The following is a 144179-nucleotide window of genomic DNA, read 5'->3' as shown; positions in this document are numbered from 1 at the left end:
CAAATAGAAACTCAAAACCCTAACTTAAACCATAAAAGTAAAACTCAAAATCTAAACTTGAAACCTAAACCTTAAAATCAAAACCTTAAATCTAATATGAAACCCCAAACCCCAAACTCTATACTCAAATGCAAATCCAAATCCAAACACAAATCCAAACCTTAAACCTGAAACCCTAGGTCACATCCTAAAAACAAAACACAAAATTCAAACCCAAAACCCAATCTTTAATCTCAAATCCTAAAATTAAAATCCTAAATCTTAACCCAAACCCCAAACCTAAAACCAAATTCGAAATCCAAATCTAAACCCAAACCCTAAACTCAAACCTAAATTCCAACTTCAAACCCTAAATCAAAACATTGAAATTCAAACTTTAAAATTAAAACCTGAACCTCAAACTTTTAACCTAAACCCCAAAGCAAAACCCTAACTAAACCATATACCCTATGCTCTAAACCCAACCCTAATCTATCTCGTTACTCTTTTAACTCTGTTACTTGTATTAAACCCATCCCAATAATTTTTTATAGCATTTGTGATCCAATCAATTTTTCTCAATATTAATCCTTTTCTTTTTCCTAACCCATTGTAAAAGTTTTAAACATTTCATTATTCAATTTTTATCATCATTGTTACAATATTAATTTGGTTTTCATAACATCCCAACTTAACCTATAAAACAGTAAGAATGATAATTAATTTAATTATATAGTCTCATTACCTTACACAATCATGTGTCTTTGTTCATTTGGAAAAAAACCTATTTTAAAATTATAAACAACCTAATTAAGGAAATTCAAAATCTTCTAAACAATAATAATTTCTTAAAACTAACAAGCCTAAAACTAGCAAGCCTAAAACAATAAAATCTCATTGGTTCATTTAACCCTAATGCTTTTATTCACTCATTCACCTAGAATGTATGTTTTAAAATTCTACTACTTTAATATAAAAATAAAAATTTATAATTTGCTAAAAAATAATAATATCTCAAATCAGCATGCCAAAAATAATTATAAATGTAGAATCCCCTCTTTATGCATGTTATTTTGAGATAAAATGTTAATGTGTTGGCATTCAATTATCATTATTTTTCTCACTATAATTGATCGTATGCAACTTACTTTTTTGTATCAATATCAATTAAAATATGCTGCTACCACCAAAATCATCATATGACATGATCGGAGTAATGCAACTCCACCTAAAAAAATATCAAAGGTATATTGATGTTTATGTTTCCTTAGCATTTATGTAAACTTGAAAAGCAATTAGAAGGTTATGCTTTTAGTAAGGTGTCCATTTAACTTATTGAAACACCAAAATAAGACACTTTATTATAAACAATTTGACATAAAAAAATAATTGAGATAATTACAAAAAAAACCTTATACAATTTGATCATATTTTCACTTTTATTCTATGCTTTTAAAAATTACATTTTACATCCTGAGATTTATATGCTAAATAACATTTTACATCCTCAATCTTGTGCGCCAAAAAAGAGTCTAAAAACAAAATATTTGAATATTTACATGTTTGCTATTATATTTTATTTTATGACTATATAGTCATTTTGATATTAATATTATAACTTTGCCATTGAAATAAAAAAAACTCATTCAATTAGAAAACCCATAAAACATTCCTTTAATTTAGCAATTGTTCACCAAACCCATATATTATAAACTCTTTTTTAGCAAACCTCTTGTTTAGCAAACCAGTTTGCAATTCTTCACCAAACCCACAAACATAACTTGCTACAAATTAGTTATACCCAACATAGTTCTGATTCTTTTCTCTCTTGTTCCTTTAATTGAAAAAGATGACATGTTTAAGGTTGGTGCACGGTATAACTTAATCCCTCCATCAACTTAATTTCATTATGTAAGCGAGAATGACATACTCATTAAAGAATGAATAATACTTGATCTAACAATGACTAAGATGGTTAAAGATCTTTTTTTTTTTGAAACCATAAAATTAAAAGAATATGCAGATTTAATGAGCAAAAAGACGATGACATTAAAATATTATGGAAGAAAAATATAAGAGGTACACAATAATAATCATATTGTTGTGGTTAATGATAAAAGACTAACGAGAATATAGGAGAAGGATTTTAGGGTTCTTACCTTAACACTACTATGAAACTTATAATGATGGTTAATAGTAGATAGAAAAAAATAAAAAAAGTGGTGGATAGTATAAAAAAGAAATGGAAAAGATTTGCGGTGTTTGATCATTTTATTTGATTTAAAAATTTGAGTTGACTTAGTGTATAAAGTGTAATTTTTAAAAGTATAAGAGCAAAGTGAAATGCAATCAAACTATAAGAGTTTTTTTTTTTAATTATCCCAAAAAAATTGAAATAATTTTTATAACTTATGTCTAATGATGTTGTTATCTATCTAATTCACTGTAGTAAAACAATATAACATGGGTTGGATTATCTATAAATACCCTAATCTTATACTACCTAACACTACAACAATGAATCTATTACAATTCTGATTTAATTAGAATTTATATGCTAATAAGAATATATTTCATAATATATATTACCTCGCTCCTAATAAAAGTGGTAACCTCAAAGTTTGTTTTAGCATCTGGCTACCACTAACTTAAAGACGCCCCTTATGGAGATGGTTTTAAGACTATAGGTTTATAAAAAAAACTTGTAAAATATTAGTAAACTACTCATATTCATTGTTATGACAACACAAATATATAATAAATCAAAACACTTTGTTTTTTTATTACTATACATGTAAAAAAAGCAAACAATTCATAACTTATTTAGTCTATATTATGCATCAATGATATAGTTACTTGTATAAATTTACAAGAAATACTATTTTCTAATTATATAATGAATATCATCAAAGTTCTCTAATAACAACAAATATATCACTAGCATTATATTGTCAATTAGACTCGTAAAGAGGATGTTGTTTAACATATATAAGATGTGTACTCTAACAAACCTAGGTATATTTTCTTACTCACATCATTAGGTGATGGAGTTGAAAAACTATCCTCAAGCCACTTTAACTTGATGACATGCCATTTCAACATAAAAGAAGGACTTATCCCAATATACCTAAGCATAACTCTACCCTACTTATTGACTCCCCAATAACATATGTAATCCATTAAAGAGTAGGCCAAGAAGAACATCTATGTTCTAGAGTGTAGGTGTCATCTTACCTAGATGTAGATGGAACATTATGGATCTCACTTCTCTATCTCTCGAGTAATGCACCAATCAAGTTGTGATCCTCCTTGATATATTGCAGGTAGGTGATGTAATAGAAATTTTTCTACATGATGTATAGTGCCATACATTTATGCAAAATTATTATTTTATGTTGCTAATAATAGATCTTATTGTTGGCCCATAAAATAAGGAAAAAAATAAATATTAGTATGATTGTGATACTATGACAACTATTAAATATTAACATAATTAAATATAATAAAAAAATATATTTACACATCCTACTTACATGACCTTCGATCTATGATTATCTTATAATCTCATAACTAAATTATCAATGCGACCAACTATATAACTATTATCTTTAATATGTCGATTATAAGATTCATTATATCTGTGGACTCCCTGTGAAACTGATGTACCACCTATAGTGCACAATATTGTAAAGTATCAACACTAACTTATGAGATATAAATAAGTCCAAATAAATTGTATATGTTTAAACAATAAAATATAATGAATAAAAAATAACATAGATATAAAATAATAACAAATAACATTAATATCTAAACTTATAAAAATGTTCACATACATCATCTTGTTTGGTAAATCTTTCTATTATACATTCCATGACCATATATGCTATGTCTATATTGACTTTCTCCCTTCTCTATATCCACCACGTTAGGCAATCTAAGCCATGTTTGTTTTCCAGAAAGTGATTTTCAAGTAATCACTTTCCAAATTTTCCTATGTTTATTTGTCATTAGAAAAGTTGGTCAATGGAAAATACTTTACAGTCAAATGAAAATTTGGCTTGGTTTCCAGGAAAATATTTTCTAGAAAAATTTGGGTGGAAAACACTTTCCGGAAGTTGTGAAAAATTTAGAAATGTCATATTATTGCTGATTATATCAAATTTGATCCTTAAACTTTTGATTGCTCTATATATTTTGTTTTGAATATTTATTTTTTAATTTTATCACTTAAAATTTATTTTTTATATTAACTTTAGTCCTCATTTTTATAATTATTATTTGTTTTTTTCTTTATCATTTTCTTATTGAAATTTTTTATTTATCAAATTTGGTTTTCATTCTTTTGATTGTTACTTATTTTATTTAAAATAATTTATGAAATGTTAACTATTATTATTTTAATTTCTTCATCTTTCATTTTTTTTAGATTTGATCTTTATTATTTTGATTATTATTTATTTTATTTGAGATAATTTATGAAATTATTTTTTTTCAATTTCATTCTCATTCAAGCTTTTAATTTGTAAGATTTATTCCTTATTATTTTAATAAACTTAAGAAAAATAAAACATTAATAAGTTATTTTTCAGCTTATTTTTCATGACATAACCAAATACTGGAAAGTGTTTTCCAACTTATTTTTCATAATACTACCAAATATTAGAAAATAATTCACTTTCTTAGAATTTAGTTTTCTGGAATTTACTTTTTAAAACTTAGAAAATAATTCACTTTCTTGGAATTTAGTTTTCTAGAATTTACTTTCTAAAAAAAACTACTTTCCTATAAATAAACGAGGCCCTAGTGAACCACGTTCATGAAAAAAAACATGAAACGCACGAAAAGGATTAAGTTATAAATAAATATAATAACATAAAGATCAAATAATAATTTCTAAAACTATAAGGACTCATTAATTATTTTTGCTAAACTACAGGGACTAAGTTATGATTAACTCAAAATGAAAAGGACTTGTGCATCTTCGAGTCACCGCCCCAGTATACAAGGACAATCAGTCACAAAGGGGCTACGAGCCTAAAGGCTAAGACTTTGAAAGTCAAAGTACAGAGTGAAACGTTTCCACAGGCATTGACAACATAGAGTAGTAGCCTTCTTTCAACACCCCACTCCGCGCCTATTTATTCTCGATGCCGGTAATTGGAAGAAATGCAGGAAAAAGGAAAGGTAGCGACGGGAAAGATGGAGGCAAAGCGATGGTCTTCCTTTATACTACTAGTTGTAGTTGTTTTGGGCATGTGGGAGGTGAATAAAGCTGATCCAGCACTTAGTGCTGCTCAATGCAAGGAGGAGAGGAGGCTTGGGCTTAATGCCTGCAAGCCAGTTATTTATGGCAAGCTTCCATCACCAGCTTGCTGTGAGCGTGTAAGGGTTAGCCATGTTGAATGTGTCTGCCCCGTTATCACACCAAAGCTGGCAGCTCTAATTGACCTCGATCGAGCCATTCGGCTGGTTGAAGGTTGTGGTAGAAGGGTTCCTCGTCACTTCAAGTGTGGGAGTAAGCTCTCTCCTATCATGCCCTTGTTTTGTTTTCCATGTCTCCTTCCCTTTGTGCATTTGCTGACACTTTCTATTTCACACTCTTAATTTGTAGGTATCACCACTCCATGAATTGAAGATTTAAATTTCTAACTAGTTCAATCCGGTCCTTTGTTCTTCTCTGTGACTGCAAAGGATTTATATACAGCCTATATGGCTAGAATGAATAAAAGATTTTGAATACTCTATTATCCAAATCCATTTCGCTCTTTGGTTACTAGAGATTGAACTTCATTAGTTTGCTGCAGGGTAAGAACGGGCAAATCTGTCTGTTCTTTTTTATCTTACTACTAAATAAGGTGTCTTGGCACTTATAAATTATAATTCCACTGTTATCTTCTCTTTTTCTATGACATCATGATGCGCAAATATCTTTGTTCAAGCTCTGGCTGCTCTAGCCTTTTGAATTTGATCTATGCTAGCTTCTCTTTCTTTACTTGTTTATACGGGATGTTTACTTAAGTCTTAATGGCCAAAGACCAGAATCACCACGAGGATAGGAGCCCGGACAGTTTGTGAATACACACAAAGGGGCATTAGAGAAGAGAGTTCTTCAATCTATAATCACGATTGGAAAGATAGTATATGGCAATTGATACACAGAACGAATCAAATCAATTTGGACCAATCTCAAATGGAATGAAGAAATTTATGATGTTATGGAACATGATAATTTAGAGGCAAATACACGAGCAATAACCCAAATCGTCCAGTTATATATGAACCCTTCAATGCATTGCATATGCTGAGTTTTTTCTTCCCCCCCTTTCGGACTACAATGAATAAATAAATTGCTTTGATATACAAGAATTCAAGAGCAAAAGCTATACGATATATTTGTGTTTAACATTTCGGTGCGTGAGAAAAGCTCATAGTATACAATCACAAACTACTTTTCACAGATCCTATCAGGTGGTTTGCAGAAAAGCAGCGGCAGTGCTGTGGTGGCTAAAATGTCACTGCAGTAACAGTAGGGCTCTCCAGTGAGAAAAAATGAAGCAAGGTTGAATTTGATTTCAGTAACGGGAGCACACCAAAGATAAACAGCATAATTCGAAGACGGTAATGCTGCGAGGCGTACAATGATAGAAGTGGTTGATGTATTTGCTCTGTAATCACACCAGAGCTGCAATTGCATTTGCAGGCCTTGTCAACTTCAAACTGTGCCCTTGTGCTTCTTAACAATTTATCATAGGAGGGTCCCCCCTCATCACTGTTAACGCGGGCGTCAGTAAATGCGTCCCACATCAGAACATCACAAAGATTTGGTGGAAGTAATGGTTTTTGTTGGACTCTACTGAGACAGCGTCCTGTTCAGCCACACCCCTTCAAATTCAGAAGATCAGCATGACACTTCTTCAAAGGTTATTGCTAACGATAAGATAGGATAAAAATAAAGGAGAGAGTTTACATTTTTTTTCTTCATATTTGCCATTCATTGTAAAATAGAAGTTTATTTATAAATTTCCAATGATAGTTATGTGAAATAAAATCTCAAAGACTCATCTGCTTTATGGTATCAGAGCCAAGGAATCCATTCTGTGTTCATCATGTTCTCCACCACTTTCTCTTCTGATCTCACCTTCAATTATACCCCTACACATCCTACTCGTCATATGACACTCAAACTTGTGACTTGCCATGTAAAGCTCAACTTCTCCCCTATCTCGGTGGCAAAAAACTCCTTAGGCTTGTAGATGGTACTATGTCCGCACCTCCCAAAATGCTACACACGACCTCTACTTAGATTTCCATTTCAAATCCCGCCTATGATTTTTGGTACGAGCAAGGTCAGCTCATTTTGAGTACCCTCATCTCTTCCCTTTCTGAACCTATCCTCACCCATGTTGTTGGTCTTGAAACCTCTAGAGATGTCTGGTTCACTTTGGAGAAAATGTTCTTCACAACATCATGAGCTCGCCAAACCGACACTCTCTGTCAACTAAGTACTTAAAAAAGGTGGTCTTTCAATCCAGGATTACTTTAAAAAAGCCAAGGGCCTTGCTAACATACTTTTAACCACCTGACAACTTTTAGGAGATTCGGAGCTCATCTCTTATATTCTAGATAGCTTGCCAACAGAGCATGACCCTTTTATATTACATCAGTTAACACTATCTGGAACCAACGCGGATTGATGAACTATTTGGCCATCTTCTTGCACATGAGTTACATGTGCCTCCATTGATATCTCTGCAAATCTAGCCGTTCGTTCTCCTAAAAACAATGGCCGTGTCAAATTTTCTCCGGTATTCCTTTCCGTGGTGCTAAGAATTGAGGGCGTGGACTTTGTCGTGGCCCTCCCAATCCCTCAATTTCTTCAACAAATAAATCGGGCTCCTCTCGTACCATCTGCCAAATTTATCTTAGACTTGGCCACACAGCTCCATAATGCTCGTATAGATTTGATCAAGGATTCCAAACTCCCTCAGCACCTCAGGTCTATGTCACAACTACTTCACCATGGCATGATCGGCGTGGTACCTTAATACAAGTGCTACTCATCATATGACATCTGACTTGGGCAATTTGAATTTACAGACTTATGACTATACTGGACAAGATCAAGTTATTGTTAGCAATGGAAAAGGTTTGAATATTCATCATGTTGGTTCTTTTTATTTCTTTTCATCTTCCAAATCTCTCTTTCTAAAAAATATTCATGTTCCCCGTATAAAAAACCTTCCAAATCTCTCTTTCTAAAAAATATTCTTCATGTTCCCCGTATAAAAAAAAAAATCTCATTTTAGTTTATCAATTTACCAAGGATAACAAAGTGTATTTTGAATTTTTCCCATCCTTTTTCTATATCAAGGATTGATCCTAGGGATCCCTCCTACTTAAAGGCAAGAGTACCACTGGTCTATACCCATTACAACAGCTCTCAAAGTTTTCTGAGTATTCTCCTGCTGCTTTTCTCCATGTTCAGGCCTGTATTGATCAATGTCATAATCGTTTTGGCCATCTTTCTCTCCGTGTTATTCAGAACATTTTATCTCAACACCATTTAGTTGTTCCTAGTTCTAATTCTAATAATGTCTGTCATTCCTGTCAGCCTGGGAAGAATCACAAACACCCTTTTCATTTGTCCTCAGAGGGTCCTTTAGATTTAGTGTTTACTGATGTATATGGAATTTCTCCCCAACTCTCAAAACATGGCGTCGGCTATGAATGAGGAATTCACAGCCCTTAGGCAAAATGGTACATGATTCTTGTTTCCCCAAGACCCAATATGAATCTAGTAGGCTGGAAATGGGTTTTCAAGATAAAACAATGGGCAAATGGATACGTCGAAAGATACAGGGCAAGTCTTATGGCTAAAGGTTATCACCAACAAGCAAGTTCAGACTATGGAGAAACTTACAATCCGGTGGTCAAGCCCATCACCATTCAGCTCATCTTATCACTTGTTATATTTGGTTCCTTCACCAATTAGACGTGAAAAAAACATTCTTTCATGGGGATATTGAAGAAGATATATCCATGGATTAACCATCTATTTTTAAATATTCTATCTGGATCATTTAAAAAAAATTATGTATGGTTTAAAACAATCTCTTCAAACTCAGCTTTCATATGAGTAACTTATAATACAATTATTTTTTTAGACTTGTAGTAATTTAAAAAAATTATTTTCCAATCATTTATATACTTTAAAATCATTTTATTTTTATAATTTTCAAAAAAAAAATACATGTAGTAATAAATTCATTTGAATATTAAATAATATCTTAATTATATATAAACATAAAAATATATCCTATTATTTTTTTAGACTTGCTGTCCGTGCTAAGGTGTCAAACGATTTAACACTTTAATGCAATGCTAAAGAGACAACATGGTCCTTGAAGATTCTCTGTATGCTTGTTCTTGCTATCAACATTAAAAAAAATAAAAAAAAAATCCGAAAAGATAAATTTAAAAAATTTAAATTCATTATCTTCGTGAATGTTCGGGTTGAGTGCTTTCCCTTTTCTATTTTTTGAACTGAAAAAAAAAAAGTGATAAAGATGGATAGATGGGGACCCATTACCACAACCTGATCAACCCAAAAACATAATTTTCTTGATGAATGTGCTTCGTTTAACAAAACCCAGAGGAGGTTATAATAAATATTCAAAAGAATTCGAACACCCAAAATAAGGATTAAAAAAAGCATATGTTTAATTAAAACATCTTCTTTCAATTAATGTATTTCTTTGGCAATCTGTTTATCAAAATACTTATTTTTAGATACAAAATTATAAAAGCAAATTTAAAAAATAATTTTTGGATGATCATGATGTAGATATATTAAAACAATATAAGAATAATAAACTGGAACTTTTTGGAGGTTTTTTTTTTTTTTTTTGTAATCATGATATAATACAAATAATTACAGACTAAAATTTTAGGAGAAAACAAAGCCAAATAACAAAGAGCTACACAAAAAGTGCTCAATAATTTTAGAAAAAATATAGTTTTATTCAAAACCTAAATTTAAGTTAGTTAGTATTTACTAGTTACTTAGGTTGAGTAATTTTTTTAACAAAAAAAACATGTACAAGCTTTTTAAATAAATTTTTGTACAAAACAATCCCAATGAAAAATAAAAAAATATCATATACATATATCTAATTAAATAAATTACAAACTATTTGTGTTAATAAATATATAAAAAAATTACTCTGTTTATTCAACTCATTTTAATATAAATTGAATAATTATTTTTTCTAACATAAAAAATTAATGTATAGATATTATTAACGTGTTTTTTAACTTTGAGTAAAATAAATAATGGTAGATTTAAAGATCAATATTTATATGTAATAAAATATAATAAAGATTATATATCTTAATAAAAATATATAAGATCTGAAGCTAAAAAACATCTTCATAAAAAAAATTTATAAATGAAATGAGAAAAATTTATAAGCTAAATAATAGTAATAAAAATAATAGCAATAACAATAACAATAACAATAACAATAACAATAACAATAATAATAAAGCTACGAATGAACAATGTAAAGAAAAAAAAAAAAAGCTTGCTTTGCGGCTCTCAACCAAATTTAACCTTTTTATTTATATTTCTTCTACTCATTTTAGATTTTATTTTAAAAAATAAAACTTTAATATAATGAAAATAATTTTTTTTAAAACTGGAATAAGCCAATAAAAATAAAATCAAAATAAATTATTATATTAAATTTTTAATTAAAATAATATAAAATTATTAAAAAATATAATAATGCAAAATTATTAAAAATCTATTTGGTGACTAAAATAAAATTTTATTTAAAATATATAAAAAATAGAAATATGTTGGAAATTAATAATTTAGGAGTATTTAAAAGTGTAGTAGGGGTTAATTTTAAAGTGTTTTTCATTCTTAAATATATTAAAATAATATTTTTTTATTTTTTAAAAATTATTTTTATACCAAAACATCAAAACAACCTTAACACACACACTTAAAAAAAAAAAAAAACAAGTTTAACCGGCCACACTTTTTTATTTTTTTAACTCAATTTAATTTTAATTATTAATTAAATAAACATGGCCCAAACTACATATTGTTATCAAAGCATTAAATGATAATAAAACGATCTTGTTTGGTCCCCCGAGTCTTGAAAACGAAGTCGTTTGCCTCATCCCTGTGAAATACGCATACAAAATATTTAACCTACTTGCTTTGAAGATTCCAAGCATTGCCAATTGATTGACTCTCCCTCTCTCTCCCTCTCCCTCTCTCTATCTCTATTTTAATTCTCGTTATCGCCATGATTACTACTACTCCTATTTCTCAGATTCTTCTCTGTTTTCTCAGTCAACCCCAGAACTCGCTCTTTCATTTTCTCTTTCACTCGTCGATCCATTCCCTTTCATTCCAATCCCCAACTGGGTTCTACCCACCTCACCAATATCTCAAATGGGTCGCCGCAAAAACGACTCTGAACCATCCCGTTTCATCTCTCTATCGTTCCTCTTGGTGGGATTAATTTCTTGTGCTTTAGTCTACACTGTCCTCTCCGTCGTTCTCAATCCTAATATAAGTTCTAAAGGTTCGAACTTTGAGTCTTTGGCACTGACAGAGGAGAGTAGTGATGGTGGGTGCTGTAGAGGGATTGAGAAGTTGGAGCTTTGGGGAGCTGCCGTGAAGTGGGGGTCAGATTTTAAGTTCAATTCTTCCAAGGAGTGCTGTCAGGCTTGTAAGGCTATGTGCACTGGCATTGATGGGCCTTGCTTGTGTGATACCTGGGTGTTTTGTGGCAATAAAAAGGCTTGTGGATCTAAATTTGGTGAGGTCAGATTGAAAATTGGGGTCCTTTATCTTGTTTTGATTTTCATTTTTTTAGCTGGAATTTTAGTTGTTATTTTGAATTATTTGGTTGAAGTAGTGGATTATTTGGATTGACAAGAATGGATTTTATTTCTTCAATGGAATTAGATCCCGAATATATATAATTTAAAGGATGCTGTTATCATGCCCTTTTCAAATCTTGGATCGATCATCGACTTAATTCAATGCGAATTTGAGAGATATTGGATCTGTTTATCCAGAAATTATATAAGTTGTTCATTGTAAACGGGCTTAATTTTTACATGTTCAATATCAAAACTACGACTAATAAGAACAATGAAAGGGCTACATTTAAAGACGATCTCCACGTTAGTTGGATTTTAACCATTAGGAACCTGTTTTCTTTATGCGATTTCCTCTTTCTTTGAACTATTGATTTTTGAGTCTTTGGTTGTGTTTTTTTGAATGATATACTAAAGTTTCAATTATGATAACAATAATCTCGTTACTTTGACTTGCTTCATTTCTCCAGTGTTGGCTGAAGAAGCAAAAGGATGTATTTGCCCCTGATCGACAGGAAGCAGGTGACCCTGTTATTTGGACTTCTGGGATTATCTTTGGAAAAGGAGAGGTATTTTAGTTTGATGAAATTTGATTCCATTTATGGAGACAGTATATAGCCAACATACAGCGTGCACTCTCAATTAGATTATCTTGTCATCTTCATTTTTTTGAGTTAAAATTATAAAGATCAAGGTGGAATCTTCTTACTGGACACGCATTATTATGTATCAATACTCTGTTAAATGATTAAAATATCACTTGGGTCTTTCTTTTGCATGATCTGAAATACTAGTTGCCTATTATCAGGCACCACAGTATTGTTCACATGCATTACTGTTGGTTATACTTTACACTGGTAACTGGAGTCTCTTCAAGTAAGAAAGCTGTTTTTTGACTATGGATAATCTTTTCACAATTTTGTAAATTGCTCTCTGTTGTAGCCCTAGGTAATCTGACTAGTCAAAGGTTTTTCATTTTTAATTTTTTGGGTAGATGCTTGTTCTTTTGCTGCTGGAATGGATGTGGTGACATATGCAAATCTTAATAACAAAGTTTATTTAGCTTTGTATTTATGTTAATTGCTGAAGTTTCTTTGTTCTATTTCTGCTGTATTTCATTTATCTTAATAACAAAGTTTATTTGATGCGTCTTTCTGCATTTTTATTGTAAAAAATGTCCATGTGGTTGCCATTGTCATTGCTGCTAATTTCCTCTGTTCTATACATTTGTCATTGCTGCAGCTTCCAACTTATTTTTAGGATCCCCTCTATTAATATCCTTGCGTACACTTGTTTTAGGATCCCCTCTATTAATATCCTTGCTTGCACTTACACTTTCTCCTTTCAGGGCATTGTTGGCCTCGAAACAGAATTTGGCACTCTTCATATAAAAGTAAGTGATCATACTTTCGGTAGGTTTGTGTTCCAAATGCCTCTAACAAGTCAACTGTGATGCGCTCCACTCATGGAGTTGATCTATTTCTTCAGATTCTTCGACTTTATGCATCTTTCTAAAAGTCAATCGTTGGACTAAAAATTGCCTGGTGCAGCTCTTCCCAGACTGTGCTCCCCATTCTGTAGCCTACATTCTTGAGTTGCTCACTCTGCATCATTGCGCTGGTTGCCAATTTTATCGTGCCGAGGGCCGAGGTCAATTGTGGGATGCAGAAGGGAACCACATAAAAAAGGTAAGCTTTGTTAGTTGTGATGTGAGTCTCCTATGTGACAGGCAATAAGAAATGTGAAGATGCAATTTTCATTCAGTAGTTGGAGTTCTATGTGAGCACTGCGATTCTGCTGTGTTAAAGTTTCACCTAATCATATTTCTATTGCATGCTATTTATAAAAGGTTTCAGCAATGTTTGCCTGGGGTCTCATCATTTCAATCTTTGGTTCACTCAGAGCTCTGTATTTTATTTGGTATTTTCCAGGCTCCTTTTGGCCCTCCTTTTGCAATGATTCAAGGGACACTAGAAGCTCAAGGAACATCATTCAAGAAAATTCCAACAGAAGAGTGCCCATACATAAGAAGGGGTTCAGTAGCCTGGGTTAGCTCTGGTCCAGAATTCTTCATTAGCCTAGCCAATCACCAAGAATGGAAGAAAGCATACACTGTCTTCGGTTCTGTTCTTCCAGAAGACATGGAAATTGCAGAGAAAATTGCCCAACTCCCCACCAAATCTGATGTTTGGAACAATATTAACGTCTCTGTCTTAGAAAGTCCAGTTCCCTTGCTGGTCCGAAGGCTCAAGAAAAGACAGGGAAATCTAAACAAAATGTGAAATCTTAATTTTTTTTTTCTACTCGGGCAAGGTATACAAATTTTTGTTTCAGGCTTGTTCACATTTCACATGTTTGTTGTCTCAGCTGGCTGTTATGGACTCGATTTTTTGTCATCGTTTCTTCTTTGTTTCTCTCTGTTCTTTTTTTTCTACCAAAGTTTCTTGGACCCATGGTGTTCTTCTCCTGGGAAATTACAAGGTACTTTTAGTACTGTTTTTCTCAGCATAAATTAGGAAACGTCAGACAAAGATGGGATTTGAATATGAGATTTTATTGCTAGTACAGTAGCACTGACGCAATTTCTTATTGTTATCGATTAAGGCAGTTTTTTTTATTGATTATTTTTGTGTTTTTGTTTGGAAATGTATTAAAATAATAATTTTTATATTATTATATTAAAATATTTTTAAATCATAAAAAAACCTAATTTTAAATAAAAAATATAAAATTTTTACAAATACACAAATTAATAAGGAAACTAAAAGATTAAGTTTTTGTATCTCTTCTTATAAAATTATATTGTACACCATCTACTTTTCTTATAAATTATTAATCATGGGATTTTTTTTTCAATTAATATGTATATTCTTTAATTGTATTTTTTATTAGATTATTTAACTTTGATTATACAAATTGGAAGTTTAGTAGGTTAATATAATTGATTTAGATTTTTTTAAGTAATTTTTTTTTAATTTAATTATTTAATATTAAGTTGATTAAGAATTAACTTTATGATTTATATTATTTATTTTTTATTAAATTATTTTAATCTCGTGACTTGAGAATAATGGGTAACTTGAGTTGTCTTGAGTATTTTATATGTTTTTATTTTTAATTAAATTTTTTTTATATTTATCATTTAACATAGAATTAGTTGAGAATTCAGTTTTATAATATATTTTGGTTTGTTTTTTGTGAAAATATTTTGGTCTCGTAATTAAAATCACGAGTATTGAAATTTTAATCTCTACTGATCGGGTTGTTTTCCTAATTTTTTTATTTAAGAGATTATCTTAACTTTATAACTTGAGTTGCGAGTTGACAGATTAATCTAATTGATCTAGTTTTTTTTTAAAAAAATTTTCCAATTTTTTCTTGACCCTTGCTTTTTATATGATTTTTATTTTGACCTTTACTAAAAGGTTTGTTTTTCTAATTTTTTTTTAAGAAGTTATTTTTCTCTCATGATTCAGATCGTAAGTTTAACAAATTGATCTAGTTGATTTAATTTTTTAATTGATTTTTTTTTTAATTTTATCATTTAATATTTTATCATTGGATTTTTATATGATTTTTGTAAATTTTTAAAATGACCGAAACTATTTTATGTTTTTTTATTTGTTATTTTTTATAATTTTTTTTATTTTATTTTCAAAAGTTTTATTTTTAAAAATCTTTTTTAAAATATATTTGATGGTAAAATATTTTTTTTATTGGTAAAATAAATATTCTAACCCGTACACAGCGCTCCAAGGCAAATCTAAAGTTAATAAACTAAAAGAAGGAAGTCAACGTTCTCTATATATCTTTTTTTTTTCAAAAAAAAAAACCAGTTTGGAAGGAAAACATTTAAAACTACCTTGCAATTCCAGTCCACCCCCTTCACTCCCCGCTCCGCCACTTCTTCCTCTCCCCGTCACCAACACCAAGGGGGTCCCATTCCACGAAGACATAATAAACAGACCTTTTATGTTTTGTACTATGTATAGTTGGAGTTAAACTTGAGTAAAGTAAAATTAATTTAAAAATTTTTTAAATAAAAAAATATATATTATAATTATTCACTTCAAGATTTTATATTTTAAAATTATTTTATAATGATATTATTTTTAATATCATTAAAAATATTTTTCTTAATATATACAATAAATTTTTATTTATTTATTCCTAAATCTTCTAATAATTATAAAAGTTTTTAGTAATAATTTTATGCTGAAATATGATAAATAACAATTAAAATCATAACTTAAAAGGATGATCATAAATTAATATTATTTTTACTAACTTGTTGGTTTGTACAAGTGAATTAAATATAAATATTAAATATTTTATTTTTAATTTATCTATTATATCCTTAATTTTTTTAGCTATTCTGTATTTCACTTTTAATCATTACCATAATTTTTCATATAACATTTATTGTAAAGTATTTATCAAATCATTAAAACTTATTTCAATTTATATTTATTAGTATATAATATTGCTTATACATATATTAATTCAAAAAACACATATATTATTATAAACTATAATATTTTTAATAACTAATTAATATGAAAAAAAAAGATAACAAAATAAATTATTTAAAAAAAAATTAATGGGGCAACTGCTCATTTTACATCCATGTGACTCCATCATGGACTATGTAGTTATTTTTAAAATATTTTTTATTTAAAAATATATTAAAATAATATTATTATAATTTTTTAAAATTATTTTTGATATGAATATATTAAAATGATATGAAAAAATTAATTTTTTTTTTAATTTAAAATAAAAAATAAATAAAATTTAAATTTTTTTAAAATACAAAAACAAAATTCAATTTTGCATTCTTTACGAGGCACTGGATCTTATAAGATGTACATAGATTTGTTGCCTCCTCTTTGCGCTCTCTCTCTCTCTCTCTCACACACACACACACACGCATCTCACAGCATGCACACTTTAGGGTGGTTTGAGTTTGAAACTGTGGCAGAAAGGAGTGGAGGGCAGAAACTTATCTGAAGCATCAGAAATGGGCCAGCTCTTGATTCACTTCAACCTACAGGCGTCAAACTCATTCGAGTTTGGGGTTCAATTGCACTCGTTTTTACTAGAACAGCACAATGCCTGGAACATTGCATGTATTATATTCATCCTTCGCTTTCAGCCATGTCAGTTCCTCTGAGAGGAATGTCTGCAACGCACAAGTTACAAGAGCTTGTCCAAGAAGTAGAAAATTAGAAAGAAATGCAAGGGGTTCTGCCATAGACTCAAATTACGAGGGAACAAAATTTATAAGTATTTGTTAGCCCTGGAATAGCAGGTGACAGTGCAAACTCATTCTCTTCCATGCCCATCATCTTGGTTGTATCTTCATTGGCTAAATGCTGCCACCACCGTTGTGTGTCCACATGGGGAGCAGGGAGTTGGAATCCATGAACTAACCTCCTTAAGACGGATGGATATAAAGATTATTTTACTGTTTTAGACGGAAGATTTCACCGTAAGGATCCGTGGCGCAATGGTAGCGCGTCTGGCTCCAGATCATTTCGGGTTCAATTTCAAATCCATCAATCTTTTTAGAGAGATAATTTCCCTAACATGTTTTCTGTAGGCCCCACTCCAATTGTTCATTTCCGGTCCAAGTAATAAAACAAAAGGGACCAATTAACTTTTCAACCACTTTACACACCATATGATACCCCACCCCCACCAAAAAGGAGCAGCGACCCGGAAGTGCGTCTTCGGCGTGGGTGGCGGCGAAGTTGGTGCCAATTTCTTTTGTTACTATTTACTACTACTAGAGATTAGTCTGTCTCATTGTGCGCACCCCCATCCCTCAACCAATCCCACGTCAGGCGGTTGCCCCCTCTTAAACTCCCTCCCCAATCCTCGCAATGCCTTTAACTACAACAATAACCGCCACCAGCGACCCATTCTCTCCTCCTTTCCTAACCTACGCCTCTTTTTTCCTCTCCTTATCATTCACCCACCACCATGTCAACAGCACCATCTTCTGATTTCACCACCAAGCGGGTCCCTCCGCCATGCTGGACCCAAGAAGAGTCACTTGCCCTAATCAAAGCCTACCGTGACAAATGGTACTCCGTCAACCGCGGAAACCTCCGCGTCGCCGACTGGGAAGCCGTGGCCATTGCCGTCCCACTTAAATCGTCCCTCCAGTGCCGCCACAAGATCGAGAAGCTTCGGAAACGGTATCGTGCGGAAAAACAGAAGTGTCTAAAGTACCCAGGTCGGTTTTCTTCTTCTTGGGATCTGTTCCCTTTGTTAGATTCAATGGAAATTGGGTCTCTAGGGTCTAAAGTAGAGCAAGAATTCGATAAAGGGAATGATGCTGGAGATGGGATTTGTGTAAAAACGTTAGGAGATAGGAATTTGCTGACTGCTCAAAAGAATGGGAAAATTAATGGGGATTTGGATCCAGATTTTGCTCTTCGGGCTAGGAAATATAGCAAGGTTGATGGAGGTTTCAACATTAGTAAGGATTCGGGAAGTGGGTTTGGTGTTAGCTCTGTTGCATTTAGACCTAATGATTATGTTGGAGTTAATGGGAATATTAAGGCTAATGTTGGTTTTCCATGTGATCATGGAGGCGAGGTTGGTTATAAAATGGAAAAGACACAAGGGGATAGGCGCTTTATGCCTCAGGGAGTTAGATTACCGGATCACGGAATGATGGCTGATCATTATGGCTCATATAATAGTGATTTTTCTAAAGGTGTCGATGTCTACGAGGGGTTTCCGCTGAAGTCCTTAGGTGATAGGAATTTGCCGATGCAGGGGCTTAACCCAAAGAACTATAAAAATATTGATAGGAAGCCCACTCCTTATTTCTGTGATGATGATCATGTGGAGATTGACTATAGAATTGATAAAAGAGACAGGCTTGGCAAAAAGGTTAATGATGGTTGGAGTTCCTCATTTCCAGGGTTTATACCAAATAACTGTGGAAATATTGATGGGAAGTCAAGGTCTGATTCTCGCTCAAGGGCTTTGAAGGGGTCTGTGAATGTTGAGACGAATGGCAATGGTGATGGAGTTAAGAGAGAGGCAGATTCGGTTGCGTTGTTGGTGTCAGCAATTGAGCAGGCTACAGAAAGCTTTGTGAGGGTGGAGATGATGAAGATGGACATGGCGATGGAGATTGAGAAAATGAGGATGGAAATGGGGTTGAAGCATAACCAGATGATACTAGAGTCACAGCAACAGATTGTGGATGCACTTGCGAAAGCCATGCTGGAAAAGAAGAAAAGGAGGAAAGTGGAGGTGCTGTCATCCAATTCAAACAGAAATGGATATGCTCAAGTTGCTGCAGTGGATTGTGAAAGCATTGGTAAAAGTAGTATAGTAAAAGAAAGCGAAGCTTGTGTCAGATGATTATCGGAACAAGCACAAGTCATCGTTGTTTTTTTTTTTTTTCCCTGTTATTTTCAGGGCGAATCAATTTTTTTTTTTTGTTACTATAAGTAATACATGCAATGATATCTCTTTCTCATCAGTAAATATCAAGAGTTCTACTACAGGATGATAGATTTTCCTTTGATCTCAATGAATAGTGTACCTAGTGGGTTTTTGAAGCTGTTCAGTGCATTTATTACCTTGTTCTTACTGTTGTGAATATGACAAATCTTAATTGATAACTTATTTCAAGTATCAACAGAATTTTTCCTTTCTAATTTATGATGTACATGTTGTGCGCCTTCGAGTCTCTGATCGTTTGGATCACTGTGTTTATGTTAGCTTAGTGAGCTCAACCAACCACTCATTAGGTTTTTGCTTGGATGATTTCTTTGAATTTTTTACACTGGTAATACGTAATGGGGATCTAATAAACACCCAGTCACGATAACCAATTACTACTTGTTCTTGGGCTTGGTGAAGGTAGAGGAGTTGCTGTGAAGTCATTGAACTGAAACCGTGGATATGGTGAAACAAGATGCTGAATTTCTTCCTTCATGGGAACCTCTAAAAGTTCGAGTGCAAGCTACCAAGAGAGGAGACCAGGTTCGTCGGCTGACAAAGAATTGGTAATCTTGTAAATTTTGGGTGGTCATTTTCCAATTCTCAAATTTGACCTGCGTGGGAGGATATTGGGTTGTTTTCCCCACCAAGCATATTGGTTGGAGGATCAACGTTCTGCTATCTGCCCTGAGCATATTCATGTCTTGTGTTTTAATATTGTTTAACGAAGAACGTTACGGATATAATTGTTAATGAGCGAAGACCAGCCGGCCATAATTGGACTGAGGAGTCATGTTACTTGTATCTTCCATGTACGTATTTTCCACACACTCATGCTCTTTCCCCCCTCTTTTGTCACTTGCGTTTTTTGTCTGTTGTTGCGTTTTCGATCGTTTCCAGGATTTGAGCTATATTTCACCTGCGTTTGATTAATCTTTGTGTTTTTGGTTTTATTCAAATATATTATGCTTGCTTTGTCCTCTTTTTCTCCGCCTTCTTTCTACATTTATTAGAGAAGGGGGGCTTGTATGGGTTTGTGCGCCATTGGATGATGATCCCTGCTTCCTCTACTTTGAGTTTTTTGGCGGGTTTTGGTATTTGATTTTTTTTAATACCGAAAAATCAATGTTATGCTTTTTAAAAAACACTTAAAAGTTCCGTTCACGGTCTTGAACCACTTGCCAATCGCGCTAACTCGATTCACAATTAGGATCACATCTAATTTTTACTTTTGGCTATCAAGAAAAAAAAAAACAGTAAAGTTTTATCTTTATTTATTTATTTATATAATTCAACCTTTCTCTTTGGTTATGAAGAAAAAACCTACGCATTGTTCATGTACATGAAATTTACAGGTTTGCTTAAGTGTTTTTTTTCCATTCAAACCATTTTAAGCCCTGTTTTTCTTCTCCGAATGTTTATGGTGTTAGGTTTAGAAGGAAGATGCCATCGGCAACAACAACAACATCAACGTGAAGTCATGGCAAAATGGTCAGATGGCATTTTTAGCTTCGAGTGGAAATTGCCACATCAACAACCGTATAATGTGCCTTTTTACGACTGGTATGTAACAACTATCTCAGCCATGCTTCGCTTCCAACTTGCATTTTCTTTTCTTTTGCTTTTTAGCAGTGTGAAGCATTAATTCGATGCTCAAGAACACATTTCAACAGAGTTTGTCTGATAAAATTAATTGGATGTTGTAATTGAAGTTAAATAAAATATTATTGTTCTGCATTCAAGGAATATAAAGCTACCTTCTGCAATGACAATCCATTGTTTCTTTTTGGTTTTCCATTAGGGAGTCTTGGCTTATTGTTTCTTAAATCTAAAGAAACATGTGTTTAGAAGAGAGGTTATGAAGTTCATTGTTTAAGTTCGTTAACAGGTTTGCTACTGTTTGGATTTTACCTTATTTTGACTGTTTTATTTTTCTGTTTTTCCTCCTCTTTAATTTCGAAGGTTTGTTCCATTTTCTCTTCTATTTTTAGACTCTCATTGTTACATGTGTTTTTTTAGCTCTTAACACAAACTTGCAAGATCTCTTTTTGCCGTGTTGTGAGTATATTTTCCAGATCAATATTGATAATTTGTAACAATTGATCATCTAGTTTGGAAATTCGAATGATTGAAGTAAAAAAATCCTGTAAAATTGAACAAAACACAAATATGTTTAATTATGATACGAGGAAATATATGTTGTGTCTTGCACACACCTCCCGCTCATTGTCTTCTTCATTCTTCAGAATATTGTCTTGAAACTATGCAGACTGGAGCGTTGAACTTAGTAGCTTTTACAGCTAGTTGATGTTTTTGGATCAAGCTTCGATACACCTCATGTGTTTGTGCATACATTTTTTGCAGTAAAAAAAAAATAAAAATGATTGGACTTTGATGGTAAGGCCGACAACCTATTTAGCTATTTACTCCAATATATATGGTCACCATCTCATGCACAAATTTGTCTTTAATTTACAGAACAAAGCAATGGTTTTTTGAACCGATATGCTGTCTCTAGATTTAAATTCTAATTTTTATTAGAATTTACTAGTACATATAACTATATTTACTGCCAATCAGACTATTTTTTTTAAATTAAAAAGCATATTAAGAGTATTAAGATATTTTTTTGACAATATCATTGAATCAAATGATCCCAAAATCTATCAACCTAGTTTTTTGCTTAACTCAAATTTTAAATTAAATAACGTGAGAACTGATCTAAAAAGAAATTATTTCATTTAATGGGTTTGAAAACAATTCGGATAACTAATAAAAAAATAACAATTTTTTTTTAAACTTTAAAATGATATTTTTTTTTAATATTGAGATAATGCCAAATTAAATTGACCTCAGTCACCCTGCGATTTTAGTTATGGGTTCAATGGATATAATAACTTTATTTAAAACAAACTTTAAAATAATAATAATTTTTTAAATACTAAGACAATGCCAAATTGGATTGATCTTAGTCACCTTGTGATTTAAGTCATGAATTTTAATGGATATAATAACTTTGTTTTTTAATTTATTTTTATGATAAAATTAGATACTTACAAAATTTAGCAGCAACCCTAAAAAAGATGTTTATTTGAAATTGTAATAACTCTATATAAAATAGAAAAAATAAACTATGAATTTTATTTTTCAACTAATCAAATATTGAAGAATAGTAAAATAAAAAATTAATTAGAAAAATTAAAGGACAAAAAAAATCAGATTTTATGGGTAAACCAACTAAACCAGTAAATCGGGTAACCCATATCAATATATCAAACCCACAAACCGGATGAACTCCATTGAGATTAATAACTTGTTTTTATTCCTTTAAACTATTATTTATTTAACTATATGATAATAAAAATAGACAACCATAAAATTAAGAGAATATTAAGACACATTTTTTTTAAGATTATAATAACCTCATAAAAAGTAAATAAATATAATTATAAAACTTAATTTTTAATTATCCCAATATCAAATGATAAAATAAAACAAATTAAAAAAAGATAAAAAATTAATAATAATAATTATTATAATGACAACAATAAAAATAATACTAATGATTATAAACTTGGATCTAACGCCCCATCCAAACCCAAGTTTTTAGAGTCTAATTCCATAATAATAATAATAATAATAAACTTCTTTAATCCAAGTTTTTATAGTTTTTAATCCCTTCAAATCAAATTTATGGTTTTTCTTCAATAATCATAATATTTTTTTAAATTTAATAAGCATAAAAATAATAAAAATATTAAGAATATGAATAACACTAACAATCATAATAATAATAAGAATAACAACAAAAATTATGACAATGACAACAATAACAATTTTTATTTTTATCCTTCAAATCAAATTTACGAGTTTTTTTCTTTCAATAGCAATAATTTTTTTTCAAATTTATTAATAATTATATTAATAATAATGACAATAATAATATTTATAATAATATTAAACATGCCTTACCTAAGTTCTTATACTTTTTATTTTTACTTTTTAAATCAAATCTATGGTTATTTTTTAATATTAATAATATTTTTTAAAATTTATCAATTATTATATTAGCAATATTAATTATAAAAAATAATAATTTTAATAAAAATAATAATTTTTTTAATATTAATAATAATATTAAACTTGTATGACCCAAATTTAAGAGAGTCTCACTACAATGCTAAGCCAAAGAACCTTGGATTTAGCTACAATATTAGATCCATGAGCCTTGAATATAGGTCTAATTGCAATGTGGTGTCATGAAAGTGTAATGACTAAATAAAAAAAAATTAATATTAAAGAATAAAAAAAGATTAATTAAAAAATAAAAAAAATAAAAAAATAAGGTAAAACATTATTTCAATGAATAATATTTTGCGAGGAGAAGTATAGTAAAATCCCCTAATGAGATCACGATAATTTAATGAAAAATAAACAAAACAAATCATGAAATTTAATTTTCAATCAAATCGATATTAAAATATAAAATTGAAAGAAAAAACAAATTAAAAATAAATTAAATCAACAGAAATAATCCGTCAAACCTGTAATCTGTGTCATAAGAAAATGATAACTGAATTTTTTTTTAATATTAATAAAGTAAATGGACAAAAAAAAATTAAAAATAAAAAAGCAAAAAAAACCTCATACATACATACATATATAGATATACACATACATATATAGATACACACACACACACACACACACATATATATATAATTAAGTGACAGTGGCATGATCTCAGTGATCAAACAGCATCTTCCTTCCATTGTAAACAAGAACACAAGATTGGAAGAGGATCTTTGGACTTTTTTGATATTTGATTCTTGAGCTATCAGAGAGATTTCTGACCTGCGTGATCATCTCTTGCTCATTAGAATCCTCTCTCAAAGCTCTCATGTTCTCACATTAGAGACGACTTTCAAATTTTCATCATTTAGATTTCGAGATCTTAATTGATCACTCACGCAGCCCACCAGTGATTTATTAGCACTACCAGCTCTTCCTCTCATGCACCTCTCCACTTGCTTCTATTACAAGTCACAAACTTTCGATATCTATCTCTACTGATCTGCTAGCCAATCATTTGATCGATGCTCAAGAACCCTCACGCACGCGCTTATCACACAACACTACTACTTGCTCTCACTTCATAAATAGAAACAATCATTCTTTATAACATTATGAATGTATTTGGAATTTGATTATTCTCTCTATAAGAAAATGGGCATTTTCTTTTGATTTAATATTTTTTCTTTTTTAACAATTGTTCTTTAGGGTGTGGTTTTTGAGGCATGTAAAATCCAAAGGGCAAGGTGCTTGTTTTCTGGAAGTAATGATTTTTTTTTAATTAAAAAAGGGAGATAAACAACCAAGTAACGAGGAGGACGAGTATACAGAAAACAATCCATCTTGATTATCATCCCTAATTTAAAAGAAATCCAAAGCATAAACAACATGTGAAAGCAATAAAAAGATAGAGATGGGCAACACTAGCTAGGAAAGTGGTGGATGGTGAGGCAGATGATGAGTTGACTTTCTTTCTCTTTTGATATTGTTTACGCCTGACACCCACTTTGTTATGAGCTATAGTCTCCAGGTTAATCATCAGTATATCAAACACTTATATAGGTACTATACATGCATATATGTAAGATCTTTCTACCATATTTCTTTGCGAGAATAATAGCAAAGGTGAATATGGACTGATGGCTTCACGAGGACTTGGATGGTGTTCTAATTAATCTGAAACTATTCTTTGGTTATGATTGTTCTTCAGTATAATTATTTGTTGTTCTATTTGTTTGTACATGTTTCGTGAATTGGGAATTACCCAAAATTCATATTTGATCAACATAATTAGAAATCCCATGCTCTAATCCATGCTTGTAATCTGTCTAATTATTTGTAGAAGTTCATTTGAATTCTAATAAACTTGCAGACTCATCCAAGAAATTCAAAATATAGGTTGGATGAAGAAACTTGACAATACACACACATATCCAATTTAAGTTGAGAAAAAAGCACCATCATAAATTATGAGTTTTTGTAAATTTTAGAAAAGTAAGGAGAGGATGTGAAAGGGGATGAGAGTAAGTGTGTGAGAGAGAAAACATTTTTGAAAATAAGATATAGATATATTAATTGAGGGAAAGATATGGAAAATATTTTTTTTTTGAAATTTGAATTACCAACAAAATAACTCTATTGATTAATCTTTTTTAGAAGAACTATTTTAGGGAGGAAAGTCTAGAAAAAAAAAAGGATTTGGAGGGTCTTTTAATTTATCAATATAAAATATTATTGTTTTAAAAAATAATTATGATTTTCAAGATTGAAATATTTTTTTTCTGAAATATTTTTAATCATTTCCTGTGGAATTATTGATGGAAAATTAAGTTTTAAAAGAAAGATAAGAACTGATTTTTCTTCATTAATTCTGTCACAAAATAGTGACGGAACTCATTAATTCGGTAATTAGTGATGGAACATCTCTATTGCTTAATGCTAAACGATTGGTAATTAGGCAGGGAATTCATGACTATTTGGGATTTTCTCAAAATCTGACTCTTTTTTTTCCCTTTCATATAATTTATAAATTAATCAACATAAAGAGAATCGTTTCTTTTTTAGTTTCATTTGAGGCCAACCTGGCCTTAGTCATGTCTTTCAATAATTAATTGTTTTCTTTTTATTTTTTATTTTTCATGCTGTCTCGATTAATGTAAAGCATAATCATCTCAAGATACACTATATGGAACACATAAACCCAATCGGTCCAATTAAGGTGCGAGATTTTGAATTATCTAGTAAGCAGGTAATAAAATAGCAAAAACTTTATTATTGGGTTAATAATAAGCAAGAAAAACATGCGATTTATTTATTAAGCAAGCAAATATGAGATACCATCAAATACCATTCTTGTTTGTCTTCAGAAAATCCACTCAATTTTTTCATAGATCGAGGTTCGATGTGGTGTTAGGGTGTGTAATGACAACTGCTTACTTTTTAGGTTCGATGTGGTGTTAGGGTGTGTAATGAATGACAACTGCTTACTTTTTGTTTTTTTTTCTCTATAAATAAATAACTCTGTTAGACTTCTAGTATGACCATACATGACCTACAAAATTTCATACAAACTTCTATGATGATCAATCAACTTCTATGCACGAAAGGAGGAAAGGGAAAAAGAATCAAGGTAAATATTGTCATGTCATCCTCCTCTCTCTCTCTCTTCTTTTTTACTTTTGGCCGCCAATGCTGTTCTTCAGGTAGTTTTAATACACCGCTACTAAAGTAATTTCCATAATAATTAATTGGTCATACATCTACATCGTCATTAGGAAAATATTCATCATATTTTTGCTTGCGACACTCTTAAGGTTTGAACTATATATGATCGAAAAGGAGATAGCAAACACCCTCACTCGATCAATATTTATCAGGCCAATTCTTTGGATATATATATATATTTAGGAAAATATTCATCATATTTTTGCTTGCGACACTCTTAAGGTTTGAACTATATATGATCGAAAAGGAGATAGCAAACACCCTCATTCGATCAATATTTATCAGGCCAATTCTTTGGATATATATATATATAAAGAATTGGCCTGATAAATATTGATCGAATGAGGGTCCAAAGAATTGGCCTGATAAATATTGATCGAATGAGGGTCCAAAGAATTGGCCTGATAAATATTGATCGAATGAGGGTCCAAAGAATTGGCCTGATAAATATTGATCGAATGAGGGGGTTTGCTATCTCCTTTTCGACCATATATAGTTCAATATATATATATATATGTGTGTGTGTGTGTGTGTGTGATGGTGACACCACCATAGACAGATAGAAGAACAAAGAGAAAGTGCGACCAAACAAACATCAATCAGAGAAAATCTCTCCCACATACCCTTTCCCCCACTTTATTTTGGTCATTACCTTTTCTATTGATTAGTCATTCTATATTTTCTCGACAAATGACAATTTCCTTTTTCATAGTAGGATTTCCATGAAATCTATATACATTGTAACAACCCAAAGAAACTAAAAAGAGTGTTTAAAAGGACAAAAAAAGAGAGACAACAGGATAAACGACAACAAAGAGGGCTTTTTTGTTGTTGTTGTCATAGCACCTGAACTTCTAGCTTGCTTTGTTGGATTGATGGGCGTGAGATTTCACCCACACCCACTTCCATCTCTTCTGCTCGATAAGTTGAGTGAACACCGTATAGAACATAAAACAATGTTATCAAACATGCCCATATACCAAACCTTTGGAAGGACGGAATCTTTAGTGATGTCACGAGGAAGACATTAAGGGATATTGATGCTACAGCCGGCCATGGCATGAATGGCACTGACCACCCTTCATTAGTTTGGCAAATGGAAGGTACCATGTATTGAAAGAAGGCTGTGATCATAATCATGAATCCACCAAATACCGGTAAGACCCACCACTGCTCTTCAAGTTTCCAAGACATAGAGAAGCCAATTGAACAAGAAGAGAGGAGGAAGAGGAACAGGAGTGTTTGTGAAGGAGGGTTGTGGCTAACGATAACATATCGACGATAGATGAGAGCATTTGCCACCAAGTAGAACACCAAGAGTGTGCTGATGGAAATTATATCAAGAATTATGCTGAGTTCGGTAAAGAGTGCAATTGAAGCTGTGCAAAGACCTAGAATATAATATCATGAAAACACAAAATGTTCAGTATACTGTTGGATCTCTATTTCCATTTCTTTCAATAAAGCCTCTTTTTTTGACTCCTCAATATGAATATTCGGTGCCTAAGATAGAGCCTAGAGAAGCACTGGATGAATTGTATAAGAACATGGGTGAGACTTCTCGATCGTCTACTTGAAATGGGCGTATTCTTTATAAGTACTGTTATAACTCAAAGGGGATGCAGAAGAAACTATTTGCAATTAATTACTTACCCAAGAAGAGTGTAGCATTCAAAGGGGTGCCTGTGGAGGGATTCACCTTGGCCAACCAAGAAGGTACAAGCCGGGCCCTTCCAATAACACAAAGGTATCTAGCTTGGCCTAACATGGCAACCAGGAGAGAAGCAACAATTCCCAAGCTTGCTCCGGCCCCGACCACATTGCCCGCCCACTTCCAACCGATCTTTTGGAAAGCGACAGAAAATGATGCATCTTTATCTATCTACAAATTATGATTTGAAGAATACCTAATTGTTAGGATTATTCACCAAAAGAAAATTCTTATGTCTGCTATTTTGACTTAAAACGTATATATATAAAAGATAGATTCATTACCATATTGTAAGGGACCATAAAACATAAAGATAAGGCCACGAGGCAATATAGCCCGGTCACAATGAGAACAGAACCTGCTATGCCCACTGGAAGGCTTTTTGCAGGGTTTCGGATCTCTTCTGCCATGGTTGAAACCGAGTCATAGCCAATATAGCTGAAATAAACCATAGCTGCTCCATCAAGAATACCCTTGACACCAAAAGGAGCAAGCCCTCCGGGCTCAACCAAGTTCTTGGCACTCCCTTTATAGAAACCGGCAATTATAATGAATCCAAAGAAAATCAAATGAAAGACCGTCATAACAAGGTTCAATACTGAGCTTTCCTTTGTACTGCAATCCCAAAAAAAAAAAAAAAATACATCATTTTCAAAATCCCACTAATCATTATTACTTGGGAAAAAAAAAATCCAACTAGCATGTTTGTGATGGTTGCAGAACCAATAGGAAATAAATTAAAAAAAATCAGTTATACTAATTGTAACAAAAACAATATAATATTAAAACTTCCCAATACGTGTTTATATATATATATATGAACATCAAACACTAGTCACAAAGAAAAGATAAATAGATATGAAGCAAACAAAACATAAGGTAATAAGAGATCAAATTAACCTATGGCACAGACAGAGAGTAAGGAGAAGAATAAGAGCCACAGCTGGAAAATCCAACTTATTGTAACCCTCTAATAGTCCATCCACTTCAAATCTCCATGAGTTTGGGTTCTCTCCCACAGCATGGCATAGATATTCCGTGAAACTTCTTGCAACCGCAGCATTCGATAGTACATATTCCATCAGAATGTTTGCCCCAGCAAAATAACCTACAAACTCTCCTGTGTCGTACCAAAAATATACAAAACAAAAGGGAAATTAATAATGTCTATGTGTGTATCTAGAAAAAGAAAGAAACGATTTAAGCACCTTTAAAATTATAACGCTTGTCTATCAAGATTAATGTCTAGATTAAGAAGGAGTTGAGTAGTGTATTATTGATACCAAAAGTCACCCTTAGGTAGCTGAAGGCACCACCAGCAACAGGAATCTGAACAGAGAATTCAGTGTAACATAAAGAAGAAAGAAGAGCTGATATTCCAGCAATGATATAAGAGATAAAAACTGAAGGGCCAGAGATTTGATGGGCCACAAGGCCAGTGGTAACAAAAACTCCAACACCAAGCATCCCTCCTATTCCAAGAGCTATCAGGTCATACCACTTGAGTTTCCTCATCATATCTGCACCAGACCTTAGCCTAACCTGGTTAAGTTCCTGGTCAGGAGTCCAAGTAGCTAGCATTCTTTTCCTAAGCCTGTGAGGGGTTTGAGAGAGGGACTGGAGGTAGTTGGAGAAGGATACGTTTGTGGGTGTGGGTAGAATGGTTGCCATATTGCTAGTGAAAGAAGAGATTGTGAGAATTGCTTCTGGTGAGGGTTTTTAAATATGAAGTTGAGGCAGGATATAACGCTAGATTCTTTCGCCAAAGGTTGATGGGAAACCCAAATGGGTGTCCCCAGCTTTATTGAAAATACCTAGTTGTCCATCGAGTTGATGGGAAATGTCTGGTGTGACCTTCACAAGAAGAACAAACATGGCTTTTGAGTGCCCCGAGACCCCGAAGAGGTTGTTCTGTTATGGAAGCATGCAAGAAAAAGGTTAAAAAAGGCTCGACCATTTTGAAAATGAGATTGTTAAGGGGAATCACAATGTGATAAGAAAGGACTAGCTTTGACCTAATCTTTAATAATTTCCACATCAGAAGCTTAGAAAAGATGTGACAGACAAGCATCCCCACCTCACACTTTGTTAAAAGCCACTAAAGATTTCTTCACTGTGGACCTTAGGTAATCGATTCCTCAACAGAATTAATGTCATCGTTGCCAATCATGCATTCTCACAGTTTCCATTTAAGTCAAACATGTGCTAGTGCAAAATTGTGCTTGTCAGGTTATTTATAGGATAACCTGACTAGGTGTATATATATATAGGTATATACCTAGTAGTAGTTATTTATAAGCGTTGTCTTTCGGCTGTAGAGATCATATAATTTTGATTTCATCTTCTTTTAGCTAGTCAGGTTAATGCATCGATTCTACCAAAGTACTATTCTTGGAAGTTTTAGCTGGAAAATACTTTTAACTTTCAGTAAAAGGAAGAAAAATGGATGGGAAATCGGGAATCATCAGTGGAAGGTGGTGTAGGAGTTTATCTTGCTGCACACACTCTCTCCTTAAAGTCTATCTTCTTCTTCTTCTTCTTCTACTATTATTATTTGTTCTAAGCATCAATCACAAGTCAAAAGCCACATTCTTTGGCATGAATCGAATCCAAATATTCTTTAGCAAAGGCCTTCACGGGGTTGATAAAATCCGATTTCACATCCATCCCCACACTAACTGGTAAATGTATGGAATGATCGGCTTATAAATCATTTTCACACCAGTGATCAGAGAGCATATATACATAGATTGCTAATTAAGAAACAAAAATTATGAGGCTGGGGTATTTTGCTTCCTCTGGGACCGTTCACTGTCCACTCGGCAGGCCGGTTGACAAGTTTGGAGAACAGTTATGCTCTGGTTTAATGGTACTTATCTAAATTGCAATGCTATCGTGCTTTGAAAGTGAAATAATGAGAGTCACTAAGTGGATAATGTGTGCTGAAGACCTTAATAAATGGAGGACAGATCTAGGAACCAATTATATTGCTGATTAAAGCACATAATTCTGGTGTGTTTTTACTTTATCTGTCTCCTTAACTGTATGTATTAAAGAAATATGTATTCCGCTCAACAGTCGGATTATCCCTAGATGAAGATCCATCGAGGACCCAACTTGCTTCTTCAAGTTGCTCTTTCTCTATGTGAAACACATAGAACTAATTTCACTGGTTTAAACATGATCTAATTTCCAGAGTACATGTCAATACACATTAATTTGTTGGATTTGCGTTGAATTGGAGCATCAAAAATCCGAGTCGAAATCCCATTTACGATAGATTTTTTTATATAAAAAGACATAATATATACTGCAAAAATAAAAATGGGATAATCATTTGCATTTATTTGATAAACATCCTTAAGATTAAATAGTAATTAAAGTAAACTTAAATGCTAACTAATAGCCACAAATCATGCTATCATCCGCTAACAAATTAACTTTTATTTGCTAAAAACATAAAAATCGGAAGCTAACCAAGAAAAAAATAAAAAAAATAGAAGGGCGCCCTAGTTGACTTATGGCAGTCATGAAGCAATCTTCAACAATAATTAAGGAAACTGTATAAGAAATTCTCCACAAAAACTCTTCTATATATCTCTCTAAATAAAATTATTTTGTATAAATGCATGCTCTCTACTTTCTTTAATGAACCTCAGCAATTAGGTTTTTATGCTTGTTTTACTATATTTTTATAAATGAACTATGAACATTAGCTGGCTTGAGATACGATTTTTTTTTTCCCGCAGCTTGATATATATGACTTGTGACATGTACATGCCTCTTATGCTGATGTGTGGTCCATGAAGTATCCAAATTATATATACAGTACCCAACCATTTATCTTTAAACCAATCAAATTAAGGAATTTGGAATCCATCCCATTAATTAATTTAAGGTACAGTTAACCGAGATTGTGTTACATTTGGAGCCATTAAGTTGTGGTATTTATTAAATTAAAACCTTATGATAAGCATATGCACATAAGTGGAGAGCGTCAAGAGAGAGTGGAATTTTTTCCCTAAGCTTTTCAACGTGATTGGTAGGTAAGTTGCAAAGAAGCCCCTTTACAATACATTTCTTGAGTGGGTCATCTAAATTTCGTTGACCTCATTCCTCACCTCTCCTTCATAGCTAGGGAGTGTAACCAATATATATATATAATGCCAATGGAACCTTCATAAGGTCATATCATATGTGAAAAGTGATTTGTTTTATAATCCGAATGAGACAATTTACTTAAAGAAGGGCGGGAGAATTTGTAAGAGTGTCGCCCATGGCATGAATCTATGAAGAAAACCCATGCCTGTGCTCCTTGGGGGCGGACCAACTTGGATAATCTCTGTTTACACAAGCTACTTTCATGCATTTAGACTTTTCCTAGAGAATCTGCTAGCTTTCCAAGAGTACTCAGTAGCTATACTTTGGTTATGTATATTGATTATTACATGACTTTTGCCTATTAATATTATTAATTACCTTAATCAATATCATGGGTTCATTCATAATTGTAATAAATGAAACTAAAACGCAGTCTGCGGGACATGAAATATAATCTACTTCAGATTTCGCCCGTAAGCAATGGTAGAGCTAGGGTTTTTTAAACCTTAATAGACAAATTTAGCACCAAGTGGAGACATAAAACATAAAGTTAAAAACAACTAATTATAGTAAAAAAAAGGATCCAAGAGAATCACGACAAAATCTCAGAACAGTAGTAAGTATCATCTTGATGGCCACAACACTCTGAGATATATGGATCTAGTACCTAGAAACTACATACAAACAAAACGATACTCTTCATAGCTAAAAAAGAAATCATTATAGATTATAATATAGTGTCGGTCTAGCCATTTACACCCTATTATAAAGCAGTCCAACTTTCATCATTAGCTTGTTTATAAAATTCTTAATTTGATCATTGTTCCGTAATATATAACTATTTATACAATTTTTATCATTTGAATTTAAATAAAAAATAACGTCATTATAAAAAAATAAGAATATTTTAAAAAATGCATATTCATTTAAAATTCTAATGGTACTTGAATTTTGAAAAACAAATACTATAAATTATATCAAATGATTTTATTTATCTAAAAAGGATTTAATTAAAAAAATAATAAGAGTGCAAATGAAACATATTTTGCTATATTAAAATAAAATTTTAAATAATCCAAAATGGTTTGATATTGATTGATATGATGATTTCAAAGATATGCTTTTATTTTTATTCAACCGGAAAATATGTAATATACATCTTAAATGAAAGTTTATAATATGATTTCTTATTTGATAAAACCAAAAATAATAAACAATAAACATGTTACAAAGGAAAATTTCATTCCAAGTTTTTTATTAATGAAAATTAATCATAAATAAACAATTTCTTAATTTCTCTATTTTATCATTTTTTTTATTTAGTTAAACAATCAACTTTTATTATATAGAAAATATAATAGCTTTGGTGTCCTCACTTCGCCACGAGGCAAGACTATTTTTTTGTATAAAAAATGATGTCTAAATATTGAATTAGAATTAAAAAAAGATATGTAACAATGCTAATTAGAGCTAATGAAAAAAAATCATGATTTATATCATGTGAGTATAATGAGCTAATAAAAAAAATAAAGAGAATTATAAAAAAAAAGCTAATAAAAAAAATAAAGAGAATTATAAATTTTTTTTTAAATAAATATGTTAACTTTTTAAATTCATGACCCAGATCAATAAATTTGAAGCACTTAATCTAGAAAAATCATGAAATCTAATTCTTAATAAATTAAATATTAAAAAATAAAATTAAAAAATAAAATCACTCATACAAAAGAATTTTTAAAAATAAAAATTCAAAGAATTAGGATCAAAATCACTATTGCTACTATTATTAATAAGTAATATCATCATTATCATCATTGTAGTCATCATTACTACTACTATTATTGTTATTACTAGTAATACCATTCCTATTATTGTTGTTGCTTATTGTGGTGCTACTGCTGCTATTATTACTATAATTATTGTAGCATTACCATGATTAGTAATAATAGTAGCAGTCCTATTAATATTATTTTTATTTTCACAGTTATTATCACTATTATTATTATTATTATTATTATTATAAGCATTTTTATTATCATCACTATTCTTCTTCCTCTAAGCTCTCGTATCATCATCATCATCATCATCATCTAAAAAATAAAAATTATGAACTTGATTTAAATGATAGAATTGAAAACTATAAAAATTTTAACAAAAGAGCCAAGGAAAACAATAAGAAATCAAAAGAAGAAGGACCAAATTGAAATTATTATTATCATTGAAAAAAAAATCATAAACTTGATTTGAAAGATAATATTAAAAGCCACACAAACTTTAACAAAAAAAGCAAAGAACAAAAAAGAAATTAAAAGTAAAAGGATTATAAATGAAAGTTAAAAACTAAGGGTTAAATTGAAAACAAATAAAACTTTAACAAAATAAAAAATAACAAAAATATAAAAATATAAAAATCAAAACTAAAAGAGCTGAATATGAAACACCAATAACAATGAGGACTATAATATATTTATTTGGATAGGACAGAGAAATAAAGAGAAAAAAAGGGACATGGCGATAAACTAATCATATTTAAATGACATGCGCCACTAATAATGAAAGAGAAAACAATGACGAATAAAATGATACAATTAAAGCTCATTTTTTACCCTTAGGAGTTGTTGCATGTGCTGCCCAAAATGCGTAATGGCCCCAATGTGCTGGCATATGCACAAAACGCACCAACAACTTTTAAAAATATAAATACTATTTAAATTTTAAATTACATTACTATCCTCAATCAGATATTCATTTATTATTTGAGGTAATAAAATGTGATATATTCTTTAAAAATATATCATAATTTGAATTCAATGTTGTAGAGTAGCTATTGACAACTCTTGCTGATGCTTGCGCTACACCTTGTCACCCTCCTGGTTCCAATAAAGATCGACCTTCGTCTTTTCCTCCAACTTTTTCTTCCAAAATAGATAAATTAAACTTAATAATATTTTTTAAAATAATAGTATAAATTTGTCTTTTATTTTATTTTAATTATGTTTAAGTTTTCTTTTTTATTTTAATTTAATCTTGTTTTAATTATTTAATTGTATTGTTTGTTTTACATATTTAAGTAATTACATATAATACGGTCATGATTACCATCAGTTTATTTTGGTAACATACATGTAAATATAGTTCTTCAATATATTAATTCTTTTGATAATATATATACAACCACTTATGGATTTACAATCAGTTTATTCGGTCATATATGTAAATATAATTTCCTAATAAATTAATTTTGTTGATAATATTTTATAATCACCAATAAATTTATTAACAAAATAATTATTAATAATTATTTTTTATTTAGAATTATAATTTTTTTTGATAAATCTATTAATGATTATATTCTTAATAGAAAAGAAATCACCAAAGATAGATTCTCTGATGATAATTTTTCATTTATAACTCTGTCGGTGATCGTACTTCTTCATATGACATAATATTCCAACGACATTTTGCCATTTTACGGTAGTGTTGCACCAGTCATGAAACATTCAGGCTGCAGGTGTTGATGTACAGTATCATTCACGATAGCAGACTGATAAGGATCTACTTCAAAAGATCTCTTAGCTTCAACAGTAAAGCCATCACACTTGCAGAGGAGTAGACGAGTGGATAAATTTTTTTTTTTGGCTCAAGTGCATGTTTTAATTCCTAGAAAAAAATTCCAAAAAAGAGAAGTTTATTTTAATTAATTAGTGAACGTAATCAACAAGCATAACCATGACACTCAAACCTAACTACTGGATTAATAATTAAAATCATGGCATCAATTAATTAAACATGGTGCGTTTATTAGGATTTTGATAAAAAAAAAGAGACTCAAATTGAAGATCTCATTCTTTTTATTCGTGGAAGAATATTACTGAGCTGATTGATGGTTTTTATTAACTTAACCATTCTGATTAATTGGCATCTTAATTCATACATTTAACCAACAAAATCAAGTATTGCGTCAGCTAAATATTCTTAATTTGGACTATTGGCTAGCTGGCTAGGAGTGGAATATATGGTACCTAAACTCGGAATGGAAAGGATTAAGGGGCATGATCAGCAAAGGGTGCCCTTGTATATTGATTTTATGCATTATTGTTTCGTAAAAAAGGCAAAAAAAAAAAAAAACACAAAACAAAATCTAATAGCATGCATCAGCCACAAGAAAGAAAGAACAACAAACAATAAAAAATGGAAGTAGAGAAAGTTAATGAAGGTTCATATATCGTAAGAGCCATTAGCGAGTAGAAAAGGTGGCATGGGAAAGTAGGTCAATGGCAATTACGAATAAGCTCAGATTCACATCAAACAGAAAGAGAACTCCCCAATATAATCAATAGGCTTGATGTATTCGTCCTTTACAACAATAATTAGGTTGGCTTTTGTAACAATGGAGGGTAAAAACACAGGTCTAAATAAATTAATCAATGGGATGATGGTCTGCCATCATTGAAAAGGAAACCTATATATGTATGATCATTTTCTACTTGCGATGAAGATCAAAAGCAAAATCATAAAATAATTTTGGCATGATCCACGCGGCACTAAAATCCAATAATTTCCGTCTCACATGCCTAGCATCGCCAATGAGAGCTGGTCTATCTGCGCTTTCTTGCATGGAAAAATAAAACCCTAGTCTTGAATTAAAGCAATGCTCTACTAAGTAAGTGCCATCATGCACCTCTTTCTCCCATTATATCAGCATATCAACCAAGAAATTTGAGGACAATGAGAAGACAGACGGCACCATACCGCGGATATTGTTAATATACCAATATTGAAGACTTTTTACAAAAGATCACATAATACGACACAGATTTAGGGGGTGGAAAGCACAATTATATTGTTTGGAACATCTAGAATTTATTTCGGCACCCATAATCCAAATCCTTTGTTGAGATTTACCCTTCAACCGACTCTTTTAATTAATAATGAACAAAAACCATTTATTTCCACCTTTTAACTTGCTTCAAATTGACATCCAGATGGTCCACGTATTACAAGTCTATCATGTTTCATTTTACTGTCCACTTTTGTTTTGTTATATCACCATTTATGTTTCTAGCTACTTTGCTTCATTTATGAGGCATGCATATTGTAGGGAAGCAAATGCATAGTTTGATGTGATGTGATGTGATGAAGATATTTATCATGCAATATTAACAATCGTAATAAAGCTAAACATGTAAACAAAACTGATGGAGCTTTCCACCATGCACATAAACTACATATATACAATAGTATTAAATATCTAGATGGCCGTGGCCCGTGGTGGGTGTGTGTGTGTGTGTGATCTAGAAAAACGATGTTAAAAGTGTTGCAAACATTATTTACAGCAAAATAAAATTTCAAGTTATATACCTTAATGCTAAAGGATAAATAAAAAAAAAAACCTCACAAATCCAAATTAACATAAAAAAAAACTTGTAACTTGAATTGTGAGGTCAAAACTTCATCATAAAATGCATATAAAAAAAATTAAAGAAACTAAATATTTAATAAACTTAAAGTAGAAGACTGAAACTAGGAAAAAAATAAGTGTATAAAAAGATAAAAAAATATTAATATTAGTCAAGGCTAATATCTTATACTCGTCATCCAAGTTATGAGACGAGGTTGATTACAAAAAAAAAAGTAATGAAACTCATTCTTGAACAACTAGAGGTTGAGGCTGAAAATAAAAAAATAAAATCAATTTAAAAATGATAAAAAAACAATTAAAAAATTAAAGAGTAAATTTAACATAAAAAGGATGTAAAAGCCTAGAGTCAATCTAAACTAGAATGATAAATTTGTGACCCATACTCCAAGGCTAAGATAACATCATAAAAGCAAAACAAATAAAAATAAAGATGCTTAGTTTTCAATAAATTTAATGTTTAATAATAAAATTAAAAAATAAAATCAATAAAAAAATAAAAAAAATCAATATAAATCCAGGTTAAAATTTCATACTTGAGATATGAGATCAGGGTCATCACATTGACAAAATTAACGAATCCCAATTATAAACAAATAAAATATTGAAGGATGGAGTTGAAAAGAAATTTCAAAAAAAGAAACCAAGGAAAAAAATTTAAAAGAATAAAGGTTAAATATGATATAAAAATCAAATTAAATTAAATGATAAAGGATGCAATCGAAAAATAAATTAATAAAATAACAATCAAAAGAATGAAGACCAAATTTGATAAAAAAACCTAACTAGAATAAAATGATAATTGATGAAATTGAAAAATAAAACTAAAAAAAATAGAATTCAAAACAAATAAAATGCAATCAAAATAATAAGGGCCACAATTGATATAAGAAGAAAATGGTGAATTTTTAATTTTGGTTAGGCTGACATGTTTTTTGAGGGGAAAAAAGGGAAAAGGAAGGGAGAGAAAAATATCCAACTGCCACCTAACAACTACGAAAAGTGTCACACATGTTGTCACGTAAACCATTTGTAAAGACATTGGTTGCTTGTTTTTGACATCTAAAAGGCATCACATGTGTCACTTAAAAGGCACTTACAATAGCTTTTCTCTTTTTTTTATTATATTTTATTTATTAAAATACCCAAATTCCCTACCCAACATGACATTAACAAAGAAACCATAACAAAAGGACTAAAAAACCCTTTGACCTAAGCTATAGCTTTTTAATTCTAAGGGTACCTTATTACTTACACTATGCTAAGAAAGTTAAAAAAACAAAAAATGCCCCCACTTAAGGAGATAAAAAGATTTAACTTTTATGGGTATTTTATGCATTACATTACGCAAATAAAAGGCTAAAAGACCATTTTATCCTCATACAATCTTGTAATGGCAAATGAATCCTATTGAAAAAAAACATTCTACCCCTCTAAACTAGTTATATGGGTTCAATTATGGAGGGAAAATGGTAAAGTTACTCTGTGAATCCATAATAAATTTTGAGTTTATGCACATTTTATTCCTAATCTCTTTTAGCTTTTGTTTTAACTAGAGCATTGGTTCGCACTACACCGTATGTTGGTTGGATTAATTTTTTTAATGTAAAAAAATATTAAGAGCATTTTTAAAGTGTGTTTTAGTAAAAAAAATTAATCTTGAATTCAAAATCCGATACTCACTAGATGACATCTTTTTTAAAAATATTGAGATGATAGTATATTAGATTAACTCGAATCAATTACATTGCTAAACATGCAACTCAAGTCATGAGATTGTGATAACCCTATAAAAACTAAATAAAAATATATAAAAAGCTCAAATTCATAATCAATTCACCGTCAAATGATGAAATTTGTTATAACCTATTTCTGAGTTATTCCCCAAAATGTACTTTCAAAACAAAATCATAAAAAAAGCCATAATAACAAAAAGACTAGCAATATGACACAAGCTGGCTAAAAAAGATCCTAGGTTCATACAGAAAAATCAAACTGAAATTTTGGATAACATTTGAAGCATAATTATACTCCATTATACCCAAGATAAGAGAAATAATGCAGATTCAAGGTCAAATTAAATTATTATTGAACAAATCTGCATAAAAATTAAGTCTATAGACATAATTAGATTTCTAATAGATCAATTTGATTTAATTATGAGCTAAATTAAAGTTTAATTATATTTAATAATTAATTTGAGTCCAATTAAAAGATTTAATTTGGTATAAGGACTTAATTATGCTTTTAATTAGTCAAACTAATTTTATTGGGGACATAATTGGTGAAAAATTATGTTTAGGGGCCTAATTTGGGCTTAAATTAGAATTTTATAATTTTAGAAGATCAAATTTAATTTTTACAAAGTTAATTGATTGAAATCAGGGATAAAATCACAAAAAAATCAAAATTTAGGATCAATTAGGGATGAAATTGAAGAAATTTATAGCTATAAACCTTTTTGAAAAGGGTGTTAAACTTCGAGGATTTAATCCGATAGAAGACAGAGATGAAATTGAAATTTTCATGATCAATTAAGAATTAATTTACATAAATCCCAAACCAAGGATCATAATGAAAAATACACTGAAACTTAAGGCTGATGTTTTCATTCATTAGGGAAAAAATTGCATAAAATCAAAAGTTTGGAGTAAATTAGGGATGAAACTGAAAAAATCAAACTCCAAGGGAATAAATTGAGCTTTGGTCAAATCTTTAAATCAAAACCTTAATAGCCAAAACGAGGTCATTTCATTTAAGAGAAATATAACGTTTTGACCAAAACAACGCTATTTTGCCAAACAGTAACATAAAAAAAAAGAAAAGAATAGACCAGATACCACCATGATGGTCTAACATTATACCACACCCTAGAGCAAGCTTTGTCAGCTGACTATCTATATAGCTGTCACGGTGCTACCTTAAAGTGGTCAATCTGACCAACCTTTAGCAATCAATTTTCACAATCCATGATTGCACTTTTGAACCAATGGTTGAGGTCTTTTTCAATTAAATCAAGTGTAAAGATTTATCCTAAATGAAGACAAAATGTTCCTCTTCCACTACTAATAAATTAGGATGGATTCCAGGCATTGAGTATCAAGAAATTAGAGGTCAAAGTTGGATAAAAATTAGTTTTTTCCTTTAGTCCCTATATTCCTTCTCTCTGCCAGTTTCTTTCTCTTTCTTTGTAATGTCTTCGTCGTTGATGCCATCACTAGCCATATGTCAGACTTCCCAGCACCACCAGGAATGCCACTAGTACCTTTTAACCTCTGACCAGGCGAGCATCCTTTCCATTTATCTCTTTAAACTTCACCCCTAGTGGTGGCCATTGTATGATAAATTTTGCATGCAATGACCAGATATGGAAGAAGGATTGAAAAATAATGAAAACAAAGTTTAGTATCGAAATTAATTTTTCTAAAATTAAAGAGACCTGTCAACTAATAGATAAAAGAGATTATGGGAGATAAAATGTACTTTTCAAATAAATTCTAAAAAATCACTTATGTTACTTGAGTTTTTCACTTTAATCCTCTATTTATCAATTCAACCTTTCCTCTGAAAAAATCATGTAATTGAGTGCTTAAAAGAGCTTAATTGTGTAAAGAGAAAATTGGAGGATCAAAATGAAAAATTATAATATAAACTACTATATAAATACTTTATATACACAGTACGAACATAATAATTTCACCACGTGTTTTAAGTTATAGTATAACAAGGAAACTCTCAATTTCTTCGTATGTTTAAGATTCAAAATAGACCTCTCTTCATCCAAATTTCTTAATGGTTAATTGTATATTTTTATGAAAAAAAAGAAAAAAAATGTTTTTATTTCAAAGAAAATTTAACATTTTTAGTTTAAAATTTGTTATTAATCTAAACCAAAAGGAGTAATTTAGAGTTCTTGAATGTTCAGGAACCAAATTAAAAGAAAAATTATTTTGAAATAATACGAGTATTTTCTGTTATATATAAAAGAAATCATTTGACTCTTGAATTTAAAAAGTTTTGAATATACTTAGTATAATCATTTAATTTGACATAAATGTGATATGCATTTGGTTAAAATAAGGTCTATCATTTAACTACTTCGATCTAGCCATGTGATGAAAAAAACAAAGGAGTGTTTTTGGAAACATGATTGAAATAATGTTTTTCAAATATTTTTTTTAAATTATTTAAAAATTATTTTTTTATATTTTCAAATTATTTTATGTGTTGATGTTAAAAATAATTTTTTTAAAAAATATTATTTTAATATATATATAAAAAAAACACTTGAACTCCAACCATTATTATATTTTCAAATACAAAAATAAAAAGTTAAGGACCACAATTGGCATTTTTTAGATGAACGATCGAGATTCCTTGAAAGATGAATTATATGTTGAAGGAATTTATGAAGTGAATGCAGCTGTTGATTATAAACTGCAATCATTATACATCCCAAAGAAGGATTTGACATCTAAACATTCCCTCCAACTATGAACATATAATGATCAGAGCAGCTGGTCCAGCAGAGAAGCAGTACAAGTAGCCAACCCCACGAGGCATTAGAAAAAATAAAAATTTAAAACCTTTTATTTTAAAATATATTAAAATAATATTTCCAATCATGTAAAAAACATAATAATCATAATTTATGTAAAAAATCAAAACCATATTTTATAATAATCATCTTTAATATTTTCTATTCCAATTGTAAACTATTAATTTTATTTTATTCAAATTAAAAACTATCATGAAAAAGAAATATTGCATTTGAATATGAAGTTTTAGTTTTTCTTTTCTGACTTTAGTTTTTTTTTTTTTTAAATCAAAGTATCACTTTGTTTCTAAACAGCCGCCTAAACAATATGTTCATAGAATTTCCTCAAGTTAATACACATGCTTAATTTGTATGTATCATGAAGAAATACATATGAATCCCAATGATTAATTTGATTAATTATTATTATTATTATTATTATCAGACTGCGAAGCAATGATTGGTTTCTCTTTATAAATATAATTAAACATGGTTTTTTGCATCTATTTAATTGGTGATTGATAAAATGAATGAATGAAGCATCAATATAATTGAACATATTTTTTATTATTATTAATATGAATGTTTGGGTTAGCTTGCATGTATTTTAAATAATTTTAAAATTAATAATTATATAAATCTTTATTTATTCTGAAATTTATGATATTTAAATTAGTAATTTCTTACTAGAATTAAACATAGTTTTTCTTTAAATTGCTGATTGATAACATAAATGATGAGAATTGACTTTCCTCTGTTTAATTCCCTCTCCTTAGTACTGTGCTGCTACATGGCATCTTTTCTAACCCTGAAATGAAATGAAATGTTCTAAAATAAGCTAGCAAGCAAAAGGTGGATTGGAATCCTCCAATGAGATGTGATATATAATTGACTTCAAGAAAGAAATGAAATGTTCTAAAACAAAGCTTACAAATAAATCTCTGTGAAATTGTTTGATATTATAATAATTAATTACATATTAAAATATTTTCCGATTGAAAATATTTAAAACGGGGCATCCCACGCTGTAAGTTGAGAGTCCTATAGAGGGAAAAAAAAAAATGGAGAAATGAGTGGTGAAGGGAATGGGACGGTGGTGGTGCTATGAAATGCTACTCCATGAGTGTGCTTGTTCTCATTTCACCAATGGCGATTTCTTGGGTTTATTCCTAGGTGGTCTATCAAGTGCCATGTGGCAGCCTATGAACCAGTCTTTTTCTAAAATCTATGCCCATCATCATGCTGTTGGGGTGCGAGGATGCTGGACTTTGAAAGGTTAAACACAACGTTTGATGATAATCTTGATAAATTAGCTCAAATCAAAGTGATTCCAAGATTCCCTAATGGTGCTTCGCCACGGCATCCATTCGGCTTCTCGGCCACAAATTCTGGGACTAAACTAGCGATCTTGCTTCAATTAACGTGGCAATATCTGCATCTTAAGTGTGGTACTAGGCTTCGAGTGTTGTTCCTCTTTCTGGAAGGAAGATAAGGATCTGCTATCTTGGTCACTAACGACAATTTTTTATATGTTTTTGCACAGTTCTAGACCCCCCCGAATAATACAAGAGAATTTCGAAGAGGCTGGTCAAGTCACATAATGAAAAAGAAATTAAGTGTGGTTTTTCTTGGCCCAGCAAACTAAGGAATCTGGGTTCCTATTTCATCTTGTGATTATCGAAACATTTATCCAATGATCATATGGGATCATAAAGGTAAGAAGAATCTTCACATGTCCAGAGATGATTGGATGCTAAACGATCTCCACTGGATTTATATTTTTGCCAAAGATCCCTCCATTGAAGGAGCTCGGTGCGCCTCTTCACTCCACCACGGATCAATCGTACAGTGCTTTCTTGCCGAAACATCAAGAAGGCGTTACTGATTGAGAGAAACTATAAGGTATTTTTTGCAGAGCTTGACAGTATTCGAAGTCTTCTACGGATAAATATTCAGCACTGACAGATAGAAGGCACTCACGCAAGTTTATACCATGAACATAGAAAAATGAGGGGAAATCACCTTTCATTAAAATAGAAATCGAGATGCTTCTCCCCAATTGACTATGTTTTATCAGATAGCAGAATTTTCGAGACCAGCATCGAGATATGTCTTGCTGTCACAAAATCTTTGTCGCACAGACAACTAGTGGATTTGCCATCAGGTTTCTCACATACTGCACTGGCTAACATGTTCACGGTGCTTTTGTTTTGAGATGGTCGCTATCTCTCACCATGAATTCCAGACAACTTTATGGTGGAATCATAACCGGGCTTTCTTAGATGTTAACTAGATTATATGCTTGGGCTCCATTGATTTCTTGTGATTTTTTTTTAAATATAAAAAAATACTAAGACATTACTATTTTTTTATAGGATAAAAAAATATAAATGGTGAGAAGATGAAACTTGGTTCATTTTACGTATCAAAAATATAATTTAAAAGAAAAATCAAGATGAAAATATATTAAATTAATTGAAATTAATTTATCAACTCCGCAGATCATTAAATCATAATGATTTCATAAAAAATAAATTTATATTTATATTTTCAAGCAATTAAATATTAAAAAAATATATTAAAAAATAATAAAAATCCACATGTTAAAAAGTTAAAAAGTTTAATTATCAGTAAATCTAATTCTAATATTAAATAATAAAATAGAAAAAAATACTAAAAAATTACCTAGATTAATTCCCTGTTATAAAATTAGAAAATAAATTTAAACAAATTATAAAATTTAATTTTTAATAAATAAAATATTAAGAGATAAATTAAAATAATTAATAATATTTTGCGATACATACTAAGTAAAAACACCACCTTTTTAGTTTTAGCTAATAATAATTTCCATCTTTGAAATTACAGGTGCATTCCCACAATTCAGAATATTTTGTTTTCTTAAACAGGACAGAACACCGACTTTTTTACCAAATAAGATCTACAAGTTCAATTCCTTCCATCACAATTCCATTCACTACATGAAGATGACCATCATTCAGCTAAATAATGTTTGCAGGCTTTAAAAGGCCGATCCTTGCTAGAATTTGGTCAGTGAAACCAAAGGACGGCTTTTTACTGCGTCTGATTACAATGGATTCCTATTCACATCTTTGTACAGCAAATATCGTGTACGGGTCTTACCAAGTGCAGCGTACCTGAAAAGGTAGCAAAATATATCATTGTGTATCAGATTTGGGTTTGCAGGAGGAATAAAAATTCATGTTTGCAGGGAGAAAGAAGGCTATATTTTTCTCACCATTGGGGTACAAATGGGGCCATCCAAATGGCATCCCCAGATTGAACTGGGTACCTGTAATAAAAGAAAGTATATTGCTAAGCTACAAGAACAAATTTTTTGAGAAGTTGCAGAAAACAGACTAGTGGGAACAACCGAACCGAATATGCAAGCAGAAACCAATGAGTTAAAGAAATGTTTCAACAAAAGAAGTTCCAGAAGCACTGGGAACCCACTTAAAGCTTGAGTGTATTGTTAAAGATGCAAGCACAGACACACATTCTTACCAACAACTGAAAACAAAATATCATTTATTGAATATAAATCTCAGATTTTTCTCTTTCCTTTTTTCTTTTCTCTTCCTTTTCTTTTTTCTTTTCTTTTTAATTGTTTTTTTTTTTTTTTTTACGTAGACAAAAGGTCCACATCTTTTGACTAATACAATTGAAGCAGTTTATAAAAATGTTCTATCGAAAAGCTTCATAGCATTGGAAACAGGACTTTTAAAGTGCTTTAGAATGTTAATAAAATTCAGAATCTATCATTTATGCATTTAAATAGCATTAACACCAAATGGTTCTGGGGATTGTTTAAGAGTGGCATTAAATTATCTGAGAATCACAACTCTTGATTAAAATTCTTACCAGCTATCAGCCAAACGATAAATACCCTGTCCCTCTAATAGCAGCAAACCATGCTGATTGTAATGCACCTCCTACAAAGCAAACATGCAAGTGAGAAAAACGAGGAACATTATTCAAAATTCACATCACAAATTCAAGGGATATCAGCCAGAAGAAGCTGATAAGTTCCTTCTGTATGTCAGCCAGCCAAAATTTCACATAACAACTGGGCACATGTGGTTAGAGAAACATGACACTTCAAAGATTATTGCATCATGAAGATGAACAGGCAGTTCATTTTAAATTATTTCCCTAAAATAAGTTCCTTCTGCATGTCAGCATTTGGCTGGACCTCAGACTTCTTAACAACTGGCATTCACATTCTTTGGATTTTTTGGCCTTCCAGAGAATTCAATCAGTACAGTGGTGAAACAATATAACAAACAACACTTAAAACCTTAGATCTTGAAACAAATTATGGAGTTTCAATCACCAAACAAGAAAAGCATACCTTCACATTAAGGAATTCTCCAGGTTGAAAATCCATTATCTGCACACAAGGAATCATACCAACCAAGAATCCAGCTTATTAGAAAGAGCACAACAATTCAGAAGTTTGTCAAGTCAGTAATGTTTATGATCCAATATTTCATCAATACTACCATAGAAGTTTCCTACATGATGTGAGAAAAGGAACCTGCACATGGCAAATGATTATATGCATGGAATTCAGAACTCTTGAATTGAAACCATAGGATTGGGAGTTTCTAACAATTTCAGAAGAACATTCCAGTACTGCACCATAATGCTAAATTTCTTGTCAAGATATTGTACAGTGTAATATTTGAAGCATCAAGATCCTACCCTACTGGCCCTTTAACTCTGCAACTGACAACTTGTGCAATGTTTAAAGCATTAAACTAATTCTGTAAGGACTTCTTGCATCCAAATCTTTTGACAAGGTGAAATGTGAGGCAAATAAATAGCTCATTCTATCATCAATCCACATTCTCATTGCTTCCAATCAATTGTGATTCATGTGTGCAAATATTGCTGGGAAGCATGCAAATGATATGTAGAGGTGCTGATCAAAACAGCTACCCAACCTAGCAGGTTCATTAATCAGAGTTACTGTGTGCAGAGATATCTGAGTGTATAATTTCCAAAAATTGCTTATAAGTGCACACAAATTTTGTCCAATTCCAAACCCTACCTATGAAAGCAATCTAAACTAATCTGTGAAAAAGTGCATCTCAGAAAGATAAGTTCTCGGCATTTTTTCAAAATTTTAACCTACTAAAGTATGAAGATCGAAGGCTAGGAAGCAAATTAAGGCTTACATGGATATTGAAGTCATATGGCAATGATGGAGGCAGAAGCTTTCTGAGTTCAAAGACCTGTCAAGAAGTATAGAGTGAGCAATATTGTCGCATGTGCACACGACTAACCAAAATTTAATAAAATAATATCAGCACAATATTCTCAGGAAGAGTAATAAGTATATCTATATTTATTGTTTGCTAAAGAAAAACACATATTTGTGTGTCATAAAATCCAAGTACCTTACAACAATAAGAAAAAAAAATTTGAAAGGTACCTCGCCTGGAGTTTCAAGAAGTGGCTGCTGGTCTGTTGAACCAACAATTTGCTTAGTAAAATGATTTTCAAGAGGAGAATACCTAACAGGACAAGAAACCCTTTGGGTAAACATAATTATTAAGGACAATTTAGTAACTTGATGAAAGACATCTTTTTGACAAGCTTGATCAAACAGATATCTAAATAATAAGCCCTGCACCAACTTTCCCAGTCTTATTAATGTCTGGATATTATGAACTTAGATGCCACCATAAAGATGCTTAAAGCAGAATAAAATTTAAATAAAGCAATAGCAAAGGTGAGACAGCTGTGCATTCAGTCGATCACACTTTGAGAAGAAACGAACCTGCGTTCAAAGACAACTAGAGTAGCTGATGCATCACACTCCAGAGAATGTTTGGAATTTGGGGCTAGGTAAGCATATGAATCCACCTATAAAACAAAAGGTATAGCATCAAAATTTTGAAGCCAGCATAAACAAATCAGATACGGATTAACTTTCTCTAATCTGTACATGTGTGAGTGGTTGAGCTTTCAAAAACATGGTACCAAGTATCTTGGGTTACAAAAGCATGATTCAAAAAGGAAACCAAATGTCTAAAATTTGCCTTTTGATTTTAAACCTTCCTTTCGTCAACACTACCAAAAATCTAAACCATGGTTGAGCTCTTAAAGCAAATAGATACACGACTGTGTGTGTGTGTGTGTGGGATTGAGTTTTTAAATAATTGGTTCGTGTAATATTTGAAGCATCAAGATCCTACCATACTGGCCCTTTTAACTCTGCAACTGACAACTTGTGCGATGTTTAAAGCATTAAACTAATTCGGTAAGGACTTCTCGCATCCAAATCTTTTGAAAAGATGAGATGTGAGGCAAACAAATAGCTCATTCTATCATCAATCCACATTCTCATTGCTTCCAATCAATTGTGATTCATGTGTGCAAATATTGCTGGGAAGCATGCAAATGATATGTAGAGGTGCTGATCAAAACAGCTACCCAACCTAGCAGGTTCATTAATCAGAGTTACTGTGTGCAGAGATATCTGAGTGTATAATTTCCAAAAATTGCTTATAAGTGCACACAAATTTTGTCCAATTCCAAACCCTACCTATGAAAGCAATCTAAACTAATCTGTGAAAAAGTGCATCTCAGAAAGATAAGTTCTCGGCATTTTTTCAAAATTTTAACCTACTAAAGTATGAAGATCGAAGGCTAGGAAGCAAATTAAGGCTTACATGGATATTGAAGTCATATGGCAATGATGAAGGCAGAAGCTTTCTGAGTTCACAAACCTGTCAAGAAGTAAAGAGTGAGCAATATTGTCGCATGTGCACATGACTAACCAAAATTTAATAAAATAATAACAGCACAATATGCTCAGGACAAGTAATAAGTATATCTATATTTATTGTTTGCTAAAGAAAAACACATATTTGTGTGTCATAAAATCCAAGTACCTTACAACAATAAGAAAAAACAATTGAAAGGTACCTCGCCTGGAATTTCAAGAAGTGGCTGCTGGTCTGTTGAACCAACAATTTGCTTAGTAAAATGATTTTCAAGAGGAGAATACCTAACAGGACAAGAAACCCTTTTGGTAAACATAATTATTAAGGACAATTTAGTAACTAGACTGCACTAGCAAGAAAATACTAAACTTAATGAAAGACATCTTTTTGACAAGCCTGATCAAACAGATATCTAAATAATAAGCCCTGCACCAACTTTCCCAGTCTTATTAATGTCTGGATATTATGAACTTAGATGCCACCATAAAGATGCTTAAAGCAGAACAAAATTTAAATAAAGCAACAGCGAAGGTGAGACAGCTGTGCATTCAATCAATCACACTTCGAGAAGAAACGAACCTGCGTTCAAAGACAACTAGAGTAGCTGATGCATCACACTCCAGAGAATGTTTGGAATTTGGGGCTAGATAAGCATATGAATCCACCTATAAAACAAAAGGTATAACATCAAAATTTTGAAGCCAGCATAAACAAATCAGATACAGATTCCCTTTCTCTAATCTGTACATGTGCGAGTGGTTGAGCTTTCAAAAACATGGAACCAAGTATCTTGGGTCACAAAAGCATGATTCAAAAAGGAAACCAAATGTCAAAAATTTGCCTTTCGATTTTAAACCTGCCTTTCATCAACACTACCTAAAATCTAAATCATGGTTGAGCTCTTAAAGCAAATAGATACACGAGTGTGTGTGTGCGTGGGATTGAGTTTTTAAATAATTGGTTCTGAGTGCCAGGGATTTTAAAACCACGGTTTTAGAAAAGGAAATCAATTGTCTAAATCTGCCTTTCAATTTCAAACTTGCTTTTTGTCAACACTACCAAAATTCCACACGCATTCCTAATGTCCATAAGCCCTAAATTCATAAATCACACTTGCCATCAGTTGGTGGTGGGCACCAGATGCATTAGTCAGAGTTGCAGAACCCTGAACCACGAACAAGAACCTAATGATTTAGGAAGTATGGGTTAGCCAGGATTGTAATCAGATCAACTCCATTGATCATTGAAATTCATAAAAAAAATAAGGCTGTCATCACCTCTCTACATCATTTGGAGGGAGTCCAGACTTTGAATTTTCTGCACATGGTAGAGCTTATGTCAGCAAGCAAGCAAGCCAAATTAGCGGAAAAGCATAATAAGCTGCATCACATTTTTCACTTGAAAGTCACATAGAAGATGAATGATTCATACGTGTACAACACGTAAGAGGGAAGTGGGTTCACATCACACGCTGAAGAGAGTCCACATCACATTTTTCACTTGAAAGTCACATAGAAAATGAATGATTCATACGTGTACAACATGTACGAGGGAAGTGGGTTCACATCACATGCTGAAGAGAGTCCACGGATTTCAAGGCTTCTAAATAGTAAGAACAAGAAGTGCCTCAACTATACCCATGTAGGGTGGCGTGCACTTTCAAGAGGAAGAAAAACTATTCAGCCAAATCAAATAAATGCAATTACACAAATCCTACAGGGTTAGAGTTTCTGATTTTTATGTTTTTTATGAGAATAGAGTTCTGAAAAAATCTAAAGATGATAGCCAATTTCAACAAAGAAGGAAGGTATGCAGCTGAAGCCAATACCAAGGTTGGGCAACAACATTCAAGAAACTATGTGCATATAGATAGAACTTGAACACAATCCGGTAAAATGCAATAATAATCAGTAAGAAAGGAGGGAGCGGAGCACACCTTGCATCTTTGCTAAGTACATCACAAAGTGGGAACCCATGGCTGGAGTAATTAGATATGCCCCCAATGTATTTGTCCTGTCATATATAAATTTGAATGACTCACTAAACCACCACCCAACATGTGATATGACATGATTTCTTCATATAAATCAATCAATCCAAAAAAAAAAAAAAAGCAAAGATGAAAGTATTACCATCCTGGTAAAGGACTGAATACATGACTTTCTGGTGTTATCAAAGCATGGTCTCCTTTATAAACACTACGTGTGAAACCAGGCAAGTCTGGATAACCATAACCAAAAACTTCAGCATGCTATACTTCTGATTTCTTCTTTAATTACAAATAAAATTAATTTATGACTTATTTTGCTCATATTTTTGTTTATTTGCAATTGATTCAACGAATTACATACATTTCTATTTAAATATGATAGAATTAAAAAATGAAGATTGAGAGAGGAGAGAATAAACTGACTGCCCGACCTTGAAGGTGAGAGGGAGAGAGCGTTGGATTAGTGACTTTCCAATATAGAGGTTTGGAGGAGGAGGCCGTTTCAGTTTCAAATACTGAAGGAGCAGAACAGAATAATCCTCCGCCATCATCACTCAAAGCTGCATTCAAAAAATCTGAAAACAATCTCAAATCATGATGAGTTAAATAAATCAATAATAATAATAATAATAATAAAAAGAAACAGCTGTACTGTACTTGATGATAGAGAGAGTAGGAGGAGGAGAGACGGTAGCGATGAAGTTAGCATATTTTTGTTCCGGCCTGTTAAATGTGCGAGTGTAGAAAAAAACCCAACTAGGAGAATCTGTGGCGCAGGAGGTGAGCCTGAAGCGAGTAGTGGACTGACAGGAGTCGTGTCGAAGGACCACTGCCCAGTGACAGGGAGTGGAATCCGCTGTGGAGAAATATTGGTGACTGCTGACTAGGAGAGAGAGAGAGAGAGAGACTGGATCTGATGTCTGACCTCTCGAGCGTTATACTGGGCTGTTGCAGATTATTTAGCCACTCGTAGAATCTTCTATTATTAATTAATTAATTATTTAATAAAAATAACAAAATCATTATATTCACGTTGTTTTTCTTTTTAATCTTACTCTTTAACAAAATAAAAAAATTATTTTCAATGAAAATTGTTTTTTTTCAATTTTAATTTTTAATATTAGTTTTACTAGAAAAAGTGTTTTTTTTAATTTATTTTTAATAAATTTAATTTGATCTCATGATCTAAGTTGTTAATTTAAAAAGTTAATCTTGAATAATTCAAGTTTTTTTTACAGTATTTTTTAATTAATTTTTTATCATTTTAAAATTGAATTAGTTGAAGATTAGACTTTGTAATTTTTTTAATTTATTTTTTATAAGTTTATCATAATCACATTACTCAGGTCATGAGTTTTACAGGTTAACTCAAATTAATTTTATTCATTTTCTTATTCTTTTTAAATTAGGTTTCATAATTTTTTTTATTTTTTGTTATAAGGTTATCTCGATCTTATTACCCAAGTTACTGGTTAACAAATTGATCCAAATAACTTGATTTATTTTTTTTGGTTAAATATTTTTAAAAAAATTCACCCTCAACAACTTGATCCAAATAACTTGATTTATTTTTTTTAGTTAAATATTTTTAAAAAAATTCACTCTCAACAACTTTTTTTTATTTCATCATTTAATATTAAAGTATTTAAAAATTAAAGTTTATAATTTTTTTAAGTGGAGTTATCCTTGTCTTAAATTTTTTTTAATTTCAATATTCAATATTAGATATATTGAAAATGAAACTTTGTCATTTTTTATTTTATTTTTATGAAATTATTTTCATAACTCAAATTATAAATTTTAAATATTAACATAAGTTGATTTGAATTTTTTAATTATTTTTTTATTTTATTATTTAATATGGGTGGGATAAAAATTAAATTTTATAATTTTTTTAATTATTTAATTATATATATTTTATCATTTAATATGAATGAGATAAAAATTAAATTTTATAATTTTTTTAATTATTTAATTATATATATTTTATATAAATGAGATAAAAATTAAATTTCATAATTTTTTATATCACACCTCTCCATAGGGCATCCAGTGTCCCATCCGGTCCTTCTGCCTTCCTCAATAATGTACTCGAAACGGAGCTTTTATTTGCTACAAAAGCTGGAGTTTTTGCTGTTCAAGCTGCTGGAAATGGCGGCCCTTTCTTTTAGTCCTTGGGTTACAAGTGTAGCTTCCTCCATCATCGCTAGCAAGTACGACAACAAAATCATTCTTGGGAATTGACGAAGCTTCTCTCACAATGGCCTTGCCCGTACGTAATATTCCAACTTCACTGCCCTTGTTTATTGATCATGCATGTGCGAACAAATAAGATGGTGTGGCTTTGTTTTCAGTTCAGCGTTTCGTTCATCCATTCTTGAAATCAACGCTATACACCGCTCAAATTGGAGTAACTATCGGATTATAAAAAAAAAATTGCAGCTCCAAGAGTAGGAGTTAATTATGTCTTACCGAATAGCTGCAGCAGTTGATATTCTCATAAGAACACCAACAGTGTTCTAGAAGTTGAGAGCTGTCAACATCAAGAACAGCATCGGTTCGAAACACGTTGATCATCTGCACTAGTAGCCTTGACTTCGAGTATTACAGAAGATGGGGGCTGCAGGTTTTATAACCACAATGGATCCTGACATTGGTTCTGAGCAAGTCAAGGGAACCACAATCACTATGCAAGTCCCTGCCATTTCCAGAGTATGGCAAACTATCATTCAATAAGATACAATTACTATACATGTAATCATTTTGAATGCGTAGCTCTGCATTTATCCTCTTTTTTTCCCACACCGAATGCGTAGTATTCCCACAGGATAAGTGATAGTATTTCACATTGATCTCATTTATTCCTATAATGCTTATTACATTTCCTGGATTTATGGACGCCTGATGAAATGGCATTTATCCATACGTCTACAGGCTTTGTGGGAGTATTACAGCTCAAATACTATCAGGAGCAGCAGTGGACAAGCTGTGGGATTTGCTGCAAGGGCAAGAATATTGGACGGAAGGAAAGCATTCTTTGCTCGGCAGGCACCGATATTTGCATCTTATTCATCAAGAGGTCCCAATGTGAACAATGCACTTTTGCAAACTGCTGATTTCCTTAAACCAATGTCATGGCTTCAGGATCCTCCATCTGGGTTGCTTGGACCCCCGACAGCCAAGGAGATCCTTCTATCAAGGGTACGGACACTGTTTTAATGTTGTTTGATGGGTAACCAGCAACTTATGCCCTCTAAATTATCGGATGACTGGTCTCGAGATTAGAATGCGAGACTTGGTATCTTCATCTCACCCGGCATTATTTGCGGAAGCAATGCCATTTTAAGCCCCTAAAGTTTGCAAATAGACACTGTAAAGTACTTTCAAGTGCATCATCTACTTCAATAGCAAAATGATGATGTTGGTAGATCTCTGGGAAGAAAGTAGCTAAATCTATGCTATCATTCTTCTTGGTTTTACTTTTTAATGCATTAATGCTACCATTCTTGCAGGGCAAAGCTTTGCACTTGTATCCGGTACTGGCCTGGCCGCTACTCACATAGCTGTTGTGGCGGCTTTAATCAAGCGAAAACACCCTAGTTGGAGTCCTGCAGCTATCACATCATCAATGATGACAGCAGCTAACATTTGACCATTCTGGCTCTCCCATTTTAGCACAACTAGGTAACCAACTAGCTCCTGCTACTCCGTTCGATTTGGTGATGGATCCATAAATCCAGCTCTCGACCCAGGAGATCATATTCAATTCTCATTTTGAAGAATATGTCCAGTTTCTTTGTGCTGTTCCAGGTGTTGATGAAGGTTCTGTAAGATGAGCAGTAGGAACTGATTGTCCAACGAAGAAAGGTGATTCGACGTATTACAAACGTCAGTAGCAGGAAGTTTATAGAGTGACTGTGACTGCGAGGCAACAATCAGGTGTAAACGTTACTGTCTCCCCTAAGTTTTTTTGATAAATTCCAAAGCTTCCAAGCATCTTAGGATTGTGTCGACAGCAAATAAAGGCAACGAGAACTTACCATTTTGTTTGGCATGGTGATTCTGGCAGGCAGGAGAGTTAATGTTTGTCTTTGTTTTGGGGGAGAGAAATGAAGTTAGACATGCATGTCTTTATAAAATATGTAGTAATATTTGCATGCTTGCTTGAATGAGTAGGGCATAAAAATAGTGGTAGATGAGAACCGGATGATGGAGATGGCAGCCCAAATAAGGAGGGCCAGCATTAAAGTCTTTGGTTGGATCGAGCAACCGAATACAGTGATTCTGTAAGTGATAAAGTTTTAAACAAGACCAAAACAAAAAAGAAAATTTTTACGGAGTGGTCTGATTGATTTGGAGCACGTCGAGAAAAATCAAATACACAAGTAGCGGAATACTTATGGCTCGGAACTTGTTAAGTTGGACCTTCGATTGATGGGCTGGAGTCACAGGTTTTTAACCCCAAAAATCTCTCACTCATTCGTTTCTTCTTCTGGATGTGCATTTTTTGTCAATTATGATTAGTTCGATGCCTTTGAAATTCTAGAACCCCTTATGGTGAAATCGCGACTGCTCGAATCCTAGTCCTTCAATATTGCTGCTGTAAACAGTGCCAGCCCCGTCGTTTTTGCATTTGTAGGCACAGCCTAGATAAACAGCAGGGGAGGGCAGTCTTATATGGTGGTTCCAGCGATTTCAGAGGGTTTTAGGGAAGCTTTTTTAGCTGAAGGTGCAGTATATCAAAGCTAGAGATTTGAAATTCTTGCTTGTTTCTTTACTTTGGCATAACTTGAATATATACAGGAGGAACAACTTTACAAGAGAGGAAAATACTAAAAACAGAACCATGGTTCTAGCCTATATATAGATTATTTTGCATCTTCATGATTTGCTAGAGTTGATTTTCCTGTCATCTTGTTTGGAAACTCAAGATTTTCAGTAGTCTTGCTGCAGGTGGTCTGACAGCTTACTATCAGTGGTGCTATTCCTGGAAGCAGCCTTAGCACGCCCCCGCAAGATTGAGCCACCATCAAGGCCAATCTCGGAACGAAGAGTGTCTGTGCTCTAACAAGACAGTGGCTTGGTCAGGAGGTCAGCTAACTGATGAACGGTCAGAGTTCCCTTTTTCACCAAATCACGAACAAAGTGAATGTCAATCTGAATTATGTGCTTCATTTTGGAGTGAAGGACATGATTCAAACTGAGATGTGTGGCATTATCACTCATTAATATTGGAGGGACAGGGAGTGAAGACCCGAGTTCAGATAGAAGTTGGGTGAGCCATACAATTTCAAAGGCATTCGTTGCTAGAGCTCTATATTTTGCCTCAGCTGAGGAGCAAGCAATGGCTAGAACTCCAAGAGATGGGATTGGAGCCTAGAAGGATTATATAGGCAGAGATTGAGGTACTAATTGGTCCAACAATGTTGCGAAACTCCGAGCCAATGCCCTGAAGAACATAGAGTGTGATGTCGCCATTGGAGACTGGACGATAGATATTGGAGACTGGACGATAGATACGAGAGTGAGTTCATCAATAAGCTTTTTGACTGCATGAGAAACTCTCTGACTGAACGAGAGTTGCGTTGGATGGTAGAGAGTTCTTCATTTAATTGAAGAACACGTGTACGCGATTTGCTTACGTAGAGCTCTTTCAGTTTATTCCAGGCTTCACTGGAGGGAGCAACAATGGCAGTTAAGGGTTTAACGATGGTACTGACCAAAGAGAAAATAGCCCGAAAGCAAGAGTTCAAAAAAGTTAACGGTTTTTTCACTCTCTTCTTTACCTCGGGTTGGCCTATTGACATGTTAGGTCGAATCAATTATTTTTTTATTTTTTTAAATTTGAATTAGTTTATATCTTGGATTAATTAATTTAAATATTTAATATAAATTAAAGTAAAAAAATATTTAATTATCTTTTAAAACATATAAGTTTAATAGCAACACATATTAAGGATAAAATAAATTTTTTATATTTTATTTTGTTTTATTTATCATAATAAAAAAAAATATAGAAATAATCATTTTATTCTATATATCACTAACAAACACAATTATATATTTTTTTCTTTCTATTTTATCTTCTCTATCTCCAATATTTTCATTTTTTTCTTATCTCAAAAGAATCAATACAATTTTCTACTATAATTTCCTAGTGAATGCTTGCTTCCTCTTGCCACTACTGAGCATGGTGATTTCCCTTTTTCTGGTTTGATTTAATGTTATGGGTTGTCATTTGTCAAGCAAATAAATCAACATGAACTCAATGATGGAATGGGAGTTTGATACCGAGAGTCACTGCAGGGTTTCATTTATCGTGGCGTTTGAATTTTACAATAAAGTGTTTGATAAAAAGCCTAGAAGCAATGAAATACCAATTATCAAGATTAATTCTTTTAAAAAATTTAGCAAAGTTATAATATTAATTTGATAATAAAATTATCATATTAGTATTACAATGGCTTTCTAATCATTAAATAAAAAATAAAAGCAATTCTGTAAATAATCAAATAGTTTTCTCAAAGACAATGAGAGAGTGAAAATACAATCAAACATTAAAAGGATTTTTGTGATTCTCCCTTGAAAACAATAATGAACTAAGCAATTTAAGAATAAGAGGACTGATATTAATTAAAATCTTAAAAAAATATCAAAAGCTCTTTTAAAAAAATAAAAACATAAATAAATCATTGTTGAGCCTAGCAAGCGATCTAAAGCCCTAGGCGTGCCTAAGTGCGATACACAATCTGAATCTTATGTTGATTGTGGAGCTTGAATGTTTCTGTTTCTGTTTCTGTTTCTGTTTTCATATATTAATTTAGCTGATCCTATTTTACTTGTGTGCACAGAGGGAATTTGAGACGTGATTTGAAAACAGTTGATATTTTCCAACAGGCAGTAAATAATTGGTAAATGAAACTGCCGACCAACCCTCCTAGGATTATTATTTGTTATCATGCAATCCACTAACATTCAGGAAAACAGCAACAGTGCTGTGCATATGAACTTCGAGGAAACCTATATTACAATGAAAATTTCGCTCTTATCAAGGATACTACAATAGCACAGGAGAAATGAGAACACGAAGCAAAGTTTGAATTTTCCTTACAGCTAATCATCTTTGGGGCTGGTGGATTTCTCATCCTGCCAGGTTGCTTGCCATTGCTTGTCATAGAAGGTTGTCTCCTCCAGCAACTTTTTTACGGTTTCTAAATCCTCATTCTTCCGTATTAGAAGCACTCCTACCACAGCTACAAACAACAGAGTTTTGCAGAAGAAGTTGCTCATCTGATCAACCAGACCAACACCAGTCAAGCTATCAACCAGGTAAGCCATGAAAAACCCAATCATTGCAGCACGGCCTGCATAGAATACATGAAACCACATTAAATAGTTTCTCATGAACCAGAGGGGCTGTTTTCTCGTGAACATTCGGAGAAAACTATCTTAACAAACCGTTGAGAAGTTCTGCTTCCGGCAGATGGAACCTTTTCATCCATGTCCACCATGGTATTACTGAGGTATCAAAAACAACAGGGTCGTTGTTGCTTGATGATTCTGGGTTACACTGGAGCCATTTCCTCCTCCTAGCCTCTGAAAAGATTAACAAAGCATGTAAATATATGCTGAGTAATACCATCAAGAGTTGCTAGAGATTGGATGTCAAGGAAATAATTACACAAATCAACTAACTACATCAGGGCTAACATGTACCTAGAACTGAAAAGATATCGCTTCAATAGAACTCCAAAATAATCAAATCTTTTAGCACATGTTAGCGACTGCCTCAAATATCATCAATATAATATTCCCAACATCGAGGAAAAAGAACCACGAAAACACTAGTTATGCTAGTTTGCATCAGTAAAAATAATAATAGCAGTTTCAAATGCAAACCAACAATTCTTTATAAATTTGGTATCCTTGAGCACATCTTTCATATATTTTGTGTATGATGCCACATTCCTCTCTGTACAGAGGGATCTCATTTAAGTAGCAAAGCTTGTGCAATCAATACAATGATGGTGGCAGCGCGCTCTTTCTTCGCATAGCATGCGAATTCATATCACAAACCCGGGAAATAACAATAAGATGCACACTGGTTCGGAACACCCATTATTCCAAGCTGTTGGATGAGGAGTTCATGTATGGAGTTTGGACCCATTCATCCAGCAGCTCGCAGAATTTGGACAAGTCGGGACCCACTACTTGATCTGCCAGTCACAAGATTTAATTTTTACAAGACTATTGGAAACAACACTCCTACATGTCAGTTTAATTTTTTCTTGTACTTGAAAAAATATCTTAGCATTACTAACGGTGTTTTGTAATAATAAAAATTTAATATGATATTTTTTTAAAAAAAATATTATACAACAACATATCAGATGATATTTGTTTTTAAATATTAAATCAACAACATATTAGATTGACCCGAGTTAACCTTTCAAATCTTTTGACCAAGGTAATAAGAATATAATAACCCTATAAAAATAGAATCAAAATAAATTATAAAAGTCAATTCATAATCAATCTAATACCAAAGGAAAAAATTGAAAAAAATATTAAATTAAAAAAAAGAACAAAAAAACTACACGGGCTAACCCAAAATAACCTATCAAACTAGCAAACCAGGCAATGAAATTAAGATAACCCGTGGAAAGAAAATAACATAAAATATGAAGCCCAATTTTCAACCAACCCAATTTCTAAAGATGAAATTAAAAAAATTAAATTAAAAAGAAAAGATAAAAAAATAACTCAAATCAACTTGAGCTAACATGTTAAACTCACGACTTGAGTTATGAGATTATAATAACTTTATTAAAAGCAAATAAAAAAAATTACAAAAACTCAATTTCCAACATTTTCACTGTCAATGTTTAAAGATGAAATTAAAAAAAAAAAAACTAAAACCATAAGATTGGGATAACTCAGCAAAAAATAAATTGAAAAAATTATGAAACTCAATTCCCAAACAACCTTATATTGAAAAATAAAATTGAAAGAAAAACTAAATAATTAAAAAAAATTGAGTTATTAAAGGGTGAAATAAAAAAAAATCAATTTCAAAAAAAAAATGAACCAATATTAACTGTTAAACTCACGATATGGGTTATAAGATCATGATAATGGATAGAAAGCAAATCAAAAAACATTATCAAGTTTAATTGAAAGAATATTCAATTAAAAAGGAACTACAAAATAAACAAAGTAAGCTCAGCTTAACCAGCCAAGCCAGCAACTCAAGTAGTGATATCAAGATAACCTCATAAAAAAAGATTAAAAAAATTATGAAGGTCAATTTTCAACCAACACAATATCAAAAGATAAAATAAAAAAGTCAATTAAAAAAACAGCCCCAAAAAATAACCTACATCAACTAAAGGTAAAACATGAGTTACGAGAACAAAATAAATTCATTGAGAAAAATAAAAAAAAATACAAAACTCTAATTATAATAGATCAACTACCAAACACACACTAAAGGTCAAAATTGATAAAAAATAAATAAATAAATTCATGAGACTGACATATAGTCCAACAAAAAAAAAGTATAATTTAAAAAAAAAATGAAATTGAAATATAAACTAAAAAAATTAAGTTTATGAAGGGTGAAATTATATAAAAAAAAAAACCAGAACACTATTCTAGCAACATCTTCATTTTTCTCTCCTTCTAAACATAAATTCACAAACACAGCCACTAAGATGATCATGACCTCTGCTAAGAGAAAATTTGCCTTAATTACCTAGTCCATGTCTCACCTAACAAATACAATGGCAGGTCAAACATTTATAGAACCATCTGTAAAACCATTGGATTTTCAGTTTTACACAATTGACTCTATTCAGCTGCAAATGATGTTAATTTTTTCTCCAAAGGAAACAAATTCTACAAAAACATGCGGAGAAAAGGAGAGCAATTCGGAATATCATTTGAAACTACAACAAACACACCCTTTGTGTTTCCTTAATTGCATGAGAACTAAGTGGCTAAAAGAAAAAACAAAAATTCAATAAAGAAAGAAAATTGCAGCACTGAGAATCCACAATCCAATCCATACAAACAAGAAACTGGTTATTAGTCATGAAGCAGATAATCACTCAAACTAGAATCCAAAACCCAATAAAAAAATCTCACCAGCATCGATAACAGCATCCCAATCGGTTTTCCCATCTTTCTGAAACTGCTTCAAGTCCCAGGTCCCTGAAATCCACCTGGGGTCCCCAAATTTACTCACTTCAACCTTCTCCTCTCCCCCAGCAGCCACTGCTCCATTAGAGCTATTTTCAGCCATAGGAACTGAATCAGAAGACTCTGGTGTCTTCTGCTCCAATTCTGGTTCCTCTACAGTGGCAGCGGAGGCTGAAACTCCAGCTCCTCCATTGTCTGTAGAGGCCTTGGGAGTGGATAGGAGAAAAGGAGGGTTTGTGGGTCCGAGAGAGAGTGTCGATTTGTAGGTGAAATGGGGTTTGGAAGGTTGAAAGCGAGTTAGTGGCGGAGAGAGCAAAGACATTGATATGGACATTGTTTTCTTGGTGGAGCTTTGAGCTTGTGTTTGTTTGCGTCAGTTTGGATCTAGTTATCCTCAGCCTTCCAAGTTACAAAATACATACAAATGAAAATGGGGTTTCTGTAATTTAGATTTCTTTTCATCACATAGGCTAGCAAAAAAAATTAAAAAATATGATACTCGGAAAACTATAAAAAATTAATTAAAAAAATCAAATCATAAAACAAAAAACCAAATAAAATATTTAAAAAAATATTCCATTTAATTTTGGTTTGATAAACCTAAACTAAAAAACCAAACAAAATAAAAAAAAAATCAAACAAACAAAACTAAATCAAAACCAGGCCCATTAGAAAGTAAAAAAAGCCAAAAAATATATAGTTTTTTAGATTTTAATATAAAATAACTGAAACTGATACCAAACCGCCTAAAATTGAATCGAATAGAACAAAATCAAAATCGATCAATTGAGTTTTGGTTTTTAATATAAAATAACCGAATTAAACTAAAACCAGTCAGTTGGAACCAATTTTGGTTTAGTTTTAGATTTTTTTATATTTTACAAAATTTTAAGTAATTTTTTTTGTAACTAAAAACTAAACCGAAAATAATCACCCTTAATATGAGAAATAGTGTTTTCTAAACTAAGTCAAATATAGGTGTTAAGCCGAACCTTTTAAGATAAAGAAAGAAGTTGCTACTATTTCTAAATATAAATTTAATACTAAACTTACCTTTAATCATGATATTAAATATTTAAGGTGTTTTATAGTTGAATATATTATTTTTTAATATTCAAACAAAAAAATAATGATTTTAAAAGATCATAAATTTAAAAGTAACAATAATAATAATAATAATAATAATGAGATATCACTATTTTAAGATAGTAATAATAAGGATATAGAGTTTTCAGTTAAGAGAAATTATTGGTCTTCAACATTCATTAAATGTTTAAATTAAAAAGGATGATTTGGGAAGCAAATGAAGGATATTTTCCATGCAATGTGTTATATTTGTAATAATTTATGTAATATGATTATTAAGTGTAGAAGTTATGTTAATGTTGTTAGTATTATACTTGTTAAAAATTTAAATCTAAACACTATTAAACATTACAAACTATATAGGTTGTAATGGTTGAATGAATATAGAGAAGTTAAGGTCAATATACATGTTTTAGTGCTATTTATATAGAAAATATCATAATAAAATTTTATGTGGTGCAGTATCTATGCATGCGAGTCATTTGTTATTGAAAAAGGTATGACAATTTGATAATAAAATAGTACATAATGGGTTTAAAAATAAATATTATTTTGTAAAAAATTGAAAAATCATCACTCTTGTATTATTATCACCAAACCTATACCATTATCATCCAAATAGGTATATAAAGCCTAATTGAAATTGAAAAGAGAAAGGGAAAGTGAGGCCAAGAGGAGTGAAAATAATAGAAAGGCAATAGGTTCAGAGAAGAGAGAAAATAAGGTGAGTCATAAGAGGAAAAAAAAATACATGAGTTTTTATGCAAAATAGAGTGAGATTAAAAGTTTTTGTTATATCATAACCAACTAATGATTGTACTTTTATACAAAGAAACTTTTCTTAACATTAATAAACTTGATCCTTATCTTCCTAGTATGATTGTTTTTGTATTATAGGAATTCAAAGATGTATTTCTTGAAAAGCGGTCTGCTACCGATAAAAAGAATTGAATTTCAAATCAATCTTGTACCTGGCATTGCTTTTCCTAACCGACCAACTTATCAAAATAAGACAAAGAGTTTAAAGACAAGTTATGGAGCTGAAGGGGTACATAAGAAAAATCATAAATCTATGTGTTGTTTCGATGTTACTTATGCCGAAAAATAATGGAACTTGAAGGATATTTGTTAATTATTGTGTTGTCAACAATACTACGATAAAGTATAAACATCTCATTCATCGGTTTAATGATATGTTAAAATGCATAGTTCTTATGATCATACAAAGACTAATTTAAAATATAAATATTTTCATATTAGTTAAAAGAAAAAGATGAATGAAAAATGCATTTAAAACTAAGTATGGACTTTATAAATAGTTGGTGATACTATTTGAACTTACTAATATGCCTAATATTCTTATAAAAGTGATGAATCATGTTTGGAGTACATTTATTCCTATATTCATTGTGATATATTGTTAATGATATCTTAGTTTATAGTAAAAGCTTGGATGACCATGTTGAGCATTTGAATTGTGTAGTTTTTTAAGAAAGAAAATGTTATTTGCTAATATAAAAAAGTATACTTTTTGCATAAAAAAAGTTGTGTTTCTTAGTTATGTTGAAAGTGCAAAAGATCTCAAAATAAATGAGGAAAAAGTTAAGGTTCAATAATGGCCTATACCTAAGTCAATAATTGAGGCAAGAATTTTTTCATGGTTTGCAAAATTTTTATAAGAGGTTTGTTAAGAATTTTAGTACAATGGCTATATATAGCACTCGCTGAAATCATTAAAAAGTCAATTAATTTTAAATAGGGTATTGAACAAGATAAAACATTTAATCTTCTTAAAGAGAGGTTAAATTCAACACCATTATTAGCATTAGCTGACTTTTCTAAAGTTTTTAATATTAAGTGTAATGTCTTAGCAATAGTTGTTGGAGCTATTTTAATATTAGAGAAATAATTGTTTTTTTTTATTTTAGTAAAAAGCTTAATGGTGTAGCATTGAACTACCCTATCCATAACAAGAAGTTTTATATATTAGTGAAGACTTTAAAGAGTTAACAACACTACTTATAACAAAAACAAATTATAATCCATTTAGATTACAAGTTGCTGAAACACTTAAAGGGACAAGATAAATTGAATCAATAGCATGTCAAATTGATGAAGTTTATTAAGGCCTTTTTGTATGTGATTAAATACAAATAAAGTAATAAAAATATAGTGGTTGATGCACTATTTAAAAGGTATATTCTTTTTTCTATTGTAAATATGAAATTGTTGGGACTTAAATGTGTGAAAAAAATAGTATGTCAATGATAGTGATTTCACTGATATATATGTTGCTTGTGAAAGTTTTATAGACTTGATAATTACCTGTTTAAATAGAATAAATTATAAGTGTCTGATACTTATACGTGTGAATTATTTGTTCATAAGGCTCGTAAAGGTGGTTTAATGTGGGTATTTTAGTGTTAAAAAGACTTTATATGTTTTGCATTAATATTTTTAGTAGTTTAAGATGAAACATAATGTGCAAAAAATGTGTGACAAATGCATTACATTTAGACAAGCTAAGTTTAAAGTTTTATTGTATCTCTTTTTCATATACCTAAGAAACCTTAAATATATATTTATATGGACTTTGTTTTAGAATTACCTAAGTTAAAAAAGGGTTGAAATTCTATATTTATGGTTGTAGATAAGTTTTCTAAGATAACATATTTCATACCATGTCATAAAATCGATGATGAAACCAACATAACTAATTTATTCTTTAGGAATATAGCATGGTTTTATGGGATTTTTAAGAATATAGCTCTGAATAACGATATTAAGTTTTTTAAAAGGTTTTGTGGGAAAAGTTAGGAACTAAGTTATTGTTTTTTATTATTTATCTTTCACAAATAGATGGGAAAACATCAGCAATGAATAGAATTTTAGCTACACTATTGCGTTTTATCGTTCAAAAAAATCTTAAAAATTAGAAAGATTATATGTTATTCATTAAGTTTGCTTAAAATCAAAGTGTGTGTTCCACTACTAATTATTTCTCATTTGAGATTGTTTATGATTTTAAATTAAATTTGATTTTTTTTACTTGTTGATGAATTGATATGTTTTGATAGAAGTAAAAAAGCACAAGTGATAAAAACACTCCATTGAAGTGTTTGGCAGTTTATAAAAAAGAATAATAACCAAATTGTAACCAAAGCTAATAAAGGGTGTTAACATGTTATTTTTTAAATAGGTAATGGAGTTTGGGTGTATATATGAAAAGAGAGGTTTTCATCCCATATGAGATATAAGTTATAACCAAGAAGATATGGTCTATTCCTAGTTCTAGAGAGAATCAATGATAATATCTACAAAATGAATCTTTTAATTGAGTATGGTATTAGTGATATTTTAACTATTTCTAAATTTTTTTTGTTTGATATAGATAATGATTCAGGATTGAATTTTTTCCTATAATATTAAAGGGTTCACTAGAGATGCTAATTTGACCAATTATGATGCCAATGATCAATAAATTCAAAGACATATTTAATAGATTAGTTCATAATATTTAGCTCAATTCCAACTTCAAATCATCTACTTGTGATGATGATTAACTTAATTAATTTAATTTATCAGAAAAAAGGATTGGTCTGTGGGCTTGAATATGTCAGCAACTTAGGTTTCTACGTAGAGAGGTGGAAACTTCTCCTAATGTTATAATGGTGTTTTGGAAGCTTGGAGTTTCCATACCATGCAAAGAATCCTTATTTTTCATGGACAAATAGGTGGTAGAAAATAGAGGAATTATTATCAAAGTTTCCTTGTTTATTTAGGAAACTTAAATTTTGCATCACTATTATAATGATATAATGATTCCTAGACTCTCAGGATATAAGGGAAGCTTTTTAAGCAAATGCGAGATTTAATGTTTGTGTTGTATAGTTCATTACATGTGGCATTAGTATTTTAAACATAAGACTTGGGTTCTTGTTTAAATTTTTTGTTTTGGGCTTTATTTCACATATTTTAGGTTATATTTAAATTGAATTTAATATTAGTCACTAGTCCATCAGGGACATGTTTATTTTGACTCTTTAAATACTTTTTTGTTAGTTTTTTTTTTTGAAATGCATTGACTTTGTTGCATATTACGTGTGCTTCTGTGAAGATTTTCCGTGCCTTTTAGTTCTTTATTGAATTAATTGTGATTTACGGAACATCAATTATCTTTATCGTATTTTACCTTATATATTAAAATGATATTCAACGATTACTTTATTAAAACAAATGTTTTGAGAGTTAGGAGGCCGTCATTAGCATGCAATATTTTTAATCCCATAACAAACGACATAAATCAAGCACTCAAATAAAATACAGGAATAAGAACTTCAGTGTTATGAGAGGATAAATTAATTTTCAAAATCTTCGCTTTATTTCCCATGCCCTTGCAGTGCAAAAACATCACAAAAGATAACTTCTAGGAGCCACCAGTACAATACTGCATGAGCTTGTATATATATATATATTTGTAGGCTGGCAAAACGTTCTGAGATTGAAGAACACAATTATGCATGCGTTCCTGGGTGTAGAGAGAGGTTATGAAATGATGGATAGATCATAAACGCCATAATTTACAAAAACGGGCCCTCACAGGACTCTATACATGAAGACACCCTAAGTGCATATGTTTTCAACATATTCTGATGCAGAATGGCTTTAAATTAATGATGACAACGTAGAAGCTGTAATTTATCTAAAGAGCATTTTGAGTTCCTCAATCCTAGCGGACCTGACCTCCTCGTCGGTGAGAGCACCAGCAATCATTCTCTGCTTCTTTGCCTGAACTTGCTGCAGGCGTTCCTCAACTGTGCTCTGTCACATTGGTCGGTGGCAAAACATTTGATTAGCAGCTAAGAAAGTGGAAAAGACAAGAATATATGAGCACAGGCAAGATGACACTTGATAATACTTGTTAATGGACCTTTTTGCCAATCGAACTCCTGGCTACTTCAATTAAATGGTTGCAAAAGTTCTCAAGGTACTTGTTAATGAACCACTCAGTCACACAACATCACAAGTTCGTAATAGTAACTGCAGTTCATTCCAGACCAATAATACAATCTCAGCTGCCTCGAGAAACAATTCAAAAGGTGCCTCTATCAGGAGCTTAAGATTTTTGTTTTTGGCTGTTCCAAGGCTTGAGCCTAATCCTCTTCAGCTAGGTTCAGATCACCCACCTTTCCCCATGTTTTTTTTTTTGTTCTGAATAATGTTTGGCCTAGATTACTTTGGTTCCTAAACTAAACTATAGATGAGTGTATCTTCATCAATCCGGCAAAATATAAACTAAACTAAATCACATTTCTGGTCTAAATCTTCACACATTCCAACTAGAAATTTGACGAGAACCCAAAGAAAATCCAAAGTATAATCTAACCTCAACAATGAATCTTCTAACAAAAACTGTTCGCTTCTGTCCTATCCGATGGATTCTCATTATTGCTTGCTCCTCGACTGCAGGATTCCACCATGGATCCTGCATATTTTAAAATAACAGATTTTTAAGATAAAGGTGGGAAACTCTTTCCTTTATGAAAAGAAATTAAGATATGAAAATGTACCATTAAGAAAACAGTTGAGGCTGCAGTAAGATTCAGGCCTACGCCGCCGGCTTTTAAAGACATCAATAATACCTGAGATATACGATAATTGGTTAAGAAAATTATTAAACCATCGAGAACTGCAAAGACATCATATTCCGGAAGGTAATTAACTACCACAGGCACTTGAAACTGCTTACCATTTTTTCCCTGGTTTCATTGAACTCCTTCAAAGTCCTCTCTCTCTGCTTCTGTGCAAGTTTTCCATCAAACCTTAAGAACCCAATTCCTCTCCTTTTCAGTGGGATCTCTAAAAGATCCAAAAATGAAGTCCACTGGCTAAAAACAATGCTCTTTTCACCAAAGCCTGACCTATGGATATGTTCCAAGCATTCCAGAAGCTTGGAAACCTTTGAAGACTCCTTCCAGTCATTCTCAACATCAACCTGGAACTTACCCTCTGTTGGGCATGCTATCAGGTCATTTGCATTCAGTGAAGTTCGACAGATTGGGCATATCCCTGATATTGGTGTTTGCCAGTAAGAGATGAGACATTCCCTGCACATCCTATGTACACATGGTGTAAGCACGGGGTCATCTGCAGACTCCATGCATATGGGACACTCGGTATTTTCACCCCTCCGGATGCCCTCAACAACCTCTTCAATGTATGCTGGAGTAGGTGACAAGATAATACAAGAGAAATTCTGAAATGTTTTCTGTCCACCTTTCACTAAGAGAGTTACAATATATATATACATCAAGAAGTATCAAAACCCTTAATTCTAGCATCTAATAAACATAATCAGATTCTTTAATATTAGGCCTAAACAATAATTGAGATCTTTTGAGAGAATCCAGGGATATACAGCTATGACAAAAATTAAACAAAGAAAGAAGAATATAGTGACAGCTATGAAAGAAATAGAATAAGAAAAGGAGAATATACTGACAGCTACAAAAGAAAGACTAATAGCTATTAAAAAAATAAAATAAAAGAGAATATATTGACATCCCCCCTCAAATTGATGCGGGTAGGTCGAATAACATCAATTTGCGACTGAGAAACTTATGTCGTTGGCGTGTCAAGGCTTTTGTAAAGGCATCAGCTATTTGAAGAGCAGTATTGAGATGAGGAAGAGTGATAACACCGCGAGTAAAGGCCTCCCTAATATAATGACAGTCCACCTCTATGTGCTTGGTGCGTTCATGGTAGACCGGATTTGCAGCTATTTGAATAGCACTAGTATTATCACCATGAAGTGGAGTAGGAGCAGTAGGGGGGAACCCAAGTTCAGAAATAAGACCACGTAACCACACAATTTCAGAACAAGCTGCTGACATGGCTCGATACTCAGCCTCTGTAGAAGATTTAGAGACACAATCCTGCTTCTTACACTTCCAAGAGATCAAGGCATCTCCAAGAAAAATGCACCAGCCTGTAATAGATTTTCTAGTATCTGGGCAGCCAGCCCAATCCGCATCACTATAGGAAGTCAAGGTAAGAGTAGAATGTTTGGGAAAAAACAACCCACGAGTAGGGGACCCAATTAAGTATCGAATAAGACGACGAACTGCAGCAAGATGAAGATGTCGAGGTGCCTGCATAAATTTGCTAACTATATGGACAGCATAGGAGATATCAGGCCTTGTAATTGTTAGGTAGATAAGACTACCAACAAGTTGCCGATATAAAAAAGGATTAGGCAAAAGCTCGCCTTCATCTTTTCGGTATTTCACATTCACCTCCATTGGTGTATCAACAGCAGTAGCATTCTTTAAATCAGCAAGCTCAATGAGATCCTGAATATATTTATGTTGATTTAAGAACAAACCATGATCTCTAGAGTGAACTTCCAGCCCCAAAAAATATGTGAGATGTTCAAGATCTTTCATTTGAAATGTACTATGTAACATATGTTGAAGCTTGGTGATCAACCCAATGTCATTACCAGTGAGGATAATATCATCAACATAAACTAAGAGAAATACCATACCAGTGGTGGTCTTGTAAAAGAAAAGGGATGAATCATATTGACTTTGTGTGAAGGAGAAGGTGAGAAGAGTGTTGCGAAACTTCTTAAACCAGGCTCTAGGTGCTTGTTTCAACCCATACAAAGAGCGTCTTAGTTTGCAAACTGCATTAGAAGCCTTTATGGACATACCAGGTGGAAGTGTCATATAAATCTCTTCCTTAAGATCCCCATGCAAGAAGGCATTGGTTACATCCATCTGATATAAAGGCCAGGCTTTAGAGGCTGCAATAGCAAGAAGTGTTCTCACCGTAGTCATCTTAGCAACGGGTGCGAAGGTTTCTTCATAGTCGAAGCCATATTGTTGTTTATTGCCAAGAGCAACCAATCGAGCTTTGTATCTATCCAAAGATCCATCAGACTTGAGTTTCACAGTATAAACCCACATGCTCCCAATAGGCTTAACATGTGAAGGACAAGAAATAATGTCCCAAGTATGATTGGCCTTAAGTGCGTGAAGTTCTGCCTCCATAGCTTGTTTCCAGCACTCATGTTTGCTAGCCTGTTTATAACAAGTGGGAATGGAAATAGAAGAGAGAGTAGTAGACATAGCCACAGGAGTGGAAAAACCATACCTTTCAGGAGGTTTGTGAGGTCTAGAGCTTCTACGAAGAGGAGGGGGATCATAGGAAATGGGCAGATCAGGATCAGATGTTGCAGGAAGATGTGAAGGAACCTCGGTGATACCTGGAGAAGGAGCAGAAGCAGGAGTGCGTCTATGATAAACATAACCAGGTTTAAACCTTTGTATTAGTGTTGACGACTTAGAAAAAGATGGTAAAACAGATAAAGATGGAAATACAGAAGGCTGTTGGGTGCAAAAGAAAGGCTGATTTTCAAAAAATATAACATTCCTAGAGACACGAGTTCGACGTGCATGTGGATCATAACAAAGAAATCCTTTTTGGGTGACAGCATAGCCTAAGAAAGCACACTTGACGGATTGAGCAGTAAGTTTATTTCTCTCATGTGCAGGAAGGTGAACAAAACAAACACATCCAAAAATATGAAGATTGGAATAATTTGGTGCATGTCCAAACAAACGAACATAGGGAGAATCATTGTTCAAGTGAGGAGATGGTAATCGATTAATTAAATAAACAGCAGTACATAAAGCTTCACACCAAAAATGAGAAGGAACATATGACTCAAGGAGAAGAGTTCGAACAACATCAAGAAGATGACGATTCTTTCTTTCAGCCACACCGTTTTGTTGTGGGGTGAAAGGACAAGAACGTTGTGATATGATCCCATGACTTTGAAGAAAAAATTGAAATGCATTTGACATATATTCACCACCTGAATCAGATTGCAGAATTTTAATTTTGGCAGAAAATTGTGTCTCAACTAAGGCAAGAAGGGCTTTAAACACAGAGAAAACCTCACTTTTAGATCGAAGAAAATATACCCAAGTAAAACGAGTGAAATCGTCTATAAATGTAACAAAATATCTATAATGTTCATGAGAAATGACAGGTGCAATACCCCATACATCAGTATGCACGATTTCAAAAGGTTTGGTGGTGTGAGTTTTATGCAATGGAAAAGGAAGTGTTTTGCTTTTACCAAGTTTGCAAGATGCACAATCAACAATATCATTATGAGAAGAAGTTGAATTTTTATTTCCTAATAAACCAGATTTAAACAAGACTCGAAGTACATGAGAAGTAGGATGTCCTAAACGTCTATGCCACACCTGATTATCACAGTGAGTAGCATTACATGCAACATAATTTAACATAGGAGAGGGAGATAGAAACAAGGGAAATAGACGTCCCACTTTAGGTCCCTTCACGATCATCTTCCCGGACACTTGATCCTGCACAAAACAACCAAATTTGGAAAAATGAACATCACAATTGTTGTCAACTAATTGGCCAACAGATATGAGATTAGTGGACAGCTTAGGAGACACAAAGACAGTATTTAGAAGGGCTGAAATATCACCAACAGCTGTGATAGACAAAGGATTACCATCGGCAGTACGAATATGAAGATTACCTTTATATTTTTTAACATTATTTAAAGGTAAGACAGTGTTGGTCATGTGATTAGAAGCAGCAGAATCAAAATACCAAGGCTTAGGAATGGAATTTCGGTTACCTGAAAGGCCTAAAGCAGAAAGGGCAGAAACTATCATTTGTTGGACCATTTCAGGGGTAATAGAGGACTGACCAGGACTAGGAGTATTGGAGGAACCAACCGAGACATTATAGGCGGTTTCAGATTTCTTTGGAGGCCGGATGGAGCAATCTTTGATGATATGCCCTGTTTTCTTACAATAGTTGCAGAATTTTTTGGTACAAGTAGTGGCAATGTGCCCAAATCCTTTGCAGCTATAACACTGAACATTTGACATATTTCTACCTCCTTTAAACCTCCCTTGAGCAGTGTATGCAACAGGGATTGGAGTAGAATTTTGAGCTTTCTGCTCCAAGACAGCTTGTGTAATGATCCGTTGTTCTTCCCTGAGAAGCTCTCCTACACAAATATCCAAGAAAGGAACTGGTTCTCTATTCATCAGGTTGGACCTGATTGCTTCAAATTCCCCTCTTAACTTCATTAAAAATTGATCACGCTTGCTAGTCTCATGCACACTTTGAATAACAATAAGTCCTTCAAGAGGTACACTTGCATACACAATGTCTGTGTACTCAGCCCAAAGATTTACAAAGGAAGAATAAAATTCTTGTATTGACATACTACCTTGATTGAGTTGACCCAACTCAAGTTCCAATTGAAACCTTCGTGCTGTATTGCTTTGGTTGTAAACTTTCTTTAGGTAATCCCACATTTCTCTAGATGATTTGTAAGGCTTGAGATTGAGAAGCATGGAGTGTTCCATACTTCCAAGGATCCAAGACATAATCTGAGCATCCTTCACCTCCCATTTCACATATTTCTCCTTTTCCTGCTCACTGTCAGGTGCAGGAACTGTCCCAGCAATATGACCCCATAATTCCTTTCCCTTGACAAAAATCTGAAACTGGAAAGCCCAGGCAGAATAGTTCTTTCCAGTAAATCGAACAATAAAATGTTCAGATCGTTCCATAGACAAGATTTAACTAGAAACAAGAACAAAAAGATCAAGTCCAAGAAAAACAGAATAAAAGAACCAGATAAGGAACTAGACACAAGATGAATTGATTTCAGAATTTTGGCTCTGATACCATGACAAGATAATACAAGAGAAATTCTGAAATGTTTTCTGTCCACCTTTCACTAAGAGAGTTACAATATATATATACATCAAGAAGTATCAAAACCCTTAATTCTAGCATCTAATAAACATAATCAGATTCTTTAATATTAGGCCTAAACAATAATTGAGATCTTTTGAGAGAATCCAGGGATATACAGCTATGACAAAAATTAAACAAAGAAAGAAGAATATAGTGACAGCTATGAAAGAAATAGAATAAGAAAAGGAGAATATACTGACAGCTACAAAAGAAAGACTAATAGCTATTAAAAAAATGAAATAAAAGAGAATATATTGACAGTAGGTGCCGATTGCCTTATGGTGGCAGAACTAGCATGGCGGATGGCCTCAACAACCTCTTCAATGCATGCTTCAGTGGCAGCTGACTGCCTTGGAGTGGAAGAATTAGAATTTGTTTCCACAAACCTTCTTGCATACTTGTTCAATTCCTCATATCGTTGGATATCAGCTCGACTGCACATTCACAATTTAGAAACAAAAACAGAAAATTCGCTTTCTTTTTAACAAATAAAGGAAAATATCTTCAATTCTAGTCCCACCTCATAACAAGAAATGGGTGGTTGCAACACTGCCTCAGTCGTAGTAGCAGCTCAAGGACAGATGCATAGTTGTGCAGAACCTTGCCCTGAGCAACAAACTCTTCAAACTGGACCTGTTCAGATTTAAAAAAAAAAAAAAAACACTCAGTTGAACTCTGTTTCCATCATATATTCAATATAATTCATCCTAAATGGAAGGTGACAATAACTAACACTCACTTTTGATCTTCTAAAAAGGGCATCATAAAAATCACGTTCAGCTTCCGATTGTTCACACTTGATTATTTGAATGTCAGTTGGAGGAAGAACAAGTATGGGTCTACATCAAATGCATCAAACAACATAATGATGAAAAAGATTTTTGCTGCGGTAAAAAATAATAATGACAATAAGAAGAAAGGTTGAAAGACCAAGTGTTCACCTTCCCTTCTTATCCTTTGTATCCTTGGTCCTTCTCAACATTAGCGGCCTCAAAATAGCCTTGATCAACTTCATGGCTCTAGTGTCTCCGTTTTCATGCGGTCTTTGAATTAATTTGTTCCACCTATTCCAAAGTCAGACTGTATTATGGTCAAAGACATGAAACAAATCCCAGAATAAATGCCTGAGTAAATGATTAAAGTTCAGTCTAGGTGAAAGTTAGAATCATATTATTTTTTTACACCAATCAGCAAGGGGCAATGAGCGTGCATTCCTACCATGGCCAGTTGCACCAAGGCTCAACATGCAAGAAGCACAGAAGGCTGTACAGATCTTCCAAGGTGTTCTGTAACAATAGATGAAGAGAGAATTTGTTAATTGCTCAAGCAATGGGCATCCACTTTCTTGATATCTAGTACACCAAAACCACGATAAATTGTTGAAAAAGAGAGTACTTCTCAAAAATAGCTACTTAGAAAGGATAACATAAAGCAAGAGGAAAAACATATAGTACTTCTGTGCATCAGCAATTTCAGAGAAAAATGTGCATTAATGAATAAGAAAACAGACCTGAATAGGTGTCCCAGTAAGACACCATTTGCAATATGACGACAATGAAAATGTAGCCTTTGCGGCTAAGGTCTTCCAGGACTTGATGGTATGAGCTTCATCTAGCACCACCCTATGCCACTCAACCCTATTAAAAATGCTATTCTCCATATCCTGTATCAGATCAAAAGAAGTTTGAAGTTGGGAGAGAAACTACTAGAACAATTACTTAAAGAAAGATGAAATAACTGGTAAAAGTACAGCTTAATAATTTAAACCTCTTGATATCCATACGAAATTGATTAATAAATGAAAGAAGTATGTTCTTACATGCTTGTAAGCTTCAGTTAGGACACCATATGTTGTCAAGACCACATCATATCCAGATACAATCCTGGGGTTATTTGTTTTGTACCCGCCATAGTGAACAAAAATGGAAATGCTTCCTGGCTCTGAATGGGTTTCAAGCTCATCCTGGCATAAAAGACCTATTAAGACGTAGAACAAAAGACATAAAAGAATAACAGTATCGCTACAATGTAATATTCAAAGCATCTATCAATTAATTGAATTATTATAAGGAACTATTTTTCTCCGTAGATGTTGTGACACCATAGTTCGAAATATTCTATCTCTAATCAGAGACTAGAAAAGAGGCAGGGATATTATACAAGATTCTTTTCATTATCTTACATCATGAGGGAAGAGAATCACCTTCCACTGGCCTAGCAAAGCCATGGGGCAGATAATAAGAGTGCCACCCATTGCTTTAGGCATGGTTTTTGCGCGGGGATCTTCTATTCTGTTTACTCTTTCTTTGCAGTCAGAGCTTCCTTTGCCTGGTCTTGCTAGTATAAGAGCAATTGTCATCACTGTCTTTCCAAGTCCCATTGCATCAGCTAGTATCTACAGAGGCACTTATCAAGTCAGACAACAACACCACCTCCCCTCAAGAAAATGCACATGCAATGTGTCGCCCACATGCAAATGAAAGGGAAAATGGGAAGAGTAAACAAGTCGAATCTCAACACAACATAATTATCAAGCAAGGAAAAAAACAAAAAAAAAACGATTGTAAGCACAATAATATGAGGCCAAGGCATATTGATCTGAAAATAAGCTGGACAGTTTAGAAACATACTCCCCCTTTAGTCATCTGTGATGCAGTTGGAAATTGAGTAGTGGCTTCCCCAGAAAATATGTTTAAATAAATGCTTGGCGATGAAGCCCTCCTGCATCAAGCATGCTCGGTCAAGTTTCATAATGTTAGCATGTGGAGCATACACTTCATTTGTTAGAAACTACGTACCTGTCCGATATGCGATAAGCTGCCCAACATGGATTAAGAGTTTCTGCTGCTTTCTCAGCTTTATTTCCCTTCTCTGATTCAGCCATCCAATAGAGAGCTTGTTTCTGATACGGTTTCAAATTACAGGTTAGGGTCCATGGAGGCTCCATCTCCTGCACAATTAAAAGAGAATGATTAGGGGAAGATGCTAAAGATGAGATTCAGAGCTATATATTCCCTCGATCCTGGAAATAAGAGATTTAAAGCTTTTACCTCCAAGTCATATGTATCTACAGCACCAACAAGTTTATTCAAAGATGACTCAGAGAAAGCTTGTTCATCCTTCTCTTGATCTTGCTGGCATCCTGATCCCCTTTTCACTACATGCAACATAAGGGCATCTTCCTCTGGATCCTGTTTTTATCAACAATTTAAGTATTCGCACTAAAATGAATGCACTCGTAATTTAACCATATGCTTTAAATAGTTCAGATGCTGGAAACAACAACACTTACAGTTCCATGTTATGAGATGAATTCAGTCATTTCAATAAGATTTAACAAACTAACAGTAGTTCTTTTTGTAAAAATTGGAATGTTAGAAGCAACTTCCATATGCACTATCAAATTCAAGATGTCAAATGCAGTTGCACGAAGGTTTCAACCATACGGGGCAATACAATGGTAAGGCCAGATGCACTATATTTTATCCAAGTTACAAAAAGGTCATCTTTAAATGCCAGCTCTTGACATAGCATTTAATTAACCAATAATAAGAACCAAAAATTAGATACATCTACATTCACAAGAGCAAGTGGAATATATCAAAACAATTCCATTGTTGGACAAAAGTATAGGCATACATACTTCATAGTTGAGGGGTCGCTTTCGAGAGTCAAGTTCTGCAGGACTAAATTCAGCCTGGTTGAACAAGGATAAAAGGTCAAGAATAAAAAGCAAAAGTCAATTAAAAGACTCCATCAAAATCACAAACTGGTATATAACAGTTAGAATTTAACATTACAAAGGAAAATAAAAATTAATGATACCTTCTGATATGGTTTCATGTCCAGTAACTTGAACAACGTAGCAAGGGGGTGAACTGTAGGATCAATGTTTGGAGGAGCAGCTAGCCTCCATGTTGAAATACACAACTCAGTGAATATCGATTGGTGAACATAGAAACTGGCAAACAAATTAAAATAGGTACTATGAAAAGTCAACCAATCAAGTCAAAATCATTGCCAAACAGATCCAAACTGAAATAATAAGAGGAAAAAAAACAGAATTTTACCTCACATACAACACAACATCCTGCAACATTTGAAGGTTCTCTGGTGCAGCTACACATCGTCCACTAACTCTAACCTTGCCAGAACTCACGAGTGGAACAACACTTTTTCCCCACTCCATCGGAAGCCTACCAATCTAACCAAAAAAAAAACAATCAAGTGATCGCAATCCTTGAAAATGAAAAAAACCCATGTTCAGAAATATATTCAATCAGAAATATATTCAAATAAACAATCAACTTATCGCTCATAAGTACTCTTGCACGGTTATAATACATGATAAAGAAATAAATAAAGTTAAATCTTTTTTTATATTTCAAAAAATCTAAGACTCCAGTAAAGAAACTAATAGCAATAAAACTGACCTCTCCAAATCTTTTAGTAGAGAATCGAATAATGCCCTGTCTATGATACTTGGAGCCAAAACTAGAGAAACCAAAATGGACTATTTCATTGTCCACCAATTTCCTTCCTTTAGTAGTTGATGAAGCGGTAATAAGAGAGCCACCAACCAAGTACCAATCTTTCTCTTCTGGGAAATCACCAGTTTCCACTTCAACAACATTCTCATCAGCCAATTCTTTTCTGACATGGGTTTGGACCCGAATCCCGGTGCCTGTTCGCGTACTCATTTAATAGTTGCTTGCTTCTGGGTCGTCGCGATTGATCCGTAAATATCGAAGATTTTTCTTTTCGTGTTTTTTGTTTTATTGGGAGTATATGAGGTTAACGTGATTTACATTTTTACCAAGGTAACTCAGGTTGTCCTAATTTATGAATGTGGTGGGTTGATTTTTTTAGTTGAATTTGATTTTTTTTTATAATGTATTGTTTTCTTCTATAGTTAAAAAAATAGTTTTAAAGAAAATTCATGTTATTAAACTTTATAAAATAACAAAAAAAATGAAGAGAAAAAACCACTGTTTATATACATTACGCTATAAATGACAATAGTAATTCATAGTGTTTTTTTTTTTTTGAATTTTTGTTATGGTTTTTTAATTTATTTTTTTTGTCAATTTCATCTTTTAATATTAGGATAGTTGAGAATTTGGTTTTATTTTTTCCTTTTAGTTTATTTTTCTATAAAGTTAGTATGGTTTGTGGGTCTATTGGGGTAATCCAAGTTGCCTTGGTTTACGAGTTTGATGAGGTGAATTTTGTTTATTAAACTTGACTTTTTTATCATCTATTTTTTTTATATATATAGTTAAAAACAAAGTTTCAAAGAAAATTTATGTTATTAAACTTTATAAAGTTCATAGATCTATTTATATATTTGGCTAGCTGACTTGGTTCGCATGTTTAGTAAGTTTAAATTTTTTTTAATTATTATTTTTTATTTTATCATTAAATACTGGGTTAATTGAGAATTTAATTTCAAAATTAGTTTTATTTTGCCTTTTATGAAGTTATTGCGATCTAAAAAACATCACAGTATTGGGTTGATGGTTGATTTCACAAGCATCTATTTTTTGTTATCATATAGTTAATTAAAAAATAGTTTTGAAAAAAAATAATCTTAGTGGAGTCCACAACTTAGATTACAAGTTTGACATATTAGCCTAACTTACTTGATTCATAGATTTAACGAGTTTACTTATCGATATGATATGTGTTTTTTTTTGTTTTTTTAATTATTTTTAATTTATTGTTTTTCAATTTCATCATTTAATATTGGATTGATTGAGAAATAAATTACATTATTGATTTATTTTTTTACTTTCTACGAAGATAATTATTTCAAATAAGTGCTTATTTTTAGGTTGGCTCTCTGTTTTGTGAGTATTTATTTTTATCATATAATTAAATAAAAAATAAAAAATTATTAAACTTAATAGAGTCCATAACCAGGTCATGAGGAGATTGAAATCGATCCAATCTATCATTATCTTAGTATTTAGCAAAAAATTATCATCTTGAAGATTTTTTAAAAATTAAATTATGTTTTTATCGATCATTAAGGATACATTTGGACCTATGAAATCTATCGATTTAAGTTGAGTTAGCTCCCATGTGGTTTAATTGAAAACTTGAGTTAGACAAGGAGATGAGTCACAAGATTTCAAAATTAACCTACCTGGTCAGGTTTAATGTCATTATTAAAAAATTATCTACATGCTCTTAATATATATTTTTTACATTTTTTTTTAAAAGTAATCCGACCCGTGACAAAGCGCGAATCAATAGGAAAAATATCGGTAGTGTGTTTTTCACTAGATGTCTATGTATCATTTTATTCCTGAGTAGAAAAAATTGAGCCTTGGTTATAGAGGTAATTTAGTCTTTTTTAGTAATTTATTATTCCTTAAAAGATTGCTAGAGGTAAATTAATTTTTTCCAATTTTTTTTATATAGTAAAATGATGTGTTTACCTCTAGGTTTTTTATTCATGTTTTTTTATTATTTATTTTCATTGATGATCTTTTTATAATTTTTTATATTTTTAATTTAATAATTAAATTATAATTTATTATTTATTGTTTTTTCTAATTTGATACTTATTTTTTTCACTTATGACTTTTTTTCCCTGACCTTTTTGTTAATATTTTATTGATTTTCAATCTTTTTTTTCAATTAAAGTTTATGTAATTTTATTTTTTTTCAATTTAGCTATTTTTTTTCCTTTAGCTATTTTTTTTCTTTCTAATTTAACCTTCAAAATTGAATTTTTTTAAAATAACTTGCATCAACTAAAGGTAAAACATAAGTTATGAGAACAAAATAAATTCATTGAAAAAAATAAAAAAAATACAAAACTCTAATTATAATAGATCAACTACCAAACACACACTAAAGGTCAAAATTGATAAAAATAAATAAATAAATCCATGAGACTGACATATAATCCAACAATAAAAAAAGTATAATTTTTAAAAAAAATGAAATTGAAATATAAATTAAAAAAATTAAGTTTACGAAGAGTGAAATTATATAAAAAAAAAAAACCATAACACTATTCTAGCAGCATCAGTGAAGCCATTTTCATTTTTCTCTCTTTCTAAACATAAATTCACAAACACAGCCACTAAGATGATCATGACCTCTGCTAAGAGAAAATTTGCCTTAATTACCTAGTCCATGTCTCACCTAACAAATACAATGGCAGATCAAACATTTATAGAACCATCTGTAAAACCATTGGATTTTCAGTTTTACACAATTGACTCTATTCAGCTGCAAATGATGTTAATTTTTTCTCCAAAGGAAACAAATTCTACAAAAACATGCGGAGAAAAGGAGAGCAATTCGGAATATCATTTGAAACTACAACAAACACACCCTTTGTGTTTCCTTAATTGCATGAGAACTAAGTGGCTAAAAGAAAAAACAAAAATTCAATAAAGAAAGAAAATTGCAGCACTGAGAATCCACAATCCAATCCATACAAACAAGAAACTGGTTATTAGTCATGAAGCAGATAATCACTCAAACTAGAATCCAAAACCCAATAAAAAAATCTCACCAGCATCGATAACAGCATCCCAATCGGTTTTCCCATCTTTCTGAAACTGCTTCAAGTCCCAAGTCCCTGAAATCCACCTGGGGTCCCCAAATTTACTCACTTCAACCTTCTCCTCTCCCCCAGCAGCCACTGCTCCATTAGAGCTATTTTCAGCCATAGGAACTGAATCAGAAGACTCTGGTGTCTTCTGCTCCAATTTTGGTTCCTCTACAGTGGCAGCGGAGGCTGAAACTCCAGCTCCTCCATTGTCTGTAGAGGCCTTGGGAGTGGATAGGAGAAAAGGAGGGTTTGTGGGTCCGAGAGAGAGTGTCGATTTGTAGGTGAAATGGGGTTTGGAAGGTTGAAAGCGAGTTAGTGGCGGAGAGAGCAAAGACATTGATATGGACATTGTTTTCTTGGTGGAGCTTGAGCTTGTGTTTGTTTGCGTCAGTTTGGATCTAGTTATCCTCAGCCTTCCAAGTTACAAAATACATACAAATGAAAATGGGGTTTCTGTAATTTAGATTTCTTTTCATCACATAGGCTAGCAAAAAAAATTAAAAAATATGATACTCGGAAAACTATAAAAAATTAATTAAAAAAATCAAATCACAAAAAAAAACTAAATAAAATATTTAAAAAAATATTTCGTATAAAAAATTAATTAAAAAAATCAAATCATAAAACAAAAAACCAAATAAAATATTTAAAAAAATATTCCATTTAATTTTGGTTTGATAAACCTAAACTAAAAAACCAAACAAAATAAAAAAAAAATCAAACAAACAAAACTAAATCAAAACCAGGCCCATTAGAAAGTAAAAAAAGCCAAAAAATATATAGTTTTTTAGATTTTAATATAAAATAACTGAAACTGATACCAAACCGCCTAAAATTGAATCGAATAGAACAAAATCAAAATCGATCAATTGAGTTTTGGTTTTTAATATAAAATAACCGAATTAAACTAAAACCAGTCAGTTGGAACCAATTTTGGTTTAGTTTTAGATTTTTTTATATTTTACAAAATTTTAAGTAATTGTTTTTGTAACTAAAAACCAAACCGAAAATAATCACCCTTAATATGAGAGATAGTGTTTTCTAAACTGAGTCAAATATAGGTGTTAAGCCGAACCTTTTAAGATAAAGAAAGAAGTTGCTACTATTTCTAAATATAAATTTAATACTAAACTTACCTTTAATCATGATATTAAATATTTAAGGTGTTTTATAGTTGGATATATTATTTTTTAATATTCGAACAAAAAAATAATGATTTTAAAAGATCATAACAAAATTAAATTCAAAAAAATAATGATTTTAAAAGATCATAAATTTAAAAGTAACAATAATAATAATAATAATAATAATGAGATATCACTATTTTAAGATAGTAATAATAAGGATATAGAGTTTTCAGTTAAGAGAAATTATTGGTCTTCAACATTCATTAAATGTTTAAATTAAAAAGGATGATTTGGGAAGCAAATGAAGGATATTTTCCATGCAATGTGTTATATTTGTAATAATTTATGTAATATGATTATTAAATGTAGAAGTTATGTTAATGTTGTTAGTATTATACTTGTTAAAAATTTAAATCTAAATACTATTAAAGATTACAAACTATATAGGTTGTAATGGTTGAATGAATATAGAGAAGTTAAGGTCAATATACATGTTTTAGTGCTATTTATATAGAAAATATCATAATAAAATTTTATGTGGTGCAGTATTTATGCATGCGAGTCATTTGTTATTGAAAAGGGTATGGTAATTTGATAATAAAATAGTACATAATGTGTTTAAAAATAAATATTATTTTGTAAAAAATTGAAAAATCATCATTCTTGTATTATTATCACCAAACTTATACCATTATCATCCAAATAGGTATATAAAGCCTAATTGAAATTGAAAAGAGAAAGGGAAAGTGAGGCCAAGAGGAGTGAAAATAATAGAAAGGCAATAGGTTCAGAGAAGAGAGAAAATAAGGTGAGTCATAAGAGGAAAAAAAAATACATGAGTTTTTATGCAAAATAGAGTGAGATTAAAAGTTTTTGTTATATCATAACCAACTAATGATTGTACTTTTATACAAAGAAACTTTTCTTAACATTAATAAACTTGATCCTTATCTTCCTAGTATGATTGTTTTTGTATTATAGGAATTCAAAGATGTATTTCTTGAAAAGCGGTCTGCTACCGATAAAAAGAATTGAATTTCAAATCAATCTTGTACCTGGCACTGCTTTTCCTAACCAACCAACTTATCAAAGTAAGACAAAGAGTTTAAAGACAAGTTATGAAGCTAAAGGGGTACATAAGAAAAATCATAAATCTATGTGTTGTTTCGATGTTACTTATGCCGAAAAATAATGGAACTTGAAGGATATTTGTTAATTATTGTGTTGTCAACAATACTACGATAAAGTATAAACATCTCATTCATCGGTTTAATGATATGTTAAAATGCATAGTTCTTATGATCATACAAAGACTAATATAAAATATAAATATTTTCATATTAGTTAAAAGAAAAAGATGAATGAAAAATGCATTTAAAACTAAATATGGACTTTATAAATAGTTGGTGATACCATTTGAACTTACTAATATGCCTAATATTCTTATAAAAGTGATGAATCATGTTTGGAGTACATTTATTCCTATATTCATTGTGATATATTGTTAATGATATCTTAGTTTATAGTAAAAGCTTGGATGACCATGTTGAGCATTTGAATTGTGTAGTTTTTTAAGAAAGGAAATGTTATTTGCTAATATAAAAAAGTATACTTTTTGCATAAAAAAAGTTGTGTTTCTTAGTTATGTTGAAAGTGCAAAAGATCTCAAAATAAATGAGGAAAAAGTTAAGGTTCAATAATGGCCTATACCTAAGTCAATAATTGAGGCAAGAATTTTTTCATGGTTTGCAAAATTTTTATAAGAGGTTTGTTAAGAATTTTAGTACAATGGCTATATATAGCACTCGCTGAAATCATTAAAAAGTCAATTAATTTTAAATAGGGTATTGAACAAGATAAAACATTTAATCTTCTTAAAAAGAGATTAAATTCAACACCATTATTAGCATTAGCTGACTTTCCTAAAGTTTTTAAGATTAACTGTAATGTCTTAGCAATAATTGTTGGAGCTATTTTAATATTAGAGAAATACTTGTTTTTTTTTATTTTAGTAAAAAGCTTAATGGTGTAACATTGAATTACCCTATTCATAACAAGAAGTTTTATATATTAGTGAAGACTTTAAAGAGTTAACAACACTACTTATAACAAAAACAAATTATAATCCATTTAGATTACAAGTTGCTGAAACACTTAAAGGGACAAGATAAATTGAATCAATAACATGTCAAATTGATGAAGTTTATTAAGGCCTTTTTGTACGTGATTAAATACAAATAAGGTAATAAAAATATAGTGGTTGATGCACTATTTAAAAGGTATATTCTTTTTTCTATTGTAAATATGAAATTGTTGGGACTTAAATGTGTGAAAAAAATAGTATGTCAATGATAGTGATTTCACTGATATATATGTTGCTTGTGAAAGTTTTATAGACTTGATAATTACCTGTTTAAATAGAATAAATTATGAGTGTCTGATACTTATATGTGTGAATTATTTGTTCATAAGGCTTGTAAAGGTGGTTTAATGTGGGTATTTTAGTGTTAAAAAGACTTTATATGTTTTGCATTAATATTTTTAGTAGTTTAAGATGAAACATAATGTGCAAAAAATGTGTGACAAATGCATTACATTTAGACAAGCTAAGTTTAAAGTTTTATTGTATCTCTTTTTCATATACCTAAGAAACCTTAAATATATATTTATATGGACTTTGTTTTAGAATTACCTAAGTTAAAAAAGGGTTGAAATTCTATATTTATGGTTGTAGATAAGTTTGCTAAGATAATATATTTCATACCATGTCATAAAATCGATGATGAAACCAACATAACTAATTTATTCTTTAGGAATATAGCATGGCTTTATGGGATTTTTAAGAACATATCTCTGAATAACGATATTAAGTTTTTTAAAAGGTCTTGTGGGAAAAGTTAGGAACTAAGTTATTGTTTTTTATTATTTATCTTTCACAAATAGATGGGAAAACATCAGCAATGAATAGAATTTTAGCTATACTATTGCATTTTATCGTTCAAAAAAATCTTAAAAATTAGAAAGATTATATGTTATTCATTAAGTTTGCTTAAAATCAAAGTGTGTGTTCCACTACTAATTATTTCTCATTTGAGATTGTTTATGATTTTAAATTAAATTTGATTTTTTTTACTTGTTGATGAATTGATATGTTTTGATAGAAGTAAAAAAGCACAAGTGATAAAAACACTCCATTGAAGTGTTTGGCAGTTTATAAAAAAGAATAATAACCAAATTGTAACCAAAGCTAATAAAGGGTGTTAACATGTTATTTTTTAAATAGGTAATGGAGTTTGGGTGTATATATGAAAAGAGAGGTTTTCATCCCATATGAGATATAAGTTATAACCAAGAAGATATGGTCTATTCCTAGTTCTAGAGAGAATCAATGATAATATCTACAAAATGAATCTTTTAATTGAGTATGGTATTAGTGATATTTTAACTATTTCTAAATTTTTTTTGTTTGATATAGATAATGATTCAGGATTGAATTTTTTTTTTTTTTGTTTGATATAGATAATGATTCAAGATTGAATTTTTTTAAGGAAAGGATGAATAATGCAAATTAGCCTATAATATTAAAGGGTTCACTAGAGATGCTAATTTGACCAATTATAATGCCAATGATCAATAAATTCAAAGAGATATTTAATAGATTAGTTCATAATATTTAGCTCAATTCCAACTTCAAATCATCTACTTGTGATGATGATTAACTTAATTAATTTAATTTATCAGAAAAAAGGATTGGTTTATGGGCTTGAATATTTCAGCAACTTAGATTTCTACATAGAGAGGTGGAAACTTCTCCTAATGTTATAATGGTGTTTTGGAAGCTTGGAGTTTCCATACCATGCAAAGAATCCTTATTTTTCATGGACAAATAGGTGGTAGAAAATAGAGGAATTATTATCAAAGTTTCCTTGTTTATTTAGGAAACTTAAATTTTGCATCACTATTATAATGATATAATGATTCCTAGACTCTCAGGATATAAGGGAAGCATCACTATTATAATGATATAATGATTCCTAAACTCAGGATATAAGGGTTGACAATAAAGTTTTTTAAGCAAATGCGAGATTTAATGTTTGTGTTGTATAGTTCATTACATGTGGCATTAGTATTTTAAACATAAGACTTGGGCTCTTGTTTCAATTTTTTGTTTTGGGCTTTATGTCACATATTTTAGGTTATATTTAAATTGAGATTAATATTAGTCACTAGTCCATCAGGGGCATGTTTATTTTGACTCTTTAAATACTTTTTTGTTAGGTTTTTTTTTTTTTTGAAATGCATTGACTTTGTTGCATATTACGTGTGCTTCTGTGAAGATTTTCCGTGCCTTTTAGTTCTTTATTGAATTAATTGTGATTTACGGAACATCAATTATCTTTATCGTATTTTACCTTATATATTAAAATGATATTCAACGATTACTTTATTAAAACAAATGTTTTGAGAGTTAGGAGGCCGTCATTAGCATGCAATATTTTTAATCCCATAACAAACGACATAAATCAAGCTCTCAAATAAAATACAGGAATAAGAACTTCAGTGTTATGAGAGGATAAATTAATTTTCAAAATCTTCGCTTTATTTCCCATGCCCTTGCAGTGCAAAAACATCACAAAAGATAACTTCTAGGAGCCACCAGTACAATACTGCATGAGCTTGTATATATATATATATTTGTAGGCTGGCAAAACGTTCTGAGATTGAAGAACACAATTATGCATGCGTTCCTGGGTGTAGAGAGAGGTTATGAAATGATGGATAGATCATAAACGCCATAATTTACAAAAACGGGCCCTCACAGGACTCTATACATGAAGACACCCTAAGTGCATATGTTTTCAACATATTCTGATGCAGAATGGCTTTAAATTAATGATGACAACGTAGAAGCTGTAATTTATCTAAAGAGCATTTTGAGTTCCTCAATCCTAGCGGACCTGACCTCCTCGTCGGTGAGAGCACCAGCAATCATTCTCTGCTTCTTTGCCTGAACTTGCTGCAGGCGTTCCTCAACTGTGCTCTGTCACATTGGTCGGTGGCAAAACATTTGATTAGCAGCTAAGAAAGTGGAAAAGACAAGAATTTATGAGCACAGGCAAGATGACACTTTGATAATACTCGTTAATGGACCTTTTTGCCAATCGAACTCCTGGCTACTTCAATTAAATGGTTGCAAAAGTTCTCAAGGTACTTGTTAATGAACCACTCAGTCACACAACATCACAAGTTCGTAATAGTAACTGCAGTTCATTCCAGACCAATAATACAATCTCAGTTGGCCTCGAGAAACAATTCAAAAAGTGCCTCTATCAGGAGCTTAAGATTTTTGTTTTTGGCTGTTCCAAGGCTTGAGCCTAATCCTCTTCAGCTAGGTTCAGATCACCCACCTTTCCCCTTTTTTTTTTTGTTCTGAATAATGCCAGCTAGGTTCAGATCACCCACCTTTCCCCATGTTTTTTTTTTTGTTCTGAATAATGTTTGGCCTAGATTACTTTGGTTCCTAAACTAAACTATAGATGAGTGTATCTTCATCAATCCGGCAAAATATAAATTAAACTAAATCACATTTCTGGTCTAAATCTTCACATATTCCAACTAGAAATTTGACGAGAACCCAAAGAAAATCCAAAGTATAATCTAACCTCAACAATGAATCTTCTAACAAAAACTGTTCGCTTCTGTCCTATCCGATGGATTCTCATTATTGCTTGCTCCTCGACTGCAGGATTCCACCATGGATCCTGCATATTTTAAAGTAACAGATTTTTAAGTGCTTGCTCCTCGACTGCAGGATTCCACCATGGATCCTGCATATTTTAAAATAACAGATTTTTAAGATAAAGGTGGGAAACTCTTTCCTTTATGAAAAGAAATTAAGATATGAAAATGTACCATTAAGAAAACAGTTGAGGCTGCAGTAAGATTCAGGCCTACGCCGCCGGCTTTTAAAGACATCAATAATACCTGAGATATACGATAATTGGTTAAGAAAATTATTAAACCATCGAGAACTGCAAAGACATCAAATTCCGGAAGGTAATTAACTACCACGGGCACTTGAAACTGCTTACCATTTTTTCCCTGGTTTCATTGAACTCCTTCAAAGTCCTCTCTCTCTGCTTCTGTGCAAGTTTTCCATCAAACCTTAAGAACCCAATTCCTCTCCTTTTCAGTGGGATCTCTAAAAGATCCAAAAATGAAGTCCACTGGCTAAAAACAATGCTCTTTTCACCAAAGCCTGACCTATGGATATGTTCCAAGCATTCCAGAAGCTTGGAAACCTTTGAAGACTCCTTCCAGTCATTCTCAACATCAACCTGGAACTTACCCTCTGTTGGGCATGCTATCAGGTCATTTGCATTCAGTGAAGTTCGACAGATTGGGCATATCCCTGATATTGGTGTTTGCCAGTAAGAGATGAGACATTCCCTGCACATCCTATGTACACATGGTGTAAGCACGGGGTCATCTGCAGACTCCATGCATATGGGACACTCGGTATTTTCACCCCTCCGGATGCCCTCAACAACCTCTTCAATGTATGCTGGAGTAGGTGACAAGATAATACAAGAGAAATTCTGAAATGTTTTCTGTCCACCTTTCACTAAGAGAGTTACAATATATATATACATCAAGAAGTATCAAAACCCTTAATTCTAGCATCTAATAAACATAATCAGATTCTTTAATACTAGGCCTAGACAATAATTGAGATCTTTAGAGAGAATCCAGGGATATACAGCTATGACAGAAATTAAACAAAGAAAGAAGAATATAGTGACAGCTATGAAAGAAATAGAATAAGAAAAGGAGAATATACTGACAGCTACAAAAGAAAGACTAATAGCTATTAAAAAAATGAAATAAAAGAGAATATATTGACATCCCCCCTCAAATTGATGCGGGTAGGTCGAACAACATCAATTTGCGACTGAGAAACTTATGTCGTTGGCGTGTCAAGGCTTTTGTAAAGGCATCAGCTATTTGAAGAGCAGTATTGAGATGAGGAAGAGTGATAACACCGCGAGTAAAGGCCTCCCTAATATAATGACAGTCCACCTCTATGTGCTTGGTGCGTTCATGGTAGACCGGATTTGCAGCTATTTGAATAGCACTAGTATTATCACCATGAAGTGGAGTAGGAGCAGTAGGGGGGAACCCAAGTTCAGAAATAAGACCACGTAACCACACAATTTCAGAACAAGCTGCTGACATGGCTCGATACTCAGCCTCTGTAGAAGATTTAGAGACACAATCCTGCTTCTTACACTTCCAAGAGATCAAGGCATCTCCAAGAAAAATGCACCAGCCTGTAATAGATTTTCTAGTATCTGGGCAGCCAGCCCAATCCGCATCACTATAGGAAGTCAAGGTAAGAGTAGAATGTTTGGGAAAAAACAACCCACGAGTAGGGGACCCAATTAAGTATCGAATAAGACGACGAACTGCAGCAAGATGAAGATGTCGAGGTGCCTGCATAAATTTGCTAACTATATGGACAGCATAGGAGATATCAGGCCTTGTAATTGTTAGGTAGATAAGACTACCAACAAGTTGCCGATATAAAAAAGGATTAGGCAAAAGCTCGCCTTCATCTTTTCGGTATTTCACATTCACCTCCATTGGTGTATCAACAGCAGTAGCATTCTTTAAATCAGCAAGCTCAATGAGATCCTGAATATATTTATGTTGATTTAAGAACAAACCATGATCTCTAGAGTGAACTTCCAGCCCCAAAAAATATGTGAGATGTCCAAGATCTTTCATTTGAAATGTACTATGTAACATATGTTGAAGCTTGGTGATCAACCCAATGTCATTACCAGTGAGGATAATATCATCAACATAAACTAAGAGAAATACCATACCAGTGGTGGTCTTGTAAAAGAAAAGGGATGAATCATATTGACTTTGTGTGAAGGAGAAGGTGAGAAGAGTGTTGCGAAACTTCTCAAACCAGGCTCTAGGTGCTTGTTTCAACCCATACAAAGAGCGTCTTAGTTTGCAAACTGCATTAGAAGCCTTTATGGACATACCAGGTGGAAGTGTCATATAAATCTCTTCCTTAAGATCCCCATGCAAGAAGGCATTGGTTACATCCATCTGATATAAAGGCCAGGCTTTAGAGGCTGCAATAGCAAGAAGTGTTCTCACCGTAGTCATCTTAGCAACGGGTGCGAAGGTTTCTTCATAGTCGAAGCCATATTGTTGTTTATTGCCAAGAGCAACCAATCGAGCTTTGTATCTATCCAAAGATCCATCAGACTTGAGTTTCACAGTATAAACCCACATGCTCCCAATAGGCTTAACATGTGAAGGACAAGAAATAATGTCCCAAGTATGATTGGCCTTAAGTGCGTGAAGTTCTGCCTCCATGGCTTGTTTCCAGCACTCATGTTTGCTAGCCTGTTTATAACAAGTGGGAATGGAAATAGAAGAGAGAGTAGTAGACATAGCCACAGGAGTGGAAAAACCATACCTTTCAGGAGGTTTGTGAGGTCTAGAGCTTCTACGAAGAGGAGGGGGATCATAGGAAATGGGCAGAACAGGATCAGATGTTGCAGGAAGATGTGAAGGAACCTCGGTGATACCTGGAGAAAGAGCAGAAGCAGGAGTGCGTCTATGATAAACATAACCAGGTTTAAACCTTTGTATTAGTGTTGACGACTTAGAAAAAGATGGTAAAACAGATAAAGATGGAAATACAGAAGGCTGTTGGGTGCAAAAGAAAGGCTGATTTTCAAAAAATATAACATTCCTAGAGACACGAGTTCGACGTGCATGTGGATCATAACAAAGAAATCCTTTTTGGGTGACAGCATAGCCTAAGAAAGCACACTTGACGGATTGGGCAGTAAGTTTATTTCTCTCATGTGCAGGAAGGTGAACAAAACAAACACATCCAAAAATATGAAGATTGGAATAATTTGGTGCATGTCCAAACAAACGAACATAGGGAGAATCATTGTTCAAGTGAGGAGATGGTAATCGATTAATTAAATAAACAGCAGTACATAAAGCTTCACACCAAAAATGAGAAGGAACATATGACTCAAGGAGAAGAGTTCGAACAACATCAAGAAGATGACGATTCTTTCTTTCAGCCACACCGTTTTGTTGTGGGGTGAAAGGACAAGAACGTTGTGATATGATCCCATGACTTTGAAGAAAAAATTGAAATGCATTTGACATATATTCACCACCTGAATCAGATTGCAGAATTTTAATTTTGGCAGAAAATTGTGTCTCAACTAAGGCAAGAAGGGCTTTAAACACAGAGAAAACCTCACTTTTAGATCGAAGAAAATATACCCAAGTAAAACGAGTGAAATCGTCTATAAATGTAACAAAATATCTATAATGTTCATGAGAAATGACAGGTGCAATACCCCATACATCAGTATGCACGATTTCAAAAGGTTTGGTGGTGTGAGTTTTATGCAATGGAAAAGGAAGTGTTTTGCTTTTACCAAGTTTGCAAGATGCACAATCAACAATATCATTATGAGAAGAAGTTGAATTTTTATTTCCTAATAAACCAGATTTAAACAAGACTCGAAGTACATGAGAATTAGGATGTCCTAAACGTCTATGCCACACCTGATTATCACAGTGAGCAGCATTACATGCAACATAATTTAACATAGGAGAGGGAGATAGAAACAAGGGAAATAGACGTCCCACTTTAGGTCCCTTCACGATCATCTTCCCGGACACTTGATCCTGCACAAAACAACCAGATTTGGAAAAATGAACATCACAATTGTTGTCAACTAATTGGCCAACAGATATGAGATTAGTGGACAGCTTAGGAGACACAAAGACAGTATTTAGAAGGGCTGAAATATCACCAACAGCTGTGATAGACAAAGGATTACCATCGGCAGTACGAATATGAAGATTACCTTTATATTTTTTAACATTATTTAAAGGTAAGACAGTGTTGGTCATGTGATTAGAAGCAGCAGAATCAAAATACCAAGGCTTAGGAATGGAATTTCGGTTACCTGAAAGGCCTAAAGCAGAAAGGGCAGAAACTATCATTTGTTGGACCATTTCAGGGGTAATAGAGGACTGACCAGGACTAGGAGTATTGGAGGAACCAACCGAGACATTATAGGCGGTTTCAGATTTCTTTGGAGGCCGGATGGAGCAATCTTTGATGATATGCCCTGTTTTCTTACAATAGTTGCAGAATTTTTTGGTACAAGTAGTGGCAATGTGCCCAAATCCTTTGCAGCTATAACACTGAACATTTGACATATTTCTACCTCCTTTAAACCTCCCTTGAGCAGTGTATGCAACAGGGATTGGAGTAGAATTTTGAGCTTTCTGCTCCAAGACAGCTTGTGTAATGATCCGTTGTTCTTCCCTGAGAAGCTCTCCTACACAAATATCCAAGAAAGGAACTGGTTCTCTATTCATCAGGTTGGACCTGATTGCTTCAAATTCCCCTCTTAACTTCATTAAAAATTGATCACGCTTGCTAGTCTCATGCACACTTTGAATAACAATAAGTCCTTCAAGAGGTACACTTGCATACACAATGTCTGTGTACTCAGCCCAAAGATTTACAAAGGAAGAATAAAATTCTTGTATTGACATACTACCTTGATTGAGTTGACCCAACTCAAGTTCCAATTGAAACCTTCGTGCTGTATTGCTTTGGTTGTAAACTTTCTTTAGGTAATCCCACATTTCTCTAGATGATTTGTAAGGCTTGAGATTGAGAAGCATGGAGTGTTCCATACTTCCAAGGATCCAAGACATAATCTGAGCATCCTTCACCTCCCATTTCACATATTTCTCCTTTTCCTGCTCACTGTCAGGTGCAGGAACTGTCCCAGCAATATGACCCCATAATTCCTTTCCCTTGACAAAAATCTGAAACTGGAAAGCCCAGGCAGAATAGTTCTTTCCAGTAAATCGAACAATAAAATGTTCAGATCGTTCCATAGACAAGATTTAACTAGAAACAAGAACAAAAAGATCAAGTCCAAGAAAAAACAGAATAAAAGAACCAGATAAGGAACTAGACACAAGATGAATTGATTTCAGAATTTTGGCTCTGATACCATGACAAGATAATACAAGAGAAATTCTGAAATGTTTTCTGTCCCCCTTTCACTAAGAGAGTTACAATATATATATACATCAAGAAGTATCAAAACCCTTAATTCTAGCATCTAATAAACATAATCAGATTCTTTAATACTAGGCCTAGACAATAATTGAGATCTTTAGAGAGAATCCAGGGATATACAGCTATGACAGAAATTAAACAAAGAAAGAAGAATATAGTGACAGCTATGAAAGAAATAGAATAAGAAAAGGAGAATATACTGACAGCTACAAAAGAAAGACTAATAGCTATTAAAAAAATGAAATAAAAGAGAATATATTGACAGTAGGTGCCGATTGCCTTATGGTGGCAGAACTAGCATGGCGGATGGCCTCAACAACCTCTTCAATGCATGCTTCAGTGGCAGCTGACTGCCTTGGAGTGGAAGAATTAGAATTTGTTTCCACAAACCTTCTTGCATACTTGTTCAATTCCTCATATCGTTGGATATCAGCTCGACTGCACATTCACAATTTAGAAACAAAAACAGAAAATTCGCTTTCTTTTTAACAAATAAAGGAAAATATCTTCAATTCTAGTCCCACCTCATAACAAGAAATGGGTGGTTGCAACACTGCCTCAGTCGTAGTAGCAGCTCAAGGACAGATGCATAGTTGTGCAGAACCTTGCCCTGAGCAACAAACTCTTCAAACTGGACCTGTTCAGATTTAAAAAAAAAAAAAAAACACTCAGTTGAACTCTGTTTCCATCATATATTCAATATAATTCATCCTAAATGGAAGGTGACAATAACTAACACTCACTTTTGATCTTCTAAAAAGGGCATCATAAAAATCACGTTCAGCTTCCGATTGTTCACACTTGATTATTTGAATGTCAGTTGGAGGGAGAACAAGTATGGGCCTAAATCAAATGCATCAAACAACAGAAAAATGTCAGTTGGAGGAAGAACAAGTATGGGTCTACATCAAATGCATCAAACAACATAATGATGAAAAAGATTTTTGCTGCGGTAAAAAATAATAATGACAATAAGAAGAAAGGTTGAAAGACCAAGTGTTCACCTTCCCTTCTTATCCTTTGTATCCTTGGTCCTTCTCAACATTAGCGGCCTCAAAATAGCCTTGATCAACTTCATGGCTCTAGGGTCTCCATTTTCATGCGGTCTTTGAATTAATTTGTTCCACCTATTCCAAAGTCAGACTGTATTATGGACAAAGACATGAAACAAATCCCAGAATAAATGCCTGAGTAAATGATTAAAGTTCAGTCTAGGTGAAAGTTAGAATCATATTATTTTTTTACACCAATCAGCAAGGGGCAATGAGCGTGCATTCCTACCATGGCCAGTTGCACCAAGGCTCAACATGCAAGAAGCACAGAAGGCTGTACAGATCTTCCAAGGTGTTCTGTAACAATAGATGAAGAGAGAATTTGTTAATTGCTCAAGCAATGGGCATCCACTTTCTTGATATCTAGTACACCAAAACCACGATAAATTGTTGAAAAAGAGAGTTCTTCTCAAAAATAGCTACTTAGAAAGGATAACATAAAGCAAGAGGAAAAACATATAGTACTTCTGTGCATCAGCAATTTCAGAGAAAAATGTGCATTAATGAATAAGAAAACAGACCTGAATAGGTGTCCCAGTAAGACACCATTTGCAATATGACGACAATGAAAATGTAGCCTTTGCGGCTAAGGTCTTCCAGGACTTGATGGTATGAGCTTCATCTAGCACCACCCTATGCCACTCAACCCTATTAAAAATGCTATTCTCCATATCCTGTATCAGATCAAAAGAAGTTTGAAGTTGGGAGAGAAACTACTAGAACAATTACTAAAAGAAAGATGAAATAACTGGTAAAAGTACAGCTTAATAATTTAAACCTCTTGATATCCATACGAAATTGATTAATAAATGAAAGAAGTATGTTCTTACATGCTTGTAAGCTTCAGTTAGGACACCATATGTTGTCAAGACCACATCATATCCAGATAAAATCCTGGGGTTATTTGTTTTGTACCCGCCATAGTGAACAAAAATGGAAATGCTTCCTGGCTCTGAATGGGTTTCAAGCTCATCCTGGCATAAAAGACCTATTAAGACGTAGAACAAAAGACATAAAAGAATAACAGTATCTCTACAATGTAATATTCAAAGCATCTATCAATTAATTGAATTATTATAAGGAACTATTTTTCTCCGTAGATGTTGTGACACCATAGTTCGAAATATTCTATCTCTAATCAGAGACTAGAAAAGAGGCAGGGATATTATACATGATTCTTTTCATTATCTTACGTCATGAGGGAAGAGAATCACCTTCCACTGGCCTAGCAAAGCCATGGGGCAGATAATAAGAGTGCCACCCATTGCTTTAGGCATGGTTTTTGCGCGGGGATCTTCTATTCTGTTTACTCTTTCTTTGCAGTCAGAGCTTCCTTTGCCTGGTCTTGCTAGTATAAGAGCAATTGTCATCACTGTCTTTCCAAGTCCCATTGCATCAGCTAGTATCTACAGAGGCACTTATCAAGTCAGACAACAACACCACCTCCCCTCAAGAAAATGCACATGCAATGTGTCGCCCACATGCAAATGAAAGGGAAAATGGGAAGAGTAAACAAGTCGAATCTCAACACAACATAATTATCAAACAAAGTCGAATCTCAACACAACATAATTATCAAGCAAGGAAAAAAACAAAAAAAAAACGATTGTAAGCACAATAATATGAGGCCAAGGCATATTGATCTGAAAATAAGCTGGACAGTTTAGAAACATACTCCCCCTTTAGTCATCTGTGATGCAGTTGGAAATTGAGTAGTGGCTTCCCCAGAAAATATGTTTAAATAAATGCTTGGCGATGAAGCCCTCCTGCATCAAGCATGCTCGGTCAAGTTTCATAATGTTAGCATGTGGAGCATACACTTCATTTGTTAGAAACTACGTACCTGTCCGATATGCGATAAGCTGCCCAACATGGATTAAGAGTTTCTGCTGCTTTCTCAGCTTTATTTCCCTTCTCTGATTCAGCCATCCAATAGAGAGCTTGTTTCTGATACGGTTTCAAATTACAGGTTAGGGTCCATGGAGGCTCCATCTCCTGCACAATTAAAAGAGAATGATTAGGGAAATATGCTAAAGATGAGATTCAGAGCTATATATTCCCTCGATCCTGGAAATAAGAGATTTAAAGCTTTTACCTCCAAGTCATATGTATCTACAGCACCAACAAGTTTATTCAAAGATGACTCAGAGAAAGCTTGTTCATCCTTCTCTTGATCTTGCTGGCATCCTGATCCCCTTTTCACTACATGCAACATAAGGGCATCTTCCTCTGGATCCTGTTTTTATCAACAATTTAAGTATTCGCACTAAAATGAATGCACTCGTAATTTAACCATATGCTTTAAATAGTTCAGATGCTGGAAACAACAACACTTACAGTTCCATGTTATGAGATGAATTCAGTCATTTCAATAAGATTTAACAATTAACAGTAGTTCTTTTTGTAAAAATTGGAATGTTAGAAGCAACTTCCATATGCACTATCAAATTCAAGATGTCAAATGCAGTTGCACGAAGGTTTCAACCATACGGGGCAATACAATGGTAAGGCCAGATGCACTATATTTTATCCAAGTTACAAAAAGGTCATCTTTAAATGCCAGCTCTTGACATAGCATTTAATTAACCAATAATAAGAACCAAAAATTAGATACATAAGATACATATACATTCACAAGAGCAAGTGGAATATATCAAAACAATTCCATTGTTGGACAAAAGTATAGGCATACATACTTCATAGTTGAGGGGTCGCTTTCGAGAGTCAAGTTCTGCAGGACTAAATTCAGCCTGGTTGAACAAGGATAAAAGGTCAAGAATAAAAAGCAAAAGTCAATTAAAAGACTCCATCAAAATCACAAACTGGTATATAACAGTTAGAATTTAACATTACAAAGGAAAATAAAAATTAATGATACCTTCTGATATGGTTTCATGTCCAGTAGCTTGAACAACGTAGCAAGGGGGTGAGCTGTAGGATCAATGTTTGGAGGAGCATCTATCCTCCATGTTGAAATACACAACTCAGTGAATATCGATTGGTGAACATAGAAACTGGCAAACAAATTAAAATAGGTACTATGAAAAATCAACCAATCAAGTCAAAATCATTACCAAACAGATCCAAACTGAAACACTAAGAGGGAAAAAAAACAGAATTTTACCTCACATACAACACAACATCCTGCAACATTTGAAGGTTCTCTGGTGCAGCTACACATCGTCCACTAACTCTAACCCTGCCAGAATTCACAAGTGGAACAGCACTTTTTCCCCACTCCATCGGAAGCCTACCAATCTAACAAAAAAAAAAAACAATCAAGTGATTCGCAATCCTTGAAAATGAACCCACTCCATCGGAAGCCTACCAATCTAACCAAAAAAAAAACAATCAAGTGATCGCAATCCTTGAAAATGAAAAAAACCCATGTTCAGAAATATATTCAATCAGAAATATATTCAAATAAACAAATAATAAACAATCAACTTATAGCTCATAACTACTCTTGCACGGTTATAATACATGATAAAGAAATAAAAAAAGTTAAATCTTTTTTGATATTTCAAAAAATCTAAGATTCCAATAAAGAAACTAATAGCAATAAAACTGACCTCTCCAAATCTTTTAGTAGAGAATCGAATAATGCCCTGTCTATGATACTTGGAGCCAAAACTAGAGAAACCAAAATGGACTATTTCATTGTCCACCAATTTCCTTCCTTTAGTAGTTGATGAAGCGGTAATAAGAGAGCCACCAACCAAGTACCAATCTTTCTCTTCTGGGAAATCACCAGTTTCCACTTCAACAACATTCTCATCAGCCAATTCTTTTCTGACATGGGTTTGGACCCGAATCCCGGTGCCTGTTCGCGTACTCATTTAATAGTTGCTTGCTTCTGGGTCGTCGCGATTGATCCGTAAATATCGAAGATTTTTCTTTTTGGGTGTTTTGTTTTATTGGGAGCGGGGGGGTATGTATTTGTACTGGGAACTTTTTGGCGCCAAAGTGAAAAGTCTGGCTGTCCTTTTCATATATTTTTACCTCCGTCAATTTGGTTTTGGAGCGCGCGAGGGGGGAAAAAAAAGGAGTGGAGTAAATACTAGATGGCTGGGCCTCCAAGCATGCTATTCTTTGAAAAATTATTTTTTAAAAATATATGAAATAATATTTTTTTTAATTTTTAATTTTTTTAATATTAAAATATTTAAAAATACTAAAAAAATTATTTAAAATTTAAAAAAATAAATTCAATCACAACCCTAAATAAAGCAGAGTTGCAATTGCGATCAAATCAAAATCTAATTGTAATTTATATCTTTTTAATTTTTGTTCAGAAATAATTTTTATTTTATTTTATTAAAGTTAATTAAATATACTCTAAATTTTTTATACATGTTTAGATTTAAGTGAAGTTCATCTTAAGGTATTTTTTAAATTTTTTTTATTAAAAATTAATGCATTTAAAGAAAAGAAACAATAGTTGGACTTGAATTTTTCTTGCCATCTAAACTATTTTAATTATGTTTAATATGTGTTATAATGCTCAATAATAATAAAAAAAAAGTATAAATAACGAGTAACATGATTTTAAAATATAATATAAAAATAAAATATTAATAATTTTAAAAACATTTAAGTTGAAATAAAAAAAATTATTTGCATTTTAAAATTGCAAAACCCTATTTTAGCTCCGAAATACCTTTGACTACACTATATACTTATATTTATAGATAAATACAATACACGAAAATCAGTAACCTTTCAGTCATTTTCTTTTTTATTTCAAAATAAAAATCCCACTTCCAAAATTGTACTTATTGAAAAATATAAATCCACACAAAATCTAACAAAATCCAATTTCATTTATTAAAAACAAATTGTAATCCTGTAAAAATAACTGGGCTTTGATGGTTGGGCCTCTGAGCCGATGCATGACCCATCAAACATTCAAAAACCAGAAACCCAATAACAACTACTTCGCTTCACTTCGATATCTTCTTCATTTCGCCTCTCTCTCACACCCACAGTCCAACACCACCGTCAATGGCGGTCGCAACTGCAACGGCATCGAGCTTCGGGTTCCACAAGCGCATGTTAGCATCACCCACGGTATCTTCACGAACTATAAATCCTAACAGAACCTTAGCTTTCTCTTCCTCCCCTTCTACTTCTTCTTCTTCAAGGGCCTCTCTTTCAACCTGCTTTCTCTCTCCTTTCGCTGGGGGAAGCATCACCTGTGATTTCTCTGGCACTATAATTCGACCGGAATGCCTCAATCCAGCTTCAATTTCGAGTTCCAAAGGCAAAAGAAGCGTTGTTACCATGGTATGAATTGTTGACTTCAATTATTTTTATCTTAAATTTTTCTCTTTTAGGTTTAAATTAACGATAAAATGCAATTAATTAGTAATTTTTATTGCTATTGTTTAAAGCATAAACATTGGAAAGTGGATAAGCTAACTGTTTTTCCTGCACTTGTGGTTGTGGCTCGCTATTGAGGATATGTTACTAATGGAATCTTTTATGGGTTTTGAGAGTTGGGTTAAAAAATCGAGCTGGTAAGGAAGGGTTGCACTGTGTTTGCAATTGCATGGAATTGAGATTATTTGCGATTGAGGATTTGTTATTAATGGAATCATCTTTTCTTTTGAATTCTTTGTCGTGTCTTCCTATTAGTGAAGGAGATTCTTTAGCCTTTTGTTCTGCATGACTTCCCCAGTGCTCTCAATTCCCTTAAGATGATGCCTTATTTTCCTCCTTATATTTTTCCTCTAACAACATATGAAAAGTCAGTTAGCTGGTCCATGATCGTTCTTGATTGCACCCACATCATCTCTTTCGTCCCTACATCCAAGACCTAGGATAGGTTATACATACCTTTCCAGCTGTTGTTTTCCATTCAAAAAATATCAAAGTTTCAAAATTTTTCTTGTTGACCTAGGAGTGGCTGTTATTGCTTCTGTTCATGTTCCTAACCTGGTTGATCTCTGACATAAACATTGCGTTTGTTACCATAAAGTTTTTTGCAGTTTGGGGACTTGACAAGCTCATTAGTTTGCGAATTTATTCTAAATCATTTATCAATCATGATTTGAATCTTTACAGCATTCTTTATTCTATATTCATGTTGAGTTGAACCTTTATTTCAACTATGTCATTGAAAAGTTCTCATATCTGCAAGCTCTTATGTGTCTGTTTGAATATGTCCAGGTTATTCCATATACCAGGGGAAGTGCATGGGAGCAACCTCCTCCTGACTTGGCATCTTACTTGTTCAAAAATCGGATTGTCTACTTGGGGATGTCTCTTGTTCCTTCCGTCACGGAGTTAATACTAGCAGAATTTCTTTACCTTCAGTATGAAGATGAAGAGAAACCTATTTACCTATACATAAACTCCACGGGCACTACTAAGGTTGAGTGTTTTTCATGCTATTTTTTCTTCACATGACTTTGTGCGTGCATGTTCTTTTTTTTTTCCCATGCAAGTGTTTATTAGCCAGAATGCCATGTTGCTCCCATAAAGTTTTTCACAGTTGACTTTGATATGCAAAGTGGGCTACACTTGTAATCTTGTTGGTGATTGTGGGCAGCATATAGTCTTCTGTTTCAATCGGGACTTGCAGTCCTGAGGAGGTGGAAACTCCCTGGGAGTTCAACGAAAGACATTAAAACTTATTCATTCTGATAATTGCTATATATTTGTCTGTATTCAATAAAGAATCCACTCTTCTATGGAAGCTTGTTTATGCCAACTTATTTTATTTAGTTTTAATTTAAAGATATGTATTTAGTTAGAGTTCAGCTTGAAGAAAAATATTAGTACTTTAAGAAAACTTGAGAATTGGTAAATAGAAAGGTTGTTGTGTCAGAAACTTTAATTGCTTATTGAACTCACAACACTTGTTGATTCTGGAATTTCATACTGTGTTAGTTAACTCTGGGTATTATTCAGATTTATGGAAATATTAAGGGCGTGTTGGAAAAAAAATTACATTGTAACTTTGTTTAGTGTGGTGTAAAATGTAGCAAATAAAATAAGAAGGCGAGTGATAAAGTAAAATAAAAGGTTTGTTTTTTCTTGGAGGCATAAATGGTATCGTTTTTCTAGTGTATGCATTTTTGTCAACACAAAATAAGATAGAAAATTGGTGCATTTCCATTTTAACATGAATGATGGTATAAGATCACAATTTGGCATATATTTTTTGGAAGCCATGAGTTTCGAGTTATTCTATTTCTTTTCTCTTCTACCTTTCTTTATATATTATCAATTTAATGGCTGGATGTCAACAACATTATATGACTATATATGATATTAGCTGTTATGTCATTGGACTCAATGTAGACGCTGGTTTTGGCTTCACACATCTGTGTAGTATTTCGAAAAGACTTTAAAAGGAAATAGAAGCTAAAAAATTGTACCGGGCAATTTTATGCTGATGACACTTTTATTTTCTCATGTCTTTTCAGGGTGGGGAAAAGCTGGGATACGAGACAGAGGCTTTTGCTATCTATGATGTTATGGGGTCATAAATCACCTTACCTTTATTTATAATTCCATGTTATTATGAAATCCAGTTTTGCAGCTCCTATTTTGCATTTAGAGTATTTCTCAATGATTCACAAAACTGCCTTTTATACCCCCAAGTTCTGTAGGTGGCACTTGATTTGTTCATGTTATGAATCATGCTGACACCTCATGGTAACCTGGCAGCCTTCTCAGGCTATAAAATCTAACTTTGCCTTCAAAACTAGTCCTTAAGATCCAGTCTGAATTTTCCCAAAATTGCATGTTCCTGTACTACTCGTTGATTTTTCTATCTGAGTTTCATTACTGAAGGGAAATATGTTTAAATCAGTGGAATCAATTCTTAACTTATTTGAAAGGCTTGAACTGAAAGGACAAAATTATGAGAATAGCTTTTGTAAATGCTTCCAAAGCAGCCTAACATATTATGAATTGAGATGAGTTCCCCAAGTATGTTTATTGCGTTGGACTGGATGAGGAAGATGTTTGTGTTTGGAGTGTATGCCATCTTCTCATTAATGTTAGCCATGTCCATGCGAAAAGCACAGTTTACTCTCCTGCTTTCTGAGTATTAATATATGCTTCTGTATATATTTATATGCCTGTGAGTGCTTTTAATAATACGTTTTAATTTATCATCTTCAAAGCCTACTGGCTGATGGTGAGAGAGCAGACTAGTTTAGTTCTGACATGAGTGTATCATATGTACACCTTTATTGGTGATCAAGTTCAGCATATATCATAGTGATAATATTTTATTGGTGGCCTTTATTTCAGTGTGTTCTCTGCTTTGTGATGTTAAAAATAAGTCAATTGACATTTATGAATGCAAACCATTACACCTTCCCACCATTTAGGAAATTCTTGTAGTGTATATTTTCTTTGATGACAGTTTTACATCACTGCAGGTATGTCAAGCCACCTATATTTACTCTTTGTGTTGGTAATGCTTGGGGAGAAGCAGCCTTACTTTTGGCTGCTGGGTCAAGGGGAAACCGTTCTGCTTTACCCTCATCAACAATCATGATGAAGCAGGTATTTCTTGGATAGATGGTGTTCAATTATATCCAACTTCTTTCATCTTGAAAGTTTTTCTTTCTTGACTGCAATCATTCTCTAGAATTCAGAGTCAAAACTTTGTGCACTTTCTCAATGATTCTACAGCCAATTGGGAGATTTCAAGGTCAAGCAACAGATGTTGAACTTGCCAGGAAAGAAATAAAGAATGTGAAAGCAGAATTGGTAAGATTTATGGTTACTTTCTATTACTTTTTTATAAGAATAGTTATAATTTTTTACTACAAAGTTTCCGACCTCAATCTATGGTTGCTGGTTACTAGGAACTGTTTTTTTCTTTGGCGGGTTGTAGTACCTATTTTGTGAACTAGTCTGAACAATGACCTAGAATAGTGATGCGAAAATGTCTTCACATCTGTCAAAGATGAATGCCAAAAGATGTTCTATATTTCCTCTCTTTAGTAAAGTGATGAGGGATAATGATGGCAATTTACCACAAGAAGACAGGCCTCATCCTGACCTCCCTTAACAAGGTAACTTGGTGATCTCGAGAGTTGGGTTGGGGAAGCACAGGTTCTCATCTCAACTCTCCTTGGTGTGGGGCATGATTGGCTCGGCTTTGCTTCAAACCTCACTGATTGTAATATTGGTTAAGGAAATAAACAATCTAGGTTGAGTGGTGCTATGACTAGGTTGGTTCTATGCATTTTACTCGTATATGAGTTTTGCAAATTTACTTGTACATTTGTATTACAGGATACAAAACCAGTCAGAACATTGAGTTCATGTAAAATTGTTTCTTCATACCTCACCCAGTCATTATTTACTGGTTAACAATGAAAATTCCCGGGACTGGAGTGACATCAGAAAGAAAGATGTGAGAAAGGGATCCTTTTCTCCTACCACAAACCTCTATAATCAATTATTGTTTGGCCGGCACGTACACACAATTGGTACATCATTCATGCACTTTTGCCTCTGCTTGACCTCCCTACAGTTGTAAGTGGCAGTTTAGCAAATACAACTGCAGGATTGTTTGCACATGTATGTGTTTTTGTGTGTCTGTCCAAGCACATGCTGGATGGTGGGAGTTGGTGATTTGTGTGTGCAGGGAAGAGAGGGGAAAGAAACTTGGGATATGAAGAGGATGTGGAGCTTCCTTTTGACTTCCCAAAAGCAACTGATATTTAATCTTAATTCAAGGTTCAGAGCCTTGGTTCAGAAACATAAACAATTTAATTTCTGGAAGAAGATGACATAGATTTACTTCCACAATTCATAAGGCTTGAGAAGTTTGCTATCTTATCAAGTGCTTTTTGGCTGTTGCAACTGCTGCCAGTTATTCTGCATGGAAATTTTTAAATTTATCTGGAGTACTGATCACATGACTTTGTACTCTGAACTTCAGCTATTTTAGAAACACATTTATCATTTTCCATTTTATAGGTCAATCTCTTGGCAAAGCATATTGGAAAATTACCTGAGGAGATTGAAGCAGACATTAGTCGTCCAAAGTATTTTAGTCCAACTGAAGCAGTTGAATATGGCATCATAGACAAGGTACTTTGGTCCAAAAAAATTTCTTTCGTTTTTATTTTAGTTCTGCCATCCTGAATTTTACCTTTTCCATGATTTATTTTCAGGTAATTTACAATGAAAGGAGCACTGAAGACCGTGGAGTTGTTTCTGACCTTAAAAAGGCACAACTGATTTGATCTGTTGTCAAAGTCGCAAGTGATGATTGTTAGGGGTAATCAGGTAAGCAACAACTGCTGGTCATTGCCAGATCTTGGACTCTGTTAAAAATGCTTTCATGCATGTAAATTTTGTTTTCATGTCATAGATTGTCCATGACAAACTGACAATCTGTGCTTCCTTTCTTCCAACAAGTGTGTGAGATTTGTCTGATTTTTTGTAAAATTCCATTACAGCACTTGTGATTACTGGCATTATGTTTGAAAATTCTCGATATACGAATCATTTGGTGACCTCAAGACCTCATTGATCATGCTTGCATTAAGCGCAGATCATTTTTTGGAATAGTCAATACCTGAATATGTTTTCATAATGTTCTAGAGAAATGGTTAGTATTTCCAATTCATTTATTTGCAAACCATTTGAATCCTTCAAAAAGAAAAGGAGAGAGAGAAAGGAACCAATTCTCTAGAACATGTATGTTCAATCATTGTCATATACCTCCTTTTTCATTTGATGCACCAGCTTTGCATCAGTCCAGCTCGTAACTAATCCACTGCTCTTGCCCTGGAATGAAATGCAATTGCTAGTTCTTTTCATGGCCACACCACCTCAGCATTATTGCTTCTTATTTCTTTAACGAGACACTTGGAAAGTGTCTTGACTTTTAGCTAAATTGCTGATTTGTTTATATAGCATGTATGCGTTGCAATTTGGATTTGCTTTTCAATTGCTCTGTTAACATTGTTGGATTTTGAGATCCAGAGTGATTGAAAGAGACAATGTTGGTTAGTGGTTTTCCTAATTGTCTGGTAATAGGAGCTTCATCCCCCATCATTTATGACATTTTCCCTTTTCCATCACAGATTTGCAAGTGAAGATAGGGAATGCTGGGTAGTAACACTTAAATAGATATCAACCAAACACGTTTTGGCCCCAATTATCAACAGTGCCTCTTCCTTTATTTGCTGCAAGCGTTATAGCCCTGTCTTGTGGGTGATGTCATACTTCACAAATCTGTTATGGTGAATTTCGCTCTCTTCAAACAGGCCCTCTTTCTCTGAGCAGGGATCCTTTGTTATGTGTTTGAACTGCCAAATTATGAGAATGAACCACTGAGCTGATGGTTGTTGAGAGTTAAAATTTCTCATGGTTTTCTACTTCAAGTTCCTTTTTTAAAAATTTCTTTATTTCTAGGTTATTTTAATTAGCCTTTAGCTGGAGGATCGGAGATTGAGTTGATTAAAGACTCGACAAGCTGTGAACTTGAAGGAGAAACAAGGCCGTGGCAATGAGAACCCCTGCAATAATACACTTGTAACATGTTTGTGGCATGGTATATCTGCTGGACAGATACGCGCATCCCTGTAGTTTCTTTTGCTATTAATTTTGTTTTGCAGTTAATCTTAGATTAATGAATCACATTTACAGAGCAAACTGAATCACATTTACAGAGCAAACTATTCCCAGCCAAATTCTGTTTGCAGGCATCAGTAAATCTATTAGCACCATGTTTCGGTGCTCGGTTTTTGAAATCTAGAAACTTAGCCGGCACAGTTTTATTCAAGATTTGTTGGGGCAAGGAATGATTACACTCCATGAAAGTCACGGTCTTCGCATCTTGGATAAGAATCTGGCGACTGAGATTTTACTACTGTGAAGAAAATCTTGGTGTCCTCAGGAGTGATTTGCCAGTGGTGATGCTGGCTGGTTAAGCTGCTCTATTTCTCAAGTATTTTTCTGACCTGGCGTGGTACGAAATTGCCAAGCGGACGACTAGGAAACGGAGCTACCTGCCCGAATTTATCCCTGAAAAAAAGTATATTAATGCAGTCTATCCTACCCGAAAACTACACTTGGTGGTATCTTTTCTTCGCCTGGGTCGGCATGAAGTGCGCCGGGGCTCAAAAGAGTTTTCCAAAAAATCAGCTCGCTATTAAACAAAACAAAAATATGCAAGTGGTAACAAAATGGTGAGTGCTCGAACTCCTAATTTCGAGTCTTATCCAGATATTGACACGAAGAAGATCTATATGCAAAGCTTACCTAGTTTGACAGGCCTCCATTTAGTGCGTTACACCTAAACAATTAATCTAAATGACCCTATCTCACTCCTCGGTTGAATGAATCTATCTGTTAATCAGCCCATAGCTTTCAATTTTGACTCGAAGTCATGCAACTCAAGATAACAAATTTATTCAGTACATATGCATGCATGTTTCGAGAGAAATGGGGTGGTAGGATTTTTTTGCCAGTAAGCCCTCGGCTTTGATTCAGTGTAAGAAATGATGACTAAATGGTATGTTTCCTGAGGATTATGAACTAAAAATTCCAAGTTTTCTACTTGCACTTGATAGTTATTAACTCTCGTGTAGTCATAATAATATCCGAGGAAACCGTGGCACCCAAGGCCTCCTCGAAAATGTCGGGCCATCAGATCACTGTCCTCCACCACTATCAACCGGCGGGCCCCTCTCCTCTCTTATTTAGATGCCGATTGCTTTTGGAGTTAGAAAAATATTTTTGTAAAATTTGTAAAAAAAATTAATTATATTGTTTTGATGGGTTTACGTTAAAAATATTTTTAAAAAATAAATAATATTTTTTTAATATATTTTTAAATAAAAATAATTTAAAAAATTAATAATTATTACAATATCAACTGAGTTTGATTTTAATAAATAACTGTAATGAAACTATGATTTTAATGAATAACTGTAATAAAACAAAGAAATGGTTATATAAAATAAAAGGAAAAGAAGTTATTTTTTTGTATGGAAATGTAATGCAGTTATTTTTAAAAAGTATTTTTTTTATTTATAATTATATTAAAATAATATTTTTTTATTTTTTAAAATTAATTTTTATATCATAGCATCAAAATGATATAACAACACTAAAAAAAATTAATTTAAAATAAAAAAAATTAAAAAAAAAATATTTTTTTTAAAAATATAAAAATAAACAAGTCCTTTATAATAATATACTTCATAAATAAATGTTATACTGTCATTTGGAGTATTTGATATTATAATAACAATTACTTTTTAAAATACTTTTTGTTGTTTGTAAATATATTATAAAAATATATTTTATTTTTTGAAATTTATGTATCAAAACAATTTAAAACCATAAAAATTTGAAGAAAAAAAATTTAGATGGTGCAAAAAAAATTGAAAAAACAAACGGGATGTATCGTAGTATATTATCACCACTCATCATATACCAGTTGGTATTGCATCTAATTGACGAGAAGAAGTGTTCAATACTCTGTAAGTTCTAATAACTCGCTCGCTCTTTATTTACTGAACTCAAAAGGAAATGATCACATGTATTTGATTTCTGCTAACCTTCTTGAATGACTGGATTATACAACAAGAACGTAGTAATTATGTAACTCTCTTCTTTCTTAATCCCATCTCGGTCTCGCCGAGCGGAAACTACTCTCAAATTCGATTGCTTGTGCTTGCCTTTTCGTTTTATAACAATGGCAATAGTGGTGGACACGAGTTTTAATATGAACAAGTAACAAAATTAAAAATAATTAAATATTTTAAGAAGAAGATGCACATTTGAAGGCACCATATATAATGGGTTTTCTTTCTTCTTTTTTATTTGCCCAGAGTAAGTCGTTTTTCACATTAAGATGATAATCCATTACAGAATTATTTTAATTAATGCTTGGAGAGATTATTTTAAGCTCAGGGAGCTGGCAAAAAAAGTGAGAAGAGAGGTAACAGTTAGGCAGACTCTCGCAAATGTATCCTCTTTTGCTAATACCATGGAAAAAAGAGTCTACGGGGTCAATAAAGGAGTCTACATTTACATGTTGTACACCTCCATCATTAATCTAATCCTACCACCTACCTAGTCCCATTAATTTGAAAGAACAACTGGGTTGATTCCTCGACAGCTGCAACAGCCACGCAGACCTCAGCTATAAATAGGGGTCGTGATAGTTCATAGGCTCTCATCCATCTTCTTCCTCCTCCTCCTCCTTCTCCTTTCATAAACTCTCTCAACTAGCTAGCTAGTTACCTTGATTATATATATTACTGCGGAAGCGTGATAATACTTATCACTAAGATAAGTTATGGGATTTGCATTTAAATATGGCTATTCCCTTCTTTGTATCATGGCACTCCTCCCTGCTATAAGTTGCTCCCAAGACTACACATTCTCAAGAGCAACTTATTATGGTAGCCCTGATTGCTTAGGGACACCATGTGAGTATATATCGATGTCTCGTATTTATTCAGAGTTCATTATATTGTTTATCATCTAGTCATGCAAATGTACATAATTGAAAGAGGACTGTGTAAGCTTTTATATATATATATATATGTTTTGCATGAAACAAGCACTGACATGCACGTACTGAATAATATTGCAGCTGGAGCTTGCGGGTTTGGAGAATATGGAAGGACGGTCAACGATGCTAATGTGGCCGGAGTTTCAAGACTCTACAAGAATGGCACTGGCTGCGGTGGTTGCTATCAGGTACTTGCTCAAATTCAAGCCACTTAACTCTTAATTAAAAGCAATTAGCTGTTAAAAATAAACTTCATCAAGATATTGCTTTCCAATAGAATAAGGAACTGGTACTGTTTGTGTGCGTGTCAGCTTGCTGAAGTGCTTGCTTTTCCATACTCCTCGAACAATGGGAAATACTTAACAATTTACGATTGTATTAATTATTAGTTAGGCTAATAATAATTAAAAAAAAAAAGGTGCTAAGCATTGATAATGCTGATTTTACGTTTTGTTAATTAATTACAATTTCAGGTTAGGTGCAAAGCACCGAATCTTTGCACCGATGATGGGGTGAACGTAGTGGTTACTGACTATGGTGAAGGAGACAAAACTGACTTCATCCTCAGCCCACGCGCCTATGCAAGAATGGCACGTCCAAACATGGCCGTAGAACTGATTGCGTACGGTGTTGTCGATGTAGAATTCCGGAGGATCCCTTGCCGTTACTCCGGTTATAACCTCATGTTCAAGGTCCATGAGCATAGCAGGTTTCCTGATTACCTGGCTATAATTCTCTTGTACCAAGCTGGCCAAAATGAAATTTTAGCTGTGGAGTTATGGCAGGTATGTTTTGATTTTCTTCTTCTTTCCAGTTTCTTGATGTAACCCCATTTCACACACTATATTACATAGGAACTAGAATGAGCAAAAATTGATGTGGAGTCTCTGATTTGTTTCTCAATTAACGTGCAGGAGGATTGCAAGGAATGGAGAGGCATGAGAAGAGCCTATGGGGCAGTGTGGGATATGCCTAACCCACCAAAGGGAGCCATCAGCTTGAGGTTCCAAGTAAGTGGCAGTGCAGGGGTCACATACTGGGCCCACGCAGCAAATGTTATACCGGGTGACTGGAAGGCTGGGATTGCTTATGACTCTACCGTTCAGCTTTCTTAAATATATTGAAGAAATAAGTTACTGGTTTTTGCACTTTAGGGCATCCAGGAACCTCCCAAGTAATTGTTTCTTGTTAGCTTGCTTCTGTCTTTAGTTATTAATGTATTTTGTAATCCAGCAAGTGCTCTTTGCTGTGAAGTGTGAGCAATAAAAAAATGGGGTTCTGTACTTTGTATTAGTAAGAATATGAATATGAATATAATTCTACTTATTGGGAACTTTTTGTTGTCATTTGAGGAACGAAATGAATATTACAAAACCAAGTAATCACAGAGAGAAGCCTAGTTATGTTTTATACCTAACTCCCTTAAAAATTGTGCTCTGCCGGTTCCAAATACTTTGACATAGCAGGGTAAATATAGTAATATACTACTATCGTGGCAAAGGGTTCAAGGAATACTTGAGCATACTCGGGTCTCTCTGATCTAAGTGACAAAATTGCCAAGCTGCAAGTCAGCGGTGTTTGGACACAGGTTTGACGCACAGCACCGTCTCCCCCACCACACACATGACTCTTCTAACACCACAGAGCAAGCTCTGCAGAGATGTATCAGGCAAAGCCTACCTGCTCTAGGTTTTCAACGTCAAGAGTGACTCGTGACGTACAAGCACATGAGAATATAGCAAAAAACGCCATGTCATTCACCACATGAAAGGTACAGGTGAAAGGAAGTTTGAAAACTTCTATCGTAGCTTTTGAGAACCATATGAAAATTACAGGATACAGCTACAATTAGTTTGTTTACACCCATGGTAAAAGCATTTTGGTATTTCCCTTCTGAAAGCACAGATGTGGGAACAACAGTATTACTTGTAACTACTTGAAGATTTTAATCACCAAGCAATCAAACTATCTGGGACCCCACCAATGCACAGGTGCTGCCTCTTTTCGCAGTGTAAACGATTTGTTTACTTCCTTTATCCTGTTTGCTTCTTGCCAAAAGGCTCGAGCACACAATAAGGCTTCTAGAAGTCAGAGGTTTGATGTCTTTGCGAAGATAAGAATTGTAGAATTATAATTGTAAAAAACAAAAAATCGTTTCCTAAGAACTATGAAAGTTGAAAAACAGAAACTCATCTCAACTACACAACCCTATTGATCGATTGCCAACAGTCACAGCATTTATCCCCAGATTGATTTGTGCCTAGCAACTTGGTTTTTAACAGGATTTTGAATTTTTTTTATGCGATGTCTTGAAAGAGTTGGCAAATTAAAGAGTTCAGTATACATAAAGAATAGACTATGCTGTCTTTGTATATCTATTTATCTGTAGTGGCTACGTCCAATTTGCAGACTTTAATAGGCACCTACAACAAAAGTCCAGTCCAGAAATCCTAACAAACACTAGACAGAACACAACTACTCGTATTGATCTGAAAAATATGGCCGCTATCATTGTGTGTTTTAAGAGCCAAATGCACATCATGCTTTCCCACGGTTTGTGTATCTTTTTTGATAAAGGACAAGGATGACTGCATTGAAAAAAGTAAGGTAAAGTTACGGCAGAAGACTAGCCACTAAGAAGATGGCTAGAGAAGGGCAAGGAAAATAAAAGGAAACCAGTCCAAACCAAAACCAACCTTCAGAATCAAAACAACAAACAAATAAAGCCAGACAACAAAAAGACAAGTCTCTGGCAAAAGAAACATAATCGTCTCTCGAGCAACAATTAACTACTTACTGCTTGCTAAATCAATCAGCTAAAACTTTGGCCCTTGAAAGCCTACAAAGAATGCAACACTGCAGTGTTCATACAACTCTATTTCAATAGTTTGCCTATCTATCAATCTATTTGTATTGTTTACATAAACATAAATTGATTTCTTTCATGGGAAATAGAATGTGATGCATAGGAAAGGGCAGAGCAGCCCTGATGCACGGGAAGAAAGCAAAAAAAACATGCATCGAAAATAGAGAAGAAAAAACAAGAGAAAGCAAAAGATCATTCGAACTCCCGCATCAAAACTAAGATAAGCTATCAAAGATTGTGCTCCAGTGCACATGTATCCAAACAAGCAAATATATTTATATGAAGATACTATACCCATATCCATGATCCATTCAGGAACTTACTGAGAGAAAACTATCAATGCCTCGTCAGAGTCTAACTATTAGCAGTCAGCCTCTCAATACATCCTACCAGTGCACTCTGGAGAACCACAATGGCAACTCTTCTTCTTTATATTGCCATTGGAGTCAAAAACCTGATCTATCATGTAATTGTAATGGTAGGTGAGCTCTTGCAAAGGAGGAATGTTCTCAACAGCAAAGAACATTATGTGAGGAATTCTTTTGTCATCATGATCATAAAGAACATTTTGGGCATAAAGATTTGGGGAGCAACTGTGGTTAATGAATCTTCCCAAGTTACCGCACTGTGCTGCATCTATGGTGAAGCCACTGTTCTGCACTTCTACAACAGCATCTGGCTGCGCTTCAGGCATGAGGGTTAAAAGTCCATCCCAAAGAGAATTGTCATTGAACTGATTTCCAATATCAAACAAATACTCATCGTTACCAGTTCTTTGTTCAGCTTCTTTCTCTTCAAGGAGCTCTCCTGCATACTCACAGATAAAACTTCCTGAAGGAATTGAATTTAAAGATCGCGCACCCCATCCCCTTGATTCAGTTTTAAAGATTTCAAGCTGAAATTTGATACCATGCTGACTGACTCTATTGTAGCATGAAGGAGGACACTTGCAAGAAGGACCACACTCATACACTAGGGGCTTCGCTTCCACTATTGCACCATTATAGTTATATGGGATACCTCCTCCATTCTTTACCAAACAAGGACATTTCCTAGACTCAGTGCATCCATGAATACAATCACAGCCCTTGGGAGGCAAACGGCGGCACCAATGAGGATATATCATATGAGTTGTGTATTTAAATGGTGGAGGCTTCTCATCATTTATGGTGTTCACAGCACAAATGGGAATTTTCTCTTTCCCCTGTGAGATATCATCTACACAGACACCCTCCCGCACTTTAAATTTTTTGGACTTCTTCACTACATTCCAAGCAAGCTCTGGTTGACCTTGAATTCGAACCAGCTTAAACTTAAACACCAACTTACCATGTGACCCTATTTCCTGCCAGTACTTCTCCACCAGATACAGCCCATCATAGATATAGGTCCTCCCTCTTGCATCAACTGAATCAGCCCCCTTTGAATCACCACGAATCACTCTTACAGGATTCTTTGCATCCATACTGTTCTTCAAAGCTAGATTACCTCTCTCAAGCTTCTGATCTTCAGGTTCCTTGTCTCCACTCATCATGTTGCCTCCAGAACCAGTGTAAATCAAGACATCTGAGTTATCTGTGTCGTCATCATAGGCCCCAGATGATACAATACTTGTCGCAAGGAGTTTTCCATCTTGTTTCATATAATCTATACCACCCTGGATTTGGCGATGGAGGCCAACAATATTAAGCTCCACCCTGTAAATAAACTCATCACCAACTTCAACTCCTGGGACAGAACCAATAATGCGCTCACCAATGTTGACATATTTCCCTTTCTCCTTAAGAATCCTTGATGCTTGTAAATCAACCCTCCTACGAGTATTTCCTCGCTCCTTGAAATTTGCTTCTTCTTCATGCAAGAGCTTCCTACAGATAGCCTGGAACAAACGCAATGTCTCCCTCACTTTGTTTCTAGTAACAACTGCATCACTGCCATTACCTTTTCCATGCGAAATGGTGGGACAAGATGGAGGAAGGCTCACATGAAAATTGTGCGATCGTGCAACTAAACGAAAATCATCGGGTTCCTCACCATTTTCTAGATAATCTTCTTTGTTACATTCAGTCATTTGGCCCGCACCCCCTTCCACCTTTATAGTGGGAGATGAGATCTTTTTCATAATTTCTCTATGTTTCTCAAACTCATTTATCTTCGTTTTCAAAGCAGATTTTGATCGTTCCAGCACTATGAAATTATGCTTCTGACCTTTGCTTTCTCTTGCATCACCAGCCAACATAGTAGGCTTATGCACCATCTGCCCCTTCCTCCATGGACAATTCCGTTCAGCCGGAAGACCATGCACTACTTCCCTACATGAAGCAAGCTTCAAAACCTCAAACTTGTCCTTACACATTGAATTCTTACCACCAGATAGGTCTGAAAGCTTTCTCTTGGAACTTTTATCCTCCAAGTAAACTGTAAGGTCCTTACCCAGATTCTTTTCTAGACCACCAACTTCCATGTTGACTGATTTAGAGACTGCCATGGAATTCAGGTCATGCTGATTTAGAATGATTTCTCGAGGAGATTTGATGCACCTTTCATGTCTATTCTCTTCAGCTACCTTCGCCTTATTCACAGAGGAATCAGGTTCAATTGTAACTTTATCATCATCCATCCTAGAAGCACTTTCTAATCTGCTTTCATTAAGATCTCCATCTTTAGCATCACTACCCATTTCTTTCACAGCATTCTCCACCATTTCTTTTGTTGGATTTTCTTCGGTACCAGACTTCTCTTGACCCAAACTCTTCTTCTGCACAACAACCAGCACTTTCGCAGCCTCTACCTTGTTAAGAAGCAGAGCATTAGGTCCACAAAATGGAGGGAAGTCCCTGACAGCAGAGATTCTTCTCCGAGGAGGATAATTGTGCCGGACAAAATTTTCAACTGGAGCAACAACATCCACCTTACACAGATTCTCTGATGCATCAGCAGTTTCATGTTCTATGGCTTTTACTGCTTCACCCACAACAGAAGCTCCTACCGATCCAACCACACTTACATCATTCAAAGCACCTACAACGTCTGGAAGCAACACCCCTGCAGGCTCTTGCTTCACCAATCCATGCCCATTCACCTGATGAGAAGAAACTATTGGCTCCTTTCCCTTGGTTTCCACACGACTTATTTTTTCAAGATAGCCATCACCACTTTTCTCCTTGCTCGCTGCAACAAAGTTCACATTTTGTTTAAAAATCCGAACAGCCAATGGTCCACAGCCAGGGGGGAAATCCCGGACAGCAGAAACTCTCCGCCTTTTGAACTTGGGAGCAACATCACCATTTTCCATGGAGCACATCCCAGGTTTATCGGAAGATACCACCCTCGTAGACTCCATTTGCAGCAAATTGTCCACAAACCCCATTCAATGAACCACCCAAACTACTTAAAAGAAGATAATTACCATTAGCATTACCACCCATTTAATGCAAAACACACACACACACGCAGAGAAATTGAAACTAACCCTCCCTCTATTATTAATTACCAAACCTAGAACACCAAGTAGAAAACATTTTAACAAACCAAAATAACACAAAAAAATCCCATGAATCATCAAGCATTGTCTCCTCAGTTTCAAATGTTTGCTTAAACCCTAAAAAAAAAAAATTAAAAATGCATGTGAATTTTGGGGTTCATTAATTTGCACTTCATTAGAAATTCAATGAGCAGAAGAAATTAAAAAAAATGTGAGAAAATCGAATTTTAGGAAATGAAGCTCACAAGAAGCAAGATGATGCTGATGATAACTAACCTATAGGTGGTCCAGTGACCAAGCGAGCAGCGAACTTCGCATCTTTCAACAAAATCAACGGTTAGAAATGGCGGGGAGATAGACTCATCGGCGGCCAAAAAATCAACAGTGGACAAATAAAAGAGCTTCTCTTTCTCTTTGGTTTGTCTGTTGCAAATGCACACGGAGGTAAAGGAGAAAATTGGTTTGTACAGATGTGGCTAGTTTGCTATAATTCGCTCAGTGCACGCTCATGGAGATGGAATTTTCCTTGCACTTGTTGCATAAAACTGGGTTTGGCGTTTTGGGCTCTACATTACTAAGCCTGTATCAACTTGGATACATATTGGATTTAACGGATTTAGCCCGTTTAGAAGTATAGTGCAAATAAAAATTTATAAAAATTTAATTTTTTATATATTTTTTTATCATTTTAATATGATAATATCTCAAAAAATTTAAAAATAAAATAAAAATATTATTTTAATAAATTTATAAATAAAAAAATACTTTAAAAAATAACTACACTTTTAAAAACCATCATACTCATTTGTTTCACCCATTTATTAGGATTTATATAGGACTATCATTTTTAATTTTATTTTTATTGAATATAAAACCATGTAAAATAATTTTATCTTCATGAAAAATAAATTTTTTTCCTTATATAGAAGTTAAACTAAAATTTTATGTATATATTGAAATTCTTTTATTGGAGTTTAATAAATACCAAGATATATATTTTGAAGAATTTTTTGGATAGAAAAAAATTTATAATAGTTTTGGTAAATACCCTAAAGGCATTAGGTTGCTGGTTAAATCTTAACTCTATACATTAGTATCTTTTTTTTTTGTTATTTAGATATAGGATTATTGATCTAACAATATCTCTCTTTTATAATTAATTCATCAAAATATAATCCACTAAAATAAATCAAGTGGTTTGGATTTCAAGTTCTTTGTTAGATTGTTCATCTTGATGTGCCTATTATTATATTGATAGATTTTTATTTGCAACTTATCTTTAGGGTTATCAAATGGATCTCGACTTCACAATATTTGATGGGGGTATTGAGCTTCTCTAGGGCTTCGAAAGTAATTTTATATTAATTGATATCCTACCGTAATAATGTATGGAATCATGAAGCTATATGGCAAACATCCATGAATTTAATTTTATTATTTTTTTAGTCTAAGAGATCTAAGATATGTTGTTGAAAAATAATTGTTACTCCTACCTGTGAATTGCATCACTGAGTCATGTAAAAAAATGAAGATGTTATACATTTTAATTAAATATCATTAGACACGCATGGAATAAATGTATATAATTAGATTTTTGACATATTTATTTTTATTGTTTTGCTTCTTTAATCTTTTAGATTCTCTAGGATTTTTTTATTTTTATTTAAATAAGCACGTGGTTTCTTAAACAAATAGTGATAATTCTAGGATTCTATTTTATTTTTCTATTCAATATTATTAGTGCTGTCATGTTTTTTTATCATAAATACTTTCATGGATGAAAATAAAATATATTGGGATGTTTTTTCATAGTTATGACGCTTTTAATCTTTAAAGGTTTTAACTTATAATAAACCTTATATTTTTCATTATAATTCTCGTTATTAGAAGGGAACACAAACTCATTTAAAATTGAAGATTGGTGGTACAATATTCTAGAATATAGAGTTTAGGCTAGCAAGCAAGTACTTCCATCATGAAAAAATATAATTTTTTTTTATTAATTTTAGAGTTTGTATAAAATAATTACAAATAGATTTTATACTAAACATATAAGAAGTTAGGTTATTATTACTTGATTTATATTCAAGCTTCTCAAAAACTAATGAGAAAAAACACAAAGATGCTTTATAAAGAAGCAAAAAAACCAATAAGATATGACATTCTTAAATGAATCACTATAAAAATAATAAGATGATTAACGTTCCAATATCATTAAAAGAAACAAATGAAAAACCACATAAATCATCAAAAATTCTTTCCATTAAAGAATCTAAAAAAATTAATAGCAAAATACATTAAAAATTTAGCAATGTGTCAGAAGTAATAGACAAAGTAGAATCAATAATTTCTGAAATTAAGATAAAATATGAGGGATAATGTAAAGTTTGTTAACTTGTAACCCATTTGATTTCTGGAGTATCAATAATTCATGTGATCTTGATTTTTTAGGTATTAGAAAGTTTTACCTATGTTCAAAAATTCAAAATGAATCTTTCTTTGCTAAAATTAGATTTAAGTTATTTAAAGCAAGTTATTTTATGCATAAATTGGTAATCATGCTATATTTAAAATATCTATTTTTTTAGGATGGGAGAGTTCAATTTCTAATAATTAACTCAAACACAAGTTTTTCTCAAATGGGGAAGCTTGTAATGGGATGTGTAGGATTTAATTTTTATAATAATTATTTTTACTGCATTACTTTCTTAACTGTTAAGAAGTTTTAGGATTTGTTAGTTTTATCCAACTAGTTAAGTGGTTTATTAGACAATTAATAATAATAACAAGATTTTTTTTATATATATTTTACTTTCTTATTTAGTATTATTAGTGTTATCTAGTTTTTCTATTTAAAGGGTGGTAATGGTATTTTGACAAGAATATTTTGATGAATAAAATTTAAGAATTTTGGAATGTTTCTCTATAATTATAATGTTTCTAGTATTTAAACATTTTAACTTATACCAAATCAAGTTATCTTTTACTATACACTACATTATGAGTTTTTTTAACGTGTAATAAACTTTTGAAAAATATATAGATATTTATTTTTAGTTATATGAAGATCATAATATATGCTTTTAAAGTTGTTATACTTTATTTTGATGAGATTATCAATTGATATGACATTCCCAAAATCATAGTCCCATGTAATGGTATGTAACTTATAATTAAGTTATCTTTGAAAGATCATAGGCTTATAATGGTATGTAACTTATAATTAAGTTACCTTCGAAAGATCATAGACTAATGGTTGATACCAAATTAAAATTCTTTAGTACTATCATTTCTAGTCGTTGGCTAATCTAAAACCTAAAATGGTTAATAAAAGCTTCAGAAATTTTTTAAAGTATTTAATGAGTTACCATAATATAAATTAAGATTTGATTCTTCATATAATCTAGTTTATTTATAATAGTTCATTCAATATAATCCAGTTTATCTATAATAGTTCATTCAATATATATGTGTGTGATTTGAAAAAGAGATAGTTGCTAGCAATAATAAAAACAATACTAATAAAATAATGATTACTTTAATAAAAAATTGGTTGTAGCAATAATAGTGATGATAAAGAATATAAATAATGATTATTATTATTGTTATTGTTGTATTAAAAGATAATGATAAAATAATGGTTATATTGATAATAAAATAGTAGATGTTGGTATTAATAAGATTAATTATGGTAATAATAATAATTTAAAATTATGATGAGATAATAATCGATAGAAAAAAAATAATTGGAGTGACGAGTGATAATGATGGGGCAGAAGTGATATAGTAGTGATTCTTATTGTATTTGAAAAATATTGAGGGTTAATGGAATTTCTATCTTTATATTTTGTGAGGTTAAAATATTTTCTTTTGAATTGTTACTATTCAAAAATTGATCAAAAAATATTTTTTATTAGTTTACTTTTTAGTATTTATTTTATATATAAAAAGTAAATAAAAACATCCTGCTAAACTTTTATAGTAATAAATTTACTTGAGGGATATATATGTCTTGAAGTATGTTTAAAAGTACTATTGTTTTTTAAAATAATTTTTATTCAAAAAATATATTAAAAAAGTATTTTAAAAAATATTTTTGATACCAACACATCAAAATAATTTAAAAATATTAAAAAATATTAATTTAAAATAAAAAATAAAAAAATATTTTTTTAAAACACTTTTAAAATAAAAAAAATAAACATAACCTTAAAATTAAAAAAAGCAAATTGACATGAGGACTCGTGGAAAGGGTGCGTTTTGTATCGTTCCAAGAGAAGAGGACTACTATAGTACTTGCACGCTTCATTTCGTATGAACACAGGCGTAAGTTGTTGTTTGTGAATGTTTGTGTAATAAGCAAACCAGAAATGTGTTTTCATTAATTTCTCATGAAAAAAAATTAAAGTGATGGACTTGTCCTCGTAAATATACCCAGATTTAATTCTGTTTCCAAGCCTTCAAAATGCATCAAGGATTGAATTACTCAATCCTTTTCTCTCCACGTAGAAAAAAGCATAATATGCAGAAACTCTCTTTAAATTAATCAATTAATTATAGAAAAGCGAGAACAAGATTGAATTCCAACTATATCTACATTAAATACGCGAAAAGAATATTCACCAGTAGATTCTGTTTAATTATTTATATTAAAAAAAAAACAACAATTCAGAAAAAATCTTCAATTCACATATTCTCCACGTCTGTTCATGTATTCAAGGGCTTAATAAATTCCAAAATATTTCAGAAAAGCACAGACAGGCCACTAAGCACGGCAGCCACCAAAGCTAGAGGCCCCTGACCAGCTGCAGCAAGGAAAGCGGGGGATCCATTGGCGGCATTGGCGGCTTTGGCGACGTCTTCAGCAGCGTCCTTGGTGTAATTGTAGGCATTTGTGGTGCTGTTGATGACGTTTCCAGCGAAGCTTGTGGTTTCGTTCATGGCCGATCCCACTGTATCTTTGGCTGAGCCAACAACGTCAGCAATAGGATCCCATGATCGGACGGTGAGAGGGGAACAAAGGACGGTGATAACGAGAGCAAGGAGGAAGAGAGAAGAGATCGAAGGATATCTCGAGAACGTATGCATGGTGTCTGATCAATATTCCCTGGTATGATCTCCTAATTACTAGCTAGGAGAAGAGGGAAATCAAGTATATAAAGGCAGCAGATGATACCTAATTAATAACGTGATGATTTGTCATGTGGTGTGACGCAGAAAATAACGTAGTACCCACCTCAAATGGAGAGGTTCCTGTTCCAAATTAAGCATACAGACAGAGAGCTTTAGCTGGTGAGTCATTCCGAGAGAAAACTAACTATCAGCTACGAAAAGGAGTCGAGTTCTCGATGCCCCGATATTTTCAGTTGTAGCAGTTCCACCGTCCGCCTCGTTTTCATGGAGTCGAAGCAATGTCAAGGGTTGCTTCCGAGTTGGAGACGCATGTTTTTCTGCTTGGCCCGCCGAGATGTTATTTATAGCCATCCACCAAATTCACGGGCATTTAATTAATTAAGTTCATGTATTACTATTATTCTTGTTATTATTAAGAGGCTTCCTTTATACTTGTAAGAAAAATAAATAAATTAAAATTACACCACAACTAATGATGTTATGTTTCACCCAAATGAATGGAGCATGTGACTCCTAACGTGTAAGGATTTTTAATCTCAATGATAACCCTCGTAATTATTTGATGAACAAAGACAATGAAATTGCACGTGATCTTCGATTTTTAATCTCAATGCCAAGACAAAAGTGCTCGAGGGATGAGTGGGGAAAGACACTCTCCGGTTTCAAAATTAATTTTTTTTTTATTTTTTATTTTTCAAAACTAATGGACTTGTAATTCTTCTGGCCAAAACTTTCCTTACACTTAGTTTTGGCTAGTTAATTATTGTAATTGTTTTTAATATTTTAGATTAAAAAACAAAAACAGGATAATGCATAAACCAAATTTGAATCACCCAAATTGCTTGATCAAGTAAAGCAAATTTGAGCAAAAATAAATAAATTCTTGACATAAAAAAATATTCAAATAGTGATAATTTTTTTACCATTATTATTAAATATATTTCAGTTAATCAAATTTAAAAACTTATAACTTAACTCTTTATTTAATCTAAATTTAAAATTATTTTATATAAAAATTATTTTATGTATCTCTTTAACTTAGCATATTAAAAACAAAAAAAAATAATAAGAAAACCAAAAATATAAATAAGAAATAACATATATGACTAGTAAAAAGCTATTTGGCAATGAAAGCAAATTTCTTTATATTCAAACACTTCTCTCTCTACAAAAATAGTTTTTGAACCCAAATCAAAATCTCGTGACCGCATATAATATTCACTTTCAAATTCTATAAAAGCAAAAATTCACTTTGAAATCATTTGTTCATAATATTTATTAAGAAAATATAAGTTCATAAAGTTTTTATGATATTATGATAAAATTATCAAGAAATTCAGTTCATAATCGTCACATTTTCTAGGCCACAAACCCAGTTACACAAGATTTTGAAACTTTTTATGGGTTTTATCCACCAATTTCAATTGAATCCTTCAATGGGTTTTCTTCAAATTGATTATTAAATTCATCTTCATCGTCATTAACTGATAGTACCTTGTTTTCTTAGATAAGGAGGAGTGCATAAGATGAAAGGATGATTTTGGCTTAGAGGAGGAGATCTTTGTTTTTTATGATGATGACGACGACAATTTCATTTCGAAGGAAACACCGACAAATATAATTTTACCAAGCATTGCAAGTTGTGGACATCTATTATTGTGTGAAAAGAGTTTTATTATTTTAATGAGAGTGTGATTATAGTTATTTTTTAAAATATTTTTTTAAATGTATTAAAATAATATTTTTTATGTTTTAAAAAAATTATTTTTATAATTAACACATAAAATTATTTGAAAACACTAAAAAAATATTAAATTTAAGTAAAGAAAAAATTAAAATTTTTTAATTTTTTTCACAAATATTTTTTAAATAATAAAATATATATATATAATGGTAAGGAAGGAAAGGGAGGGTGCCAATTCTGTTATTTTAATATAAAAGGAGTTTTTTAATAGTTAATTAAAATATAATGGTAAATAATTTAATTTTTTATTAATTATTTTTTGTGCAAACATAATGTATCATACAAGTTATAAACCATATGTGATCTAAACGATAGTTTGTTTAATAAAAAATAGAGAAAAGTAAAAAAAACAATTCAACTGTAAGAGTTAGAGTAATTTTTCCAATAAAAAAGAAGAAAATGTATGCGACATATCACATATCAGAGAAAACAAAACATCACTTTTAGTTACCTGATCTAAAATCCAGTTATTATTGTAGTGGCTGGAAAATCATAAGAGTAAAGGTTTTTTTGGATAAAATATTTATTTTTTAATTTATTTTTATCTAAAAACACTTAATAAATATCATAAAAACCTCTTTACACCATCTACTAACTTAAAAAACACTATAAAACCACTCAAGAAAACTAAAACCAAGCCAAAAAAATATAAATTGGACTTGATATTTTTTTGTCAAATGTGTTTAGAGAAGAAAACCATCACCATCAATTACTTTTTTTATCAAACCAAACTTGTTAACACCAAGTTTGATAATTTTGATTTCTAGAATAGTGGTAACCAATTATTATCTCTCTTTTATGTTATTTTTCTATGATTTTTTTCTGCTCTTTCTAATCCATGAATGGAAAAAAGAAAATATTAAATGTTTTTATCAAAATAAAAATTGTTGTGAGTTAGAGGTTAGCTATGTATTTTATCCTTGTTTTACAATTTAGTCTTATCTCGGGTAAATTTGTCATGAATTTATCTAATTAGGCCATAGAAAAATGTAATTGAAAGGAAAAAAAAAAGTCTGAATAATGCTCTATAAACTTTCCCAAATTTTCTAGATGAACTAGGTTATTGTCTCACATTACATTGTAGGTCGAATACAAAAAAATAATGTAAATTTTTTTTCTAAATTGGAAGCTTGTTTTCTAAATAAAAATCTATTTTAATCTCAAAAGAAAATTTAAAATAAAATATTTAGATAAAGTTTTAATATTTTATGCATGATTAAAGAAAAAGATTTATTAATGTGATAAAATTTTATTAAAATTCTTTAAAAAAACACTCACGAATTCTTATTTTATGTGAAGTACGTTACAGTTAAAAAAAAAAATGTTAAAATCCATATGTAAAAAAAATGTTAAAATCCATGTAAAAACTTACCATATTATTTGAGAAAGATGATAACATTAAATAATAGTTTTTTTCTAGTATATATAAATCTAATTCCAATTTTTTTAAAAAGAAAACCTAAATATCTTTTAATAACTTGATGATATATTAAATTAATCTGAATTTACTCATTAAATTCATGTTTCAAGTTAATTTGATAAACTTCTGCTTTAGGTTTTGGATTCTCAATAATAAATTTTTTATTAAATTATATGGTAAAATAATTTAAAGATTAGTTCAAAATCAAGGTAAAATCAAAAAAATTCAAAGTTAAAAAAAAATAAAAAAACTAGGCCTAGCATGCTGTGGTCCCACATTCTTATGCCATAAAAAAATTTTAAAAATTCTTGAGGTGGCATTTACTTTTTAAAGCAAGATTAAAACAAAGAAAATCTAATGAATTTTTTTTTATTAAAAGAAACTTATTAATGTCAATATTACAATCAATTTTAACCAATAATATTTTTGCTATTCAACTAGAATTCAACGAATCTCTCTTCTTTCTCAAAATATAAATATTAAAATATTAAAAAAAATATATTAACAGTAAACCTTTGAAAACTAGAAGAACTGGAAAAGTTTTAAAAGTTGGAGGGCAAAACGTAATATTTGTTACCAAATATTAAATAACCACTTAATCTTTTTATCTTTTTCACTTTGATCCCTTACCTTTTAATAGTTTCCTTCGTTAATAATTTTTGACTTATTAGTAATTGAATTGGTATCAAGTGCTATAATTGAAAAAAAAAAATGATAATGAAATTGAAGAAAAGAATTCCAGTTACTGTTCATTTATACAATTAGGTAATGAAAAAAGAGCCGTTACGGCAATGGAAACTAAACGACAGTTCGTTTATATATGTGAAATAAATATAAAATACCGTTTATTTAATCACCTACCGTTGATAAAAGAACAAATGGCGGGAAAATCAATTCATGACAAGTCCAATCCCTAGAAACCCCAAACAATCACCCTCTCTCTCTCTCTCTCTTTAAAAAGAAAAGAAGGGGGGGAAAACCCTAATCTTCGCCTGCAAAAAAAAATGGAGGAAAACGATCCATTCGCAGCAATAACAAAGCTGTGTCAAGTCTCATCTTCCCAAGAGCAACACTTAAACCACTGCCCCTTTGCTCTGGAACCTCAGACAAACGGCGAGCTTCTCTCCCTCGACGCCGAAATCCCAGTCGCTTCTACCGCTATCACCATGGTCTCCCCTCCACAAACTCCCCAGGATAACCACAAGGACGGCCTATATGACAATTCGAACCTTCAGAACGACGGCGTTTTCACCACTCCACCTGAAGAACCCTTCCTCTCAAGCTCCAAAAAACGACACGAGCAGCAGCAGGAGGAGGAGGAGGTTGCCTTTGATCACGTAAAGGAAGATCGGAGGTTTGAGAGATTTGTAACTGATGAAAATGTTGCCGTTGATGATGGAGATTGTGAGGAAAGTTCGCGAGAGAAGGATCTAGGGTTTACTGTAGAGGGGGAATTGACGGAGAGAATTGAAATTGAAGGCGATTCGGGTGGTGGTGAGGATAATTATCAAGACAAAGAGGTAATTCACTGTAATTATATGAAAGGTATGGTTTTGAAAAGAGTATTAGCTTCTTCAAACAATGCTTTAGGTGAGTCTTCGAGCAAAAGATCGAAACTGTATGATAAAAATGCGGGCATAGTGACCCCAGAACCTAGTTTAAGAGCTGAAATAGGGAACAGTTTAAAGAGATTGGTGAAATCATTGGATAAATTTAAGTGGACTCCACGTGCTAGTGTAGGGGCTGAACCTGTGAAATATGACGAGAGGTTAGTGAAAACAGTGGATGTAACCATGACTGAGTCGAAAAGATCAAAACCTTTGGATAAAAATTCGGTTTTGGGGATTCCAAGCAGTAGTTTAGTGAGTGATATGGAGAGGATAAGGGAGGATTTGGGGGATTCTGTAGAGAAATTGGGCTCTGAGGGAGGTAATGGTTCTAACCATGGTTTGAAATCACCGCAAAATGAGCTAGTTGGAGAAATGGTGATTGAAGTCAGTAATAGTGATAGAGAATGTAGTGGAGAGAGCTCAGCAAAGAGGAAGTTGCAATTTTCTACTGAGGTGATAGAATCTGAGATTGAAGAAACTGATGCAGCTTTGAGGTTTGTTGATGGAGTGGAAGAGTTGGAAGCTGATACTAGGGAGGAACATTCTGCTAGAAAAAGCATAGATGACCTCGACAAGTTGAGATATGTTGGTCCTGCAAATGTTTATGGCACGGATGATGTCACAGAAAAACGTGTGTTGCCAGCATCTGTACAAGGAAGGAAGGAGAATGCAGGAGCAGGGAAAGCTGAGCATGTTGCTGTTTTGTCTGAGATGACCTGTATGCATCTTGAGATCACACTATTAGATGTGTTGAAGATACTTGCAGAGAACGAGCATTATGATCCAAGTCTGGAAAAGTTAAGTATCTTGGATGCTGCGAAGATAGGTGGCTTGACTTTTCCTTAGGCCTTGTTAACTGCCAAAGGAGGAGTATTGATTCGGAGATGACAAAGACAGGAAGGTGAGTTCTTAGCAAATGTTAGTTTTTTGTGGGAGATTTGGTGTGGTGGGTCTGCTTGTTACCTTTGGAGGAGCATGGATATTTTGCTTTGAAGCTTCATGTTAAAAATCCATAGAGGCAGGTAGGTTTTTGAACTTGGAAATTAGAAATGGTTCTGCTGCCTTAACTTTTTGCTGGACAAATATGAATGTTAGGAGTTGTCCCTTGGTAATGTTAGGAGATATCCTTTGGTATTTCCCTGGTTGTGACTTGTGAGGTGTAAATGGATTATTTTTTAGCACAGAAGCTGTATTGTACAGAACATGTATAAATGAGTCGTTATTGTTAGTTGATGAGATGCGCGGACTCGCTTTATTTTTCCTTTGTTTTCTTTTCTTCATTCATTCAAAAAAGTAAAGACTCTTTACTATGTAATCAAAGTAGACTTCAGATGAACTATGCCCTGGTTATCAAACTAGGAAACCGGTAAAGGCCACACTTTTTTCTTCCATCTTCCCTGAAACCAGGGAAACCTGTGAAAAGTGTGTACATGTTCAATTGAGCCAAACAAAGTAGCGGCTACTAAGTTACAATGAGCAGGTAATTGTGGATGATATGCAAGCAAAAAGGTTGGCTTCCTAGGCCAGGTTAAAAAACACAATGATTGGCCCACCATGATGCATGCCTGATGCCTGGGAGGGACAAAATTGACTTCTAGGGCGTTCTATCATTGGTTTTAACTTTTATTGGTGCTGTCGAAAGGATGCGAACACGCTTTCCATCTTAACTTGGGGTCATCGGTCTTGTCTATTTTCTGAGCTCCTGTTGTCTGTTGAACATAACTCTACATTTCCCTGACAAGTATAATAAACCAGAGAGAGGATGGAGAGTGCCTTCTGTGACTGTAAACAGTAAGTTTGTGATTCTTAACCAAGATATGGATAATTCTATATTTCTGCTTCGATGGGAGAAGCTACATGAATCATATCGGATTCAGATATGTAACAGGCCCCCCATATTATCGCAGGGGATGTTATGTCAAGAAGTTCGGCCGGCATGGTTTCCTAAGATCCCTGACATTGCGGGAAATACACCTCCTTGTTTCTTTAATTGAATGAAAATGGTATGGATTGGTATGGTAAGGTATTCTCCTTCTCTTTTTTGAGATTGAAAGACTGCGAAGTTAGAAAGCCTGATTGAGAGAGTCAATTTGATCTTTATGATGTTCTTTCAAATTTTCACAACCACTCGGAGTTTGCTCGGTTAAAACACGTCACGATAGAAAAAGCGAGCAATTATTGAAAACTATTTTCATAAAACACTTTGACTTCTGCGATGATTTCGTTTTCGGCATTAAAAGCCATTGGAATCCTGACTCCCTCGATTCCTTTATTTTCTTGCCAACCAGACCGCTCCCCATGCTATAAAATCTGCTTAAGGAACTCATGGAGGATTAGCAATATCTTGAATATGATTCGAAATCTAACTTCTCTATTTTGTATGCAAATTTTGACTTATTCCCAACCACAAAGAGAGAGAGGCACCCAGCTTCAACTTTCCCCACAACTAATCCTGGTGATCAAAGGTGGTGTTAAACAAATAGCATCGATCGCAGTAGTCTCATTCAAAAAAACAAAACTATTTCCTCGTGATTCCTCCTGGTCGCATTCAAAAACGCTATTCCACTGCAGATTTATGTTCGTTTCTCTTTATATCCTTTAGTAGTCCGCAGGGGGGTGTATCTTATCGTTTAGATGCAGGCAGGCATCCTCCAAAAGGTAAAAACAAAAGCTAAAATGTCTACCTTTTTTCTCTATGCAGCCTAGAAAGCCATTCCTCCTTTTCTTTTTGGTTTATACTCCCTCTGAGTCGGCAAGTAAAAAGGCGACCAACCAAACCAACGAACGGGTTCTTAAAGTAATGTGCAATACAGCAACTATAATTGCATATAAAACTCTTGAAATCACCAGCTGCTATCACTTTTCAGCCATATATAACAATCTGTAGTCAACCTATACAAAAACCCACCCAAAAGTCATCTCTTAGCATACCAAGTTCAAAATGATCCAAGGAAAAAACAGCAACCATCAAACCTCATTCACAGACTTGTTGGGTTTGGCATCCAAAACATGTGTAACCTAGTCACCTGATTCAGCGGAAGGTGCATCTATTTTTGGCCCTAGTGATTAAAAGAATCAACCGGACAAACTTTGTTAGGGGCGGCCTAGGTGCGGGTATATTGAGCTACTACTAGTGCTTGCCTGTTGACCAAAACTATTAGTTGGGTAAAAGAGCTCTGCCTGTGCAAATGAACCATTGGATGGGATGTCCAGCAGCAGGTCCTGATCAGAACTTTCATCCACAAAATGGAGAGAATCCAGCATGAGGGAGCTACCATCAGGAGGCAGGGCAAATAGGCTTCTTGGACTAAAGCAAGATCCATCATTGTCTATGAGTTCTTTGTTCTCATACGTAGCCTTCATGGTAACCCTTTTGGGGCTCTTCATTAACTTCACTTCTGAGAGAAGACAAAAGAAAAAGCTTGTGAGAATAGTTCCAATGCATATCAGGGAAATGGTTGTAAAAAAGAATCAACTGACATCCATGAAGACAATCACCTTTAACTTTCACCACACATGCTGGTGGTGACAATCTAGTAATCATCTCCAGAGGGATTCTACGTGTTAACTATGTCCATGCCGTGTGCAATTCCTAATCATAGCTGGCATGTTTCATTGGGTGAATATCTACATCTACATCTACATCTACATCTGTATTGTATGTGTTCTTTAACATACGCTGTTCTGATTAAAATGAACTTATACTAAATATGACGTGAAGGATTTGGTACACCCCCATTACCGCAATTCCAAATAAAAAATTGCAGAAAATTCAGCACAGGATTGATTTAACACACTTATTTGTATTAGCATGTTCCTCTCCCATATTAACGGATTCCTAAGCTTTTACAAGCAGAATTTAGTCACTCAACTTTGAGATACAATGTCACCATCGGTAGTCATTTGCTTCTAAGACAAAAGTAATGTAAAGGATCAACTTGCTCAGTAATATATCCAAAGGTGAGCATTGCTAACCTGAAAACTTCTGACTAGGGCTGTCACGTGATCTTTTGGCACCAGCTATATTACTCATTGCAACAACATCTGGATTTGGTCCCTTTCCAACGAAAGACTTCCCATTACTATTTTTACACTTCTGCAGCCAAAGGGAGAAGGCAATAAGCCATTACAACCACATGTCCAACTTCCGAGGAATTAAATGACAAATAATATTTTCATGCAATAAAGTTCCTACTTTAAAAAGATCAATTCATACCTTGAGAAGATGATAACGCTCCACCCATTTGGATTTCAACAAATTGGACAGTGTGAGCCTTTTCAAAGTTTTACAGTCTTCAGTTTTTGCTTCTGAGAAGGACAGATCAAAGACTCCTTCTGAAAGCAGTTGCTGATAGGAATTTATGTTTTCCTTGAATTGGGGGCTATCAAACATGCTTTCAATGCTGCAAAGACAACAACACATCATCATCAATCTTGGTTTCTGTGTATTTCAGTTGACATTAGATAAAGGGTGATAGAATAATTTGTACAACAAATACACACACACCAACAGACAAAAAATATAATATCTTTTCTTTTTTCCATGAGCTGACTCCAGTCTAATCTATACTGAGCACACTAAAAGGCTTGGGTATAAATGCAAATGGTATCAGGTTCATGATGATATTGAAGAATGCAAACATTGATTTAAAGTGCTAATGAATACAGAAAATAAAAATGAAAAGCAGATGGCAACTGACAGCAAATACAATGCCTTGCATCACCTAATTGCAATACCATTCATTCCCACCGTCCTAACACTTATCACTGAGGTATAAGGCTAACCTGTTGGGAAGTTTGGTAGTATCGAGTGGAGGTAGATATTTTAGTAATTGCTGTTGCTCTTCATTTGTCAAGTGCCTTGCAAACTCCTCAAAGTTAATAATATCCTACCACAACCATAAGCAGAATCATGAGACGCACACAAAGGGAATGATATTAAAGAAGATATGTTCCAGACATATCTAAACATTTGAGACTTCTGTTCAATCCACGAGAGTAGTAAATATATGTGGGGGAAGATTCACAGATCATTCAAAAACAGAAGAGTGTTAACCTTGGAATTTGGGTCTGTGTACAAGAAAATGAATGGCACATATTTCATGAAAAAGCCTCGTGTAATTAGTGCTTACAAGAGTTAGATATGGAGCAAAGAAATGCAACTTACATTCAAATCTATGCTGCAAAGTGGTGAATTATGACTTCCCAGGATATGTACTTTTTCATGTGGAAACTTGTCCCTGAAATTCCGAAGAGTAGAAAAATTAAACACTGTTGCCATAACAGTTCCCCAATGTGCTCTCACTTCTTTGCCATTCCAATACTCCCTGCATCCTACTAGTAGTCTGAAAGGTAAACCTCTGATTCCACCCCACTCACCAGCTTATTTTATGAACATTTTCTATCCATGCTAAAACCTACCCCGTGTCGGAATTTACATTTGCACTTGAATTTTAATCTTTAGGAGGCAGTCAGGATAGAAAAACATCATATCCAGGTTCAACACTGATACTGTGGTTCTATCCTTGTTACATATTTAACACAGAAGATTGCCTTTCAAAGTTTTAAATACATGCATGGATGAGTTACCTCTTAAGTTGCTCTTGCTGCATCCCTTGTCCTGTGAGATTCTTAGTTGTTTCAGTAAAAGGATATGTTGTATTAACACTCTTGTTTTCATTATGTACAGGAAGTATCACAGGATGAGAATAAGCCTCATTTGTCAAATATTGTTTGTTCTCAACAGAAAGAGAGCTAGCTTCAGATTCCTCATCTCGAGCTATTGAGCTTGGATGTCTAATGAGAACACTTCCATGTCCTATCTCAACAGAAACCATTGGAGTTTCATTGTCAAAAAGTAAATCCTCTTCTGAAGAGCCAGAGAAGCATGACGACTGCTGCTCATGCAAAATAGTATATAGATCTTTTGTAAGCTTCTCAACTGAAGATGGCTTTGGCCGATTGACACAGGTCCTCTTCCTAGAAGGCACCAAAGAGTCCCACACAACTGATTGGGCTGGACCTGAGAAAAGAACAATGAGAATACATTTATAAGTCAATACTGCCAATCATGTTGAGAGCATAAAACATTGCATACACCTTTCTAATTTATGTCACCATCCCCTATAAAACTCAGGCAAAGATTGAGAACTAAGGGCACCAAGCATATTGGTTCTAAAACAGCGGAGCAATAGTACTGAGGAAATTGGTTAATTTGGTTCCAGTTACACTCACACATCACTAGTCCCAATAAAAGAGGTGTTAACCATAGTAGTATTTCTTTATTCAGATAAAGTAGCCTAGCAGCCAGCTTCAAGTATGCTAGCATCCTAGAAAATCAAGGTAGTCACTCGTGTTTATTCAGAAAATCAGAGTGAGATTCTTCAGAGCTCTGTTTTGCTGCCGTTCAACAGCACTATGATCACCTCTCATAGTTTTCATTTCCCACTAATTTGGAGCTGTTTCCTGAATCCATTATTTTCTTAAACCAACCAAAGCATTCACATGGACTGGATATGCAACTAATCCATTCAATTTAACAAATGGCCAACAATCACATTCTTTTAGAGTGATCTCTTTTGTGCAATTAAAACACAGGGAACAAATATTGATCTTAGTGGATGCTCAACCTGTCAAATCACTTGCTTCTGCACTGCCAAATTGTGCACAACTCTCCGGGTTGGATATGGCTGACCCAGAACTTGACCTATTACTAGTGTCCTCATCTACAACCTTTCTATAACCTTGGTTGTAATCGAGAGCAACCCTATTGTCATAATTTGGCTTTCTCTTGAGCAGCTTCGCTTCTTTGTTCTTGCTTATAGACACACTCTTCAATCTAGAGACCCTGTGATCCTCATAATCATCAGGTTCAGCCCTAGCATGAAGAGGGGTATAGTTTGCTAGTGTTCCCTTTGTCCTCCATCGTGATCCACATGCATTGCACAGCACTGGCTTTTCAGGAGGCCCATTGCGCCAAAGAGGTGTGCCTGTTGAAAGATAGTTGTCAGCAATATACATGCATGTTAAACAATCTTATCCACAGCAGTGATAGAAGATGCAGTTTAAATTAATGTGAATGAACAAGGAGGAAATATTGCTCATCCAAAACTTGACACAAGAAACCAACAAAATAATTTTAGCTAGAATTTTGTGTATCTAATAACGAGGCATTGATGTACTGGTATTGTCCAACTGTGTCTCTAATCTGAGAATGAATCGCATGAGAGCAGCCCATATGCATCAAACAAATTATGAACGGGATAAGGAGACTACATAGGCACAAATCCAGCAATTCAGACCAGAAAAAGCTCTGCTGGATACTGATAAGTCTTTTTTATATTGAATAGAACAAGTCCACAAATGTGGTTGCCTCCTTGCAACGGCTAATCCACCAGTAGTGGTTGGCAAACCACAAGACATTTAACCTATAGCCAGGCAGCATAGATATAAGCTCCTTGAGAAGAGTTCTAGCTGCAGCAAATTAACTTAAGACGAACTTATTTCTTTGGAGTTTGCAAGCATGACCATTACACTCCCAACAAATGCAACCCAAACAATGACCAAAGTCCACTGGAATGATAAAGGAACTGTTCGGCCTCTAGGAAGTTTAGACTTTACAGCTGATTCCAGAGCAAAAAAAACAAAAAAAGGAATTATATATTTCACATGAATTGAATTGCTTCATAGCTCTGGCAGTAAAAACCCCAAGTAACAGACAGGAATTGAATCACTACTTGAAAATGTCAAGGAAGTACATTTTTCATTGAATTGTTAAGTTCAGCAAAGAACAGCACAATTTGACTTGGTATTTGGTCCCGTTAAAATCCTATATAGAAATAAGAAAGTCATACGAATCAAGCATAGACTAAGTAGTTACCCAGAACTCAACAAACTCCAAAACCAATTTGCAGTGATGTGATATGTTCAAACCTTGTTAGAGCGGTCAAAAAAGAAAAAACCAGTAGATAAAGGGAAGGATTTACAGATTCATTAACAAAATGAAAAACAAGAAACAATTGAGCATCTGATATGTTCAAAGAAACAAAAGACACTTGTTGCCCAGAACCCATGTATAAACAGAAGAGCAAGTGTTCCCAATTTATTATGTTTGTCCACGTAATCTCTTCCTTGTTGGTTGTGGTCATTCTGGTTATAGTCATTGTGTTTTCTATACATGTAAAAATCAATTGCAAGAATCTTTATTGAAGAGAGAACAAAAGGGGGAAACCAATTTTTTGTCAAAAAGAAAGGAGAAACAAGAACTCACTTGTAACTCCACAGTGACAGCAAGGTCCTTGTTTGCCCATATCTCTCTCTTTTTTCCTTGACTCAACAAGATTAAAATTCAAAGGAGATGATAATTTACAAAGTAGAAAAGGAATAAAAATATGAAAACTCAATTTATAGACAACAAACAGTTGAGGAAAAGATCAAAACTTTGTGTAAATTTGTTCTTTTTATTAAGCCTTGTAAGACATATATCAGTGGTTCTTGGGTATATAAGGCTCTTTTGCAGCAAGCCCAGAAACAGTGCTTGCAAAATAAAGCAAAAGCCAAGAAACCCAGAAAGAGTTTAACAAGTCTTATAGTTGAAAGAGAAAAAAAAAAAAAAAAAAAAAAAAAAAAAAAAAAAAAAAAAAAAAAAAAAAAGAGAAAATGAAACAAAAACAGCAATTAAAAGGGAAAAAAAATCTAACAAGAAATGGAGAGTATTTCCAGCTGGGAATCTATACAATCCAATGAAGAAGAGAAAAGACCACTTAGAGGAATCTAATAAATGGCTGTGGAAAGGAGGAAGGTGAAATGTGAGAGAGAGAGAGAAGGTGTGTGTGTGTGTGTGTTTGTCTATGTATATGACCTCTTGTTGTGTTGTTGTTGTATTGTATATGAAGTAAATGTTGAGGACCTTTCTTTGCTTTTGCTTTATTTTTATTTATTTTTAATGTTAATTGAAAGGTTTTCAATTTCCTTTCTATAATGTAAATATATATATATATATATATATTTGTTGTGCTTGGTTTTTTTTAACCTTAAATGGAGACATGGTTAGGGGAATACTATTGCTTCTATCCCTGTTGACTATTCTCCTCTACTTCTCATGTGTGTTGTGGAGGTTTTTCAAAACCTCACAGCAAATATTAATTTTTTCAAAAATAATGAAAATGGTTTTTTCGGGGAGAAATAAAATTTGTTTCAGAAATCATGCTCTTCTCGTCTTAAAAATACTATTACTTTGAGTTTTTTTATTTAAAAAAATTAAATAGGATAATAAAAGAGAATATTAATACAATGGCAGTACGTGTGTGTGAGTGTGTATTTATTTCAATTTCAGAAACATATTGAAATGAGTTAAGGGAGGAGTAGAAGAAAGGCTAAATAGCAAGAGAACATCAGAAATTTGGAAAAAGAAAAAAAAAAGAGAGAGAGAGAGAGAAGGGAACAGAGAGGGCATGGCCTATGTTAATTGGTGGTCACAGCTCATTTATCACCGTCTAATTTGCAAAACAACTTGAAAGGGACCCACTAAATGTAGCTTTGCCCTTTGAAAGTCTTTTAAGATTTAAAGGCGATCAAGGAAGTCTCCAGCTTCGTAATATCCGGACCCTCTTACTGTATCACAACTTATTGTAAATTAAAAATGCCCCAAAAACCTGAGGCTTCAGAAAATTCAATTTATATTATTTTTATTGAAAATCTTACACACCATTGAAAAAGAATATTTGTTATGAATGAATTTGATGGCTATATTAGTGGTAAATATTGTTTTTTTACAATTATTTTTATTTGAAAATATAATAAAATAATATTTTTTTATTTTTTAAAATTTAGTTTTGACTTCAAAACAATTAAAAAACCAAAAAATAAAAAAATACAAAACTCTAATTTTAATCGCCTTCTCAAACATTAACTATAGCAATATGATAGCTTCTTTCTTCAAGTGCATTTCAAGAAGAATGTGTTATAAATGTTATTAATTTAAAAATGTGTATTAAATTAATATTTTTCAATTATTTTATATATAAATGTTATAAATAAAAAAATAATTTTTAAAAACAACTCAATAACAAACACAATACATAGCAATTAGATTGGGTAGTTCGTCCATCGACAGATTTTGACCTAATAAAAACCAACCTTTTGTTATTATTTTTTTTTTATGGAAAGTAATGAAAAAAAGGTCCATACAGCTCATTAATTACTTGGCCTTCACCCGGGGACAGGTCAATGGACTAGAAGGTCATGGCATTACATCACTTTGTATGCTTTTATTTTCTATACCTTAATTTATTACATGTTTTACGGAGTTTAAATTATATGATTTGTTTTCCTTCAATGAATCATACACCCAGAGACCATTGACAAATTTGTTTGAACTAAGCATGTATCACCCTTTCTTTGCAAAACTTTCCAATGCAAGCATTTTCATCGACAATACCATGATCGTTTGAAATCAACAAGCAAGAAAAAAATCAATATTTATAAAACAATGCTATTTTCTTGATTTATTATTTAGTTGCTTGTAGAGTAATTAATGATATTTTATTATTTATTTTCTTGATTTATTTTAGTTATAGATCGTAAGTTTTATTTTATTTTTTTATTAAGAACCCGAGAGAATACACCAATTATGAGCACCATGATCCTATGATTCATCTCGTATTTATAAAATATCGATATTTATAAAATATTATAATCCTATGATTCATCTCGTATTTACAAGATTAAAATAGTTTTATAGCTTAATTAAAAAAAAAAAACCCTCTCTTTCTTGTTATAAATGATGCTTTGTTGAGAATTAATGGCAATGATAACACCAAGAGTAAAGGGCAAATCACGAGATGCATTGTGCATAAATTGGATGGGTTCAAGTAACTTACCTCCCTCTGCTTTTGTTTTCACCGTATACCATGCATCCTCCTCTAATCTTCAAAGTCTATGACTTTAAATTACACGACAAGGCAACCTTCTCGCTCTTTCTGGGCTTGCTTTATAATGACGAGGTTGCCCTCGTCCATCTTAATTTTTTGGCCATTCAGTGTGAAGATTGGGGACAATGAGAGGTCATTTTCATCAATTTAGAATTAGTTCTCGTATGGACGCCATTGCTAAAAAGAAGAAGAAGAAGAAAAGGTGCTCCGCATAACTCCATACAAGGTAGAATAATGGAGATACAAAAATAAAATAAAATAGAAAATGTAGCCAGTCGCCTTGTGGGTCCCTAGCAAAAACTCACAACTGCCGGTCCATCATCGACCGGTTCTTCTTCCCTTTTTCCGGGTGTGTCTGTATGTTATGTGGTGGTTGTTTTTAAATGTTTTTTATTCAAAAAAATATATTAAAATAATACTTTTTTTATTTTAAAAAATTAACATTAACACATTTAAAAGCATTAAAAAACTAATTCAATGCAAAAAAAAATTTCAATTTTCTTAGAAATATCATTTGAAATACAATTTCAAACTATCATTTCCTCTCGTGGTTTTCTTAGAGTGAAATACCGAAAGAACTCAAGTGTTTCCATTTTTAAAAATCAGCTATAATTTTTTTTTAGAAATACTGTAATGTATTATTTTTTAAAATATTTTTTACTTAAAAATAATATTTTTAAAAATTTTATTATATATATATATATTAAAATAATTTAAAATAAAAAGGTATTAAAAACGATTAGACCGCACTCCCAAACAAATCTTAAGCAATAGGCATGATTACCATTTGATACGATCTTGCATCAAGCCACACCTACAGCTAAGATGATAAGTTGCATGACTGGAGCCATGTGCTGCACCGTAGGAAGCCCATCGATGATTTTTTTAATCTAGTTTACTAAACAAAACAGAAGCCGTCTTTTTTTTTTTTAAAGAAAAAACCTAATCTCCGGAACAACCAATGGCTACTTTTTATCTTCTTTTTTTTTTTTATTTCGGGAAACGGATATCCTAAGTTTAGTTCAAATGTACGAAAATGCCCCTGTCTTTTTCTTTCCTTCTGTTTTTTTTTTTTTTGTTTTTTTTTTGGTGATTAAAATCCCCAAACAAACTCCTGCGAGTGTTTTACAAGGTGCTGTCCTATGCTGTTACTGCAAGCGTGCGGTGTTTCCTATGGTCGCGTCACCAGGATTAGACAAGGCTTGTAATAATATAATAATAACACTCCTTAATTTTCTAGAGCATATTAGAATATCCGTATGCCCACATTGCCCCTCCTGTTGGGTGAGAGATCACGGCCGTCCATTTGATAGAATTGGCTCAGATAATTGCTAGGCCGAGGCGTCCCTGTTATGACAAGTGACATTTTTGCTGTTGTTAATGAGGAGCAAATTGTTGTTTGACAAGTCTTTGGCGACACCATGCTAGGGTTGTTGCTGAGATCTATAATGTCGTTTCTTTCAGGCAAATTGTAATGGCAAAGAGGTCCATATACTGCAAGCTTTCCTTTTTACTGTGTTGTTCTTAGATTCATGCTAAATGCCTAAGATTTGAGTGGATGATTGATTCATTTCGTGGGGGTGTTTCCGAGTATTTTTGTATTATCTTATTATTGAGAATATTAATCAATATTCTTGTGCACCATTTACAGAGAAGAGGGGACAAAATCCAATAGACTAGTGATGGCTCAACATGTTTAGATGCGCACATGACATGAGTGAAAGGGTATGACATGAGTGAAAGGGTGAGGATCCAATTTTATGAGAATTAATTAACAAAATCACTATGCCATGTGGGTGTTAAACGGTAACAAATTTCATTATTTAGTCATTCTCTCGTAATTTATTATAAATTGAAATGGTTTAATTTAAAAAAAAAATTAATTTGATCCTTAATCTTTTTTGACACCATTGAACTCTTTCGAAGCCAACTTTTAGCATCTAATTATATGTTTTTTTAGGGAAGGAGTGTTAAATTAAAAAAATAGAGAACTGAAGTGAAAAAAAAGTAAATTAAGTGATATATTTGTTTGAAAAGTTCATTTTAATCCTCATTTTTTAGATATTAGGTAGTCAATCCCTCTAATTTCTAAAAAAATTATTTTTATTCCAAACTTTATTTTTCTATTTTTTGAGTTTTTTTTTTTTGGTTGAGAAGAAAGAAAGACTTGTTGAATTCCGGCTTAGAAAAAAAAAATAATCATAGAAGACGGTTCTAGCCACCAAAATATATAGTCGATTTTGAAGTAAATAAGCTCTATTTCATAAGAGAAATTTGATTTAAATGTTTTTTATTCTCTCCTTACCAAATGATAATGAGAATAATTTTGGCTTTAGATTGATTTCTTTTAGCTATTTTTTTATGGCCATGTATAGGTTTATCAAGGTGTTTTGTGTTTTGTGTGTGTTTTTTTTGTCAAAAATAGATTGAGATATGAGTTTTAAATAGAAAAAACCCAAACCCATGATTTTTTAAGGGCCATTGGTCACTGAAATCTGCAAAAAGCTGATGACACGTTGTCAATGATGATGATCATGATGATAAACAAATTAAAATAGGCTTATTTTAGGAGTGTTGAGACTTGAAAGTAAATAAAAATAGATATTTAGGCAAAGGAAAACCATAAAAAATAAAACAAGAACCAAACTGAGATTTTGAAAAACTTGAGGCAAAGGTGTAATAAATAAAAGAAATATCAAAATGATATTTAAATATGTCCATGGCATCTCCAAAAGGCCAAATATGGCTGACCACTTTGCTTAAAAAATAAGGAGTCTTATTGGATTTACTTGATTATTCACTATAAATTCATCCATTTAAACACTAAAAGATAGGATAAAGGATTAAAAGGAAGTCTAAAAGAATTTTAAGCTAGTAATTGAAGAATTCTTTGAGCTTTGAGGAAAACAAAGTGACAGGTTGGAAGAACAAGAAGAGGAAGAAGAGAAAACTCATTTCCATTTACTTTCTTTTTCAACTTTCTAGTTTTTAAGTGGTAAGAAACCTTGTCTTATGCTTAGTTTAAATTTTTGTTGTAAATTGATGAATTTGTGTGAAAAAACATTGTGAAATGTTGAGCTTATATGAATTATTATCTTGATTTAAGATGTTGTGTTATAATTATATTTTTATATGTGGAAAAAGAATAAGAAAAATAATTTATGATAAAGAATTAATGTAATATTCCACATCAGCAGACGAGGGAGTGATAGCTAGCTTTATTAAGAGTGCTAGTTGACAACTTATCATACGTGTTTTGGGGAGTCAGGCTCAAAAGTGAGATCGCGTCACTAGAAACAAAATCATAAGGGCGGTAAAGCCCAAAGTGGACAATATATTACAAATTGTACCGGGCTGTTATATTTGATATTAGAACCGACCTTACTGGCTGTTTGATTGTGCCGACAGGATCATCGGGCTCCTAGAGGGGTGGATTGTAATATCCTATAATGGTGGGTGAGAGAGTGGTAGCTGGTCTTATTAAGAGTGCTGGTTACTAACTTGTTATACGTGTTTTAGGGTGTTAGGCTCAGAAGTGAGCTTACGTCACCAGGAACAAAACTGTGAGAATAGCAAGGCCCAAAGCGGATCATATATGGAAGGTTGTGCCGAGTTGTTACAATTAAAATGTAAACTTACCCCTTCTAATGATGAGTATTTCGGCTAAGTGGAAAAAAAGATAGAGTGTTGTTTGATTAAATTATGATGAACTATAAATAGAATTATATTAGTTAGAACCAATATTAGGTGGGTGACAAAGAAATTGAAAGAAGAATTAAAGAATTTTACTTCCTTTATTAAGTCAATAGTTTTAGCCAAAGTAAATGCAAAAAAAAAAAAAGGATATCAATTTAAATTTTGAATGACATTGTGTAGGAAATATGGTTGTATTTGTTAAGATGAATAAATATGAACTTGTAAAGTAAATGAATGTATGAATTGGAAGAGTTGAAGAGAAAAATCCACCCCTCACTATTTATAGATTTTTATCCAAATCATAAAGAAAAAGGTTGGGATAAATTGATATAATTGTTATGTGATTTGTATAGAAATATGTTTTTAAGAATAGTTAACACTTGCGTAATACATGGATTTAGATAATTGAAAAGAAAACCCACCTTTTAATATTTAAAAGCTTCGACCTAAAACTAAAAAATAAATGATAAAATTTTACTTCAATTGATGAATAAATGGAGGATCCCTAGTAGATATTACTTGTCATATGTTGACAACATCATATTAGTCTAGATAGGGTGAGTTATTTGGACACAAAAATGATACAACATCTAGAAAGCTAGAGTATCACAGCTAGAGGGTTCAGGCTATCAAGGGCAGATGACTATGCCCTCATTAATAGCATTTACGGGGGCTCATGTGCCCCGTGTTAACCTTAATTTCCTAACACAAATTATTAGAGTAGTAGTTACTATTACATCTAGTGTAGTAGTTCTATCGACCTTTATAACTCCTACAGCTCTACCACCTATAAACCACATGGTTACTTTAGTCTGATTAGTTAAAAGTATGAGAGACATAGATTGTGAGCCATATTTATAGAAAGATGATGCAAAGATTGTATGTAAATGGATTAAAAAAGTGAAGAAGATATTAGCATATATTAAGGTACTAAAGGAACTTTAGGTGGGTTATGTCACTCATTTACTTTTAACAAAATGTAATTTTAATGAAAGACTGTGTTCCTAAAGAGAGTTATAAAGATGCTCACTTGGGATAATTTTAAAATGGGGTTTGAGAACAAGTTGTAATCTAAATATCACCACAAAATGAAAGAGCAAGAGGCTTTGGTCCTAAAATAGGGAGAGACACCAATGTTGAAGTATGAAAAATATTGCATAGTCTCTCTATGTTTGCTCCATACTATATGCCTATTAAGCAATATTTTATAGAGAGACTACGAGATGGATTAAAGTAGAAGATAAAACATAGGTCGGTAGCCTTACAGTTTAGTACAAGTAAAGAATTAATTAAGGTAACTTAAGCTCTAAAGACATGTATAGGTGAGGGTCAGTAGGACCAATCTGGGTTTGGAAAAAAAAAGATTCAATTTTTCTCTAATAAACCACCCTTTATAAAGAAAGGAAAACGAAGCTAGTTCAATCAGTTTAGGAAGAAATAAGGGAGTTTTAGATAGGAAAAAACATCAGCTGAGGCCTTCAAACATACATGTGGAGGGTTGATTAGGGGATAGTTAATTCCAAAGCCTAGTTCTACTGGAGTGGTCTCGGAATAAAAGACTATTATTTATTCTTATTATGTCTGATATGAGTAGAGATACCTGGGTTATTGTTATATTTTTAGATAAAAGGGATACATGTGGTGAGACTATTAATATCTAGACTAATAATGCCATTTTTATGGAGAGCAAAGACATTTTAAGAATTACCCTAAAAAACTATTGATTATACTTAAGAATAGAGGTACTAGACACGGAGTTAGTAACAATTTATCATGATAGACAAATCTTTTCATCCAATACGATCGAGGACTAGTTATAATAGGGGACGACTCAGGACTCAAGAGGATAGAACATAAAGGAGTGTTCTATATAACTTATAAGGATGTTAAAGTTGCGTATAATATAGGGGAGAGTGTTCTATATACTATGATTAAATTTTATATTTATACATACATTAATTGATTCTAGTGCAATACATTTATATATAACAAGTAAATTTAAAGGAAAAACCTGGGAAAAAACTTGTAAAGTAGAAAAGGGATTCACAATTGGTATTTTTTTAGATGAGAGTGTAAATATGAAACATGAATACAAAGAAATAAGGTTTAACATTAATGGGTATGGGATAGGAGTAGACTTTATATCACTAGAGCAACATGATTTTAGGTAATATTGATTATAAGTGTAATATTGAGAATGAACTGGTTAGGCATGTATAAAGTTCAAATGAACTATTTTACAAAAAATAATAGCCCTCCAATGATTAAATAGTAGGAGAATAACATTTAAATGAGAGAAAAATATTATACTGAATTATAGTTATGATTGTTAGGAAGATGATGAGATAAGGTTGTACTTAGATGATAGACTCGGAGAAGGATGGTATTGAGTTGTCAAATCAGCCTATATTAAAAGATTTTTTAGATGTATTTTCAAAAAATTTACTATGATTATATAGGATGCGCCTGCAAAGCTAGTTGAGTTGAGGACTCAACAATAAAAATTACTAGATAAATAGTTTATATACCTAAGTAATTCATCATGAGGAGTTCTAATATTGTTTCAGAAGATGAAGGATGACACATTTAGACTTTGTATTAACCATAGGCAATTAAATAAGGTGACACTAAATAATAAATATCAATTTCTAAGAATAGATTATTTGTTTAACTAGTTCAATAGAGCACGAGTATTTTTAAAAATAGATTTAAAGTCAAAGTATTGAGAATCAAAAAAAGAGATATCATAAAGACTATTTTTAGGACTCAATACACACATTGTCTATCATGATATATTGTCTACTATTATCTTAAAAAATAAGTTGCTCAAGAGGGTAAAAAATAAGTTGCTCAAGAGGGTGAACTATTTGAAGTTTAAAAATAAAGATTATTGTTTTAGTTTAGGTTTCAAACCTAATAATAAAGATTATCAAAAGATGACAAAGTTAAAAAGAGAAAGATAATAAATCAAATTAAAAAGTGTGAATCTAATGATGAAAAGATAGATGTTTATCACATTTGCAACACCTTTTGTCACCTTCCATGTATCATCAATTCAGTATAAAAGACTTAAGCTTAGATAAATTACTCCAAGATATAAGAGTGGGCTTTTTATTAGAAAATAGCGCTAAGAATATTATAATGAACTCTATATTTACAAGTATTGAGACATTGACTCTCCTATAATTGATCATTAGTGAATTGAGTAAAGACATAGATGTAACTTAATTTGTTATGAAATGTTTAAAAGTTAAAGAGGGGAAAAATTTTTTATCTATGAACTTATTTTTTATCCATGTAATATTATTATGAGGAAACGTAGTTCCTTTCTTTGTTCATTATGTTCACTTTGTTTTTTATTTTCTTTTTTTATATTTTTATTCACACTATCTTGTTTGTAGAAATATCCAAAATGACCGCTCCTTTTAATATAAAATAATTACTTTGAAAGTAATTTACCTAATTTTTTAGAAACTTTAATTGCAATGAATAAAAAAATATGAGGCGAGAAAGATGTGCATGAATTTGCTAGGTTAATTGAATAATCTTAATGGCTTATAAAACAAAACCAATAAGAATTACAATTGATGACTATAGGCACCAAAGGGAATGAAAGATAGTTAAAGTTTAGGACCTTGGATTGTCTTGATGCAAAGAGAAATATAAAAAGAATATGCATGCGTTTGTATGGTCACATGTGGATATGACAGGCTTGACACTAATATCATGTACTTACACAACAAGTTATCTTTAGTTCTGAATTGTATAGCAGTAAATAATAAGCTAAAGGATGAGATTGAATATTATTCTTATCAAATCAAAGGAAGTGATGTGTAAGCAATGAAAATCTAGATTATTGGAAGTGGTTGAATATCCACAGTGGATATTGATGTATTATGGCGATTATAAAGAAAGAGAGAGAAGTTAAAGAGTGTGAGTGGATTTTAAAGACTTAAACAAAACTAGTTCTGATAACATTTTTTCTTTACCTCATATTAATATAATTATGAATAATGCTGGCAAAAATTCCAAGTGTTCTCGTATGCATGGATTTTCAAGGTATGATAAATGAAGAGGATAAAAAAAAATACCACTTTGATCATGGTCGGAATTAAGATGGATTTCCAAGTCTTCGCTTGATTACCATTCAAGACAATTAAATAATACCTATATCTTTATTGTAATAACTAATTTCCCAGATTACAAGATGACCACATTGCCAGTGACTCGTGATCTTGCCTTCATTTGAGGTCGAGATTTAAGAGGTTCATGCACCAGGGATGATGGGCCAGAAAACCCCACTCAAAGCCTGGACAATTACTACCATACCATGCGTACGGGGGTCATTGGTGGAAAGATGGAGATGGCAGAGATGCTGAGCCACTAGATAAGACCCACCTCAGCTTGCCTAAAGCCAGGCTAATTGATAGATAGCACTTCGTCGCATCATGGTTCATGCCTGTCCACACTTGACCATGATCTGGAATTGCCACTGGAGAGTTGAAACTGCGAGCCTAGTTGAATATATTTTTAACAAGTGATGGAAAGAGAATACATCAATAATACACCAAACAACGGATTTCAACGAAAAA

The 144179-nt window shown here is 32.8% G+C and overlaps 13 protein-coding genes and 1 pseudogene across 19 annotated transcripts; 6 read left to right on the top strand and 8 right to left on the bottom strand.

Moving 5' to 3' along the window:
* Positions 1-5128: 5128 nt before the first annotated feature.
* Positions 5129-5893, top strand: LOC105130948 (uncharacterized). Its single transcript, XM_011033683.1, has 2 exons — positions 5129-5497; positions 5594-5893. Exons 1-2 carry the CDS (start codon positions 5149-5151, stop codon positions 5608-5610), a joined length of 366 nt encoding a protein of 121 aa, XP_011031985.1. The 5' UTR covers positions 5129-5148; the 3' UTR covers positions 5611-5893.
* A 5331-nt stretch (positions 5894-11224) lies between these two features.
* Positions 11225-14443, top strand: LOC105130946 (uncharacterized). Of its 2 annotated transcripts, none has more exons than XM_011033681.1 (5): positions 11225-11824; positions 12354-12452; positions 13232-13276; positions 13434-13571; positions 13815-14443. In XM_011033681.1, exons 1-5 carry the CDS (start codon positions 11450-11452, stop codon positions 14163-14165), a joined length of 1008 nt encoding a protein of 335 aa, XP_011031983.1. In that variant the 5' UTR covers positions 11225-11449; the 3' UTR covers positions 14166-14443. The 2 variants fall into 2 exon arrangements, with proteins under 2 accessions (XP_011031983.1, XP_011031984.1); XM_011033682.1 differs by having other exon boundaries at positions 11654-11819.
* Positions 14444-17453: 3010 nt separating this feature from the next.
* FIP2 (FRIGIDA interacting protein 2) lies at positions 17454-19568 on the top strand. Its single transcript, XM_011033680.1, has one exon. It carries the CDS (start codon positions 17869-17871, stop codon positions 19267-19269), a length of 1401 nt encoding a protein of 466 aa, XP_011031982.1. The 5' UTR covers positions 17454-17868; the 3' UTR covers positions 19270-19568.
* A 7682-nt stretch (positions 19569-27250) lies between these two features.
* LOC105130944 (cationic amino acid transporter 6, chloroplastic-like) lies at positions 27251-30257 on the bottom strand. The gene is made up of 5 exons (XM_011033679.1): positions 29644-30257; positions 29261-29480; positions 28645-28975; positions 28303-28531; positions 27251-28040 (listed from the first exon to the last, which is right to left on the bottom strand). Exons 1-5 carry the CDS (start codon positions 30029-30031, stop codon positions 27487-27489), a joined length of 1722 nt encoding a protein of 573 aa, XP_011031981.1. The 5' UTR covers positions 30032-30257; the 3' UTR covers positions 27251-27486.
* A 14970-nt stretch (positions 30258-45227) lies between these two features.
* On the bottom strand, positions 45228-52093 carry UGLYAH (ureidoglycine aminohydrolase). 4 transcript variants are annotated; one of them, XM_011033676.1, is made up of 14 exons: positions 51820-52093; positions 51594-51722; positions 51305-51392; positions 51109-51185; positions 50450-50489; positions 50290-50356; positions 49727-49837; positions 48224-48264; positions 47876-47957; positions 47619-47675; positions 46790-46828; positions 46300-46370; positions 45677-45730; positions 45228-45575 (listed from the first exon to the last, which is right to left on the bottom strand). In XM_011033676.1, exons 1-14 carry the CDS (start codon positions 51869-51871, stop codon positions 45506-45508), a joined length of 978 nt encoding a protein of 325 aa, XP_011031978.1. In that variant the 5' UTR covers positions 51872-52093; the 3' UTR covers positions 45228-45505. The 4 variants fall into 4 exon arrangements, with proteins under 4 accessions (XP_011031978.1, XP_011031977.1, XP_011031979.1 ...); XM_011033675.1 differs by having other exon boundaries at positions 51594-51737; positions 51820-52092; XM_011033677.1 differs by lacking the exons at positions 47619-47675; positions 47876-47957; positions 48224-48264 and adding exons at positions 49119-49175; positions 49375-49456 and having other exon boundaries at positions 49752-49837; positions 51594-51737; positions 51820-52092.
* Positions 52079-55058, top strand: LOC105130991 (subtilisin-like protease SBT5.3; annotated as a pseudogene).
* A 2975-nt stretch (positions 55059-58033) lies between these two features.
* On the bottom strand, positions 58034-81329 carry LOC105130940 (uncharacterized). Of its 3 annotated transcripts, none has more exons than XM_011033671.1 (5): positions 81208-81329; positions 61309-61715; positions 58621-58758; positions 58227-58526; positions 58034-58194 (listed from the first exon to the last, which is right to left on the bottom strand). In XM_011033671.1, exons 2-4 carry the CDS (start codon positions 61694-61696, stop codon positions 58276-58278), a joined length of 777 nt encoding a protein of 258 aa, XP_011031973.1. In that variant the 5' UTR covers positions 61697-61715; positions 81208-81329; the 3' UTR covers positions 58034-58194; positions 58227-58275. The 3 variants fall into 3 exon arrangements, with proteins under 3 accessions (XP_011031973.1, XP_011031974.1, XP_011031972.1); XM_011033672.1 differs by having other exon boundaries at positions 58034-58182; positions 58274-58526; XM_011033670.1 differs by having other exon boundaries at positions 58034-58526.
* On the bottom strand, positions 66883-78022 carry LOC105130939 (putative SWI/SNF-related matrix-associated actin-dependent regulator of chromatin subfamily A member 3-like 3). Its single transcript, XM_011033669.1, has 19 exons — positions 77706-78022; positions 77343-77476; positions 77098-77233; positions 76916-76969; positions 76323-76463; positions 76071-76222; positions 75903-75993; positions 75476-75667; positions 75092-75235; positions 74783-74935; positions 74491-74558; positions 74214-74336; positions 74012-74111; positions 73793-73905; positions 73589-73706; positions 68198-68656; positions 68019-68090; positions 67835-67933; positions 66883-67269 (listed from the first exon to the last, which is right to left on the bottom strand). The coding sequence occupies exons 1-19, from the start codon at positions 77970-77972 to the stop codon at positions 67147-67149; spliced, it is 2739 nt and encodes a 912-aa protein (XP_011031971.1). The 5' UTR covers positions 77973-78022; the 3' UTR covers positions 66883-67146.
* Positions 80651-81194, bottom strand: LOC105130989 (uncharacterized). Its single transcript, XM_011033737.1, has 2 exons — positions 80807-81194; positions 80651-80658 (listed from the first exon to the last, which is right to left on the bottom strand). Exons 1-2 carry the CDS (start codon positions 81192-81194, stop codon positions 80651-80653), a joined length of 396 nt encoding a protein of 131 aa, XP_011032039.1.
* A 5297-nt stretch (positions 81330-86626) lies between the features above and the next one.
* LOC105130942 (putative SWI/SNF-related matrix-associated actin-dependent regulator of chromatin subfamily A member 3-like 3) lies at positions 86627-98079 on the bottom strand. The gene is made up of 19 exons (XM_011033674.1): positions 97761-98079; positions 97313-97446; positions 97067-97202; positions 96885-96938; positions 96284-96424; positions 96032-96183; positions 95864-95954; positions 95403-95594; positions 95019-95162; positions 94710-94862; positions 94418-94485; positions 94141-94263; positions 93880-93979; positions 93661-93773; positions 93457-93574; positions 88065-88523; positions 87886-87957; positions 87636-87734; positions 86627-87013 (listed from the first exon to the last, which is right to left on the bottom strand). The coding sequence occupies exons 1-19, from the start codon at positions 98025-98027 to the stop codon at positions 86891-86893; spliced, it is 2739 nt and encodes a 912-aa protein (XP_011031976.1). The 5' UTR covers positions 98028-98079; the 3' UTR covers positions 86627-86890.
* A 1037-nt stretch (positions 98080-99116) lies between these two features.
* On the top strand, positions 99117-105800 carry CLPR4 (CLP protease R subunit 4). The gene is made up of 8 exons (XM_011033666.1): positions 99117-99474; positions 100360-100563; positions 101622-101677; positions 102588-102714; positions 102844-102921; positions 104143-104256; positions 104340-104454; positions 105258-105800. The coding sequence occupies exons 1-7, from the start codon at positions 99193-99195 to the stop codon at positions 104409-104411; spliced, it is 933 nt and encodes a 310-aa protein (XP_011031968.1). The 5' UTR covers positions 99117-99192; the 3' UTR covers positions 104412-104454; positions 105258-105800.
* A 2561-nt stretch (positions 105801-108361) lies between these two features.
* Positions 108362-110047, top strand: EXLB1 (expansin-like B1). The gene is made up of 4 exons (XM_011033667.1): positions 108362-108617; positions 108785-108891; positions 109177-109488; positions 109618-110047. Exons 1-4 carry the CDS (start codon positions 108485-108487, stop codon positions 109816-109818), a joined length of 753 nt encoding a protein of 250 aa, XP_011031969.1. The 5' UTR covers positions 108362-108484; the 3' UTR covers positions 109819-110047.
* Positions 110048-111795: 1748 nt separating this feature from the next.
* LOC105130938 (histone-lysine N-methyltransferase, H3 lysine-9 specific SUVH6-like) lies at positions 111796-115571 on the bottom strand. The gene is made up of 2 exons (XM_011033668.1): positions 115330-115571; positions 111796-114956 (listed from the first exon to the last, which is right to left on the bottom strand). Exon 2 carries the CDS (start codon positions 114937-114939, stop codon positions 111946-111948), a length of 2994 nt encoding a protein of 997 aa, XP_011031970.1. The 5' UTR covers positions 114940-114956; positions 115330-115571; the 3' UTR covers positions 111796-111945.
* Positions 115572-127749: 12178 nt separating this feature from the next.
* Positions 127750-133577, bottom strand: LOC105130935 (GATA transcription factor 26-like). Its single transcript, XM_011033665.1, has 8 exons — positions 133230-133577; positions 131590-131949; positions 130550-130982; positions 130128-130200; positions 129746-129849; positions 129177-129363; positions 128936-129056; positions 127750-128358 (listed from the first exon to the last, which is right to left on the bottom strand). Exons 1-8 carry the CDS (start codon positions 133267-133269, stop codon positions 128054-128056), a joined length of 1623 nt encoding a protein of 540 aa, XP_011031967.1. The 5' UTR covers positions 133270-133577; the 3' UTR covers positions 127750-128053.
* Positions 133578-144179: the final 10602 nt, after the last annotated feature.

The sequence above is a fragment of the Populus euphratica genome, unplaced genomic scaffold, assembly GCF_000495115.2.
Source record: "Populus euphratica unplaced genomic scaffold, PopEup_1.0 scaffold43.1, whole genome shotgun sequence".
NCBI lineage: Eukaryota > Viridiplantae > Streptophyta > Magnoliopsida > Malpighiales > Salicaceae > Populus > Populus euphratica.
This window is presented reverse-complemented; position numbering and strand designations above follow the sequence as displayed.

Excerpts from the sequence above, each read along its gene's own strand:
- LOC105130948 (XM_011033683.1), top strand. The coding sequence starts at position 5,149 with ATGCAGGAAAAAGGAAAGGTAGCGACGGGAAAGATGGAGGCAAAGCGA.
- LOC105130946 (XM_011033681.1), top strand. The coding sequence starts at position 11,450 with ATGGGTCGCCGCAAAAACGACTCTGAACCATCCCGTTTCATCTCTCTA. Across the intron at positions 11,825-12,353 it reads GTGGATCTAAATTTGGTGAG|TGTTGGCTGAAGAAGCAAAA; the intron begins GTCAGATTGAAA and ends TCATTTCTCCAG. Across the intron at positions 13,572-13,814 it reads AAGGGAACCACATAAAAAAG|GCTCCTTTTGGCCCTCCTTT; the intron begins GTAAGCTTTGTT and ends GGTATTTTCCAG.
- FIP2 (XM_011033680.1), top strand. The coding sequence starts at position 17,869 with ATGTCAACAGCACCATCTTCTGATTTCACCACCAAGCGGGTCCCTCCG.
- LOC105130944 (XM_011033679.1), bottom strand. The coding sequence starts at position 30,031 with ATGGCAACCATTCTACCCACACCCACAAACGTATCCTTCTCCAACTAC. Across the intron at positions 29,481-29,643 it reads CTACCTAAGGGTGACTTTTG|GAGAGTTTGTAGGTTATTTT; the intron begins GTATCAATAATA and ends GGTACGACACAG. Across the intron at positions 28,532-28,644 it reads TTATGGTCCCTTACAATATG|ATAGATAAAGATGCATCATT; the intron begins GTAATGAATCTA and ends CATAATTTGTAG.
- UGLYAH (XM_011033675.1), bottom strand. The coding sequence starts at position 51,871 with ATGCTAACTTCATCGCTACCGTCTCTCCTCCTCCTACTCTCTCTATCA. Across the intron at positions 51,393-51,593 it reads CTCTCCCTCTCACCTTCAAG|ACTTGCCTGGTTTCACACGT; the intron begins GTCGGGCAGTCA and ends ATGGTTATCCAG. Across the intron at positions 45,731-46,299 it reads TATCGTTTGGCTGATAGCTG|GTACCCAGTTCAATCTGGGG; the intron begins GTAAGAATTTTA and ends CTTTTATTACAG.
- LOC105130940 (XM_011033670.1), bottom strand. The coding sequence starts at position 61,696 with ATGTCCATATCAATGTCTTTGCTCTCTCCGCCACTAACTCGCTTTCAA. Across the intron at positions 58,759-61,308 it reads GGATGCTGTTATCGATGCTG|AGGCTAGGAGGAGGAAATGG; the intron begins GTGAGATTTTTT and ends TAATCTTTTCAG. Across the intron at positions 58,527-58,620 it reads GGAAGCAGAACTTCTCAACG|GCCGTGCTGCAATGATTGGG; the intron begins GTTTGTTAAGAT and ends TATTCTATGCAG.
- LOC105130939 (XM_011033669.1), bottom strand. The coding sequence starts at position 77,972 with ATGAGTACGCGAACAGGCACCGGGATTCGGGTCCAAACCCATGTCAGA. Across the intron at positions 74,936-75,091 it reads TAACTGAAGCTTACAAGCAT|GATATGGAGAATAGCATTTT; the intron begins GTAAGAACATAC and ends GATCTGATACAG. Across the intron at positions 67,934-68,018 it reads CCTCAACTGTTTTCTTAATG|GATCCATGGTGGAATCCTGC; the intron begins GTACATTTTCAT and ends TAAAATATGCAG.
- LOC105130989 (XM_011033737.1), bottom strand. The coding sequence starts at position 81,194 with ATGTCCATATCAATGTCTTTGCTCTCTCCGCCACTAACTCGCTTTCAA.
- LOC105130942 (XM_011033674.1), bottom strand. The coding sequence starts at position 98,027 with ATGAGTACGCGAACAGGCACCGGGATTCGGGTCCAAACCCATGTCAGA. Across the intron at positions 93,575-93,660 it reads CACCCATTTCTTGTTATGAG|TCGAGCTGATATCCAACGAT; the intron begins GTGGGACTAGAA and ends GTGAATGTGCAG. Across the intron at positions 87,735-87,885 it reads CCTCAACTGTTTTCTTAATG|GATCCATGGTGGAATCCTGC; the intron begins GTACATTTTCAT and ends TAAAATATGCAG.
- CLPR4 (XM_011033666.1), top strand. The coding sequence starts at position 99,193 with ATGGCGGTCGCAACTGCAACGGCATCGAGCTTCGGGTTCCACAAGCGC. Across the intron at positions 102,715-102,843 it reads CAACAATCATGATGAAGCAG|CCAATTGGGAGATTTCAAGG; the intron begins GTATTTCTTGGA and ends ATGATTCTACAG. Across the intron at positions 104,257-104,339 it reads AATATGGCATCATAGACAAG|GTAATTTACAATGAAAGGAG; the intron begins GTACTTTGGTCC and ends ATTTATTTTCAG.
- EXLB1 (XM_011033667.1), top strand. The coding sequence starts at position 108,485 with ATGGGATTTGCATTTAAATATGGCTATTCCCTTCTTTGTATCATGGCA. Across the intron at positions 108,892-109,176 it reads GCTGCGGTGGTTGCTATCAG|GTTAGGTGCAAAGCACCGAA; the intron begins GTACTTGCTCAA and ends TTACAATTTCAG. Across the intron at positions 109,489-109,617 it reads TAGCTGTGGAGTTATGGCAG|GAGGATTGCAAGGAATGGAG; the intron begins GTATGTTTTGAT and ends ATTAACGTGCAG.
- LOC105130938 (XM_011033668.1), bottom strand. The coding sequence starts at position 114,939 with ATGGGGTTTGTGGACAATTTGCTGCAAATGGAGTCTACGAGGGTGGTA.
- LOC105130935 (XM_011033665.1), bottom strand. The coding sequence starts at position 133,269 with ATGGGCAAACAAGGACCTTGCTGTCACTGTGGAGTTACAA. Across the intron at positions 129,850-130,127 it reads TTTGCAGCATAGATTTGAAT|GATATTATTAACTTTGAGGA; the intron begins GTAAGTTGCATT and ends TGGTTGTGGTAG. Across the intron at positions 129,057-129,176 it reads AGCGTTATCATCTTCTCAAG|AAGTGTAAAAATAGTAATGG; the intron begins GTATGAATTGAT and ends CTTTGGCTGCAG.